The sequence below is a fragment of the Ixodes scapularis genome, unplaced genomic scaffold (assembly GCF_016920785.2).
Source record: "Ixodes scapularis isolate PalLabHiFi unplaced genomic scaffold, ASM1692078v2 PGA_scaffold11__112_contigs__length_91849675, whole genome shotgun sequence".
In the NCBI taxonomy this organism is placed as follows: Eukaryota; Metazoa; Arthropoda; class Arachnida; order Ixodida; family Ixodidae; genus Ixodes; species Ixodes scapularis.
In genome coordinates this window covers 49638538-49743329 of record NW_024609837.1, presented here as the reverse complement: position 1 = coordinate 49743329, position 104792 = coordinate 49638538, and the positions used below count along the sequence as shown (strand labels likewise).

Below are 104792 nucleotides of genomic sequence, written 5' to 3'. Positions count from 1 at the left end.
AGAGATTGACCTCTTAATCTAAAATTGAGGTCAGCGATCAAAGTATAATACGGGAAGGGTTCACAAGGGTTCACAAGGGTCGCGCGGGCATATTCCATTCAGCACGCCAGCCGGTCGTGGGCAGACTGTCTTGGCCAAGGACCGTCGGAGCACCGCTGCGCCGAGTCGGAGTACCTGCTAGGCCTATCTGCCGAGCTCGCTTGGTCGGGGTCAGTGGAATCGTGGCCGTTGGAGCATTTCCCAGGTGTTTGTGGATCCAGCGTCCTTGTTCGTCGTGGTTTAGTTCAAGTAATTTTGACTTTTTTTCCCGCTTCTTATAGTTGGGACGCGTGAGAAAAGCACGTACAAAAATAAACGTCCGTTGGTCGTCGCGACCAAGTAACTGAGCGACGCTGTCGGCCATGCCGATTTGATCGTAAGAAGTGCGTAAGACAGCTTTGGAGCTGTCGTAGGATTCCGTCGTAACCTGCGCAAAACTTACGATAATTTCGTTTTGTGAATACTAATTTGTTCTTACGTTTTGTCTTACGCACTTTTTGGCGTAAGATCGTTTCGTGAATCTGGCCTCTGCACTTTCAAAAGTTGCAGGAAAGGTGAGACAGACGCAGACGACGTTGCAAAGGAGCAGACGACGCTCAGATTGGGGGTCGCGATCAGCCACTCTGACGTCACCTCTACCACCTGCGCAAGAAGCAGACGAACTTGCCCTCCGCATACTCACAAGCCCGAGCAATTCGACCGGAAATCGCTCTACGCACGACCCGAAACATGAATAAAACGAATGGTTACAACGAGTTTCCGAAACGGTGGCGTAGCTTAGTGTTTTGGCGCGAGGAAACGGAAACTTTGCGTGCAAGGACTGAGAAGTGGAGAGGAAGTGCCATGTCTATTTTTGCTCGCGCAACTATCTGTAACACCTTTTTAGCAGCAAAGCTGTGGTACGTACTACAGGTGATACATTGTTCGCGAATTAACATACAGCGTATGCATCGGGTTTTTGCTGTTTTTGTCTGGAGTTCCTCCTGGGAAAGAATGTGTCGAACCAATATTTTTCGTCGGGTGAAAGACGGAGGGCTAGGCCTCACACACATGTTCATAAGACAACTGGTCAACAGATTTCTTTTTCTTCGTGACCAGAAAGACCCTTTTCTTAGGACTGTTATTCAGTTAAGGCTATACAATGTTTTGCCAGAGTTTGTAGTTGCGTCGTGTGATGATTGTTTTTCTGGTGCATACGGCTATTTTAAGGAAGTCATCGGTACGTACCGCTTTTTAGCGACGCGTTTCTCTTTGGATTATCTCGCTGAGGTTTCGCGTAAACGTTTGTCAAGAGATTTGATTGATTTGTTATTTCCTGTCCCGTTGTACCGGTCCAGATACAGTGCAGGCCCGGGACTAGACGTTTTAAAAAGAGTTAAAAAGATGGTAGTTCCCGCGAACGTGAAAACTTTCTTCTTTAAGTTGCACACTGAAACCCTGCCCGTTAAAACATGGCTTATCGCTAAAGGCGTACCAACAGCATGGTCAGAGCACTGCGTCCTCTGTAAGCAGCCCGAGACAATAGAACACGTATTTATCGACTGCTGGGACGCGGTGTTCTTTTGGGATGTTCTGCAGAGAACGCTAAAAAAGGACTTACCCCTATCGCCTCACGGCATCCGATACCTGTCTGTAGAGGGAAAGGGCACGGTGCCTTATGATTTCATAATGCTTTTAGGCCTGCACAGTATTTGGCAGTGTCGTCTTGCGGTGCGTCATGCCGATATCAACGTCCGCCCAGTGCACAAGTACTTTGTAGAAACGGTGTGTCACTTGCAGGAAGTGATGAAAATGCAACAACCGTTACCTGAGTGGTTGCCCGTTCTTGAAGAGCTGGCGACCATTAAGGATTTTTAATTTTCGTTTCTATTATCGGCCAGGGTGGCTCTTTTAGCCCTTCATTGATGTCATTTTCTGTGTTGTAAAATTCAGGAAATAAAGAAAAAAAAAGGTGGCGTAGCTTAGTGGAAAGATACCTGCTTCGTACGCAGCGGACCTCGGTTCGATCCATGGCGGGCTTAATTTTGTCTTTCTGAACTTCTTTTGTCGGAGATTATTTACATCTCCTTTTTTTACAATTACCATTGAAAAAACTATTTGCTGAACTAAATAGTATGGGACTGCCTTTCCGGAGGCGCAATAGGTAACAGCGAGGCTTCATTTGCCGGCTGGATGCCGAGAAGCGGCGTTTATTGGGGGCGGGGAAGGGGGGGGGGGGGGGGGGGGGTTACGAGCTCCCCAGTGATACACGTGCCGTTTGAATAGGGTGACCCCTATGGCAAAAGCTCGCTGCGTCGTGCGTATAGCCATTTCCGACGGTCAATGTGCACGAGCTCGTGCGTATAGCTTTACTCTTAGAAAAAGGTAGCTCCGAGACATGTCGTAGGAAAACTGTTTCTCTCAGAGCAGCTCTCTATAACGCCTACCTTTCGGTTACAGACCGGGTTGTCGCGTGAGTCTCGTTGTACGCACACTCGGCCGGCGTGGTCGGCGACCGGAAAGGCGGTATCAGTAACGCTGTGCACGTCCATCCGCTGTTGCCGATGAGGAGGCCGCCGTGCGCGTAACGCGCCCTTCGCGAAATTTCCCCCGTCACCGCTCTGCGACTGCACGTAGGAGTCCTGGACGCTTCCGGGTCACATGACACCACATTCAGGATTCTCGAGCGCGCGTCGACCATCAGCTGCATGTTGATAGAATGGTTTTAGTGCCTGTTCAATAACAGTTCCTCGTGCACGGTGGCCCTTGGATCCGAACGTAGTACCTTTGGTGGCTCCCACGACGCCTGTAAAGCCGTCCACGGTGTAAAACTGCCGCTGCGGTTTGGGGAGTTTCGCTGTTGTTGACCACCTGAAGTAGGAAACGTTTTTTACACCGTCAGTTGAATAATATCGCAGGTTTCAGGTGTTCCGACATAGTCGTACCGTGCGGATGAAGGTTGTCGCGAGATATTAGGAATACATTCACTACTATTTTGAAGAGCCTGCTGCTTTCGTAAGTATCGTCAAGTATCCACCAGCCATTTTCACTAACAAGTTGTGAAACTAGTTATTTTAAAACTACTTTCGTAATGCGAAACACACCACGGTACGAATGAGCGTGCCACCATAGGGACAAAATAGAAACCTTGGGTATGAGGACCACTAGACAACGTTTTGAGGACGCAATGATGGAGTTGCATGTTGGTCACAAAAAACTTTTATCTGAAGAGAACAGAAGTCTTGATTGCCCCAAATTACTGCTCAACTGGCCCCTTAATACATAGACCATAAGGTGGAAGAGGAACGTTAAAATAGGACTGTTTTCTTGCCTCCAAGACTCCGGCGATGTGCATGTTGCCGTCAAGGCGACACCGAAGCGGCCGTCGGAGACCTTCCCTGGGACACGATCTTCTCGTCAAAAACGTCGGAGGGTTGAAATCGGTCCTGGAAAATGCGGTCCGACCGTCCCGTGACATCATCCATGCAGCAAAGATTGCTTGGAGCCGGTGTGTTATGGACTCGTCCGACATTTTTTTTTCTGAGACCGCCAGTGAGCCCCAGTGACTGCTTTACAGTTTGAGACTCGGTCTGAGTCATAATCTCGGTTTTTGGTCTTAAGGGTTGCCTCAGTTTCGTTTCGAGCAAGTGGATAAACGCAGTGATCGCCGCTCGGCTGAGCCTTTATCAGTTTGAGTTCGAGCAAGAGGCCCTGGTTTCAGCAAATGCGCTCCCGCCTGGCCGGCGTAAACGAAGGCTTGCTCGTAAACAACGGGTTGGTGTTAAAAATTCTTCTGCGCTGTTAAAAGAAGGGGCCGTCTTGGCTATCCCTGGTATTGCCAAGGCTATGGATGACTGTAGAAAACGTAGCCCCATGTTATTGTTTTCTACGAACGTTTTCGTGTGTATTTTGTAATCATGTTCGTCACGTGCCAAATCACGTGCGTATATTTTCTTTTTCTTTTGATCGTGTGTTTTCTCGCTTTGGCACGTGGCGTTCGAACCTCGTCTTCTTCAGACCAGAAATAAACCTCGGACTCCTCGGAGTCGTTCAGCCATCACCGAACACCTGTCTTACTCGCGACGGGTTCTGCCACGCCGTAACAATGACGCAGTGTTTTTTGATTCGAACCACTATTCGCACAACCCTAGTTGATTTATAATAACGGGCCAGAACTGTACAGCGACATGTCGTCCCCGGAATTTTTCTTCAATATACCTTGGGTACACGTGAGGGAACGGAGGAAACGGTGGAACGCGATGTTGATGGTTTACTTCGCACCGCTCGTAAGCGCCTACCAAGGCGTAGCATATGTTGTCAGTCACTCGGACATGCGTGGACATGCGCAGCCTTTTCAACCAAAGTACAGATTGGCAGGTGAACTTCATATAACTTGCCGAATTTTCGATTGTGGCGCTCGGCGAGTACGTGTAGAATTTTCTGAGGCCGGTGCTGTCGTGCTACGAGCAGCATGTATCGATATCTGAAAGCAAGGATCCAAGGATACAAGCGGATATGCTCAGGTGAAAGAACTTATAGAGCGCAGCTCGAGGGTGAACTTCATGGAGCGAAACATGCGACAAATAACTGACGAACTTCGCCCGACGGAACGCTCGTTTTGCGCGCGACGTAGCAGCCACTGTGCTTATGCCACGCACAGAAGAAAAGCTGACGGGCGAAATTCGTCGATTTTTCGCAGCATGTTTGTCTCGTGGAGTTCAGAGGCGCTCGTTCCCGTGTTTCGCGGCGTTGCCGTCGCCATCGGCGTAACCTAGCTCGCGCGCAGCGTGATGGGATCGCTATATTTTTGCGCTAAATTTAGCGTGAAAGTTTCTTGCTATATTTAGCAAACACATTTTACACTCGTGACGTCACACGTGACGCCACTCAACACGAGAAAATTTTTTCCTAAATTTAGCGGGTTGTTTAAATACCACTAGATTTAAACAACTATGTAGGGTCGTTTAAATAACGGTATGACGAAGTGAAAGGCAAGGAACATCTGGGTGACTCAAAGAGATCGATGGCTGTTTGAACGTACGTTAAAAGTATAAACATTTCACTGAACAAATTTACCCGTGTGACAAGGGAAAAACGAAAAACGTGATATCCCTACCTTTGCTGCCGCTATCTGCTAAAGAAATATGTCTGATTAGTGCAACATTCGACAAATGGTGGCACGTAAAATCGAAGACGATACGTTTGAGTTAACGTTACTATAGAACACTCAGTTGGGAAGCTCACCCTTGAAACCTGGACCGCTGGCGTCCAATGAGACGGAGGTAAGTACGATAACAGTGCCACCCTTTAGCGACGAGTCGAAGCAAGAAAGTTGTTTTATATGGCTTCAGCAAGAGTAACTGAATGCTCCCAGGGTACCAAAACTCCCAAGTTCGAGGTGCCAAGATGGCGACTGAATATTTTTTTATTACTGTGGTTACCATGAAATTTTAGAAAGGATGTTCTAAACCGTTTGGTTTACAATGTCTTGCGGCACAATTATTATTGTTTTTCCAGAACCATGTCTCACCGGTGATCTCAGGTAGCGCGTTCAAACCTGGGCGCGTCCTAACTTCGCTAATAATTCGCGGCACGTCCGCTTGGAAGAAGGGTGTTGGCAGCTGTGATGCCAACCATCTCTGCTTCCATATATTTTTCAGCGCACAATAAAGTAGTAGTCACAGCGGACGCTTTCGAATCCCATACTCCCGAGCCAATACAAGCAGCCGCGCAGTTCTCCGAGCTGCCGCTGCGGGAGAAATGGCGGCGTTGCGAACGCCATTAGCTCGGTTCTCGAGTACAGATCGGTGCCACTTTTTCAGAGCAGGCTCTATGGCAGATTCCCTGCTAAGTTGTTTTAGTAACGTTGTCTTTAGTCGTGTCGCTGTGTCACGTTCCGGTGCGGAGCGAGAGGGGAAGCGCACTCGCCGCAAGCCGCAACGGGGGTTCGGACGCCCACTATCCCACAGCACGTGGGCTCCAGGGACGGGGGAACAAAGACAAGGCACTTGACGAACAGAGCAGTAGAAACATTTAATGAAAGGCTAGTGAGATGGTGACAAAAGTAAAAGGATAGTACAGACACAGTCTCAATCAGGCGGAAGCATACAAGGAAAACTTAATAGCTATGGGCAAAACAGAGAATACACAACAAGAGGAATAGGAACGATACCGCATTCGGCGAAGTGCGGCACGACGAGGCTCGCAGAGGCGTGGGAACACCTGAGGTCGGTCGCTTGCGACGGACTCTGTCTCGGCGTGGCCGCGGTGCGCCAGAAGCGGGGGTTGTTGGTTTCAGATGCTGTCGCGTCATGGAGGGTCGATGCACTGGGGCAGTCCGGCACAGGAAGGCCGCACAGAGTAGGAGCACAGAAGTAGCTGACGTTCAGTGTCCAGACGGGTCTTCCCCTTTACCGTGGTGCCCGAGGCTACGCCTGGAGCCGACAGGGAAAGCGGGTCGCGCTCTCGCACCTCCCAAGTCGACTGCCGCGCCGTTTCCCAGTTTCAACCGAACGGCGCTCTTTCCTAATAAAGTAAACAAAACGCACCCGCTCCCCTACAATCGCAATACATTTGCACACACACAAGAAAAAGACCGTCACAGCGGTGAGGAGACTCGTTGCCCAGCTCCAAACAAAGTCAGTACCAAAAACGCTCAACTGGGGCATCTGGCAAACTCATTTCCGAATTCCAAGAAGTATTACCGCGCCCAAACATCGGGCAAAATCGTCCCCGAACGGGAGTCGAAGAGGCCATAAATAGGGTTCCGTGTTTTCGTTATATACCGATAAATACCGATAGTTAACCACCGAGTCGCTTTTTTTTTTTTGAATCGGTAAAAAAACAACGAATTCAAGCTGCGGAAAAAAATGACAGCTTTTCTGAAAGAATCTTTTCGCCCGCTTTCTGTTCTCGTTGACCGGAACGCAGCCCCACTGAACTGGCCTTAGGGTCGTCCCTTTCTTTTGAAACCATGTTTATTGCCCTGTCCCCTTCCCTTATCTTTTTTAGCAGAACGGTTTTCAAGTCTTTTGTCCAGGCATAGGTTTCCTGGTATATGGGAGAAAGGAGGAAAGGCGAAGAGGGGCGGGGGTAAGAGGGTGGGCAATAGGGTCCACGGATCGGTGTTCTCTTTTTCTGGGCGTGCGGAAGGCCAACGCCAACCCACTCAGGGTTGCCAGGTTGGGTTTTTAATAGCCAAATTGGGCTACTTCGTTATGCATTTGGCGTCGAAATTTGGCGGTTGGCTATGTGGCTATTTTTGGGCTATTTCAAATCCTAACGCGGCACTTCTTTTTTCTTTTTCCTTTGTTTGGATTAGAGTAAATGTACAAAAGAAACTTAAGCATGGACACAAAGCGACAGTCAACCCCTCTGGATTCCAGCTTTCATTGATTTTCTGCGTGACGATTCGTGGGCGTGATGCCAGAACCTATTAGCTCAAGGTAGCTACCGTGACCTAGATTGAGCTCCTGAGACATCGCTTTTTTATTGTGGCTTATTTTATGCTACCAAGTTCTTTCTGTTTACTACTAGCGTCTCTTACTTCCTCGAGTTTCCCACCATCCTCCTACAGGAGGCACCTCACCCGAGGAAAAATGATACTAAAGGCAACTCAAGACATCCGCAGAATTTTATGTCGCCCGATAACGCGTGCTAAACCGGATATAACAAAGGAGGCTTCTAGGCGAAACGTGAAAGTTTCTTAAAGCGCAATGAGCCATAACAAGAGACAACAGATTTGGGACAATGAATATTCCGAACATGGCCAAGATAGATGCGCAGGAGCAGCCCTGTTTCCGTTGCTACCCGAGCTTGCCATCATGCTCCCGACACCGTCCATGTCGGATGCCATAGTGGAGAGTGTTCAGTCACGTGTCCCTCACAAAGTCAGGCCTAACAAAGAACATGTCCCTTCCAACTCTTCAAAACGTCCTCTATGTAAAGTTTGCTTTCCTTTGGAAGAACTAGTGCTGTAAGGGCATCAACCCTACTGAAGTTTTTGCCCATTTGAACAGGGAATTCATGTATGAGGCGAGTAAGCCGGGCACAAGCGAGTGCTTCATAACTATGACTGTGCAAAACCGCGTGGAAAAGTTTTGTACTTTTGTGTTTGACATAAAACGTTCAATACATTTCAAGATTTCGTAGATCTTGCAAGCTGCTTTTAAATCCTAGAATCCAGACGCAGGGTCTTCGAATTCAGCTCGCACATTCGAGCGCACGATTTTTTGGGCTCTGCAGAATATGGCTACTTTGGGGCTACAAAAATCTCTCTCATTTGACTACTTTTGGGCTACACCGTCTGGCATTTGGCGGTTTGAGCTAGAAACCACCTGGCAACCCTGAACCCACTTCGTAGTCGCTGCTCGGACGAGTTTCGCGTGCTTGTTAGTACGGGTACAAAACGGATAGCGATAGAGAACTACGTCCAAGAATTTGACGATTTCGAGGTTTTGTGTGAAGGTGCGAAGAAGCTCCTTGTTTGCAAGCGCTGCCGGTTGAGTATTTGTGATGACCCTCATCATAACCGTAGTCGTCCGAACGAGCATTTGAAATCTTCTCGACATCTACAATTGAAGAATCCCCGGACAGATCCAGGTATGTCCTACTCATGTCAAATATCTCTTAATCCAGTTCAGCGATTGACTAGCTGGTCAGAAGTGTGACCTAAAGTTTTAAAGATAGTAATATATCTCAAAATAATAAATTTTCGTGCTCTTATCCAATTGATCGAGGATCGCCAGCTCAGATGACACTTGCCCAGTCAATCACCAGGTGACGTGTTTGGCATGTGTAGAATAAACGTGTGTAATGTGAGGTGTGCCGTGGATTTCCTATTAATTATGCAGTCGCTTTGCAGCACAAGCCCCGATAATTACCGATTTATTTCCAGCATTGAAGTTAAGGCCCGTTCACACTCTTGCAACCGAGTACGACCGAGAGAGACCAAACCGGTTTTTAAGCCTCTTGCGATCTCTTAGGACCAGCTCCGCTCAGCGCATCCGGTCTCAAGAAGTCTTTCTCGGTCGTACTCGGTTGCAAGAGTGTGAACGCGCCTTTAAACACCGAAAAACACTGATTCCAAGAGAAAATTTAAGACCGATAGATAACCCCCGAATCTGAAAAAAATATAGATACCGAAAACGCGGAACCCTAGCCCTAAACAAGTCAAGTTAGGGTCCCAGTCGGGACCTGCGAGGTGCTAACCAGCGCCAACCGGGGAGTGCCACACCAGCCGCGGCGACCACATGGCCCCGCAAGCAGCCGACGTGACGCCATTTACAATATGCGTGGCCAGGCGGAACAAGGCCAGTTTTTGTTACGCGCTGTTGCAGTCGACAACATGGCATATGCACGTCTTAAGGGAGGTGTAGGGGGTGGGGAGGACCCCCCCCCCCCCCCCCTCCTTTGTGATTCACGCGCTGTGGAAGGAAAATAGAAATGCGCTCGAAAACAAAATAGTGAGATGCCCATTTTGTTTAGAACGCACCTGAACGCGAAGCCGATGCTCAACAACTTCGACATGATGTGTCGCCACTATTGTCGTCACGGTACTTTAATGTAACATAAAACTTCTATTTTTTTAAATGTGATTTTATTTATATTGTTGCAGGTGTTCGAAACATTGAGGTCGTCCCAAAATGAGTATAAAAAACTCGCACACACTGACGCCAAACTCGCGGAGATAGAACGCACGTGTATATTTTGCCGTAAAATCAGAGTGTTCTGTTAAAAGAATATGGCTGTCGTAAACAAGGCTTACTCATGCCAAGTGGCGAATTCAGAGGGAGGGGGGCGGATATCCTGGCCTCTCCCTCCCCTTTATCCTTTGAATTCCGCATAGCTCGGAAAAGCGAGGGAGTGTGGGGGGGGGGGGGGGGGGGGTTGGGGGCTTCTAAACATCTGATACGCTATCCATACGGAAACACCTGCATCCGCCCCTAGTTATACTACATACTTATAAAAAAATTAAAACGCTTTCGTTGAAAACATTGACTGAAAACATTATGAAAACTGCACAGCCCAGTGTGGTAGGGGCGTTGTTGTGTTGAAACCGAGACGAATATTCAGACAAGATGGCTGGGCTCGAAAACAAAACCGGACAAGTGGAAGCGGAAAGCGGACTCTCTAGGAGCAAGGTAAATCTAAAAAGTTGAGCCGTTCTCTGCATTTCTACGTCTTACCTGGAAACCCTGCTAGTGTATTTGGTATTGAGGCTAAAAGGCGTTCCTATTCACTCTTTCTCGCGTGAGATGAAAAGACTGCTGGCGCCAGTGTGCGAATAGCCTTCGAACGCTTCCGGTCCGGAACTAAGCGGCGGTTTTTGCAGTATTTTCGAGATCAAATTTACGCGCTATTTCCGAGAAATGGCCGCTTATAGTACGGACAGACGTAATTCAGTCTCATGATGGAAACATTACGAGTATAAAAAAAAAGTGAGGTATTATACGCGAACCGGAGGTGTGCTAGGTCTTCAGGATAAATGACGTCACTTGGTTTGTTACCAAACAAAGAGGTGAATAGCTTAACGAACCGGCAATGGTCTTTCGTCTAATAGCTTGGTTCCATCAGCAAAACTCGGTTGTTAGATCTGTACGAACGGGAGGCTTTGACGGCTCGCTGCTGTGCGGGCGCTGCTGGCGTGCTCACAAGCTTCATCCCACACGAATTGGTTGTAAACAGTGTGTTGGCGTATGTAGATGACGGTTAGAGATTAGCTAAGTTTCTGGTTTTATTTTTAGAGCGCAGCCCTTAGGCGTCCGTTTCCGACTTGAGCGGCGTCACCGTCGCCGTCAGGGTAACCGTGAAGTCACGTGACCCCGGTTACTTCACGTGACACCCTTGAGGTCACGAGCGTAACGCGACGTCACAGTTACGCCAACGGGGACACCGATACAGCTCGGAGGGGGTAGTAGGCACGATGGGGAGGGGTGTAGGCTCCCCTCAGTACCCTTCCTTCCTCTTCCTCCTCAAGAGCTGCGCTCTAATTCTGTGTTAAAGGAGGTTGTATGCGACTTCCATTTTTTTAACTCTAACTATAAAATTAGGTATGTTCTTATCCTTCGAAAATTCCAACAAGATAATATGGGACAATATAATCTAGGGCAGTCGGTAGATAACTCCCTCAGTATTTTTTGTTAGCGCTATTTATTATGCTAAGTTTATGTTTCGATGAATAATAGCCTGTTCATTTTAGTCCCAACTTTAAGCCATGCTTCCATGTGTTACACTTTTAATGACGTCATGTGATCTTGCGAAAGCGCATTACTCTGAATAACAGTAGCACACCACGATGTTTTGGTACAAATTGTGCTCAGAAGGGAGAGTGCAATTTTATTTGAACAAGCACAATAACACAGAGATGAAGCACGTGAAGCGAAAGCGCGCAGTGAAAATTTGTGTCACAATATTCGCAAGACAGACGCGACCTCACTCTGTCTAGATAACAAAAGCTTGATTAATTTCTTTTCTTTTCTTATGACTACTAACACACCAATGTGTTCTCTGTGACTGCATTTTGCCAGTCACTGGAAGCGTTTGACACTTCTTGAGGCTGTAGATACTTGTTCACGACCAAAGTTATTGTCGATTGTCAGACTTGTCATACCCTGACAAGTCTGGCAAGATGATTGCCCATTACTGCCTTCTTGATGGAACCGCTCGCGCTCTGCGCATATGTTATACAAGAGACACGGAGTTTCTCTGCCGACATGGAGACAGACAGATATCAGCGGATACGCCTCAAGCAAATTTGAAACACGCTTGCTTCATATATGGGTATGCGTTGAACATGTCTTCCGACAGTTTTCTTTATGACCAACGTGAGAGGACCAGACATGTACGCGTTACTCCCCAAAAAGTAACTACGGAGCGTTACTCGTTACTCGCTCAAAAAGTAACTAAATTCGTTATTTGTTAAGGATTATCAAAAATAACGCGTTACTTCACCTCAAATGTAGCGAGTTACTTTTTTGGTTACTTCGACAAAACAACCGCTGTTGTTTCATGTTTTATTTTTTTATTAGTCGTTGCATTTAAGCAGTAGCTGCCTCACCAAATTTTAATCAGTTATGTTTCCTCGCTTCATTGAGAGTATGCATGTCAGGCGACGCTCAAGAGTGGTTCTGCTGACGCGCTCGAAGGAACGGCAGTGTTGTGCTTCGGGAAGAGCTGGTGAACTTGGGATTTCCCTCTCTCTTTTGTTGTGTCTGCTTCAATATTTCGAAGTTGACAAAAGGTTCTCAGTTTTCCCGCGTTGGCAACCTGCGGGTTTACATTCAATCTGCACACTATTCCAGAAGGTTCAGCCAACGAACTGTATTGTGTTTGCTGAGTGAAGTACATTCAAACCTGTAGAGTTCGACTGACGTGTTCAGCGATAAACATTGCTATACTGTCATAGTGTTTGTTTTGTTTTTAGGGTTGCCCACCTGCCTTTGTCACTGTAGACGCATACTCATACTCCCCTCTCTCTTTTGTTTTCAATGCTTCTAATATTCGAAGTTGACAATGGATATTGGGCCTTCCCGCGTTTGCATCCTCCGGGTTTACGTTCGGTCTTCACACGATTCCAGAAGGTTCAACCAACGAACCTTATTGTGTTCGCTAGGTGAAGGACATGTCCAGCTGAGGAGTTTGACTGACGTGTTAAGCGATAAACATTGCTTCATTGTCATAGTATTTGTTTTGCTTTTAGAATTCCCCAGCTGTCTTTGTCACAGTAGACGCATACTCGTATTCCACTCTCTCTCTTGTTTTCGGTGCTTCTAAAATTCGAAGTTGACAATGGATATTGGGCCTTCCCGCGTTGGCAACCTCCGGGTTTACATTCGGCCTGCACACGATTCCAGAAGGTTTAACCATCGAACCTTATTGTTTTTGCTGTTTGAAGTACATTCACAGCTGTAGAGTTTGACGTGTTCAGCGATAAACATTGCTATACTGTCATAGTTTTTTGTTTTGTTTTTAGGGTTGCCCAGCTGCCTTTGTCACAGTAGACGCATACTCATACTCCCCTCTCTTTTTGTTTTCGATGCTTCTAAAATTCGAAGTTGCCAATGGGTTTTGAGCCTTCCCACGTTGGCCACCTCCGGGTTTACATTCGGTCTGCACACCATTCCAGAAGGTTCAACCAACGAACCTTATTGTTTTTGCTGTGTGAAGTACATTCGCAGCTGTAGAGTTCGACTGACGTGTTCAGCGATAAAAATTGCTTCACTGTCATAGTATTTGTTTTGTTTTTGGATTGCCCAGCTGCCTTTATCACAGTAGACGCATACTCATACTCCCCTTTCTCTTTTGTTTTCGATGCTTCTAGAATTCGATGTTGCCATTGGGTCTTGAACCTTCCCACGTTGGCCACCTCCGGGTTTACATTCGGTCTGCGCACGATTCCAGAAGGTTTAATCATCAAACCTTATTGTGTTTGCTGTTTGAAGTACATTCACAGCTGTACAGTTTGACTGACGTGTTCAGCGATAAACATTGCTATACTGTCATAGTTTTTTGTTTTGTTTTTAGGGTTGCCCAGCTGCCTTTGTCACAGTAGACGCATGCTCATACTCCACCCTCTCTTTTGTTTTCGATGCTTCTAAAATTCGAAGTTGCCAATGGGTTTTGAGCCTTCCCACGTTGGCCACCTCCGGCTTTACATTCGGTCTGCACACGATTCCAGAAGGTTTAACCAACGAACCTTATTGTGTTTGTTGTGTAAAGTACATTCAGAGCTGTAGAGTTCGCCTGACGTGTTCAGCGATAAACATTGCTATACTGTCATAGTGTTTGGGTGTTATTCGGTTTGCCATCTGCCTTTATCAAAGTAGACGCATACTCAAGTTAGATTTAGAACTAGGCGCTTTAGACGGTGTTGTACACGTTACTTCTCGAAAGTAACGAAATACCATTCCTCGTTACTTGACCTGAAAAGTAACTAGGTAAGTTACTCGTTCCTTTTCTAATAAGTCAGCTGAATACGCTACTTGTTACCGATAAAAAGTGACTGTAGAAGTAACTCGTTACCAGTAATGCGTTACGTACATGTCTGGACAGGAGCGTGATTCAAGGAAAAAACACGCTTTAAATAATGTCAGCAGACTGGTGCTTTTCCTAGAATGAGCTAGAAGTGTGACCCTGGCTTTCACCATTTGAACTTCTTAGATGTGCTAAGGGTCTGGATCATCGTTGCCGTTCCGAGATGCGCTCCTATGTACGGAAAGCTTTACCATGCATTTAAAATAGCATACTCCCACAACCGCGGAACGCGTTCCCAGTCGATGAGTCCGAACCAGGACGTTCTGAGCGCACCATGGTTCGACAGCATAAACGAAGACGTTACGGATTTGCTGATAGCAGAAAGCGCGTGCATGCGCATGATCGAATTTCCACGTGGGGAGGAGGGGAGCTGGCGGAAAGCCTGATCGGCTGATGCAAGGCAACGTCTCCTCTAGAAAGATGCCTGTGCGGCTGGCCTGCCTTTGATTTGTCTAAATCGCCACGGGCTGGCCCTGGGCTCCGACACTGCTATGTGCTGTCCGCGTTGCTCTGGTTGCTCCGTTCGGCTTTTCGTTTATGCCCGAGCGTGGTGCGTGTTTTCTTTCTTTAGATATATCATGAACAAAATTTTGTTCCGTGCTGACTAGACAATGCTGGCGTAGCTTGTCGCCTCTTGGTTGTACTGTAAACGATATAATATTTGCGGGGACACAATTTTCGAAATTTTAATTAAAGTGTATACATCTCTCGCGAAAGTTCATGCCCACGAAATACTTCCAAACCCATCCTTCGGAAAATATCGAACCCACCAAAAAAAGGTAGTTTACGTTACATCCACCCACGAGTCAATGCAGACATCAGGGAACCATCTATGAACGCCAGCTTCGGAGTGTTGCTGATGCTATGCAAATTGCGTCTTTGGAACTGCCGTTCACGTGCGGTTTTTGAAAAGGCACTCCCGGCGCATATTCCGCATTAAAAGAGATACTAGGAATACAAATTTACGTGCAGGGCAGACATTTAGTTCGGGAATTTCCGCTGTCAAGATGTAGGCGCCAGATGGTACCAAAACTTGAACACTTTGCGGCACACGGGTTCCGACTTAGTAAGCTTCGCGGCTGCATTCGTGTCCGTCACGCCCAGAGCGTAATTGTCAAAAAAAGGCTTCATAAATTTTCTGGTGATGAGTTCCAGGGAGCCGTTGATGATGGTGAGCCTTGTCCTTGTTCCCACAGTCGTCATCGTCATGTGGACGGAGTCAAACGCCTCTGGCGGCCACTTCGGCCGTTTGGGAGAGGGTCAGAGGAGAGGGTACCAGTCAAAACGGGACCTCGAGCGAGCAGTTGGAAACTTCTGAAGTCTAGGCGCTATAAACCTTTCCAAAAAACGCTCCTAGGCCGCCGCCCTGTTGCTGAAGCTGATGCGGCTGGTGCGAATCTCGCGCCCTCTATCAGCTAGATAATTTCTGCCACTCTCTGAGACTGTGAAGACCCGCTCAGCGCGGTTCTCTACCTGCGTTTTTGCGGTTTTCCATTCGACGTTTTCTCGCCCCTCTTGAAAGTTTCCACTTAATTTTTTTTTATGCGTGCTGCGTACCCTTTTTGTGTTATCTTTCATTGTGAGAAATAAGGCTGGTAAGTGCCTGCCATTCAAGCTTTTCTGCTCAACATTCACGGGAAACGAAGGAGGTGGAGGACATCGAACGACCCTCGACGCGATTTTGCGAACATTGTTCTCCCCCCTCCTAGAGATAATCCGCGTAGAAACCTCAGTCATCTTCAAAAATAGCTGTCTGGGTCGGGGTGAGAAACGGATGAGTCGCGTTTGTTTCTTTGCCTTGGTGCGGTTGTGAAAAAAGGAAGCTCTCCCCAAAACGAAGTCATGTCGGATTCCGTCCAATCGTCAAGATGTGACTGTCGTCGACTGTGACTGTGTTATTTGAGATCTTTCTCATATAAATTATTTTTGGATAACGCTGCATCGTGCGGTACGTACGATATATTGTTCGAATGTTAACACTTCCTCAATTGTATGTCCGTGTCCTGTCCATCGTTAAACACGCTATGTGTGAGCGTGAAAAATGCATGCCTTTCGGCCCTCTTCTGTTGCAATTTATTTTTGACAGCAAAGCGCTTTGTCGTTGCACATGCGGTGAATCCCGCGGCGCAGTGAAAACTTATCGTAAGAAAAAGAAAATAACTAGGACTACTCATTCTAGTCGCATTCGTTCTGTCGCGCGCGTACCCAACAAAAATAGTTTACAGTTTTTTGTTTTTTTTTTGCTTTTTTTTATTGTGGCACAATGCTCTCTTAATGTCCTCGAGAAAATAAATGTAGCATGAAACACAAAATATAGCGGGAAAAGACGAGAATTTAGCCGCCAGCAGCGTTTGAAACTGCGCCTACGCAGGCTGCGCCAATTGAAATCACAGTCCACTCTGTTAGTGTTAGGAGGGACGCCGGTGAGAGTCTAGCCTCAGACTCAGTGATTGGGTTTGAAAACGGTCTGTTGCCCCTGGGGTCGAGTATTTTTTGGAAAGGTGCATAGCTGACTCAGGTTGCGCGGCTCACGACCTTCGTCCGCGAATTATCGCGACTGCCGTCTTGGCCCGGAGTATTGGGAATTTGCCGGAGTCCGAAGAACGACTCAAACTCCCTCAACTCGCTGCACGCCACGGACAGGCGCAACATGTTCTCCCTTTAGGCCACTTCACAATTGTACTTTGTACCTGCACTTGTCCGTCATAAAGGTAATGCTGAGCATGGATAATAAGATAGTGATGTGCGCAGTTCTATGCAATCTGTTTTTTTTTTTTTTGTATCTCCGAAACGGCCCAATTTGTCCTATATTTGAACTTTATTTCAACTAACTCCGGACGCAACCGATGATACGAGCTGACGAGACCAATGAAACCGCGCTAAAACGCAAGTCACTGGGCCTATTATAAACTTAACTGGTTTAGCGATGATAGAACACGATCAGAAACCCGACGAACAGCATGTTTTTGCGGTTTTTACGTTGCTTGATCGGTCCCGCTCGTAGCGTCGGTAAAACCCGGACTTAAGATTATTCGAAGTATAAACAGAGATTCTAGAAAAAGTCACTTCAGTGGGGGCTCCTGCTGGACCTTAGCGCGGTAGTGAAAGAAAAAAAAAACATTATAGTGACTAGCAGCTTAAAAAATTAACTTAGCACGTGACTTGCCCGAACATCTTACAATCACACTGCAGCCGACGAGACTGAGACTTTTGGCGACAAGTATCCCGAAGAAACAATCGCGATGCGGGAAGCATGAATATAAAAAGTCACATCCCGCGTGTGTTCAGCTGTCAGTGAATGAGCTAGAGTCGTTTACGCGTTAGTCGAAGAAGTAATCAATTACAATTAGTATTTTGCTAAAAAAGTAATTGTAATAGCGTTTCGTTGGATGTCAGTGATTTAGTGTTCTCTTGTACTGATTTCTTGAAAAAAAAGTCCAATACAATTACAATTTCTTAAAAGATTTCCGTTAGATTACTCGATTATTTGAGAAGCAAATTAGTTGGCCGTTCCTCAAGAAAGTAATCGTTACTTTTCCAAGTACTTCAGGTATTGAGAACGACAGATCTTCTTTCGGCTTGAAGGCTGGTTTTTCATACTGTCCATTTTTAGATTGAGGCCACCAAATTAGAAACTATCCTTCTGAAAAGCAGGCTTGGGGCCTACCAGGATTTATGAAATGTTTTGTACTACTCTACAAAAATGTTTATGGGATTTGAGATGTTCGTCGAAGTTTAGTAAAAGGCCTGTGTACCCTTCAAGTATTTATAAAGGGTGTAAGAGACCCGTGATAGTTTTTTGAAAGGCCTGTGGGGTCTGTCCGAAAGCTTTCTGTGAACCAAAGCACCCATCAAAATCGTTTTAATGGTTCTGTGGGAGAGATCGTATGCCCCTTCAATATATGTACCCGTCGGAGAAGTCACTTGTGCATTTTGTATCGGACGGCCGTAACAAATGTCGGAAAATGAGACATTCCTCCGTCAATATTCTATCGCGGCTTTGGTTAACGTGGCGAAAGTTTTGTGTCTGTGTGTTCGGTTTATGTGTTCACGGGCAGGACAAGGAATGCCCAAGAACGCCAGGTACTCGCTCACGACTGAGAGAGGGTGGGTAGGGAAAATGGGCAGGGGAATTTTTGATGTTTGTTTCGAGATAACCTGTTTTTAGTCGTTATACATGCTTCATCAGGAACAGATATCCCTGTTTTTCTCCGTCAACGGGAGTAAATTAATTGCGCAAGAACGAACGAACGCTCAGTGTAGGCTTCCCGTTCCGTCCATGGGATCTATTTCTAAAGCAGCTGGGTGTGCTATCAACAAGGTCCCTCAGCGGCCTGCTTTTCACGCTTCTTCATCCATCCGGGTTCAAAAGCATCCAGCGAGCAGAGAAGACGCTGGAGACGCCGCAGCAACGACATCAGTGATGTCACCGTGACTAAGATCATGATTGCTCAACGCTGGCGGATGCTAGTTGCACATTCGTGCTTTTCTCTAAACGTGCTACTGACAACGTGTAGGCGTGCATTTGAGGCAGATGATCGGTTTTATTACTCGAAACTACCGTACGTCTCAGGAATTTACCCAGCGGCATGGCAGTACCTTGAAAGATATATTTTTTTTTGCGGCAATGAACACGGTACGTTGTCCTTAGTTGGTGTGGTGGATTTTGTCTACAGCTGCTTGCTTCCGGGGTTGAGTAGACGTTGTTTCTTACCGTGTTTTCAGTTACAACGTTCATGTAAAACTCGGTGTCTGGAAAAAAATTTAATAATTTTTAAACTGAATTTTTGGTTTATGTTTCACAGTCAATTGGGTGTCTAAATGGTTGAAGAGCTGAGGGGTTCTGAGAGGCTCAAAGGTCTGAAGTGCTGAAAGGGATGAAGGAATTTGAAGGGCTAAGTGGTTTAAAGGGCTGAGGGGGTTTGATGGGCTGAAAGTGTTTGAAGGGTTAAGAGGGCCCTCTTAAGCATCAAGACTGAAGTGTTATTTTCAATAAGGTAGTTGCATTCATAATTCACCAATGTTGGTAAAACATCTTCCGGTCGGAGATTTCATTCGAAGATATGTTCGTTACAAACTTGAAGAAACAAATTGTGCATTAAAAAGGGGGGAGAAGAAATATTAATGGTTAGAAGAATGATGTTAGTACTTCTAAAAGTGATCAAATTTCGACCTAGAAAACTCAAAACTGCAAAGAACACAGACGACGGAGAGACAGATACTACACGGGCTGGCGCTATGGGTTTCGTCCTCGACCACGTTTTTTTTTTAACCAACAAAACCAATTTAAATGAACCAACTAGCTCAATCCCAGGTTTTAAATCAAATTACTCTTGTGACTCTTCGTTAATCAATGTGCTTTAAATGATTACAGACGTTTCTCCGAAAAACAATCTCTTACAGGCAATTTGACTATTGCAACGAGTACAGTACAAGTCTCGTATCGCAAAAAGGTGACGATCGCATTGACGATGCGCTTTTCGCGCTGTTTGATTGACTCCGTCGGATCGTATGGAGTTCGATACTGTCAATCTTAACATAAAACAGAGTGTAGAAGAGATGATTGAGTCATTATTTATAATTATGAATTTCAGAATTTTCGCTGGAGGAAAACTACGAGTCAGGATGCTTCATGCTGCTCCGGAAACATGGCGAATCCTTCGATCGCAGAAGCACGAGAAGAACCTCAACCAGCCGTGACATTCCTCCCGGAGGTCTATGTGAAGGCCAACGACCTTCAGCGAAAGACGAACATCAGGACGCTCGAACGTTTGGGAATCAACTTCAAAAGTAGACCCAGCGCGGACCAGCAGTTTATAGACATAGGATGTGGTACCGGCGACTTCACTCGCCAAGAACTCCTGCAACGCTGCCAGCCCTGTAGGAGGATCGTGGCAACGGACATCGGCGAAAGCATGGTGACCTACGCGAAAGAGAACTTTGCCCATCCGCAGATCGAGTACCAGGTCCATGATATCTCGATTGACGTGTCCGGACTGGTCAAAAGGTACGGCCAGTTCAACCGCGTCTATTCTTTCTACACTTTACATTTTGCGAAGGACTACGTGACCGCCTTCAGAAACATATCCGACTTGATGACTTCCGGAGGAGAGTGCCTGCTTCTGTTTGTGGCTCGTTGGACGGGCTACGAGGTGTGGAGGACAATCGCCCAGATGGACCGATGGAAAGCGTATGAAGAGGTAACGATATTTTTTATTTAATTTTTTGTTTTGTTTTAATTAGCCAAATTTAGGAACCGAAACTTATCTAATTTTGGTTGAAATTCGGAGTATATCTGTGCGCCCATTGTTCCCAAAATTTATAATAATTTAAGCTGTCGTATTACGTGAGACCACTAATGTCGAAGTGGTCGCGCTACAGGAATCCAGTCTAGTGTGATAAGCACACATTCTAGTTCATCTCAGTTTCTTTTCACGTGGTTTACCTCATTTCGCAAAAAAAAATTAAAAAAACTATTTATATGCCGTTCTAAAGCAATGATATTACATGGAGACCCTGCATGGACCTTGCTCTATCACGTTGATGTTGTCCGCACCGTAGCAAGACCACGGTAGAGTGCCGGCGACGGAGCGCAGCTCTTGATTTGACGTTTCAGAGCGCGCGACGAATAGCGGTGCACACACACACACACTCACACACACACACACACACACACACACATATATATATATATATATATTGGAGGTAGAAGGCGTAGAAGGAAGAGATGCAGGGTAACAATGGAAAATAAACCAGGAGGGTTTTATTCGACATTTTGACCTGAGGCAGGCCTTCGTCAGGGATCCTGACGAAGACCTGCCTTAGGTCCAAACGTTCTCCACTTGTGACCTTGTGGTGAGTTTAGCTTGAGCCGCTTACTCTTGCCCTCGCACCCAAAATAAGTGGCCACCTGTTATGGTTTTAATGAGGTATGTATGTCACGCGACACGTCAGGTGCCACTCGAGATTCTCAGTGCGCCACCACAGCTTTACAGTGACGTAAGTTGCATGTTAGAGAAAAATATTTCTACCGCAGGTCATGTGACTTGATCCTTTTAAATGGCGCTGGGACACAATTTAGGCCTTAGACATACATTTTCAATTATGCTATTTCGCGACTTCCCTGTAGCTGACACAAAATTCCATTAATGATAAATATTCCCTCCGCCGACAATTACATGGGGTCCATAAAGTACATGTCGCCACACGGTTACCATAAACCAGCAGTCGTCGGGGATTCTATATCTCGTTTTTTCTTAAATTGTCATGGTTATATAAGCAGAAGCCAAACTTGGATGGCAAAAAGCACGTGCTGCAGGCCAGGCGTCCGAAAAGTGATGCCCTTTCGTTCCCATCCTACCGGGCAGAATGGTGAAGACTGACGCCCTCCAATGCATGGCTTGCATGGGACGTCATCGCAGGATGCTTTTCCTTAGTCCTACGTGTTCTTACGAGACAAGTGGGAATAGTACAACAGCCCGAACGTTTTTACTTCCAAAATGACGTAGTTGGTATTGTCCCGGTTGTCGCAGTTTGGATACATGCACCCTTACCAACGTTCCAGATCTCCGAGAAGTTTATTCCTGACAGTCATGACCTTGAGGACAACACTAGTCTCATCTCTTACATGCTGGACATTCTCGAGACTGTGAACTTGAAGCCTCATGCATGTAGAATTCTAACCAATTCTTCTCTTGTTGAAGACCTGGAGGATACCATTCGTAAGTGTATTTTTTTTTAAATTAAATTTCTTTATTTCTTTTTAGAAAAGAGTGGTAGGTAAGAAAAAGAACCCTTTGGTTGCGAGACGAGTCTCTAGTCTCCCTCACGAGAGCAAGTAAACATATAAATTAATATTATTAATAATAAAAATTCTGTTTCACCTGTTTTGAGAGAATCCGATATATGCTTTCTGATGTCATATTTTGTGTTAAGCAGATTTAAAAAAAAAACATTAACATGTATGGAATTACAATTTATAGAATTTAAATGAATTTGTGATGTACTTAAAAGTGTAGATTTCTCGCAGACAGGGTAAAGACGTTGAAATGGGCCAGGGACAGACACTGACAGGTCTATGAGCAACAACGCATTTATATGTTGTCCATCAAGCTATAGAAATCACATTGGTCAGAGAGTAATTGAAGAAAAAAACACTAAAAAAGATATGAGAAAAAGATAAAGTAAGAAAGGACAACCCTCCCTACGCCCCACCACCATGCGAAACCCCAAGGTTTCGTTAGATATTTGCAAGATATCCATTCTCAGCAGTGTTGCGAAGTACTTTAAGTACATTGGACTTAAAGTACTACTTCAAGTAGGTTTAGGAAACTTGTACTTCATTTGAATTATATTTTCAGAGTTTTGTCTTGTACTTTACTTAAAGTATTTTTTTTTCTGGTACTTTCCGAGGAAAGTACGTCTTTTTCACCTCAAAGTACATTCCACAAATTTGGATTTGTTAACTTTTTATCACAAAATGATGCTTTGTCAACTCCGAAGAAATACTGGGAGGGATATTCTAGTCTCACCAGAGACGTGAGCAGACGGCACATCGGTCCGCTTGTTCTGGGGGCGGCTTTCCAGTAGCTTTTTCAACTATCGCTACTTCTCGGTCGGTCAGCGCAAGCGAGGAGGTTTAAAATTGTATGAGAGAAAAATTAATCATAATGTAACACCTGAAACGGTGGTGCAGAACAATTAAACTTTCAAGCCGAAGAAACAGACAACAAAGGAGAACGTCACAATGTTTTGAGACATTCTCTTGTGTCTTTTCTTTGTACTTGAAAGTTCCTTAATTTTTTCGCACCGGAATCTCAGGTGTCACATTATGATTAATTCTCACCAGCTTGCCTTCACACTCACTGTTTTTTTTATTTAAATAGAGGACACTCCTCTTTGAGAGGATTGCTCGAGGAAGCTACGGGGCTGACGTCATGCTTTCTCTTAGTACATTCAATCTTATTGGACGCAACAATCTAGTGCAAGCGGCGAAAAATTCAGAGGAGGGACTTCTGAATTTGGCTCCATTCCTGAAAATTATTACTCTATGGCCACTTGACTTCATCAAATATTCGCCGCTGTTTTTGGAAAAAAAGTCTGCACCCCTGATTACCCCTGGGGAATGCACACCAGTTAAAAATCACTGTATAGGGGAATTAAAGGACATCACGAAAGATTATGTTAAAATACTTGTACTTTAACTTTAAAGTACATTGTATTTATAGTACTTTACTTTAAGTACATTACACCTAGTGTACTTACTACTTTACTTAAAGTACATCAGGTCTCAATTACTTTGTACTTTACTTGAAGTACCTTTTAGATGTACTTTAAACAACACTGACTTTTAGCCTCGCACTTGTTGTTTTTACAACTCTGTCTCGATCACTGCGGACATCCAGGTATTTGACACCCACACATTTGGTGACATTTCTGTCTCTCACGTGGCGTTTTAAGCGCTACATGACGACAAATGCTAATCAAGCTATACAAAAACAAAAGCTGAAACTTACCGTAACTGAATGGGAAGAGTTTGTGATTGAATACTGAAATTCCCGTGTAATCTATCGATATGGAGTTCCTCGAAAATGTATAATATCAAGATATGCTTTGTAATTTAATGTCTCTTTGTTTTCCTTAGGTGATGTGATTTCGTTTTTATAGCACGAGGAAATAAAACCGCTTTAAACCTTATTTTGTTATTTAAAAATGTAATATTTTTGTACAGTTCATTGCTTACTTTTGTAATTCATTACACCAAAAAACCGTTCACGTAAATCATCGTGGACATTCGTACGTTGTAAGTCGAGAGGATCAAAGTTCAATTTAAGAAACTGTAGTCTATTAAATGTTAAATATTAAACTAAAAACTAAGAATAAGCGCAAAATCGAGACATTAAGGTATAGTCACAAAGCAGTTCTTTCATTGGACATTATTATTATGATTGAAGAATGCATAGATAAAAAGCTATAAACCGGAAACAAATCAGCAGAACGGCCTCCACAGTGGGGTTGCACCTTGAGGGTGAACGGACTATAGAAAAAGCCTTCAAATTTCATCTCTTTATTTCAGGTGTTAAAATTGGCGCTATATTTATTTTTATCTTCTACTAGTATATTTTTTTTAGTATTTTCATTTTTCTTCATCTTCTATAGGAAAAATGTGCTTTTCGTAGGACGATTTCCATTATGTAAGTGTGTCGTTGCTCTAACAGTGTACTGGAATTCGGGGTAGTGTTGTGACTGGCCCGGCTCGCGTGAAGCGTGTGGTGTAGATCGCGATAGGTGTCGACACCGGCGCATCTGAAGTAAGTTCAATATGGTGGTGGTCGTGCGCGTGCACCGCGTGCCCACACACGTGCGGTGGCATGTGCGGACTGCGGCGACTTTCTGCTGTCCTGTCGACTGCACCGCCGCGATGGTTTTCCGCACGCGCAGCCTTACAAGTTGCCATTGTCGAGACGCGCCGGTCCAAACACTACCCCGTGTTCTAGTATGCTGTAGTTGCCCTCTACAGACTAAAAAACAGTCGGTATATTTTTTTGTGAGTCGCAGTGTCCCCCCCCCCCACCCCCCTCCCCCCCCAAAAAAAATAATACGGTCAATTTGTTACAGGGTTAATTGAACAGTTAATCGTTGAAGTTTTTGTTTTTTCTGTTTTAGGAATGAATATCGCTGTCCATCCGTTTTTGCCACTACTTCCGGTCGAGTCAAGAGCAAGATACAAAGATGATGTGGAGAATGTCATTCGCTCACACTGGAAGCAAAGCAACGACGGAGATCCACATTATGACGCCGATATGTTTGTTATCCACGCTGAAAAATCTTGACTGAAGAAAAAAAATTGGATTTCGCCACCTCTATGAGGATAACAGCAATAGCGGCGAACGTATAACCCTAACATGTATTGTTCATCATGATGCATTGTTCGCAAGCGAGTTTAATTTTTTTTTAAAGTTGTAGTTATTCAATTGCTTACACCACTTTTTTCAGCTAAAACTTGTAATGAGCTGTCGCATGTAACTAATGACGCAACCAAATGTATCCAAATGCCAATTAGTGCAAATAACCTCCTAATAAATAAAAAAATAAAAAAGGCATATTTTTTTACCTTAAAAAAAAGGAATCTTGACCTTCGCAGTGATATTTAGATAAGACTCACCGCCTACTGATATTGTTCGAACGTTCAAAACTTTCAAAGTTAATTTCACGAAGGAAATGAACTGAACGTGTGAATTATATCATTCCCATACTCGCGTGTGTCAGAGGTATATTACACGGACATCGCCATGTTTTTCCAACTGGAGTTAAGTTGCTTTTATATAGCTCCATAATTTGTGTCCTATCTGAAGTACGTTATTCTAGTCTGGGGTACGACAACCAAAGCTGATCTCCAAAAACTATTCGTAGTTCACGAAATAATAATGTTAATTGTCTGAGGTGGGCTCTTTAGTGATCATACTAACCAACTTTTTGAGAGGATGGATGTTCTAAAGATGTTAAAATAATGTACATTCCGATTTGGTACGAAGTATGAACAAGAATGTCGCGAAAGAAATAGCTTTTTATTATTTTTGCCATCAATTAGAAGCAAACCTAGAAGAGACCAGACTCGTCACTCTGATTCCTGAATGGTGGAAGCATCAAGAAGAGATTATGGTCTTCAGATGATTAAAAGGACCTTGCCGTCATCACTAAATACGCTTGTGTGCTTTAAGTTTGATATGAAATAACGTAGAACAGGTGAAATTATGGAATATATTTTTAATCAAAATAAACATTTCCTACGGTTGTTCATTATTCAGTAGATTTTTTTTTCTTTCATTGCTTTACTTTATTATTTGCTATGTATTTATATTATAATATTTGTGCACATTTTTTGCAACTGCTGAATACGTGGGGGTGGGGAGGGGGGGGGGGGGAGGGGCTGGGGACTAGTCAAGCTGCTTGTCAATTTTTTTTTACATCGTAATAGGAAGCTATTATGAATTTTTTATCTCATTACTCGGTAATAGAGTAATTGTTGGACTCACGGTCTGGCTACCAATTTCATTCGAAAAGGCCGTGTGAAATTTTTGATTACAGTTTTAGAAACTACATTTAAAATAAAGGGTGGTTCAAAATAGCGTGCAAAGCGCCGCTCGGTACAATCTGGGAGAATGTAGTGATGTTGCCTGTGACGGTCAACGGTAAAGTTTTTCTGCTCCCGTCAGCCGGGCCGAAAGTTTAAAATAATGATCTCTGTCAGAGCCTGAGGAGTAGGAGGGGCTGTGGAAGCTGGCCCACTCTCCTCGCTCACAAACCTTGAGCGGGAATAAGAACGGGGGGGGGGGGGGGGGGGGGGGGGGGAGGGTGCGCTTATAGTTTCTTGGGAACCCTACAAAGAAAAAAAAAAAGCTTAAGAAGCAGTTGCTTTTGTTCCATTTTCCAACTCGAAGTCACTCTTAAATCCTACGAAGGGTAATTTCTCTCTCTCACACCCGTGAACACTAATGTACTAAGCCTATTGAAATTGCAATCCTATTGAAAAATTTCAAGAATATAATACTCAGTGGTTGACAAGAAATATTATGGAGGTCATCTAACACCATGATATATATTTCTTGGGGGGCATTTCGCTTGATCATATATGGACCGTGAAAATCGGTGCCTGCGCGGAGCAATCTAAAATGTTCGTCAAAACACGTATTTCACAGGTCGGTTTTATTTTGTAAAATTACAAAGCGTAGGTCCCTCTCGGTAACAAAATGGGGCCAAAAGATTTGCCAGCGTTAACGGCGGATGGGGACGCAGACGACCAAGTCGAGTGGCGGGGCGCGTTTGGCGCACGCGGAGTATACACGTTTGCACATCGTGCAAACGATAAACAAACGTGTATATCGTTTGCACGATGTACACGATTGTGTATATCGCAGGACAGAGTATACACGATAACCTGGCGAACTGTGGAGGCTACGGCCGTCGCCACCCAGTAAGAGAGTCGGAGCGAGGCGGGTGACATCACGTCACGGAAGCGTGTTTGTCACTTTCGTCAAGGAACCGGCATTCGTCTGCTGGCTAAGATTCGTCTGCTGTAAAACCAACCATCTTCGTATGAACGTCCACCGCCGCAACGTTGCCCTCGGCTAGAGTAACGAGCTCTCTTGGAACAGTTCATGTGACAACCATACCTCCAATTTACCCGCGAATTTGTGGCGGGTGCTAATGCCGGGGCGATATTTTGAGTCGCGGTCGATCGCACAGTGCAGGGTGTCGAACCGGAACCGAACCGAACCGAAAACCGGAACCGAACCGTTATTTTTAGCCGAACCGGAAGTGAACCGAGCCGAAATCTTCGCCGCCATCTTGAAACTGAAACGGAAAAAAATATAACGGTAAGTGGTTCACGGTAATTTTTTTTTATCACAAAATGAGTGTTTGAGAGTAAACGCTAGCAGCTGTGTTTCTATGCAGTGATCAAATTGTCACATACCGAATTGCAATGGATGAGAAATTCTGGGTTTTCATCGCGCTTTTGTATTGGCACTACGATTAATCTTGTGCCATGTGGTCACCTGACATGGTGTCAAGACATGCTGTCAAACAATGTCGAGTCACGTGCCCCGCGACGCAGTCGCATGACTTACGGCGTCAAGTCGATTTAAATTCAGAACGTCAATATAGTCCGCTGCAACTCAGGAAGGTTGGACGAGGGAAAGAAAGGCCGGGGAGGAGGAAGCAGCCAGAACGCTGGAGAGATGGCGAGGTCTCCTCTCTTTTCTCCAGCGTTCAGTCTGCTGCTTCCTCTTCGGCCTTCCTTTCTTTCGTTCTACCTTCTTGAGTTGCAACGGACTATAGATGTATTAGCGTTGCTGGCACAGTGACGTCACATGCTATCATGACTTCAAACCGCGGGTCATGTGACACCGAGACGTACTCGATTGTCATGAGCCCGAGTCGAGTGCTCGGGTTCTTGACCATCTGCTTCACCAAACATTCGTGTTTCCTCGTGTTCAATCAAAGATGACGATAGCCGAACTCTAACAATGTATGAAGTTCAACCCATGCATTATTCTTTGCTAACCCCAGCGCATGACTATGAACACTGGCGGTATACAGTTAGCGTCTGGTTACATCATCGTCTAATATCAAGTTTAGCAGGGGAAAGTTGTATATTTTCTTTATTTTTTTCTGCGTCTGCCATTGAGCGGAAAGGAAAACTAATGGGTGTTTTTGCAAGTTATCAATTTCAGGGGTTACTTCTTAGCGGTATTCACTGAAAGTGCAAAAACTGTTGTATGAACCCTTTTACATGTACACATCATCGAGGCACCCAAACATGTTTTCGTTGTTGCTGAAGTGTCGTGTTAGCGTTTGGAAAATACACGACATCCATAAGCATCGGGTCACTTTATACTGTGGTCGATGCGCGGGAAATGATTTTATATAGGTTGAATTTTATGTTAGACAGAGTAGACATTTCGCGGTTTTCACCGTTCCCAAATCTTCTTTTCACAGGCATAAGTAGGAGATAAAAAATAAATAACTATTTATTGGAGAGCCTGTTAAAATTAGGAGTTCCCATTCGTTCATGGCGATTTTCACCCAGTCCAAATTACTTGTTAAAATGACATATCGACTGTTATGTTAGGCGTCCGTAGAGATATAATTCAGTTGCAGTATTTTCTTTTCACGTAAACTCTCAAACGAAGATCGCGCGATGTATGTTGATGTAGAACAAAAAAACTTCGAGAGTGATCCGCACTGACAATGCATTATTTTTCGGAAAATACTAGCGGTAAAATACCTCCTCACCAAAAACAAGTAATGTACAAGAAATGACCTTTTGTTTATTTAATAAATCCGAAATGGTCTCCTCACAAAAAAAGTACTTCGACAAAATATTTTTGGGTTCGTCACTCCACATTGAGGTCCGTAACATTTCTGGACGTGATATTATGGGCACCAGCATCTGTGTCCATGGTAACAGGTATTCCCAAGTTTGTGTAGTTCAACTTCCCAATGACGAACGATAGGCGATCACCGACTTCAACCTGAAAAACAACCAGACATAACATATTTTAGCTTGAACGTCACCGCTTTACTATACTTGCATAAAAACTTCTTACGCCAAGACGTTCTGATTATTGTACGCTCCATTCAAACATTATCTTTTTGTTCGTTTTGTAACATAAAAAAGAAGTGAAAGCCGTTTACAACTCCCTGCAACGCCGAATTAGAGCGCAGCTCTTGAGGAGGAGGAAGGAAGGGTACTGAGGGGGGTAATTTGGCCTTGGGGAGGGGGGGTCACGTGACCTTGGGGAGAGGGGGTCACGTGACCTCGAGGAGGGGGTCACGTGACCTCAGGAAGGGTGGTCACGTGACCACCGCCCCCTCCCCGAGGTCACCGAAGGTACCCGAGGTCCTCCCGAGGTCCTCGGGGGGGGGGGGGGGGGGTTGCGGTTACGCCGACGCCAGTTCGACGCCGACGCCGCTCAAGCCGGAAACGGGCGACAAGAGCTGAGCTCTAAAATATTTCTTTACTGCAAACTGTTTAACCACGAATACCGAAAGTATCTATTTTGTTGTAGAAAAAAAGGAAGTACAGCAATTTCTTTAAGATTAAAGATCCACAATAGCCTTGCAGGCGTGCTTTCTGATTAGCGTAATTAAACGAGTCTGAACAATACAGGTACAAGTTACACCACAAAATTAGAGAAGAATGTAGATTTTAATTCAAATTTTCGACATCTGCAGAAGTGTAACAACTTTTATTTCTACCTCACCACTTACTGACAGGTATTAAGGTAGAAAGAAGACACACCAATTTATATGTTTAATTTTTCATGAGCCCGAGTGACTTGTGGAGCCGATTGGTATTCCGATTAAACGAGAATGTTGCATGACTATAAACAGTCTATTCATGACACTTTGCTCTTCCATGTCACTTTAATAATTTTCAGTACAAAATCCACCTTTTATATGCATAGCCCTACAACGGAGCAACCGTAGAAGATACGAAGTAAGTGACTAACTAGCAAACCCAAATGTCGGTAGTGGTACCGCGTGCACGCAATATTATGCAATCTTCCCTTTCCTAAACGTGACTCTAGGGATTGGCTTGGATGGCTCAAATTCTCAACTGCAATGTTTCCTAGAGTGAGAAGATGAATTGGAAACTCAAATAGAGCGCATCTGATCCCCTTATACTGTTTCACATTTTGGTCACCAGGCCGTTTCCGTTCTTTATGCACAATCGGATCGGCACTAGCTTCCTATTTCCCTCATTCACGTATCTCCCACTAGATGGAGCCGCCTCTTCCGGAGTTGCATAGTGTGTTACTGTGTGAGTTTGGGCCAGTTGGTTGCGTGGTATGCCTAGATTGCAGATCGCGTTGTTTATGCGCCATGCTTACAGTACGAGCTACGAAAAGGTGACAAAAGTGTTCATCGTCTGTAGGTGGTTCCTGCTCTCCATTCGCTTTCCATTTTGCCCCGCGACAATGCAAAGCACGCGCGCTTGAAACCTATTTGTGCAGGAGGCGTCCGCCCATAAATTGTAAACGCTCTCCACGGTTTGAGTTGCTTCCTCTCTTCAATATCGGCCGCCAAGAGTTGCGAGTCGACCCAATTTTGATTGACTGCAACATCAACTCATGTATGTATTGTTCTGTTTTCTGTAAACGTAACAAACAGCTCTTGGGTTTGTAGTGTGAACATTAAACAAAACTAGAAGGAAAATATCAGAACACTATAAGTTACACTGAAAATATTCAAAAGTAGACCGGACCGAAGGAAATGCTTTTAAGGTTACAACGAGCTTCTTTTAAAAGGTACGAGTAGAAAAGATAAGTATAAAACCAAGTCTTTTTTATGGTTGTAAAGAAGTTGTCAACGTGTCGCAGAGGGCGCGATGGCAAAACAACTCATCATGGCACATGCTGGGTTTCTAGGTACGCCCATGCAGGTTCTCACGTTGTATGTTGGATAGCCGAAAATACAGATCACTGTGCAGACGAGCTGGTGAAAGTTTACCATGATGAATATAACCCGAGACTGGAGCTGGAGGAGCAAAACAATTGCCAGTGGTTTTCATTTCTCTATCATTGTGAAATATTTTCCTCCTTCTGCATAAATCTGGAATCGAATTCCTAATGTTGGAGAGAATTCCAAATAAAGACCTATAGTAAGGCGATGACGAATGCACTAGCAAGGACCTATTTTCTACATTTGTTTTGTAAATGAGTAGCGTCAGCACTGCAGCGAGTGTAGTCACAAACCCGGCATTATTCTTGATGTTCTAATCACTAACACCCAATAAAATAAATTCTCAGACGCGATTTATTCACCAGAAGTCTATCCACGTAAACAAGACAGGTACCTTCAATTTTAAAGTCTTACGATGCATAAAATGTATTATAGGGCTTCAAAGAGCGATCGTTTATATTCGTGTAAAAGGCATTAAACAGCCGTTTTGGGGTATAAACAACCACTAACTCTGTCAATTTCCGTCCTAAGCTTAGCGGCGGAACTGGCTTAGCTTATAGGTCTTGAGACGTCAATTCTCTCGCAACTTTTTGCGGGGAAATTACATTGGTGTAAATGTAATGTCATGTTTCGAGCGCGACATCAATTTCTGCGGAACATTTAGTGGATATATTCTATCGGTGTACAGGTCAGGTCACGTGACGTCAAATTCCATTCTTATGTTTGCACGGAAAAACAAACACATGAATAGACAAACTTTTGGCATTGGGGATCTCGGTAATAAGCATATCAGGCTTGAAAACACACGGGGAAGACCAGTGCCACCATTCAGAGCTCTTTCCCATACCTGCATACCTCTAATATAATCTCAATCATTTCAGTTCTGACCTGAGGATTGCCGACGCATTCAGCCGTCGACGCTACCTTGCTAATATATATATGGATCCTGTCGCTTTGTACGTATCACAAGCAATGATGAATAGATGCAAGCCTTGGAACTGAAATAGACTTACGATGACGACTGGAAGCTGCGTCGTGTCTGGATTTCCGCTCTCATCATGTCCGGCTGGTTGCTCTTCAGGGGGTCGGCACGTCAGTTGTGTTCGTGACAACGATGTAACGTTGCAGAGGGCTGTTCCGACTCGAACAACCACATCATCAAATTCAGATGCTCGATCTAGGTTATCTCCCTAAAAAACGAAGCAAACCGTAAAAAAACATGACCAAAAAAGGCTGATCACAAAGTGCGTAGCCCGCACCTAGAAATCACTTCCACTCTACCATCTGCTCAAAGTTAGGAACTCGGCGTGAAAGTTAGCGAGATCATCGGCCACCGTTATTTGCCTATGCTGCACTGCGATTCGAAAAGAAATAAGGCCACGCTCGGCTCTGGCCAATTGCGGCCGGTCCGCGATCTCGCCAACTGTCTAGACAAGTGTCCAAACGAGAGCATCAGTAGTGGCGAAGAGACCAAATTTATAGTAATAATAAAGCTGAAAAACTCCCCTCCCGCTAGTCTGAAGTATTCAACACCCAGACCAATTTGAAAATAGGTTTATTACTAACGTTATCGGGATTCAAAATGTGATGTCTATTACTCTACCGAGTCAAATTAGATTAGGTGGCTTTACTAGTAGGAAGGTAGAAAATAATCCAGAATTGCGCTAGTATATCAGAATAAGAAGTCACTATCTATCACTAGTCCGTGAGGCACACTCCAACTCGCGCATCGTTAGATGCTATCACACTTGTCAAGTGATCAGGCCTATGCATACGAAAGCCGGAAAGGCTAACGATGCTGACACTAACTTTCCATGAGTCGGCATCAGCGCGTGTGCTCAGCGAATGCGTAGCGACGCACACAAACAAAGCTAAATAAAAGGGACTGAGTTTGACTGGGGCAAACTCCTTTCTTTGGGACTTCGATTTTAGGAGATGGTTCTGGCGTGATTGGGATCCAGGCCAACATCCCCTAGAATAGTCAAATCCTATGCTCTCAAATGTTGACGTCGTCAGAGTGCGATCGAGGGAGACTTTAACGTCCCTAGATTAACTAGGTTGTGAATTCTCGTCGAGCGAGTACCCCTTAACCCCCCCCCCCCCCCCCCCCTTCCCTTCTCTTCCTTAAAACCGACACACAACCACGGTCTTCTGCACGGAAGACAAACCTCTTAGCGCCCTTCCTCTTCTAAAGTGCGAGGGGAGCCGCGCTGGGGCAAGTTTAAAGATGGACAGGATACGAAAAGGTGTGAGTGGGGAAAAGTGCAAAGCTTGAGGTGCACGTCCGTTTTTAAGACCGCCACTCGTTGTTTGAGGCGCCTTCTAACGGCTACGTTCGAAGTAATATTTTGAGACGCTACGGTGATGCGCCATCCAGACGCTGTGCTTCAAAACCTATGTAACTGTGTGTACCATACTTGACATCCCCGCAAGAAACGGTGGCACGTAGAGCAGCGGGAAACGGACCTTGGGATGAGAGGGGGATATGTACCTTTCGTTGAAGGATCGTGTATAGGCAGTACTGTTGCTGAGTTGACAAATAATCTAGAAGTCACAGATTGAACATGAGTGTTGCTTCAGCGTTTGGTTGGGACTCGTCTCCAAGCAACGCGTCGAAGGACGCTTTGGTATCGGGCTCGTATACAATTTTTGAGTTGGCGCTATGGCCGACTGTGACGACTTTCCAGAAAGGAAAAGGAGGACATTCGCAAGTTTGATTATTCTAGGTGGTGTTGGCCAGTCATGGGCCGGCATTGCCACAGATCGACAATAGGAAGGTAACCAATGAAATTCGGATGTGCCAGCTGAAGATAGTCGCAATATGGGACTTAATTTTGCTAACGACGAAGTGTCTTCGTGCTAAATACGAAGTTTCCGATATGAAACTGATCATAATGTTAACACGTGAAACGTCATGCCCAATCACACATCGCAGATTGCAGATCCCTTTGTCTAACGAAATCGCTTTTTCAACACACTCACCAAGTTCTCTTTCGATATCGCACTCACGTATACATCAGGAGGTATGCAGAAAAGTATACTCTAAGATATGCAAATATTTATGCGGAGATGTGATATCAATATATAGTTCGGACCAAAAACAAATTTAAATTCATATTAATATTAAGGATTAAGCGGGAAGACCCGGTATGCACAACCTGTTTTCAGCTGGTTTGGGTTCTTGTGTGGACTCGACGTACATAGAGTACGTGCGACAATCGCGTGGATAATGCCACATGGAGTCATAGCATGTCATGTGACATCACGTCAAACGAAATAGTGCTACTTAATGTCACTTGCGCCACGACGAGACACCGTGACGCGTCGGGAGTCGGGAAATGTGAGAATGTCAGCTTGTGGCATTCGTGACACTGCTTGACTACACGTTATTTGGTCACGTAAATAGGATTACTTGACCTGATCATGCTGATACCATCACATGACCACTGTCTCGCCGTTCACGTACCATGACCACCGTCATGCTTACAAACTTGCGTGACCGCCGCCCGCTAAATTCAGCAGGTGATATCTTGTCGCCAAATTTTGCTGTACAGAAGTCCGTTAGATCTGTGATGGATTTTCGCGACGATTTCGTGTATAGTGACAGTCCTCTGTCGCGTTTTTTTTTTTGCGACTTCAGGTCCCAATTTTCTCTGATATTTTGGGGATGTCTTAAACACAGTATGCGTCAATAGAGATGGGTAGGGAGGGAGTGCTCGCACAAGCAAGAAAGGGTGCCGTGGGGTCTTTAGCAAAATAAAAGGGGTCTGGTAAAGCAAACCAACTGCTTGTTTCCACACCCAATATTTAAATGTTTCATAAACAACCCTTACTTAGACTCGAAACAAAATGAACATATCGAAGAAGAAAATGGTGAAATTTTCACATTGAGCAACATATTTCAGTTGGGCAAAAGATTAAATACTTTTTTTTTTGTTTTTTTGGGTGAAAGTTTCTGAAATGTAAGCATGTTTCGGAATCGCCTCTAACTGAATATCTGTCTCACCATATAAATATTGCTATGTTTGTGTTTCGCGGAAACCATTTTGTTTTCTTCTGACATTAATGTCATTTCTACAGACGTAAAGGAAGGTCCTAAAACATGTTGGTAGTAACTGATCTGCCTCTAAATTTGCTCCACACATTAATGGACACATTGGGACTTCTGAGCAGATTGAAAATCACAAAAAAAAATATTTTTCTCGGAACTATTAAAGTGTTACGCTTGGCCTGAAACACTCAGAGGCACTACAGACAACACTGAAAACGTGACGTCAGGTTTTATCAAAAGGCTCAATATGGAGAATTACAGCTTGTTCCCCAAGCGTTAAAGTACGTTGGAATTCGCGAAATAAATTCTATTTAAACTTCGGCAAGCAAAACAAAAGGAACAAAAATACAGGCGCCGTATGATGTTTTTATTTATTGTAATGCTGTCTCTTTTATTTAGTTTTATTGTGTTTTTACATATTATAATTAGTTTTATAACGTGTGAGATCACTCCTCTAGAGAGTGCAGACAAAATTGGGAACGTTAGTTTTGGGCTACATTATTTTGCCGTTTGCTCAAAAGATATCTTACATTCAGTGATAAATAGCAATCAGGGAAATGTAAAGCCTTTGAGTTCAAAAAATCTTTAGCTTGGGTGGTACCTCTTCTAAAGACGAAGCCGTAATTTTATTTAAGAAGTATTTGAAGAATCGTCACACTCACCGCGATCGTCAGGTAGTCACTCTTGAACTCTTTCACGTGTCCATCTTCAGAAAAAGGAAGGTATAATGGATCGCGAAACATCTGGAATGGTTTGAAGCCTCTGTTCGCCACCAGATTCTGTCCGCTTTCAGCTGCGTCCATACGAACACCGTACTCCAGTTCCAAGGGAATGGCGGGATCCTCTTCAAAGTGAAGGTTTTCTTTGGAAACTGCGGGGCTCCGACATTTCAAGTGCTGGGGTGACTCCGGGACACATTTCTTCGAACCAAATAAAGGAAATAAATTACGCCTTCATACAAAAAAAGAATTGAATGGTCCTACTGGAAGAAACGGTACAGACCCATATAACTTCTACTCGATTCGTTTCACCGGAATAAATAAAAAAAATACTGAAAGTGAATAAATTCGTTTTTCAGGCGTTGAAGAGTTTCTGATGTATATTATGCATGTATTCTGCGCAGAAGCTCATAGTCTACTATCGGATATCGACCCAATAATGATTGAATTGAAATATATATACTGACAAGAAGGAAGGCGACGAGAGGATTAACAGTGAACTGAAAATAAAGGTTTAATCGCCGAACTTGTTGCAAACAAAATAAAGAACGAGCGCCGAGGCAGCAGAAAAGCAGGTGGAAATTTCGCGGCGTAACAGCAAGCAAGAGCCAGACTGACTCGACAGGGTCCCGCGCCGCTACGGATCTGGTGTACCTCACTATATCGCAAATTCGGCCCAGAAGGTTTGAGCGTCGCGCACTCGGGCCGAGAATGAACAGGCAGTTCCGAAAACAAGAAAGCAGGGGCTCTAAACTCGCCGAGCAGAAATTTGGGGCCTAGGTTCACGGAGCGCACCGATAGGACTTTCACGATGACGACTTTGTGCTTTTGTAGCCAGCGTCTAATCGGTGCGCTCCGCGAACTTTCTGTTCCAACTTTGCGTTTGACGTTCAGGGCTCCAGGACGAAACGATAAATGCCACGTCCCGCGCAAGAATAAACGCGAATCTTCTAGAAGTGTGTGTCCTAGCGTTCCTCTCTCGGCCCAGCACGCGGCAATATATATATATATATATATATATATATATATGTGAACGAATATGTGCAGATGAATGAACCGTACTTAATCCAATGAATCAAAGAATCAAAGTTTCCAGGTGCCCGCCGAAAGCCAAAAATTGCGGAGCCAGGATTTGAACTCTGGGCCTCCCAATGTCCGGTCTGGTCTGCACATATTCGTTCATATCCTCCTCGGAGACCACGTACGATGGTGTGAAGTGCCCGTGTTATATATATATATATATATATATATAACTCCAACAAAACTATGACATTCATGCGACGTTATAAAGGAAACGTGTTCTATATTTTGTTTCCCATTGCATCCTACCGGAGCCATCGCTATGGTGCTTTTTAGCCAATCAGGCAGCCCCCAAAATGTATCGTGGTAGTGCTATGTTTTCTTTGCGGGTTTCCCAAGTAGCACGAAGTAGGTTTTGAAAAAATGGCCGACCTGGGTCCCACTTGGGCAGCCAACGTGGGTCCTACGTTGGTTTTGCAAGTGGGGCTCAAGGGAAGTTCGACTTCGGCAGCCCACCTGGGCTGCCCTTGGGAGAAGCACAGGGGCCCTGCTTGGACAGCCTACATGGGTTCTTTTCGCGGGGCCCACAGGGGGCTCTAATGTGCAGCCTATATGGGACTCCTCGTGGAGTCCGGAGTGGATCTGCGTGGACAGGCCACATGAGGTCCCCCCAGGGAGCCTCATCACTTTCGGGGTAATTTCGTCATTGCATTATGGAGTCAGCTATTGCTGGTCATTTCATAAGGAATATTTTTCACTTTCCACGCGTGCGTACTAATAAGATATTTTGAATTTTTATATATTGAGCTAGATCAATAAGACATAATCAGGAAGACCATCGAAAGTTGGACATTTCAAGTGTACGAAACGGAACAGAAAATGGCGCACCTTTCCATATAAAATGATCTCGAACCTAAAATGGGTAGAAATAGCCATCTTGATCCGGCTACTACACCGAATTTTAGAACAGGTAACAACATTCCGACGCGCGAGTTTCGAATTCACCTCCGAATTTAACTGTTCCTAAACAATTAAACCCAACGAAACGGAATGTTTTACATATACGCTGATTAGTAAGTTGGCAATAAACATTTTCAGACTTAAAATTTATTTCTTACGTTTTCGGTGATGTGGCATCAAAGGAATCCGATCTCCTCAGACAAATTATTAGAACATGCACTAGATATCCTCAATATAACCCTAAAGTGCTTGTTTGGGAGTGGCATAGGCAGTCCAAATTGGACATGCTTCCTCTTTCCGTCTTGGAACCTAGATCTATGCTAACCTTGCCCCCGTATAGCCGAGTTTGAATCCACGGTGGCATTGCATGGGCACACCAGGTTGGGTATGCTCCCGGGGAGTACACCTCTGCGCTAACATCAGCCATTACACAACCGGATTGGGACTTACGGAGGCTTTGCGAGGGTAGCCAAAGCTGGGTATGCACAAGCGTTGCCTCCGTGGAGCCCACCTCAGTGATAACCGTTTCCGTATAGCCGCGGTGGGGTACACGGAGGCAAGTTGGGCAGCCCCAAGTAAGGCATGTCCGCTTGGGGCTGCCCAACTTGGCCCTTTGTCCCGAGCTGCGCAGCCTTTGCGTTCGCAAAACCGATTCGGGACCCAAGGTATTATTGCATGGGCAGCCCCAATTAGGCATGCCCACGTCACACCGGCTCGGGCTTTAATGTTCATGTGTGGCCCACTTGAGTCCGCCTTCATGCGCCACCGGAATTGCTATCACCAGCTAAAGCAATCGCGAAGAGTGAACGCGGCGTGAGCCTGCGGCCTTTTTTGTGCGTTTTTGCTTTAGCCCGTGATAACGAACGCAGAAAAAAGACGACCGCCGCCCTGATGGTGCATGTTTTGAACCGCTTGATTGGCTCCATCAATTGAGGAAAATGCGTATTCATTGTCATGTATGTTTGTAATGGTGTTATGGGATATGGTTCTTAGTGATCACGGTTCATTTTTGTTTGAAATGTGAGCACCATATTTTTAGCTGACTGAAATCTTCAAATACCCAAATACCGTCTACGTCAGTGAAGGCGATATATATATACCCTATTGGAAAGACCAGTTCAAACTGCTATCAGTTTCAAACTTGGTTATTGCTCCAGTTTGACCAGTTTCAAAATGGTTAAACTGGTCAAGGTGGTTCGAACTGGTCACACTGGTTGACATGGTCATAGCAGTTGAACTGGTCACACTGGTTGACTTGTTGCGCTGGTTCGACAAAAATATTTTCATTTGTTCACGCCACCACTGTGCTTCGAATATCTTTATTATACACAAATGTAGACACAATACGCATACTACGAGCATCAGCTGAACATACATTAAAGCGCATACACGTACACGGCACATACAAACATCAATACAACAGCACACTAACCCGATAGCTACTTCCGAGCTCTGCTTTTCCGTCTTTTATACCGGTCGTTTTGAACGTACGGAATTTCTTGATGACCGCCTAAGCAATAAAAAATATTCCCAGCATGTTGATTTTTTCCAGCAATGTCATACCTCTGAGACTATTTTGAACGGCGCAAGGGATGAAACTCCTAGTAAAACGTAAACGCTCGATCATGCCGTCATTATTTGAAAGCCAATTAATCAAACTGAGAAACCCAATAAATAAAGTGAGTAAGAGGGGTGAAACTGGTAACCAGTTGGGCCAGTTAGGCCAATCTGGTGACCAGTTCGGCGTCTGGTGACCAGTTCGGCCAATCTGCTGACCAGTTCGGCCAATCTGGTGACCATTTCGGCCAATCTGGTGACCACATAGGCCAATCTGGGGACCAGTTAAGCCAATATGGTGACCACACAGGCAAATCTGGTGACCAGTGAGAAGGCAATCTGGTGACCAGTTAGATCAATATGGTTACCAGTTAGACCAGTATGGCTACCAGTTGCACCAGTTTGATTTCCTGTTAGACCAGTCTGACCAGTCCAAATACCAGTCTGACCGGTTAGATCTTCAAACTGGTCTTTCCAATATATATATATATATATATATATATATTATATATATATATATATATATATATATATATATATATGTATGTATGTATATATATAGAAAGTCACAGTCATCAATATATGATATATATGTACAATAGCGGGCAAAGCTGGCTAGGTGTATTGCTGAACATTATACGACGTAAAACTTAAAATGAAGTTATTGTTTTATTTTTGATGCCAACGGCATGTTTTAGGAAAGCCGTGATAAGTTTCCTTATACCTTTCCTCGTATCTGAGCTAAACTCAATCTCAGACCCGTTGGCGACACTGTATATAGACACAACACGGTGCTTAAATCTATTTAGCAGATTTTTAAAACGAGCTTAATTATTTGTCTATCATAAAAAATAGCTTTTCGAAGTGGAAGGGGGGATGGCTGGTGCGGCCTAGCCGCGCAATGCTTTTTTAGACAAGCTCGAAGTCTCCCCTGATACTAAGCAAAATGAAAACACTGACCGCGCCGGTCTTGGTGTAAGACTCGCATCACCAATAAGTCTTCGACATTTAAGAACTTTACATATTTTATTTGTGTTTCCCATCTTCTTTTTTCATTGGTGTTTTAGATAACAAAGAAGCATATGTTCAATGGATTTATATTGTTTGTATGATCTCAGTAATTTGCAATTTGGAGCGTTTTGTTTTTCTTTTGGGGTTGCTGCAGTTGAATTTTCAGCGCCTCTTCTTTTTTTACCTTATCTTGTTTGTCAGATTTCGCTATGGGTGCCCTACGTTTCTTTTCTGAGTGCTTTCCTTGGATAGCTATGTTTTCTCAGTGCTTATACTTTGATCTTGTCGGCATTTGCTCTGTACCACACAAAGGGCCCTGCGCTCTTTCTGGACACATAAAATAAAGAGTATAATAATAATAATAATTATTATTATGAGCTATTTGTGGTTTTGTAACGTAATGTCTAATTTTTTATTCAAAAATATTTGTTTCTATTGTATGTTTACACAATTTGATGCAATCAAATGCTATATGCATGTGTTTTCTTCATACATTTTGTGACTGTAAATTTTTCTGGCTGTGAATAACCTATGACTTTGATGTTGTTTGAAATGCTTAGGTTTTAATATCTAACTTTATTACGCGCATTAACTGTAAGCATTCCTACGCATTATCAACGATTGTGTTCACTACACTTTTGTTTTGCTTCTAAATAATGCAATGGCTTTCAATTGGTTTATAGTACTTATATATCGCAACTTTTCGTATATTTCTTATAGTTTTCTTATTCCGAAATGTGTCTGCTTGTCGCCCTTATGTCAACCAAGGAATGGTTGAAGCCATATCAGGTACGAACTCATTTCGCCGTAGGCCCACTACGCTGTACCGTACTATAGACCCGACTAAAGAAAAGATAAACAAATTCCGGTGATAAGAAGTCTTCGCGGAACAGAACAGCAAGGGCGCAGAACCAAAACGGCGCAAACAAAACCGGTGCTAACTGTTAACGTCAGACGCCGCATACTTAGGGCGACTGGAACGTGTCTCCAACTTGTGCGTTTACCACGCCTTAAAATACCTCGATTTCCGCCTGATGCCTTCACAGGAATGCCATGTTGTCTCAGGGCGCGACCCTGGCGGTGTTTAAATCTGCGGTGGTTGATGTGGCGGACGCCTGTACCGCTTCAGGCCTCTCTCCATTTATACAGCCCACAAACGCTTCATCAGCTACGAGTTTGGACGCAGCGACGGCAGCGATACTTGCGTTCGGTTTTCATTTTCGCCAGCATTTCTACGACCAACCGCCAGGATCGCGGCGTCCGACAAAATCAGAGTCCGGTTTCGGTGACGTCCTTTGTAGGCACCTGGGGGCCACTTTTGATGCATGGGAGGGTGCAATAGCGCGGTAAACACATACGTAATAGATGCGCTCAATGAAGCGTAATATAACTATTTATATTTTGAGAAAATATATATCTTACGTACCCCATAATGCCTTTGCGAGTCCACTGTTACGTACAGAGCAGGTTCTTGTGCGACGTCCAAATTCCGTCCTTTAACATTCACCGTCAGTCCTCCGCTAAGAAAAGTAAATACGTAATAATTACACGCATTATATTGGTATATGCCATGGAAGCGGTTTCGTATCTCTTACCTGGGGATTCCGCGTGCTGGAGTTCCCGCAGTGGCAGACTCTACAGAATCAACGACGGGGTCTTCTACAAACGTGAACATGTACTCTCCAAGCTCTTTCAAACCGTCGTCAAATTTTACCACAAGCCGTTCTTGTCCAGCCATGGGTGCTTGAGAAGTCCTACATGTCAATAAAGCGTCTTGTCGCCTGAAAAAAAAGAAAAAAAAAACAAAAAAAAAACACTAATCACCACTATTTTTTTTAGGCAAATAAGATGCGTTTTATTATTTGTGATGTTGCAAGAAAATATGCTCAAGAAACCCGAGTTAAAATAACACTTCCTGCAATATTTTACTCCTTCATTATTCTTACAACTAAAATTCAACCCGTTTGGCAGCCAATAACTTTAGCGGCCTCACGCCAAGAACCAGTGCGTGCAGTTGGACTTGAAGCGACGCCCGAGCTCTATCGTAAGATGCCGTAACTCATACAATTGCACGTAGAGTTTTACTCTGCTATAGTCCATTGCAACTGAAGAGGGTAGGGCGAGGGTAAGAATACAGAGGGAAGGAGCTAGGTTTCCCCTTCTCTTCTCCAGTGTTTCGTCTGCTTCCTCCTCTCCGGCCCGTCCTGCCCTCGCCCTACCTTCTTGAGTTGCAAGGGACTATAGCTCGTAGTGCATCCAAACACAAACCGGCACATTGATCATTATGTTGGTATCATATTTTTTTATAGTCAGAAACGAGAAATCCTGACGAAGTAAACTCGTTCGATTTAACCTTGGCAGAATTTTTACTTTATCACCAGCACAAATTAAACGTACCGTCAGCGCCAAAGGCTTATCGTGAAAATTGTTTTTCTAGTAATGCATAGTATTATACGCATACGTAAGCGCACGGATTGCGGCGTTTAGTGGATGTCTACCATTTTTGTAACGCAGTCATTTGTATGTCAAAATTGTTTTAAAATCCCTCTGATGCGGGTGATGTTGCTCAGGTGCAATGACTTTGCGGGACGTCTATCTTGAGCAAACGAGGGCAGGGTAATGTCATGGCATTGAGGCAGACTAGTGTTAGTTACTTGAAAAATGTAATTGATTATAATCACAAATTACCGAGCCTCAAATGTAGCGGATGACCGTTACAAATTACTTTCGCTGAAAGTAAAAGATTACTTTACTCGTTACGTTACAAATTACTTTCACGTTAGGTTTTCGTACACTTATTCAGAAAACAATAGAAACAATTTTGATATTTTTCAAAAATATTTCGCAATACTACTTTTCATTTTTGATACGCCAGTATTATGGCAGTCTTTGTAGATATAAATTATGGTATTTAAGAGAAAGAGTGTAGGTGTAATGCGTTCACCTGCACGCTGACAAGGCCCCGAAGGCTGCAACCGCATCCGCCATCCCGCTAGCTTACGGCCTCCGGAAATGATCCCTGGTATTGTGCAGACAAAGCTAGCGGTGCGCATGCTCAGTAGCGCCGTCTACCCCCGCTACGAGATTTGGAACGAAAGAAGTGATCTACGAAAGTTCATTTCGACTGAAGTGTCGAAAGCTCATTTTCGACTGAAGTGCCTGTTATACACAAGAAAAGAAAAACTTGGTTTTAACGTTAATATGTAGAGCCAACGCAGAATACAGGTGTCCCAGCTTACGTTGTTGTGCTTTCATAGATTAGAGTTTGTTGCTCTTCCAGATGACAACGAGTGTTTTTTTGACAAGCAAAGCATGCAATGAAGCTCTAGGTTTCCGTTCTCCTTAATTCCCTGAATTTTGAACATCTCATTATGAGATGGCCACACAGACGGCGGACAGTCCATGACCGAAAACTCGACCAGTCAGAGAAAAAGTGGCAGTTACGGGATTATCGATCGGTCATCCAGTTCTCACTTCATACCAATATTCGTGGAGGCCAGGGAAGGGTAGGGCATGGAGAGCTAGAGAAACGGTTGCCATAGGTCTCACAAAACAATAAAGGATCACACAATTTTTACGAGCTCTTTCTCTCTCTCTCTGTCAGCACTCCTTATATGGCCTAACTCCCCCCTCCCCCCTTTTATGTTGACAGTTGGCTGTAAAGTAAGGAGTGGACTCGACCACCATGCCCACACAAGTAAACCAAAAGAAGTATCGTCCGTACCCTCGAAGACATTGCTCTTAGCCTCGCGCCGAGCGCTTTTCAGCCAGGCCTAAAGAGCGTGCTAAAATGAAGTAAAGAGCGTGCTGACTTTTCTCTGGTTATTTGCTAATGGCCAGTGGCCAACAGCCATCGGCCATGCATTGGCCGGTGAATGGCCACTCTTTGGCGATTTGCCAAAAAGAACATCTCCAGCCACTGGCCAATTCTTGGCGAAAATCCGTGCTGCTTTTGGTGCTTAATGGATTTATCTGGAGTGAGCAAACATACGAGGAAGACCAGCGACGTGACAACGCACTTTTGACGCTGCTTGTTTGAATACGTCGGATCATACGGTCGGCTACGGTCGGACTCGAAGTGAAATGGGGTATAGACCCGTTTGAGTGTTTATGTCATTCTCTTTCCATGGCGATACAAAGCCGTAGCTTTATAGGGTCAACCAACCCGAGGAGCTGCGTACGCACGAAATGTGTAACTCGGTCAGTCCGTAACCACCTAACCACCCGAAAAAAAAAAAAAATCTGCAACTGGTATTAGGGGTTTTACCCCGGACACCGGCGTGGAAGTAGAGTGGGCCGATCAGTGAGCCACGAATCCTGCACTTTCTCGAAATATCTTTATTACATCTACGGACACGGCACGCAGGAATGAGGGGACCAGAAGCAGGTGCTGCGAGATAGCGCGCGGAGTAGAGAAGGGAGACAGGGCAAGAAAGAGAGGAGCTGAAACAGGCGGCGGAGAAAGAGCGCGCGGAACGAGGGCGAGTGGAAAATGTAGGAAAACGTACTTTCCCAACTTGGTGACCCGAAAAATTCAGCGAAAAGGCCTTGTATCCGGGTGGTGGTGAAGGGAAGGGCGCGGAGCGTCACAAAGGGAAAGAGGAGGGAGGTATTTTATTTTCGCGCAAAACCCTGCTTTCGGCACCTCTTGAACTAAAAGCGCCACACACCCCATTCACTGAAAGACTAAGAGTAGGGGTTATCCCACCCTAGTCACCACCCTATCTGAGATCACAACCAACCCCATAAAGCTACCGAATTTAAACGCGTTTGGCAGAATGACCAAACATGCAACAAAATTTTTATAGTTCATCGTGTACACTCACGAACTGTATGGAAAAGGCCAGCCGAAACCCTGGCTTACAAGGCCTACCTCGCTATCCTTCAGAAGGAAGAGCCATCATTATCGAGGCTTCAGAGTCTGTTCAATTTATGTCGTCCCTCCCCCCGGACCAGCTATTGCTGAGCTCATGCTGGTTTCGCCAAATATAGAGGCCTTCCGTGACAAAAGGGCAAGTAAGGAGTGGCTGAATCCACCAGGTCGGTAAGTTGACCGGTCAGTTCCTGGGCGTTTTATAATAAGTTCGCACGACAAATGACGATGAGCGGTTACTATATTTATTTGACAAGGCACTGTTACTACTCGTGTCGGCTCATGAATCCTTTTCTGACCAAGTGGAGAGCAACAACAACAATCGAACAGCTGCTGAAATTCCGCTCAATCCCACCATAACCTCGATAACTCAGCTTTCTCAAGTTATGAATAACACTGATGATCTTTGGAGCCACGCGCTCGCCTTGGCGCTCATCATCCGCGACTGTGCAGTCTCCATCAATACGAAAAATCCCACCAATTGCGCGTAACTGAGATGATGGCCGGTAGCGGCTCGACGCGCGCTGTGGACAGCTCCATGTCGCTCACAAAGGAGTGAAACGAGATAACGCAGCCCAACTGCAACGGCGCGCTGTGTCCTTCGGATCGGCGTGGAAGCTCCAGGCGTGCGAGCACCCCCCCCCCCCCCCCTTCTCGCATTCCGAAGTTTCGGCCACTTGCAGTGAGTGGGATCTTCAGCGTCGTAGGGACTGTACTTAGGCTAGTCTGTAACTCATTGTAGACCATACTCACTTGGTTAACTGACACGGCACACCACCCACAGAGATTTCGGTTGTGCTGCCAGTATTTAGGAAAGCTCCTCGAACTTCAATATCTGTGCCTCCGGATTTTGGTCCCTTGTCCGGAGTTATTGAGACGATTGTGGGGTCCTTGAAGACAAAATGGTAATAAATGTATTATATGCAGGCTCAACAACTAATAATAAAATGGTATTTTACCTCATTGGATATACAACGTATTGATTAACAGCTTGAATATTAACAAAATAGCTCCATCGCTTTTTGTTTTCCCGTCAGCAATGTGGTATACCCTTTGTTTGTTGCGTAACTTATATACATAATTACAAGTGAACATTAAATATTAAAAGACCTAGCTTGCTACTCGAGCTTTCTGCGGCCAATCAATACGCCTTTTTGTCACCAGAAGATCGCCATAAACTTTTTTCGACCTCAGGTTCGAAGTTCAAATGAAGGTTTAGAAATGCCGAGAACGTTTCGCACTTTTTCAGCGTATTACATCATAAATTCAAATTTTTTTTAATGTTCGTGTTTGTTGCGCTAAGACATTTGACGATTTTCGTGCTTTCAAACCTGCGATGCTTAGCCATTTCACCAGCTTTGAACTTCCATAGAAAAGTTCGACCAAGTTTGAACCAACCTACCTCCTAAGGTTTATGTAATACATTTAAATTCCAAAAATAGATAAATGTTTGGAGTGAAGTGAAAATAGCCCCGAAACATTTTCGCCCCACTTTGGGATGACACCGGCGTCCTGGCCTCGTTCCTCGCGCTCAAGAAGTTTACAGCGCCAGCTGTTATATTTAATTTCAGCTTAAAGACCGACGACCAGTTCGCGCTTTCCACTTTTCGCCCGCATCCTCCTCTCCCCCTTTTACCGTGTCCACCGTTGCCCGTTTCGTCCTCCCCAAGGTGAGGAGGATCTTCTGCTTTGCAGAATGTCGAGCCTGGTCGTCGACCTTTAAGTTCACACGCAGCGGACGCTACGAGTTCATAGGGCCAGCATCAAAAGCGCCCCATCATGGTGTTTGTCATCTTCATGTACATGTTCCGTCATCGCTGAAGCAATCGTAAACATACGATGAATTAGCTAGCGCCACATGACAAGGAAAAATAGAAGATAGAGATAGGACAGAGCGCTACTATTAACTGATGTTTAGTACTACAGGGGCTCTAAACTCGTCAAACACAAAGTTGGAGCCGAAAGCTCGCCAAGCGCGCTAATCGGACGTTGGCGAAAAAAACGCGAAGTCATCGTCGTGATTGCCCAATTATTGCGCTCCGTCGACATCGGCCCCTACTTTATGTTTGACGAGTTTAGGAGCCCTGGAAGAGAAAGATAAAAACGCGAGGGCTGGGCTACCTATAAAAAAAGAGGAAACCCCAACCTCAGCTACACCAGTGGAGGGTCCATTGGTGCGTAATTTTAAACGAACATTTCTAAAGTTACACAGCTTTATCTAATGCAATATTGAAAAAGCGAAAAAAACTCTCGACGAAGAACTTCTGCCTCCAACAGTGAATATAATAAAAAAAAACGTAAAAAAATTAACTAAATATTGTATATAACTAAGGATCTTCAAGAAGGAACGTTCAGGTAGTAAAGTTATTTTTGTGTTAAGCCATGGATGTCGCACGGATGCAGGCATCACCACGCAGCACAATTTCTTGCGCCTAGTACAGCTCTAGTTCTCTTATCACCGTAGCACCGAAGGATTTTGGTGTGGCTAAAAAAGGTGAGCATTCGCATCCCCTTAGTTGCACTGCAAGGAGTCGTGCTGGTGACGATTTTTATGTTAGGGTATGTTATCTTAATCTGTTATTCACATTCTGATCCACGCACGTTTTTTGGCAAGTGAGTGGAGTCTCGTAAATGACACCATACTGGCAGTAGAAGTATTTTTGTTGATGCTGCACGGCACATATCGCCTGCTGTACCTGGTGGTTATTGATCTTCGGGTATCGTACCTTTAGTAGTTCCGGTGCTCAAAGTACTACCTGTACTTCCAATTTCTGGGTTTTTCTCAGTTTGGGGATAAACGACGAATGTATGGCAGAAAAACAGGACGACGATTGTTATCTTTGTTTTTGTCTCGCGGTCTACTCGAGGTAATTGAACATTCGGCGAAGTCATATAAGATGGAACTCGGGTAACCAGAAGCATTAGGCCTTTGCATAATTAAAAACATTCCCACGCACTGTAGAAACATGATATTATTAAGGCGTTATTCAGAGAATTTTTTACGATGCTTCTCTTAATGAGCTTAGGATAAACCGAATGATACTGTAACAGGACTTTGGTAGATAGTGGGGGTACACCCAGCATGTATGGCTGTCAGAGAATTCCAGTCCTAGACATAAAAATTGCAGGATGGAGTTTGCCGGCGACTCATTGATGAACTTGAGACCCTGGACCCCATCGATGAATGTATACCGCATACTGTTGATTACCTGTGCTTCATTCTCTCCCGGACGTTGTTGAAAGAGAACCAAGTAATCATCCACATACCGAAAGATACGGGATACGCGGCCGGTGACATCTGTATTAGCAATTGCCCGATCACACTACGAAAGGAAGATATTACATAGGGCTGGCGCAACGTACAATCCAATGCAGATTCCTTTATTTTGTTAATAAGACGTGTCGTCAAATGCGAGGTAGAAGCTCAAAAGTTCGAGAAAGTGCTCTACCGGAATTTCCCACTCATTTTGAAAGAAAGTGCAACCGTGTGCCTTAATACATCCTTCTACCGATTCAGACAATGTTGTACGTTGGATTGAATAAAACAAATCTTGCACATCTAGGCAGAACCCAAAACGGACTGTCGGCGTATCCTGTTGCAGATAGTGTATTAGTTCATCCTAGTTTGGTAGCAGGAATGGATCTGCCAGCCGAAGGGAAGACAGGTATCGTAGTAGGAACCGTGATGGCGCATTTTGCCTAGATCCCGCTTCAGTGACTACCACCAGAAATGGAGATTTCTCTTGATGATGTTTTGGCTGTGAAAACCTTGTTCAATTTAGTCATCTTTAACTGAAGTAATGAGCGTCTTCATTCGCTTCAATTCAGGTCTGGGGCATAGTTGGAGCGCCTTTGCCTTCATCTTTTTGGGCTTGACCTTGTGCGGTTCGTTTAACTTCTCATCGATTGCCGCTCTTGCTTTTTCTAAGTAGTTTTCTCAAGGTATCACAACAAAATCTCCTCTTTTGTCACACACTAGTAGGTTTAAGTCGTTCGCTTTGAAATAATAAAGTAAACTAATAATTCTCATATTCTTTTCATTAACATTATCAGTTTTTACCAGCACGTCTCCACAGTCTTCGATACATCGGCGTGTCTCAACATCAATTGGCCCTAGCCGCTGTGTCGTGGATATTGAAGAATAGCTGTACAAAATTTGGGACGGTTCTCTAGTATCTTTCTCTGTTCTACTTGCATTGAAGCATCCCCTAATAGTGTGACGCTAGCCCGACCAACTAGCTCACCAGAATATTTTTATGCAATCGTAAGAAGAATAGGCCTAATGAATCGCGTGTTTGATGCCTGATTGATCTTATTAACTCGAAGCGGCGGCTGCGTCTGCGCTTCAGCTAAAACTATGTATAGCGGGGTGCTACACAAAAATTGCACGGTCGTCCTTCGCAAAAACTTCGATGACGTCAACAATTACGTTATCGCTCCCAGTATCCGCTGAGTATGTAAGAGAACAATGATTTTTGTATTTCAAGCCTGATTTGAACCAGCGGCGTATGAGAATGACAGGTATCGTTTCCTTTATTGCTAAACACCTTGTCAACTGAGCTATCGATTGAACAATTTTTAATGAAACTAGGAAACACACATTCTGTTTCAATTTGAATGGACGAAGAGCGTGTTGATGAGGATCAATATTGAAGAGGGAAGAAACATGTAGGACCAGGACGACGCAACGATATCTTTCAACTACCAACGGACGTATCGGAATTCCAAAAGCGAGTAACCGATTAAAGTCAGGAAAATCAAGGAACGAGAAAGTAACCAAAAATAGAAAAAGTAGGAAAGAGACAATTAGATCAAATTCAAAGTCAGGTCGACAGAGTCATCTTATCGCGTTCTCTCTTCCCTCCTTCCTCTCTTCTTGGTTACTTTCCCTTCCCTTGATTTTCCCGCTTTTATTCGGTTGCTCGCTTTTGAAATTCCTATATGTTCGTTGCTAGTTGAAACATGTGGCTGTAACGGATTCGTCCTACCTAATTACGCTTTCTATAACCCTGGTCTATTTCGTTCGACCTTCGATTACGCTTCGGCGTATTCTGAGCCCCAAGCGTGCATCCGACGACGAAACACAGAAAACATTGACGTTAAATACCGCAGACGTCCGGCATCGTTGAGAATAACGTCGTAATCAATAACGCTAAAACAAATCCTGGACTGTTTTGCGCACCAACACAACTTTCATCGGCTGCTAGTTACTCAGCTATGTTGTCGGCTTGGTCGGCTACGTATGTCTGCTCCGTGCCTGTGCTCCTCTTGTCTAAGTTGTCTGCCCCCTGTTACGGCTTGCTTTCGACACAGTCAGCACAATTAAAGAAGTTTCACCACTCACGCGCAATCGCAGCACGACGGAAGTAACGAACGCGTGCAAAAGTGGAGCTTCTATGACATTCTTAACTTGGCGCCGTTCTCAGCGTCTGATATGCTCGCTTTCCAGAGCCGTGCTTTGACGACTCGCTCTCTGGACGACGATCCCGCCGCGGTGCCTAGAGCTTTCGCCACACGCCGGATTCCCAATGTTAAACTCCGAATTTCACCTGTTGGATACCGCTTTAGTGGACGCTGCTTAATAAATATAGGGCCAACAACCGCGTTGCGACAACAGTGTCATAGAAACGCGGTTGTTTCTCCCATATGTTTATAGCGGCGCCAATTAACTAAGTATTTCTTTTGACGAAGGGACCGCGGGTACATGTTATGGCCACACCTACTTTCATTATACTTCGCTTCACGTACGGCGAATACGGATGCCACCTCCTGTGCAATACAACCCCCTTTGTTGCAGTCGACACTCTGTTGTGCTGGGGCATAAGCACGATCATTCGAGCAAACGAACTTGCACACCATATCTTTGCACATCGGAACGTCTCTAGCGGGACCGAAGAATGCGACTTACAGTACCAGCAATACCTCCTAGAAGACAAGACCCCCCCAAAATAAATATCTTGAAGTTTATCGAACTTCAATGTCAGAAGTTTTTCTCTCTTAATCTACGACTTCTAAGAATTTGATTTTCAAAGAAATTCGAAATATGCAGACTCGACTCTTTGAAATTTTATTATCTTAGACCTTCTTAGATTTGAAACTTCAAAAGTTGCGAATTTTTGAAAACCTTTTGAACTTAAACAGTGGGTGCTTCGCGGCATGTCTAGTCACAACTGGCGATGCGGGCATCATGCACGCACATTTGAAAGTCAAGTGTTTTTGAGGTACTTACGACGAAGGTATATTTTTTCTTGGACCGTGCTTTAAACTGGTCCTGAACACTTACAACAACAGGGCCAGACGTTGCCAGTGTCATGTTCTCGGGTCTTTGAATTCTGCATACAATTCTGAAATAATTTTTTTTTTTTACTTTTCCTTTGGACAAGTACTATAAGAAAATTACACCAATTCATGTCTGTTTAAGAAGAACTCTTTTGACAAGTTTATTTGGAAGGACCACCATGCGGTGAGACAAAGATTTTTTATTGAAAACATGGTGCTTATGAGTTAACTTTTAAAAATGAGTGAAGTTCCGAAATCCATCAGTCTTCACATCGAGCTGCATTGAACGAAAACGTTATGGCCTATCCCAAAAACGAGCAGCGTCACTGTGCTCTCAAACACGTAAACGACAAGCGTGCTTAGAACACAGGTGCAATGAATACAAAAGTGACCTAAATATAAATTAAATTTTACACTTATGAACTCAAGTTACCTTGCACATAAGATTACTTTCAAATCTCTTTAGAACCTAAACGAAATGGCATTTTGGGTCTTTGCGTTTGCTTTTACGTGTAGGTATATAAATGGTTACATTTTTATGTTTATAATGTTATACTCAAATTGAAAGATTTTGTGCGTGTACACTTGTCTCGAGCACTGAGGTTAACTTGGTACTTACCTTGAACCTCTCACATACAATTCTTGGTATGGCACGCATGGAACGTCAAGAGAGGACCCGTTGACCATCTCCAGCGAGATGTGAACGCCTTGCTCAATATCCTCGAACATTTTCCCGAAGTTTTCGCCTTCAATGGTAATATTAGTACCCCCCTCCAAAGGTCCTGTATTTGGATAAAACTGTGAGAAAACGACACATTTTAATAAAAGAGTATATTCGTTCACCCCGTTCATTAAAAAAAAAAAAAAGATGTCCACGGAGAGCACCACTTACATGGTTTTTATATGCGTAGAGAACGAAGCATTTGGAAACCACTATGTAATTAAAGATATGAGTCTCATGTTTTCAATTGAATAAAATAATTGAAAAGTTTGGCTCTTGACGTAAAAATAAAACGTGTGAGTAGTGATGTCAGTGCGGGTACATTTTTGTGAAAATACAGGGGAATAAACTGGTGGTTTAGGCACTCTTCAGTTCCAGTTGTAACAAAAGTATAGAGCTTGAAATAGATTCAGCTTAATTATTGTTACCCAATTTCACTCATGATGAAATATTAACGGCGATGAGTTATTAAACTTATGCGCTACGAAATAATAGTTATACGATAGAACTAGGCTGTAACAAAACTATGATACCATATAGATCACAGGAAACATAGTTAAGATTCCATAGAACAAACCTTTTGTCATGCTAATTTTAAGTTTCAAACCGTTAAAACTTTTACTAACTTCCGCACTTTGTACATCCTACACCAAAATAAATATTTCTAGAATGTCGTTGCCACTTTCGCAGTATGAGGTGCTTTAGAAGTACGAATATTGATTTTGTTGTAAAACAAAATGAGGAATAAACGTCAAGTAATTATGTGTTCGTGAACAACACCTGGAAAAATTATGTAAATAATTATTGCCTCAAAGAAGACCAGCCTCGATAATATTCGAAAGCTGAGAGTCATTAAATTCAGAAATAATAACCAAGTTACAACAAACAGAGACTAGGTTATACAGTAGCCACAAAACTCTGAAAGCTACGCGTGTTAATATTGCCCCGCGCTGTGTTTAAGTAATGAATTTATACTCATATTAATCGGTTTTTAAAAGCCGACGCACAACCTCAGTTTTCTGCAGGGAAGGTAATCCCCTCAGCGCTCTCCCCTCCTAAGCTAGGAGGGGAGCAAGTTGGGGCAAGGCAAAAAGTGGAGAGGATATAGAAAAGGAGGAGGCGGGCAAAAGTTGAAAGCGCGAAGTGTATGTCGGCCCTTAAGCGTCTTATTCGGTGCGTGGCAGAAACATATCGTGACATAACTGTCATGCAGTTTTAGAATAAAAAAAAAGGGTCCCTCTTTTTTGGTGAGACTCCATGGCCATTAAAACAGGATTCCGTACTCTACATCCCTGGAATATTGAACTAAATTTCATAAAACTTTGCGTTTTCTGAAGCAACAGAGCAGTATGCAACCATGTATCTTGGGAGAGTCCGGAACGATTTACTCAGCTCCGGATTATGAAGCTCGCATTTTGCGAGTTCCATTTTCGGTCATCTTTTGCGAATCGCAAAATGTCCAAGAGGCTGTATGCGCTAACAGGAAGTATGTGCACTGGTGCAGCTTGTATGGCTTCTGTCTTTGTAACTTGTAGGAAGCCTCTAATAATTCCCTTTAAATTCAACAATTTTCAGTGAATACAGACTGGTAGCAGTTGGTCTGTTGGCCAGGTGACACGAGCATCTTTAATTTCTTAAACGATGAACTAACAACTGGTGAATGCTTTCAGCTCTCTCGTGCTTAGGTTGAAAACTTTATTATTTTGTAATGAAGTAATGAGTTTTTTTCGTATTTTGCTACTCGTGAAATTAACGGCACTCAGATTGTGACAAGGTTTTCTTTTGGTCTTTCTTTTGAAATACTTATGCCAAAATATCAGTTGCGATTGCGGCTCAGCCGGATAATTTGTAAAGTTTTAAATTTCCAGCATGACACGCAGTGTTACCGATACAGTGCGTTGAAGTAGAAGTTCATTATTTCGGTAGTTGCAAGCCGCTGTACTCTCGTGGTAGAAGGTATGTAGAAGCTAGGTATTCTAGCTGTATAGATGTGGTAGGAGCTATGCGGTCCCAACATGGCGGTGCCTGAGTGGCCGCCTTCTCGAGCATGATCGTTAACTGAAACCTACGGTGCGCTGGAACAGTGTTGTGAAGAGCTGACTTGTTTATAAGTTGTTTGACTGGTGATATTTGTTAATATAACAATTGTTTTTGCTAGGTTTCTTGATGACGTCATCACTTAAAGAGTAATTAATCTAACCTAGGCTTTTCGCACTTTGTGTGGCCTTTATATTCCAAGTACTGACTGCTCACTATTAGTATTGCGTATGTGAGTGCCGGGTGTTTCGTTCAAAGCTTAACTTCTTTGTTTTAAGAAAAAGCTCTGAATGGTACACTAATACGATTTGTGTAGGTGAATTATCGGTCAAGGGTGCTTAAATACATGAGGTTAATTGCAACGCAATCGGTTAACTAAGATATTTTAATTAACTTTTTTATTATTAAAATAAACCTATGGTTCTATCAAGAAACGTGTGGAGCGTCATCGAAAACCACATTATGAATTAGAAAGACTTGACACACGTGGCAAGCAGGGGATTGCGCCAAAGTTACAACTCCTGCAGCAGGAGCAAGGCTACTGACGAAATAACGCGCGCGCCTGCGTGCTTTTTTTTTTCTTATTCGCGTTTTTATATCTCAGCCTTGCTCCTGTTGCACCAGTGGTAACCTTAGCGCACTACTCCATTTTCAACGCGCAAAGATTGCTTGCGAAAATCTTAATTAGTGCATTTTGATGGCGCTCAGGAAATATCAGATTGAAACCATCTGTCTATTTTAACTAATTAAAAGATAATTAATACGTTTTATTTAATATTCCAGCTTCATTTGACGGCTTGCACCTTGTATTGCGTCCAATCTCCCAATTCATTAAGTAAAATGTATTCAACCAATTTCATGTACAATCTTAAACTTTTAGTGACCACTAACCCTCTATAATATGTCCCCCTGGCCGTATAACTAACCCACACACTCCACATTAAGGTAGTTTTCACGACGTGTTTAAAAAAATGATTATGCTTAACATAACACTCTATATACACGTTTATACACGCATACCAGTAAACGAAAGTAGACATAACTTTCGTTTACTGGTATGTGTGCATAAACGTGTAGTATATACTATAAATTCTCTAACTGTTGTTGCTTTCCCCTTCAGGTAATGAATTACTAACTACCTTTGAGCCGAAATATAAAAAAATGACCTATAATTAAATTATTTAAAAGAACTTCGATACTGTAACCTATGTAATGTTTTAATTATTAATATATACAGGATGTTTCATGGAAGAGTGACAAATATTGCTAGAATTTGTGTATTCCAGGTAAACAGATCCTTTTCTCAGGACCGCATTACTCCTTGTGGCGGTAGTAAAAAATGCGCTACATTTACTAATTAGTTCGCTAATTAATTGAGAATAACTACTTAACTTTTTAATGGTTGAAAAGCGACATATGGTTTCACTTAGAAACTTGCTCAGCGTCATCGAAAACCACTAAATCAATAAGTTTCCGAAATACTTTGAGCACGTGAGAAGCGTAGTAGTCCACGAAAGTTAGCACTGGTGGAATTAGTACAAGGCTAGCGGTTGTGGTAAGGCACCCGCGAGGCTTTTTTGTCTCTTAGCGGAGCCCAGCCTTGGACCTGGTGTACGAGTGGTAACTTTAGCGCGGTACTACGCTTCTCACGCGCTCAGTCTTTCTAAAATTACTGATTTTTTGTTTTCGATGACGCTCAGCAAGTTTCTAATTGGAACCATATGTCCATTCTCGATAATTAAAAAGAGATTTAGTATTTCTTAATTATTAACCAACTAACTATTATGTATCCCGCATGTCTTGACGTCCGCAACCGCCAGTAGTGCGTTCCCGAAAAAATTATTCTTTTACCTCGAATACACTATAACTGTAGGAAATCTGTCACTGTTACCTGCAACACTGTATATATATATATATGTGTGTGTGTGTGTGTGTGCGTGTGCGTGTGTGTGTGTGTGTGTGTTTGTGTGTATATATGTATATATATAAGTGTTTTTTGAAGCATAACAGGATAAAAAAACATAAAAGCTAGATTGTTGCGGTCTCCGCGCGTGAGTTAAACGGGCAGGGGGACATAGTATAGGGGACTAATCGTAACGATCAGTTGGCTACTTAGTTAAAATTCCTAAATTAACTTTCTTGATTAATAAAGATAGACATATAGTTTCAATCAGAAACTTGCTCAGCGTCATCAAAAAACCACTATATCAGTAATTTATAGAAAGAATATGAGCGGGTCAGAAGAATATATGAATATATATATCCTGACTACGCCGTTCTTTTGGATTTCGGTGGGTTCTTAAAAACTTTGAATATTTGATTAATTGGATTAAGTACGGTTCATTCATCTGCATATCTTCATTTATTAATTATATATATATATTTTTACGAACCCGCCGAAAGCCAAAAGAACGGCGGAATCAGGATACATATATATATATATCGTGTACCCTACACTACAACCAAGCTCCCACGCCATAATTTGAGCTAGGGAATAAGTACTCACTTGCATTATTTCGGGATCAGGACAGATATGGGTTCGATCAATCCAAATTGGACAGTTGGAACGCACTGTACATGACTTGCTTTCTTGACACCAACCGCAGCCGTATTTTTCGTGCAGCTCATGGCATTCTCCACAGTTTTGTGCCATTTTGGCGCAATCGTACACAACGACTGAAACAGAAAAGACGCGGTAGATTTTTGTGAAGTCAAAAGTTCCCATCTTTAATGGGAACTTTATTAGAATCCTGGGATGTCCGGTAACAAACTCAAGCATGTACGTCTGTTAGATCTAGGGTCTCCAACATTATGCTATACAAGCTATACAAGCTCCCATTTTATGCTGTACACTGGTTGGTGAGTAAAACTATGTATCTATTTTACAGAGTAGCTCTTAGGTGCCCGCTTCCAGGTGGAGCGGCGCCCATGTTGCCATCCTCGCTGGCGCCGGAGTCGGCGTAACTGCGCCAAATTTAGCGAGGAAATGACGTCACATGACTTGGTGTCACACCAACTATGAACAAATTCAGTTTCTTCGCAAGATTTAGCGGGAAAATTGACGCCACGTGACCTCAACACCAAATCAGAGGAAAATAACGTCGCTCGACTAGGTGTCGCGTAACCCATGAACAGTTTCAGTTTCTCCGCTAAATTTAGCGGGAAAATTGACGTCACGTGACCTTGAAAGTAAATCTATCCCTGCTAAATTTACCGGGAAAATTGACGTCACGTGGCCTGAGCACCAATTCAGTTTCCCCGCTAAATTTAGCGTTGAAAATGGCGTCACGCGAAGTCGTCCACGACACCTATGAACAAATTGGGTTTCTCTGCTAGATTTATCGGAAAAAACTGATGTCATGTCGACTCAGCGGCTATTCAATTCCCCCTAAATTTAGCACGAAAATCGACGTCGCCTGACCGCAACACCAATTCAGTTTCCCCGCTAAATTTAGCGGGTAAAATGACGTCACATACTCGGTGTCACGTGCGGAGGAGGAGGAGAAAAGGTACGGAGGAGAGGGGGGGGGAGAGGAGCAGGAGGAGTAGGGGAGGAGGAGGAGAGAGGAGGAGGGAGAAAGGAGGACGAGTAGTGGGGGAGAGAAAGAGGAGAGGAGAGGAGGGGGAGGGGAGGGGGAGGACAAGGAAGGGAGAGGAACAGGAAGAGGAGAGGAGTGTTGTAAGAACGGCTGACTGGTCGTTAGTAGATGAAGCCAACAACAGCATTTATATACAAATATTTACATTAAAATGTCCGGAATCGTCCGCTCATGGCCAGGCTTCGATCCATCTCGTGCATTCTATTTCTCGAGCTCCCGCTTCTTCTTTCCCTTTGTCGGGATGCCCGCTTCCATACAATAAGTTTCAACAAGGAGAGGAGGGGGAGGAGGAGGCGAGAGGAGCAGGAAGAGGAGAGGAGAGGAGGTGGATGAGCAGGAGTAAAGGAGGGGAAGACAATGAGCAGAGGAGGACTCGAGGAGGAGGGGTGGAGGAGAGGGTACGGAGGAGGAGGAGGGACATACCCTCCCCTCCGTACCCACCCCTTTTCCTCCTCAAGAGCTGCTCTCTAATTTCTCGTTACTGAGATTTGAAAACGTCTTCATTGTTTTGTATTTATTGTTGTTATTATTTAGTATTATTTAATATTATTGTATTTCCATACAGAGCTGAGAATTCAGCATGAAATTCGTCTGATTACAGATGGTTTGTACAACATAAAAACGTTATTCAAGCGCCAAGTATTTCCAAATGAATATCAGTTAGGTGTCTATTGTAGTTCTACCTCAGCGTGCACGTTCACACTTTACTTTTTATTATCAAGATGGCTCATTATTTAAGCAATAAAAACTTCAAAAAACCGTACCATGAATGTTATCAGGATTGTCCAGGATATTTTTCGCCTCCCAAATGACTGCGAATTTTGTCGTCGTGTTTGCGTCATCCGAGTCGTATTTGAACTGAAATCACAACAGTACAGGGTTAATTTTCAATCTGACAAAGAGAGGACTAGATCAAGATGTTTTAATTTACCAAGAAAAGTTTGAGAAAAAGAGCCCCAGGATGTTTAAGCAACGAATCATACGTACGGGAATTCTTCCACAGTATAGGCTGTCTCCCAGGAGCTGGCCGTTGACTTGCTTTACTTTTCCTTCGATAAGAAACTGGCAAACAAATCTTGACTGTATCATAAAGGCCTGAAACAACGACCGAATCGTAAAAATTCTGTCAACACTTTATTTTATTATGCTCATATATGTATGTAAAGAATTTTGTGAACCTTAATTAAAATTCTTCTATGGCAGAAGTTTCTTAGTTCCGATAGATTTTCATTGCAGTCGGAATTGTACTAAAACACTTTAAATGCAGTTTCTTGAATGTATTAAAAATTCAATAGTTTTTGCGCTGAGGCTTGATGTGAATGTTGCATTTATATTTCGAATACAGGTTAATCGATCTTACTCTTCGGTGGCTATACCTTTAGGCAGTTTCTCTTTCCAAAGTACTTAAATCCTTCCTTTAACTCTGAGCTTTAATTCTAGTGGCATAAAAATGTGTATTAAACCAAATTTCCTCACCGGAATATTTTCCACCTGAATTCGAATCCCTTGGGTCGTACCCTTTGGCACTATGATTTCGTTGGAACTGCTTGAAGATTTTCGTATTCGAGGGCAAAGGTCGGCTCCTCCTTGAATACTGGGACCTGCGCCCTGAGACGATGTATTGAAAGGTAATGGTCGAACATGTTAAAGTGTTACCTTTGTGGCAAATCCTACACACAGTTATGAACGTTGTCCTTGATAAAGCGGTGGAGTATTTCCGTACATTTTTCTCCGGCGAATTCATCTCTAATTAACAGGTGCCCAGGTGATAAATACGGAAGGTACCTGAGTGACCACCTGATAATGAACAAACACATTGAAACGTTTGCTTCTGGTTTTTTTTAAATGCCAATTCAGCTAATTTGATATTTAGCGTAAATGTTCTGAAATTGTGCTGTGACTCAAGTGCCGGTGATTTTGGTCATTTTTATACATCACCAGGAGTCAACCCGATGCAAACGAGAGATCAAGCCTTCTTGATTTCATCTAAACTATTAAAAAAAATGTAATCTACGCCTTCCAAAGAGACAATCACGGGCCAACTGAAACCTAATACTAAGGTCACTTGCGTCTTGAATGAGCAGTGAGTAATAAAAGAAGTGAAAACAACAGTTTCTAAGAAAACTAACCACTATTTTTACATGAATTGGATGCAGCAATCAACACTCACTGGAGATGTGAGAGTGATATCGTTGTGACAATTTTCCCTGCTATTGTGTGTGCAAAGGTGTCTCTCTATGCACCAACTGCAGGGGGACGCCGTCGAGGTGCACTCCGTGCATCTGAAAAAATGGGAACACTGAGCGAGACCGGTAAGTATCGTAAGTTGCACCACAAGGAACGCGGCCATCTCGAAGTCAATTTCACTAGTGCGAAATAATCATTGCATTTAACTAGTTTGCACGGCCAAGAACCGCCTAACTAGTCACACGCGTGGCGATCTCAGGGGTCTAAATTGGATATTATACGGATTCACGCCAAGGCGTTATTTAGTGCCACACTACTTTATTTTAAGCTTTCTATTGCATTCTACGGCAGGGTTTATCCAAAGATGCCACGTATTATTCGAACAGCCAGCAGTGAAGACTAATTCTGGTACTTGTTTGGCAATTTTGTTGAAAAAAAGTCGCGAGGTGAAAACCGAAGAACTAGAATTGATACCTAACTCCGGCACTTGTTTGGCAATTTATCGACAAAAGATGCAAGAATACGGTTGAAGACCAGGCAGTAAAGCCATACTTTGGCACTTGGTTCGCGATTTAGGGCCCAGATACTCAGACTCAGGTCAAAGACAGTTAAGTTTTGTTCTACCTCGGCTTCTTCGAACATTTCGAAGCCCTAATTACACAAACAAAAGCTAGACTTTAGCCCAAACAACTGTGCTACATTGAGCAATTGTCGAATTATGTATTGCTACTGACAGAAGGAACAAAATTCCAAATAAGTCACATCAAGTGACCTCGACTTTTGGCAGACAAGTTTGTGAAACTGTTTTAATTATCCCAAGTAATATTGGGGTGTTGTAGATATGTTGTGAGAATGTTTCGAACGTTGTGGGTCTGTTGGGAGATTTTAAGCAACGGTCGCGTGTGTGTGTACGCACTCTAGAAAACGTTAGCAAACGCCAATGTGTGAATAGGACTTTACAATGCAAGGACAGTCGGTATGTCGTCCGTTTAGGTGACACTGTGAAGGCTATGAATGGCGCAGTTTTGTTCCATTCAAACCACGATTTCCACGCTCCTAACATGTTTTGTATAGATAGGCAAAATTTTGGATGTGCAATACAATTAATGGTGCCTGCACGTTCCCGCAGGTGCTCGGATATACGGGACATCCCTATTTGTATAAGAAAATAGTTCATATCGGTGACATCAACGTCTCTTTTTTAAAATAAAAAAAATAAAATATTTGTTGGCGTATAATTCATCTAGGAAAGAAAAATGGTAATCGAAAGAACAAAGGTAATAGTTTGTAATGTATTTCTCATAAACTACACTGCTGACGAGGCGTACGAAGTCAGACAGGCGACACAAACACTCCACGACGCTGGCAGCGCGGACAAGCCATCGCCGGCTTTTTCTCGGTATAGAAAGATTGTCATTGAACTATGCTTAGTGATCGAGTTTATATTTGTTTCAGCATTTTCAACTTCCTTCTTATGGCTGTACTTGAGGATGCTTTACTATTACCTTTTAAGACAATTCGTGTATCCGAAATTGTCTTTGAAATGTAACACAAGAAGGACAAACTTGTAGAAAAGGAGGCTTTTTTGCTAGCCATTTACATTTGTTTGAAAAAATAAATCTTCAATATAGTAAATATGAATGCCGCAGTTAATTCATTCTGAAACTTATGAGTTTGAGCTATTTGCGTGTAAGGATCGCCTTTCGTGGTGCCCATCTTCAACAAGTCTTCAAAGAGAAGACTGGCTCAATTGATCTAATGTGCAAGGCGTTTTCTGCATTCTTTACCTGCCCCATTAGTTTGTTTTTCAGAAAAGTCTATGTAGCAGGGGTTCACAAGTACATAATAAAAAACTATTATTTTGAAGGCACAACAAACTATGCATGCCAACATTTTAGGGGATTGCATATATCTGCTGAAATTAGATGCACTTTGTTATTGTTGGCATACACAAAGCTGAAGTCTGCCACCTTAACAATTATCTCGACGCTGAGCATGCTATATGTCCGTTTAAAAACTATTTTTTTAAGTAAGAAAACAAACTAATACGTTTTTTTTTGTGATTTGGACAATGTGAGATGTATTCTCCAGCGCCTGTGTCATATGGGCTACTAGATTTATAATTCATTGATATCTAAAAAAAACTGTTCACCACGAATAGAAAAAAAAAGAAACTGCAAAGTGTCCTTTTAAAATTATATTTCAGGTACACAATCCGGAGAAGGGAGAGGAGAGTCACTACGGCCATTCTCACAAAATCTTTCGGTGCCCTTGGTTATGATATGTGATCTTTTTGTATTTGTTTCAGCAATAACGATCAATGCTACATGACTAAACAACTAACCTACGCGAAAAATGATTGTAAAACTTTTTGGCCAGACTTGTGAAGAACGAATGGTAAAGTGACCACAAGTTAAAAACTTCAATTGATTTATTATTCTGAATGACGGTGCTTTTGTTTCGCATACGCCTTCACGATAATCTTCGTATTTGTGACTAAGTTCCTCATAACGCTATATTTCATTTGGTTGCAAAAACTTTGTTTACAGACAAAAGAATACAGGTATTGGCTAAGATCGGCGACAGGAAATTAATACAGTCGTGAAAGTGTAGGTCTTTATTTTTCTAGAACGTGACGCTATTCACATATTGCAGTAAAACTGTTGGGTCATGAGAAACGCGTAAGTTGTAGTCACCAGATCACCCGGTCGATTATTATTTAACGATCTTTCCCATCATGCTTCATTTACTTCTAAAATGCAGCTTAAAACTTATATTTTAAATATACGGCCACGTAGTCATTACAATTAAAGTATTTACTGCGTAGCAAATTGTTAATCAAAACAAGTGAGATTTAGCAATGTATCAAAACATCAAAGGTACGTCCTTACGTTTTGTATGCGTTGCAGTCGAAAAACTTGAAATACTCGGGTGTCATATTTCTGCCTACGGATAACTTCATCGTTAGGTAGGCTGAAACAAAAACAAGGGTCTGTAAATCATCAATGTGGTTCACGACATTAACGCGACCAAATAAATACGCTCACGGTCTTCGGATGGAATGGACGAGAAGGCATCAGGTTTGGGTGTTGAGCACGTGACGCCTTCAACAGTTCGAGTAGCATTTGTTTCAGCCTCCAGTCCAGACGTCGCAAAGATGCACACCAATTCCTCTTCGTCGACAAATGTCTTGTTGGTTAGCTTCACGTTTAACTGAACTCGTAGGAAAATACAAAATAATTCAGTAAAGATTACGTTTTACGAACACGATGGAAAATGATAACAACTGTGTCTGTTTGCTGTATGTGTACCCTTGCCCTTGTTGAAATCTTCGAACTCAATTACAAGTCTTCTTTTACTACAGGTTTTCCCGCTCATTTTAATCCAAGCGACGACCAATTTAATCCCGGGGTCACTCAATTTAATCCAAGCGCCATACAATTTAATCCAAGCGCCACACAATTTAATCCCGGGGTCAGTCAATTTAATCCACAATATATATATGGACTTATTGTGTTCAGTGGTCGTGTTTTGCTTACACATTTGGTAACTTAGAATAATTGTTTATACAATTTGAATTTTTGGGGGGCAATTGAGAATTTTATCACTAATGTGATTACTCTGAGTTACTAGTCCCACTATTGACGAGGCTTAATTGATATGTTGGTTACTCTTTTTACACCGCAGCTTTTAGGCACCCGTTTCCGGGTTAAGCGGCGTCGGCATCGCCGACGCCGTCGGCGTAGCCACGCGGTGCATGATGGGCAAATTGCCCCGCTAAATTTAGCGGAAAATTTTTACTGCTAAATCTAGCGGAACACTTTCCCCGCTAAATTTAGCAGAAAATTTTCCCCGCTCTATCTAGCGGAAAATATTCCCCGCTATATTTAGTGGAATATTTCCCCCGCTAAATCTAGCGGAAAATTTTCCCAGCTTGATTTATCGGAAAATTTGCGCCGCAAAGTCTAGCGGAAAAGCTTCCCCGCTAAATCTAGCGGATAATTTTTAAGCTAAATCTAGCGGAATGTTTTTCCTGCTAAATGTAGCAGAACATTGTCCCGCTAAATTTAGCGGGCAATTTTCTCCGCTAAATCTAGCGGAAAATTTTTCCCGCTATATTTAGCCGAAACTTTTCCCCGCTAAATCTAGCGGAAAATTTTCCCAGCTAGATTTATTGGAAAATTTGCCCCGCAAAGTCGAGCGGAAAAGCTTCCCCACTAAATCTAGCGGAAACCTTTTACTGCTAAATCTAACGGAACATTTTCCCCGCTAAATTCAGCGGAAAATTTTCCCTGCTCTATCTAGCGGAAAATATTCCCCGCTATATTTAGTGGAATATTTCCCCCTTTAAATCTAGCGGAAAATTTTCCCAGCTAGATTTATCGGAAAATTTGCGCCGCAAAGTCTAGCGGAAAAGCTTCCCCGCTAAATCTAGCGGAAAATCTTTAACCTAAATCTAGCGGAAATACTTTCCTGCTAAATCTAGCAGAACATTGTCCCGCTAAATTCAGCGGACAATTTTCTCCGCTAAATCTAGCGGGAAAACTTTTCCCGCTATATTTAGCGGAAAATTTTCCCCGCTAAATATAGCGGAAAATTTTCCCAGCTAGATTTATTGGAAAATTTGCCCCGCAAAGTCGAGCGGAAAAGCTTCCCCGCTAAATCTAGCGGAAAAACTTTCCCGCTAAATCTAGCGGAAAAACTTTCCCGCTAAATCTACCGGAAAATTTTTACTGCTAAATCTAGCGGAACATTTTCCCTGCTAAATCTAGCGGAAAGTTTTCCCACCTATTTATCAGAAAATTTGCGCCGCAACGTCTAGCGGAAAAGCTTCCCCGCTAAATCTAGCGGAAAATTTTTAAGCTAAATCTAGCGGAATGTTTTTCCTGCTAAATCTAGCAGAACATTGTCCCGCTAAATTTAGCGGTCAATTTTCTCCGCTAAATCTAGCGGAAAATTTTTCCCGCTATATTTAGCGGAAAATTCCCCCGCTAAATCTAGCGGAAAATCTTCCCAGCTAGATTTAGCGGAAAATTTGCCTCGCTAAGCCTAGAGGAAATTTTTCCCCGCTATATCTAGCGTAAAATTTTTTCCGCTAAATTTAACGGAAAATTTTTCCTGCTAAATTTAGCCGGAAGTTTTCCTCGCTGTTTAGCGGAAAAATTTCCCCGCTAAAATTTGCGGAAAATTTTCCCCGCTAAATCTAGCGGAAAAGTTTCCCCGCTAACTTTAGCAGAAAATGTTCCCCGGTAAATCTAGCGGAAAAATTTTCCCCGCTGAATTAAGCGAGAAATTTTCCCCGCTATATCTAGTGGGGACATTTTCCGCTAGATTTAGCGGAGAAAACTTTACGCTAATTTAGCGGGAAAAAATTTTCCGCTAAATTTAGTGGGAAAATTTTTACACTAGATTTAGCAGGGAAAATTTTCCGCTAGATTTAGCGGGAAAAATTTTCCACTAGATTAAGCGGGGAAACTTTTCCGCTAGACTTGGCTGGGAAAATTTTCAGCTAAATCTAAAATTTTCCGCTAGATTTAGCGGGGAAAACTGTACGCTAGATTTAGCGGGAAAAATATTCCGCTAAATCTGGTGGTAAAAATTTTACACTAGATTTAGCGGGGAAAACTTTCCGCAAGACTTAGCGGGGAAAATTTTTCGCTAAATCTAGCTGGTAAATTGTTCCGCTAGATTTAGCGGGGAAAAATTTCCGCTAGATTTAGCGGGAAAACTTTTCCACTAGATTAAGCGGGGAGACTTTTCCGCTAGACTTGGCGGGGCAAATTTTCCGCTAAACCTTGCTGAAAACTTTTTCCGCTGGATTTAGCGAGGAAAATTTTCCGCCAGATTTAGCGGGAAAAATTTTCCATTAGATTTAGCGGGGAAGCTTTTCCGCTGGACTTTGCGGGGCAAATTTTTCGCTAAATCTAGCTGGGAAAATTTCCCGCTAGATTTAGCCGGAAACTTTTCCCGCTAATTGTAGTGGAAATATTTTACACTAGATTTAGCGGGGCAAATTTTCCGCTAGGCTTAGCGGGGGAAAATTCTCCGCTAAATCTTGCTGGGAAATTTTTCCGCTAGATTTAGCGGGGAAAATTTTCCGCTAGGTTTAGCGGGAAAATTTTTCTACAAGATTTAGCGAGAAAACTTTTCCGCTAGATTTTGCTGGGCAAATTTTTCGCTAAATCTAGCTGGGAAAATTTTCCGCTAGATTTAGCGAGGAAAACCTTCCGCTAGATTTAGCGGGAAAAAATTTTCCGCTAAATTTAGTGGGAAAAATTTTACACTAGATTTAGCTTGGAAAATTTTCCGCAAGACTTAGCGGGGAAACTTTTCCGCTAAATCTAGCTGGTAAATTGTTCCGCTAGATTTAGCGGGAAACATTTTCCACTAGATTTAGCGGGGAAACGTTTCTGCTAGGCTTTGCGGGGCAAATTTTTCGCTATATCTAGCTGGGAAAATTTTCCGCTAGATTTAGCGGGGAAAACATTCCGCTAGGTTTAGCGGGAAAAAAGTTTCCAATAAATTTAGCGGGAAAAATTTCACGCTAGATTTAGCGGGAAAACTTTTCTGCTAGACTTTGCGGGGAAAATTTTCCACAAGAATCTGCGGGGCAAAATTTTCGTTAAATCTAGCTGGGAAGATTTTTCGATAGATTTAGCAGGAAAAGTTTTCCGCTAGATTTAGCGGGGAAATTTTTCCGCTAATTTTAGCGGGGGAATTTACCCATCATTCACCGCGTGGTCACGCCGACGGCGACGGCGACGCCGACGCCGCTTAAGCCGGAAACGGGTGCCTAAGAGCTGCGCTCTAAAAAGAGTAACCAACATATCAGTTAAGCCTCGTCAATAGTGGGACTAGTAACTCAAAGTAACCACATTAATGATCAAATTCTCAATTGCCCCCCGAAAATTCTAATTGTATAAACAATTGTTCTAAGTTACCAAATGTGTAAGCGAAACACGACCACTGAACACAATAAGTCCATATATATATTGTGGATTAAATTGACTGACCCCGGGATTAAATTGTGTGGCGCTTGGATTAAATTGTATGGCGCTTGGATTAAATTGAGTGACCCCGGGATTAAATTGGTCGTCGCTTGGATTAAAATGAGCGGGAAAACCTGTAGTACGCGCATAACACATATGTATGTCTCAAAATTTCCTTGAGATCCATTCACATTTTACTTTATACAACCTGTAATCTTATGAAGCATGGTAAACTACTTCTGGACTAATACTCTACTTCCTTCCGCTTTGTGCCATGTGACATACGCGTGCCGTCCTTAAGAAAGCAAATACTTTTTGTAAATAATGAAGGGGCGGAAGTTATTGCAAAACTACTGTGCTCCTGACATTTATTAGTTTAATGTTATGAAGCGGGTATAAATTTATGAAATATTTTAAAATCTCTTGAACTCAGGGAAAATTATAAGACGGATAAGGATTTTAGTAATAAAGGTTACGTGCTTAAATAGCCTTTGCCCAATGTAAGCCAGGTATTAAAGTGTTCTTAAAATTATAGGAAGTAAAGTTTCACTTCATTAATACCAATTGACTGGTACCAAAAGCGCGGTGTGCATTACGCAGGGTGGGATGTGGAAAAAAAAAGTGTAAACATTTTTGAAGTAACTGACTTGGCGAATGGTTGATCTTTGAGCCTCTGAGGGCGAGATATTGGTGATCGGACTGCATTGAGTTTTGTAGGAAAGCCAGTGCACCGGATCATCTGCTGCCTTCTCACAATTGGCTCTCAAGCTGCATCTGCAAACACACGTAAAAAAAGAAATTTAGAGCAAGCAACGTTCACAACACTCTATTTGTTGAACTATTTACATGTCACCGTAGACTTCCCTTTGCATGAAACTGCAAATGTGGTCTAGCGAATGCAGTCATGTATTTGTATAATGAATCTTTTATTATTCAGAGAGAAACTGAGCAAATACACGTGTCTCCAATTGCTTCGTAATTATAAATAAAAAGACAATTTGAATGGGGACGAATATTCGTGGGAAGAAAGCTGTTCATTTTGATGACAGATGACTAACTTCTGTCTTTTATTTAAGCCTTTAAGTGTTCACTCCTCCTCTGAATACTAATAACTAATTGTTATATTATATTATCGGGTGACATTAACGCATCCCTCCACTGAATATAGCTTATACCTAATTTGAATAGTCTGAAAAAAAAAGGAATGCGGGGGTCATAGTTCAGGTTTACAGCTATAGATGCTTTGGTGTGTTGTGCATGTATATAACACTCAAAGTATACATACTTCAATGAGTGATATATTTTCTTCTGTGTTTACATATGACCGGTTCAAATATTGCAATGGGATTTACATTCAAATATTTTATGTACATTACTTTACTGTTAGGTCCAGTCTCCTCGATAGCTCGCGAGAGTGAAACTCTCGCGAAGAATCGTGCTAGGGGAAGACGCTCCCGTAGTAGTTACTGACAACTGTTATGACGCTGTATACACCGACATGCTACAAAACGAAGGGCGTGATTTACAGAGTTCACGCTTTAGACTTAGGGATTCATTTCTTGGAGTTTTTATTGACTAATGTCGCACTCTCGTCTGCTGGAAAGTGGTATTGAGACCCTGAGGACGCACTAGCATCCGCGCATCTTAATGTAGCCTCTTAGTATGGTGGCAGCGATATGAATCGCACTTTTGGATAAATCAGACGCCAATACGTTTTTTGAAGTAATAGATGGGTTAAATGTTTCTCCTCGTTTTACTCCAGCTTCAGCTTTATGATAGGCACACTAGCCGACTTGTAACTGTACCGTGAAAAGCCGCTAGTAAACACAGCCTTGAGGAGCGCACGATGAGTGAGCTAAAAATAGAGGCAGGACGCCCCAAGAGTCGAAAAACAAATAACAAAAACGTAAGTCTTTTTTTCACAATTCAACATAAACAATCAGTGCGTTATTTTTTATTTGAAATAATTATTACTTAAAATGCACCCTTCATATTTATAAATCATGAAGGAGAGATACGTTTATTTGCCGAACCTGGTTTTGCAAACAAGTATTTATTCTTTCCTGTAAAAATCCCAGATTTCCGCCGACCGCACGGCCTGCATATTTACGATATCAAATCTTGAACTGTTATTTCTCGTGTACCACTTTGATGGGCTTCATGAGAGGTAAACACAGAGTGCCTCTAAGCCTAAGGAGTGACAAAAAGACCAACAAACAACGCCGACTAAAAAAAAAAAAAAGAAAAATCAGAAAGCATTAAACGGAAATTGATGTCACGTGGTCTATGGACCAATATAGTTTCACCGCTAAGTTTAATAAAAAAATAGACATCAGATGTCCTAAGCACACATTCTGTTTACCCGCTGAGTTCCGGAAATATTGGTGTCGCGTGACCTGACGCCACGGGACCTAAAGACATTTTAAAATTTCCTGTTCAATTTAGCGGAACAATTGCCTCCTCGGGACCTATACACCAATTAACTTTTCCCGCTAAATGTTGCGGGGAACACAAGACGACGTTAAAATAGTTTATTCACCAACAACATATCGTCGCCAAATCGAAGCAACGTTATTTCAATATCAAATCACTGTATGACGTAACGTAAAAAAAAAAAAAAAAATGTCCGAAGTACCCAAGTTAAAGTCAAACTTGCTTCTTCTTTGATCATTTGGTGAAGTTGTCTGGAAACTACGTTACCTTTAATTCACTCAGAGCGACAAGAAACAAACATGCCAAAACACTCAATCCAATCATGTGGAGAACATATAGTTATAAATGCTACTTTTATCCACGTACTCTTCAGAAATGGAACCTGCTCCCCTGAACTATTGCCTCCGCAGGCATAGCACCAACATTTTTATACCCACAGAATGACCGGCCCGCTTTTTCATGTTTCAAGTTTATAAAATTCATGACGCTGTACTTTTTGTGCGTCTGTAGGCTGGGAGGCTTTCTTTGTTTGTATAAAACGATAATGGCGTGCTTTTCCCAATTTTTGTGCGGTGTTCTATTTAATTTAGGAGAGTATGGCGTTGTTCAGCAGTTATGGGTACAGTGGTACAAGACCTTTGCATTTTTATTGAGGTATTTCAGCTGTGTATTTTCTATCTTTTCTACCCTTTGGTGGTCAGGAGTATATACAAATAATAATATAAAAAAGAGTCCCTAACGTGGCCCTAATTCGCCAAACAAATATAAAAGTATGGCTCCAGTGCTCGTAATTTGCCTTTCGTCAGGCATCTTTAGACGTAAATTAATAAACGAGTGTCAGTGTGAGGTTACACATCTGGTTGTTCGGTTTTCATGTGGCAATTTTGGGACTAAATTGCCGAACAAGTGTCATATTTAGGCGTTAGTGCGGGTTCATTCGTGGTATCCTTGGCTCAAATCAGGCACTTTGGCAGTTAAGTGGTGGATAAAATTAAATAACCACAGAAGCCACAGTGTTCTAATTACCAATAACCACAGTGTTCTAATTATAAAAAGGAAAAACTTGACAAAATACTACATAAAATTGCAATTAATATTACTTATGGAACAACCTACTCTGAGTTGGAAATTAATAGGAAAATGAATATCTTAAATTTTTTATCCATAGAGAAACTACACAGTTATGTTATTTTAGTAAAGCACTATTATAAGAGCAACTTTAAAATCGTATTAGAAAAGGAACGAACACTTAGGCGCAAAGAAAGTTTTGTTTTTCTAAGATTTATACAAACTATGGAAAAAAAAGACGGGCATATTACGTCCCATTTTATTTTAACAGGCTTCCAGACACTTATTATAACATGGAGTCACTGAAACAAGTCAAATATGAATTAAAAGAGTGGTGTTTGAATTTTGAAATGTAATTTGGCTTTATTGCTTTAGCAGTCCACTGAGTTTTGTCACTTTTCTTCTTGTCTGATTTTTATTCATTTATTTATGTATTTATTTTATGTGTGCCAGTAATGCACATAATAAGAGGATTTCAGTGTAGCAGCCCGCTTTGACGCCAGGTCCCGCATACAAGCATACCAGTGCTTTTGCGGGCCTGCATATGTATTATGTTTATGATGTGAATAAAATTTCCTTTTCTTCTTATTATTATTATTAAGCGGAAAAATATTTCTCGCGCACTAATTAACATTTTGAAAAAAAAGAAGCCACATTAGGCGAAAGTAAGGCGCTTCGGAGTTCATAAGGAAATACAGCGTGAAGAGGACAAGGACAGATTGACGAGAAAACAGGGCAAGCGTTGAGTAGCAACTGATATTAATAAAAGAAGAACCTACAGATGTTTTTGTTTCATTGGAATCATTTGGTAGCCAGCGCTTGTCATGTGTTTTCTCGTCTTTCTCTCTGCGCTATACTTCGTTTCAGCTTCCGTCTGAGCGCAGCCAAAGCTACGTGTGGCCGGAGCCAATCACACGCCGGCAATAGGTCACGTGATCTCGTCTGCACTTTTGTATCACTTCGCTGCGCCGCTGGTCACCCGCGCCGCCCGCGCTCGCCGAGTATTTCGTCTGCTAAGGGTGTATCAACGATATCGTCTGCTACAGGTTTAAAAAGTGCCCTTTCACGTTCTGAAACTTAGTCACAGGGGATGTCAGTACGTAGGCTGGCCGCTGGCATCTGTGCCCGAGCTTTCCACCTGTTCGGCATAGTTTAGAGATGTAAGTACACGTTGCAAGGTCCCCGATGACCCGGCCGTTGATGTTTCCTTGTATTGTTTGGATATGCCAGGGCTCGAGGCGCAGTCCTTTCCACCAGTTTCTCGGCGTTCAATATGATCGGCAGGTAAAGGGGTGCCTTGATTTCGCCGCGTATCTGAATTTTAGTGGGACGCTTTGCTTGTTTACAACGCATTCGCGGTACGACGCGGCCGGAGTCTCCTGCCGAATTTGAAAGTAGACATTCATCACGACCTCTCGCGCCTGACGTCCAAATGTGCCTTTGCGAACGGGCGTTTTGAAGCGACTCAGTGAGAAAAGCAGCGAAGCACATGATTCGGCGATTTCAGGAACGAAATCACACGGAAAAACCGTGCGCTCCAGCCGTGTTGCCAGCGGATATACATGTTTTCACCAAACCACATGCATTTACATATATTAATAGAAGCATAAACTTCAGAGAATTGATTCCTTTAGTTGCAAATAGTTCTCAGCAGTACACATCTGGAGCAGTGTGCAGCTTTTACGCACAAAACAGTTATTTTAAAAGAAATTACTTTTGTGAACTACTTTGTGGTGCGTAGGAATGCTCAACTCGAAGTCGCGAACCGTCCCCTCAGCCTTTGGCTGCGCTCGGACGGAAGCTGAAACGAAGTATAGTCGCGCTGTATTTGATTATGAACTCTCACCAACTTGCCCAGTTGTTCATCTGACTACGCCCCGGAGTGCCAAGCTTGAACCATGATTGGCGTTTCTCTTGACTGATAACTGGGTTATGAACTTTTTTATGTTATTAGAAACGTAACCTGTAGTTTCTAGAAACGAACACCTACTTTTTCTCTGGCCCACACCATCCACAGTACGGATCCCGGTTCGAAGTGCAGACGCCGCATTTGAGGTAGCGAAAGCATTGTTGCACATCGACGGCGCTGAGCTACAGTGAAAGAACAAAACCATTCGCTCACAAATTTGTAGAATTAAAGTAAAAACCCAAAGTAGAAAGAAGGCTATCGACCGCTTGCTTATACGGGCTAATTTAGGCTCCATCAGTTTTGACACTGCGAAAGTCCGGCGTAGGGTCGCGCTGATCTGGCGATGAATTCAAGCTTAACCTGTAAAGAAGTTTGCAGTACAGAATCATCCGCGGAACATGTATGCGTGAGAAAATAGCATTTTAATTTGTTGCTCAAAGTAAAATAAAACACCGGACGGAATAGTTCTAAACGGGGCTTCCCTTCTAGTATTCTTCATCGACACGCGCGCAAAAAAATGTATCTTGTGCACGTGTGTCGTTTTTGCTCCGTGCAGTCTCGGTTCTGTGTTATGTTTGGTAATCTACAAATCAAAAGTCAAATTGGACGCTTTAGTGATTTATACAGCGTAAGATCTGTCTGCCAGTAGGGCGACACTGGTTTACACTCTAGATGAGCAATTTCGCCAGTGCAGTGCGACGCTAACCTGGGGTTTTTAACGTGCTCACGCAGTAGTGATACACGACCGCACGCCGGTACGATGCTCATCCAGATCTGAACGGGCAGGGTGGGGCACGAGCCCAGGATCCCTGGGTTCTCCAACGCGAGCTTTCGCTCCACGCGCATCGAGCTGGGTGTGCGCTTTAGCCCACTCGGCCGCCGATGCCCCCCTGGTAATCTACACCAGATCCTTTGTTCCCTGCTTTTTTGTTGATTAAAAGAGAAAGTTTGTTAGTGAAATATTATTTAGGCCAAATGGTTTCGGCGACCGACTCCGGTAGCTAAAACAGCAGTAGCTGAACCCTGGAATATAATCTTATACATTTATATAATTATCACTCTCGTTCGACTGTTTCGTTCGATTTGATACACTGTGAGTCAATTCTATGTTGGTGCAAAGACACTCTAATATTTACTGCACATATATAGTGGCTGACATTTTAAAAAAAACGTAGAGCGCGTCGAGACACCAGAGTCTTGTTACCGCTCCGCAGCTGATACGATTACAGGATTAGCCATAGCCTTCTATATGCTGACAAAGCCTGGCAGATCGCCACGAGAAGCTGCCGCGGAAATGAAAAAGGTGGAGCGGCAAACAACGGATGAGAGGAGAGCCACATGACTGGCGCCCTGCTGCGGCGGCACGCCGAAACACTCTTTTCCCGAGCGAACAATTGTGTTTCGGGTCCTCGCCGCTGCAAAAGCTGGTCGCTGAGGTGCAGGTTTCCCAAGAAATGGGTCTTTGATTCTCTGTGCTATCAGATCCTCGCGCTCCAAATCTGCGACCGGGCAATCTATGACTCCGTCGTCGAACTGCCAGGCCATGTGAGTATAGAGGAGGCTATGTGTTAGCCGATAGGAAAACCGAGGAGCAAATCCCGAATCAAGAAGTGTGAGCACAATAAGCCACGCTTGCGTTCCTTCACCTATCAGTGAGTATGGCACATTCGCTCTCGCTTTATTATGTTTACACTTCTTGCATCGTAATGCCTCCTCCAGGTTCCCTTTTTGCCGAACCCTGCATTCCCATTGGCCATGCAGCGATATTGAGATTATCGGGTTCTCGCCGTGCCCTGCGTTTCCTAAGCCATCGGGAAATATAAGAGAAAAGTATACATTCCTTACCATGTAATCAGTCATCACGTAGATGCGGTCCTTGCTTGCGTCAAATAACATATCCCGAAGAACTGGGTTGCCCTCGTCGACGGCGATATCGTCTACTTCGTAGCCGCTCGTCGCAGATTCCAACAAGACCTGCGCAAAACGCGCAATGCGCAAATGGCCGGTTCACCATCATTGAGTGGAAAGAAACCGTAAGATGTACTAGGGACAGGCAATATAACACATACCTGTCTCTGGCTGTTAAATATCAATATTTCCAATCAAGATTCGATTTGAGCGTTAGAAATCCGTTCACAGTTGATCGTAATATACTAAAATTAAACATATATTTTGCTAAAACTATATAATTATAACTACACTCCGTTTCATTTTAAGCCTGATTGCTACTGACGCCAATCCGATGAAACTGAACAAGCGGCGCAACAAACGCATCCTCTCAGCGCACTTTTTTTTTTTTTTTTGTTGTTGTGTGATTTGCTATTTCCGGCTTGCCCTATCATGCACGAAAAAAAAGCGTTGCATTGCAGCGTAGTATTGCAGCGCAGCTCCTGCGCTTCATTTTTTGACGTTTATACGAAACGCAGAAAAACGATAAGCGCCGTGAGAATACACTTTTGTCTCGTTTGATTGACTGCATTAGATCGTTTTTTGTGCATACATTTTTTCCCTGAAAGCAACACACGTAAAAGCTTGAGTCTGATAAACTCACCCGCTAGAAACACCATTGTGAAAGGTCGAATGCGCTCGGTTCATGGGTTTATTTATATGAATATGTTTACTCACGAGCAGCGCTCGATATTTAAGCGAATTTAGTCATATTTTCAGAATGCTGGAGCAACACTTTGTTTCTCTATATGTTCGCAAAAAGCCGTCGTTAGGAGCTAAGTGGACCACCAATCAAAGAGCGTCAAAATCGCATAAACATTGTGTTCGTCATGGTTATGTACAATTGCGGAGATTATGAACTGAAACAGTATTGCGTGCAATTTTAGCGTATCTGCCGGATTTTCAGAGGGCTTTGATCCAAACTAGTGAGGGAATGCAAAGACTAAGCCCAATTCTTCAAACACCTCCTGATTCAATCTTTCAGTTTATATTGTGCGGCGGCGACTCGTGTTTTTAATACTGATGGATTTGTTCCATCAGATCGTAGCGTCGTCTGCCCCCAGACTGAAGGTAAAACGTGGTATGGTACAATCTAAGATGTGATATTCTAGCCTTAATAGCTTAGAATGCTTATGCAACATCCTCCAATGATGCGACCTAGTCGTAAAAAAAGTGGTTGAAAGGAAGCACACTGTTGAGAAAAATGTATAAACTCATTTAAACTACCCTCCCCTTCCATAAAAAATCAGTACCTAAATAGGACACATATGGAAAAACGTCAACGTTTCCGGACAAAAAAAAAAATTACATTGCGAGACACATTTTGAGGTAAAGTGATTTTTAATCGGGCTTCTGTGTTGAGACGCTCATACCGAAATCGACCCTATGTTTCGGAATTCCCCTCAATTTAAAATGATACACAAAATGAGCGTCCAAAGTGCTCTACAAAATTCAGCGTTTTGGATGCACGATGTCGTTGAGCACCCGAAATGTGTTCTTGATAGGTTACTTCTTTTCTTTAGTACCGCTACCTCTGCGTACCACGCACGATCGTTTTTACGCATGTAAGCAATTAATTGTGAATTCTAAGATTTAAAAAATACGTAATGAATTGCCTTGCATTATATTGTACCGTATTGGTTCATGGAACGTTAATCTGACAAGTCCCAAAAAAAAATATTCTGGGGAAAGTTTGTTTTGTTACATAGATGTGCTCTCTAGAAGCTTACAAATGTTTTACGCGAGTTTAGTGAGCCTTTAATATGCAAACGAAAAATATCAATATCTGAACGGGTTTGTTAAAAATATAGTTCACCTTCTTCAAGTGTCCTCGATTTGTTCCCAAGAAGACGGCAGTGAAGTTGTAGATCGTCGTGGCCGCTACCGAGGTGAGCTGCGTGTCCGTGTAGCTGAGCGCGGACTTGGCAGTAATGGGCTTGCTTCCTTCCAGCGGTGTGTTGACTTCCAAGCCGCAGAAAAGGTCCGTTATTGAAACAGGCTGGTGGGAGATGAAAGTCAAAAATTGGTTGGTGCATAGGTGTATTATAGTGCCGGAATTTCGGTAGAACTAAGTGCTGGTGGTACAAGAAATGAAAGGAGGGGGAGGGGGGGGGTGAGCTAACGCTTCGCCGAGTCGCGCTTGATAGTCGCATGAACTGCCCGTGTCGCAAAAGACGCGAGTTCTGCCGCTCGGCCACTGTCCAGAGAAATGAACGGATTCCGAAATCAACGCCTGCCGGAGCGGCGTGTGTCGCCGTTTCAATTAGACAGAAGCGTCTCGCGTTGAAGCGAGCAAACGAGGAAGCCCAGCAGATAAGAATTAGCTGCAGAAACCACTATTGTTGCTTGCCTATAAATTGCTACACTATGTGTCTGGGTCCTAGAAGACGACGTTAAAGGCGACGTTTACGATTACCTCTAGGACTAACTTTAGGGCGATCTCAAGGACAACCTGTACTATGATCTCAAGGACGACATCCAGGAGGACGTCTAGAACGACCTCTAGGACAATCTGAAGGACGATCTCTGAGACGACCTTTAGGACGACCTGAAGGAAAACGTCTAGGACGTCATTTAGGACAACGGGAAAGACGACCTCTAGGAGGACGCCGACGACGATGTCATCGTCGCCAGGTCCTTCGAAGAGGGTGCGATTGTGCAGGAGTCTGAAAATGTGAGCTGAAATGGTCTACTGCACAACAGGAAGTCAGAAAGTCGAACAAAACCATGGAGGGAGGGGGGGGGGGGGTAGCTAAAGCATACTCTCGCATTAAAAACCAACTACCCAAGAAGCTAACATGTACCCTTCCAGAGGACGCTCGTGCGCACTGCCCGGTTCTTGGCAGCAGGCGAACATCACCTATACTCGGCGACAACTTTTCTTCGCAATGCAATCTGTTCTCCGGGGTAAATATTTACAACGAAACAACCAGGAGGGGTCTTTTGAAGTTACAATCGTATGACCGGTCCAAGGTAAGGATGTAATTGGCAAGACCGGTGGGGGGCATTGAAACTAAGGATAATTTCTCACGTATAATGTTGAAGGACAAATCAGAATTGTACAATTGAATGAAGATTTCACCGAAGTTTGCCCATCATGGCAATACAGTTAACAAGTCACAATGGTACCCTGAAGTAATTCGGTTTGGAAATGCGGGAAACGGACTACAAGGGTGAGTTATACACTTTATGGCTGAGCAGAAACAATTGACGGTACTTTGCAGGAGTACTCAAGCTTAAAAGAAAATACGCAAACCAGCTGTTAAAGGTCGACATTCACTCACCGTATTTTGACAGGGAGTACTGGGCGTAATGAAATCCAGTCCTCGATTGCCTTCTCCCTTGAAGCAGTCCCTGATATTTTCAGTGAAATTCCGCATTACCGCCTCCAGCGGAAATAGGCAAAGAGCAGACTCGTTTCCCGGTCGGTCGATCGTTTCGTTCTCACTCTTCGCAAAGACAACGAAAAGGACATCATCATCGTAACCCAAAGAGTCTGCCAGGTCCGAGCCAGGTTTGCTAACAAAGCCTGCCTGGGCCAAGTTGTAGTGGGCATCTTTATCTGAACGACAGACCAGCTCCACCTCGGTGTAAGAGTGGTAGTTTGGGTCGTTCTGACAAACGCGGACCAGCTTGGAGATGAACCGCGCTCCTTCTTCGAGCGAACTCTTTTGCACTGTGAGCCAGTAAGAGAAGCCCCGGAATTCGAAACCAAATATATAAGTTATCGGAAAGTTCGTACGCGAGACGCTGTTCACAAACATCCTGGTACCCGATCTTTCAGCTTGTACTGCTACGGAGAAGGTGTCTTTGTTCGGATCAAGACTTCTTGAAGAGACGGCTGGCACATCTACCGCGTGTGACCCTTCAGTGTTCCAGCTGGTCCCGACGTACAAGACCTGCTTGTGGGGCCCGGGTCCGTTCGATATGAACAGGACGGCAGACTCGTTTGGGTCGCTGGACAGCACCGATTCGTGCGAAGGTCTTCGAAAGTCACTGACGTTTTGCAGACTGTGAAGAGTACACGAGCCACGTATGACGTTCCCGCAGACGACGAGCGATTTGATTGAGTAGTCGATGGCCATTGCTTTTGTATGGTAGTCTCGCAATTTCTCTTGGCCGGGCAGGCAGCCACTAGTCGGAGAACAGTGCGAACTGTCTCTGTAGGGTCCCATGAATGCCAGGCTCTCCGTTTCAAGGTTAGGTTTCAACTGGTAGATCCTGTTTGCGCCACCGACATAGACCTGAAATAAAGAAATAAAAGGCGGTTTGACATCACGACTGTTTTTTACAAGCTGGGATTGGCGCTAGTAACTCTGGGATTGACGCTATAGTAACACAAGTAGTCACCGACGATTAAAAAAAAAACAAAAAACGAAGGCATTAAAAACGCAGGCATCATCAAGCATCACGTTAGCTCTCCTTGGTCAATGCGATTCCAGTATCAGCCGATACGAACTAAAAAAAAAAAAAAAAAAAAAAAAACGCACGAAGCATGAGCATAATAGTGGACCATGTATGTTTTTTTAAACTTGGTGAATATAATGTAAGGCATTTATTAATGATAAAAACAGTTGCTTTTCCGCATATTAAGCGTCGGTAGGTTCGTTTCAATCATGATGTGAGAGTAATTTCTAATGCCCCAATCATGGGGAGAATATATCTAAAAAAAGAGATGGACCTTTTTTTTAACAGACCCGTGCGCTTTTTTTACCTGCAAAACCCACGGAGACCAATAATTAAAAAAACAAAGAAATGAAAAATATTTTTTTTCCCGGAATATTCACGCCGTTAGACGCAATAGACCATTTGGTAAATACCAAGCGCCCCGTACCGCACGCGGGAAATCATGGGAACGCTGTTCCTACTGTTCCCTAGTGATCGGTAGTTTCGACCGACTAGGCGTTTACGCTTTTTTGACTGTAATCCGAAGTCATCGTGAATAAGACATGATTCCAAAAAGCGCAATCTTTACAGGAACGAAAACAGGCACACATACGACAGGACTGGCGCTGTGTTCGCGTTATTTTAATCATGTATAATACGAAACAACTAGCCCAATCAAAAGACGCGTGTTCCTGAATAAGCGTTGTGTAGATTGGCGAGGCCCTGTCGTATCACTTTTAAAACTTCTATTTAATGTATACTTTTTCATACTGCGCGTGCAATCAACCCTTAAACCTGGCTGATTTGTAGAAATATTTTACAATATTTTAATTTGCGTACAGTTTCAAATACGCTGATATTAACTGAGATACTCTAAAATGCAATAAACAGCCCCGCTGACTCCGAGCTAAATCCTGGTTTTGTTTGTTATGAATTCTCGGCTTTTTAAGCAATTCCTGCTAGAAACAAGAATAATGATAATGATAATATTGAAAGAGATTTCTGCAACTCAGCCAGGTTGAAGGGTGGATTGCGTGCACAGTGTGAAAAACGCTGACATTGAAAATAAATTTTAAAAGTGATATGATAGGTCTGGGAAATCTACACGACACATATTCAAAACAACTCCGGAGAACAGTCAAAAGTGTCTAAGCATTGAATTGGTCCAAATTACCGACCACTGTGAAACTGAAGGAACACCGTTCCCATGATGCCTTGAGTGTGGGCCGGGGCGCTTAGAGTATTTAGCAATTGGTATGTTTAGGTGGAGCTAGCCCGCCTAGCCCAGGAACGTAGTTAACTACGCTCCATTTCTCGGATTACAATGGTTGGAGAGATGATTGACGTGTGGATTGTTCGTAGTAAAATTGTTTATTCGTGCCTTAATTATATTTCGTTTGGACAATAATTTTTTTTTTATTCTAGAAAAACAAATAATAAAGATGGAATCATTTTTTTTGTAAGTATCCCAAGATCGCCTTTTTCGCATTGGCGTAGATCTATAACAAATATGGCTGCCGACGCCTGCGGAGTGCTCAAGAAGCGGAGCTCATCGAGCTCATCTATTTTCACGAGTGCGAGTGGTTTTGTGTTCACCGAGGTGTCTAGATAACGATCGTATCAGCCGACGCAGTTTAAAAAAAGAAAAAAAAAATCTGTCGCCAGTATGCACTTTTGGGAACGCTGTGCGGGTGCTTGTTTTCGTTGCGGGACTGGCCTAGCGTCTGTGCGCTGATGGACGCCAACGCACAGATTTCACGTATGTACGCATCTTACTGGCATTGCAGACGAGATAGGCGGTGATGAAATAGCAGACGATGCCGGGGGCCTGTCGCGCCTCTGCTCGCACTACTAGCAGGCGGAGTTAGCGGCCAGACTAGACGCACCGGATGCCGGGAAAGAGAGACACTATTCATCCGAGCATGATCCGTCCCGATACGTATATGGTTCGGCCGAGCAGTCAAGGTAATCCAGCAGTAATACCCGGGTCTACTGATATTTTGGCGGTGCCTAGAGCGGACCGTGACGTCACAACTGAACTGAGTCTAACGTCGTAAATATTGTGAATGTTAAAAAAAAATTATTTGTGTTTTCAGAATAACGAAGGGAACCATCAAAAGGCAAAGCAGAAATAACGTTTGTAACAAAAAGAACGCGATCCACATAGAACTCGTTTTTGTGTTTCAAAGTTAGCAGTGCTTCTCATTCGCTGGGCGCCTTCCTTAAATGGAAATGTATGGCTATTATTAAGCGTTACAGAGAAATAAATGTACAGGCCTTTGTTAATAAAGAGGTCTACCTATTTTGGAATATATACGGTGCTTGTCGAAATGCACTAAAAGAAACATTTGCAAACGCATCGATAAATACCCATCCGACATATTTACTTAGACCGAAGTGTGTCTTCGAAGAGGGTGCTTAAAATTTTATATGCCCAGTGTCACATGAAGCAGATATTGTTTACTCGGTTATTTGTTTAACCAATTCACCGATTCCCGCTGCGCCACTGCAGATGACATCGTTTCACCGACAATACTTAGTAAGAGCTTATGAAACGCAGGGTGTGGCACGTCCTGTGCAACTTATATAATCGTTCCACAGTCAATGCTATTTGGACGTTAGCTGATATAAGAAAGTCTAAAAAGGAATCACAAAGCAACGACAGTGAACATAAGAACGCCCTGCGCCTCCTAAGCTGAGAGTGACTATAATGATATACAAGCATACTTTGATTCTGCTCATTATTCCGATGCACGAATTATTTATTTATTCGATCCTCTTTTATATCAAGAACCCTTTCTTGAGATTTCGGCCTTAACAAGCATAAATACTTCACTGAATGTCGTCCGAAAATTATGATGTTTGGCCGCTTCGTTGCAACGTACCTTCCCGGTATCCTTGTCCACGATCATGCGAGACACGTTCGCCCACGTCCTTAAAGTGGACGAGACGAATAGGTCAACACCGTTCTTAGCCGAGACACGGGACCCCATCAGCACTGCCAGCAGAAGAAGTGGGAGGAACCCTGGGGCAGCCCGTGAGCGGGGATCTCCCATGGCAGCTACGGTGGATTCTTCGTTCTGCGCGAAACGTTAAAGGGTGGCGGTGTGAGGTTAACTTCGATTTTCTTAACACCACCTAGAAGACAAGCCCTGCGTCTTTTGCCACCTAGCTTGCGTCAGCAGCACCGCCAGCGCGATTGGCAGCGTCTCACAACAAGTTCGACGCTGCAGCGTCTGACGTCATACGCAGGTCCTGTGTTCCAGCATAGCCTCCTATGTACTGACAAAGCGTGGCAGATCGCCACGAGAAGCGACCACCAAAATCGAAAAGGGGGAACGGCAGATAACGGATGAGAGACGAGCCACGTGAATGGCGCCCCGCTGCGGCGAGACACCGACACACACTTCTTCCGAGCGAACAAGTGTGTTTCGGGTCCTCGCAGCTGCAAAAGCTGTGGGGCTGACGTGCAGATTCCCCGAGAAATGACTCAGTGATGCTCTGTGCTACCAGATACTCGCGTTCCAAATCTGCGGCCGGGCACTCAATGGCTCCGTCGTCGAACTGCAAGGCTTTATGAGTATGGGGGAGGCTTGTTCTAGATAGTATCTCCCCCTTCCCCGTTACGGAGAAAAATAAATTGTATTTCTGCGGGACCTCCTGAAGAACGAGCAAGCTTCAACAGCAAAATGAGCATCACAGTCATCGATGGTTTCCTATTTTTGTTTGGAATGAATGTTTTTTATTATTGATATATTTAGCGGGAAAATTATTCGACATAGCCTCAAATGATCTGGCGTTTAATGTTGTCAATCTGTCCTCGCTAAATCTACCTTAAAAATTAATCTACTAAATTTAAAGGGAAAACGCTTCTCAGAATGTCACAGTGTCACGTCACAACGCAAAAATTAGCGGGCCACATCCTGCACTCTAAGCAAACCAGATCTTTTGCGGAACCTGGCCAATGACAGCTGTCGCCATAAAACGTTTCCAAACAGTTCGTCAATTCAACACCGCAGTATTTTACTGGGTAAAATATTTCTGAGTTATTTACGATGTAATGTGTAGAACATGATGTAGTGAGTAAAACTAAAACGTGGTACTGTTCAAAATTCCTGAAACGTGAATTTATTCCCCATTTCAACTATCATATCCGAAGTTTATATCATCTGTACATGCACATGACTGATTTTTGATAGTCGACGACGGATGATTTTGAAGACAGGCGGAGCCTGTCTTCAAAATCATCCGGAGCCTGCGGAGCCTGAACGTGTGAGGCGTAATGCCCCTGTCAGACGGCCACGTTAAATGACATTTAAGCAAAATGACATTACAGCTCGGTCAATCGGAGTGTTTAATACGCCACGCTGCACGTGCACACGTCACGTGCAGAACCAGCATCACGAGCTGATTCGCCGAGCGGTGAATAACATCGATCAAAATGACATTTACTTTCCCATCTGACAGGGGTATTAGTCAGCTTTATTTTTGTTCGATGTCAGCGTGAAGACACTAGTGGACTTCTATGCGCTACGCATTTGAGTGTGCCATGTGAATCCTTGGAATGCATCGCTTCGGCATGCCCCGAGATAGGTATACTGGCGATAAAATATGGTGAATGTTATCAAGATATTCACTCAAGTAAGCACTTCGCCCGAGTGATAGTTCTTTGAGACTATGCGGAGGGCAAGTTCGTCTGCTTCTTGCGCAGGGGGTAGCGGTGACGTCAGAGCGCTATGCCCTGATTGGCTGATCGCGACCCCCTATCTGAGCGTCGTCTGCTCCTTTGCAACGTCGTCTGCTCGCAACGTCGTCTGCGTCTGTCTTGCCTTTCCTGCGACTTTCGGAAGTGCAGAGGACAGATTCACGAGACGATCTTACGCCAAAAATGTGCGTAAGACATAACTTAAGAACAAATTCGTATCCATGAAACGAAATGTTCGTAAGCTTTGCGCAGGTTACGACGAAATTCTGCGACAGCTCCGAAGCTGTCTTACGCACTTCTTACGATCAAATCAGCATGGCCGACAGCGTCGCGGTCGCAACGACCCACGGACGTTTATTTTTCTACGTGCGCTTCTCACGCGTTCCGACTTCAAGCAGCAAGAAAAAAGTAAAAAGTACTTGAAACAGACCACGACGAACAAGAACGCTGGATTCACAAACACCCGGGAAAAGCTCCATCGGCCACGATTCCACCGAACGCGACCAAGGGAGCACGGCAGTTGGGCCTAGCAGGCACTCCGCGCCTCGGCGACCGTCTGCCCACGATCGGCTGGTGTCCTGAATGGAATATGCCCGCGCGACCCTTGTGAACTCTTCCCGTATTATACTTTGATCGCTGACCTCAGTTTTAGATTAAGAGGTCAATTTCTTCCTCTTGTTATCTCCTTGTTTCCCGAGGCAACGGTGACTCTCGCCGGTGAAAAAGCGGTGAATCTCCGACAGACGCAGGAAAGGTAAAGCAGCCATCGCTTTGACTAGCAGACGTAAAGCACACGACGTTAACTGCGCCAACCCGCCGACGCCGTTAAAGAATGAGGGGTCTCGCCGCACACGAAAGGAGGGAAAAAGTATTTGGGGGGGGGGGGGGGGGGGGGGGAGGAACTTGCGGACACTAACACGCACTCTCGGTTCTTACCAAAGAAACCTCGGCGCCTCGGGACACCTCGCCAGTGAGTCCTTTGACTTCCCTCCTTGATGCGCGTCTGCTAGTTTTTAGACAAAAACAACGTACCGCTCGAGTTATTTCGTCTGCCCTCTCTGAAAGGCGAAGTCGCACGAAAGGTAAGACAGACGCAGACGACGTTGCGAGCAGACGACGTTGCGAGCAGACGACGTTGCGAAGGAGCAGACGACGCTCAGATAGGGGGTCGCGATCAGCCAATCAGGGCTTGGCGTTCTGACGTCACCGCTACTTTCTTTCTCGTGCGCAGAAGACGAAAATGAGCCCACTTGCGAGGCGTATAGAAACTGAAACGAACAAAGAAAGAACTGCACAACAAAAAACACCGTAATTTTCGTACGTCTGCCCTTATTAGGTGGTACTAGGGTTCAACCGCTATTAGCAGACACAAATTGAGACATATATTTGAGCCTCTAGGTGGCACTGCATTTTGAAAATTGTCTATTCCGCGACCCGGCCGTTTAATTTTTTGTTTAAACATAATAAGGAGGCGGATAGGGACGGCCCGCTTTTTCTTTTTTTCTATTTTTCCCTAAGAGGGGTCTCTTTGTTCGCAGTATTCAATACGCTCATTGAATCCTGAGCTGTAACAGTCAAAAAACGAGTTTCCGCGCAAAACGTACTTTTTTTCCAGATATGAAGAGTCGTATACAGGCACCCAGTTGAAAATAATAACTAGTATATCCTCTCGATAAAATATAGAGTGTGGCTAGACTACACTAGAAGTCGTAAACACCAAGCTAGAAGACAACAGAAAAGGTTCCTGTATATCAGTAAAGTACTGTGTTCTAGAGAGTTGTAGTGGCAAGAGTGGCGGCTGCCGCGTGAAAATTTTGCGCGTAGACGTCATCGTAGCGCTGCTATTTTGAGCCTAGGAACGTGCCCCCGTCAGCCTCGTCGTCGGCGCTGCTCGGCGTGTACTCCTGTGGTTCGACTGGAGCTTTTCGCGACGCAGAACAATTGCTAATGTGAAAAAGTGTAGGTTTTTCTTTGCACTAATGCCTCTAGAGTGCGTGCTATCCTCTACTTTTATTATTCGCTTGTTGTTGATGGAGATCATTTGGTTAATATTGACCCAGTACTGCAGGTCGTTCAGCAACGCTATCACTTGGGCTGCACGCTTAATGGCTGCGAAAGAAACCACGCAATACTGATAACAAGGAAGAATAGACAAAGAAATCTCAAGTAATCTCTGACTTTTTTTAATGGTGCAAGGAACAATAAACTGGTGAATGGTTTTTTGTCATCGTGTTGCTGATGCGGAGACCAGCGTTGTGTAAGGTACAATGCCGAGCGCGTTTGGGAACGACGCGAAGCAGTGTGCGTGTCCGTCTTCTTCCTTGCATTTATGACCGAGATGGCAACGGAACCGGGAAGACTCCTCATCACTACACCACAAAGGAGAGTGCTACGGTGCTACGTTCGGGAGAAGCGTACAGCCTCAGCTTCGATGTTTTCTTCGCTCATCGCACATCTGCCATATGCCACAAATTCTCCTAGGGCTGGGAACTGCAGCGCCACTCGCCATATCTACGTTGGCCACCTTCACGCGGCCCATTGTAAGCGGGCACCGCTCTTGCCACTACATCATCTAAAACACTGTATAGTAAAAAAAAAAAAGCATGGTGTTGACGATGTCCATATTCCTGCCGCTCAGACTACACCTCACTGTCTAGAGCCTGCTTTCTTGTAGATGAGTCTCTGGCGATCTCCGAAGTGCAGCTTATTATGACGACAAGGAGAATCAGACACCAAAAGGAACGGTGAAACGAGTTTTGTATTTTGCGTAAATGTCACTTACAATTAGTCCGTTCTTTCTTTACTTTTAAAAAACGCGTTAGTTTTCTCCCCTCGCAGTAACAATCGCAAAAAACAAAACAAAAATAATTGCAGTCTTTACCCTTCAACTCGCAGCCGCTAGGAGCGGCCACGTGATCTTCAGACGAGCCGCCTATGTGTAACATAGCTACGCACTATCGTAAGCGCGTAGCTTATCATAGCGGCATTTTGTTATCGGCTATTTGTATTTTGCTTGAGAGCACGTGTTATCGGCATCGGGCTCTACAAAAAATGTCATCACCCCAAGCAAAGTACATATGAAGGCACCTTGGGCAGCCCCAACGTTTGGGGGCCCCGAAATCACGAGTTCACACGAGCGTTATTTTACTTGCGCTGCCGGCTTATAGACGCTTTGCAGCAGCTGTGCATGGACGCCGCCATAACTGACATTCAGTTTTTGTTTCCTCTTATTTCGCTAATTCCACTTCATCATTACCATAGCAGGCCAGGATATTGCCACATTAGATTCAACTGTGTCCTTTCCTAAAGCATCAGCCTTCGTAGAGGAGCGTCAACTACCGTTTCAGTTGCTCGGCATCTCGGTAAGATAATAGAATCGCTCTCTAAAACGTTATTCGCTGAAATGAGCAATATTCGCTAAAACGTCATTCGCTCAAATGACGATTCGCTCTAATGACCTCTTTTCGCTAAAGTGTCAACCGCTAAAATGTCATTCGCTCGTGTGATATGGACCAGCCTGCACATTACGTAGCGTGACATGCTTGCGTTTCTCCCTTACTGTGCCAAACGTCTAACAAACAAAATAAATTATGTAAAATAAAAAAAATAAAAAATATATATATTTTATTTTTTTCGCTTTACAAGTACGGTGCCATGAACATTGGATACAAAGAAACCTACTCCTTTTTTATACGTTATATGTTTTTTTATCATAAGCACAAAATATGTTTTTGTTATGTTTTATAGAGGGCGTACGGAAATAATAGTAGTAATATTTAATGACTCGGGAGAACTACGGAAAGGCGACAGCCCGTGCCATAGAGGCCCGCGGTGCCGCGTCTAGTAAGGATGATTACGGGCTGATATAATATACAAGACGCATGACGATATTGAAATGGAGCTTGTGGGCGAGGGCACGGAACGATGAAGGTAAACAAAAACAAATAATGGCAGAACTTACGGGGGTAGTATATTACTTCCTGTTGGCTATTGTCTTTGCTGGTTTTTGAGGACCCGCAGTGAGTGGCGAGTACTTTAGAAGTATCACCGCCGAATGCTAACTGCGGTACTTCGGTTGCACCTTTACATTTAATTGCATTATCATAATAAGGATAACAAGCCTTACTGATCCTTTCGGTGAGAACAAAAAGCCCTTTTTCCTCTAAGAAATGACCAATCTGCCGAAGGTATCGTGGGAGCATCTTCAGGGCTTCCTATTCGTCTAGCCTGGTCTGTATACCTGAGAGCGACTTGAAACCTACAAATCCCTAAACGCGATCGTCTACTTCGTGAACGACCAAGCGTCGGCGGTGGAAGTCTACTTCCCCCAGGCGCCGAAGATAAGCGTCAAGGTTCCCCGCAGGGGTCGCCCAGCCGCGTGTGTTGGTTTTAGCAGACAATCTTCCGAAAGCAAGGCTTCCTTTGGCGTGACCCGAGTCGCTGTAATGCACAATTTTGTAGTGTTCTGACTCGCTTACGTTGGTATTCAAGGTTTCTTTCCCAGATCGCCGTGCACATTGCATTTGTGCGTGCCGTAATGGCCCATCGGTGTACAGAACCGGGCCGGTCGTGGCATCGCGGCGCCGGCGCCTCATTTTCGCGCTTGTCGCGTTGCGCCGTCCTTCGCCAGCCCATAGAAGCAGGTTAGCACAGTCAACCAATGCCGTTGTCCTGCGATGACCTAGGCTCGGCGGAGTTGGTGGCATCGGAGGTGTCGGTGGCGCTCCTTGTCTCAAGTTAATCTCAATAACTTCACTTGTGACATTTTGTTCACTTGAAAGCATGACAATGGGGCATTTCTAGGACGTAACCCTCACGGAATTGATCCCTAATGAACCAAGAGTCGTCGTGCGCCCAGCCAAACACACGGAAAACATCGGAGAAGCGCAAGTGTTTCTGATTATAATGCAAATAAATGCATGCAAGCGAGCTGGGCAAGAATGACGAAAATAATCCTGGAGAAGAGGAACAAGAGGGACAAAGGACAAACTCAAATCTCCAAACACAGCTAGGTGACTGCGGCGCGACCGAAAAAAATCTGCCTGGTACGGACGGATTTTTGTTTTTGGAGATTTGTGTTTGTCATTTGTCCCTCTTGTTCCCCTTCTCCAGGGATTATTTTTGTCAAGCATTTCTCTCCCCCTGATATGGGGGCCTAAGGTAGCCCGCACACACTCTGTATAATTATACCTTAAATGTTTGAAGTCAAGACTCAAAACCAAATGAATATCATTCAAAAACATATACGCTATCGCCGTGTCTCTTTTTACGAAAGCCTTTGCTGTCTCTTCTTTGCAGCTCCCTTCTTGTTCGAGTTTTAACAATATTGTGCAAAATTTCTGCAATCTATTGAAGAATGACGACTGCCTTGTTTTGAGCGGTGATATTTCCAATCCGCTCATTAGACTTAGCGTCTCCCACATGTCAGGAGAAACCATCCAGTACGTCACACTCGCCGGTTATGAACGGTCACGAGTGCTGTTTTGGCACGTGGCTAGAGTAAAGTTTCTTGTTTTAGAGCTCTTGAGCCAGGTGCCAGTCAGCACTTATAAGTGCCTTATGCAACATAGGTTTAGTATAATGTACGCTAAAGGTTCAACTGCTGCTACTGAGCTATAGCAAATTGAAACAGGAAGCAGCCAGTCGAAAACTTACTTCCGATAATGCATTTCCATTAGAACACGTAAATGCATTTTCTCTGTGCGCTTGATCATAAAAGAAAATATCACGACTATTTCGTGAGTACTAGGTAGCTTGGAACTTTTTTCAGTCAGAAAGACGAAATGATTGGTCTGTTACGGCGTTTCTTTTTTAAACTCTCGGCAATAAACGCAGTGCTAAAACGTGCATTTGCGTGCACTGTCGGGCACTGTTAGCGCGAACAGGGCTATGGCGCCTTCCAGCGTGGGGATGCACTTGCCAAACGAGCGAGGGACATCTGAAAACCACGAAAGAAGGTAAGAAATACGCAGGAACACTAGATCAACAGCTCTCTTTACGACATCCAGTACAATTGGTGGTACCCTTTCTTCGGCACGAAGAGTGTGATTGGATCGAGTCCTGACCAACCGCTGAAAATACACTCGTTTTCGACGCGAGCTCAGTCGAGTTCACGCGAATTGCTGACGTGGCCATCGTGTTCAGAACAAGTTCAGAGTTTGTGATGAAACAATGCCGAAATTGAATAATTGGCACTGCAGCTACTACATCCTGCGTTTTTTTGAAAAGGGCAAACTGAAATTTGGGCACTTTTTCGTTTAAGATTTTTCAGCGTACAAACTTGTGACTTATAACTCTGCGCAGGCGGGCCAACGTTCTCCTTTTAACTGCCAGCGTTCTCAAAGCGAAGTTTGATAGATCGAGATAAATGAATCTTCTTGCGCGTCCCGTGAACAATAAAACCTGGAATTCTATCTCAACTAACGAAAAATGACGCATTAGAATCCAATAAAATTCAATAAAATACTAGATTAATATCTTAAATTACTTTGTCGTTACCTGTGAAGATGGTCACTAAGTTATTATTGACTTCATTCTACAAGACCGTCGCGTGCCTCACTTACGTGAATGCTCTTCGCGAAGGTAAGCGGTGAAAGAGCATAACACTTGGGCTAGTCGACGTGACCATAGCCCTTCTAAAAGACAGGAGCACAAATAGGCAAGAAACGAACATAACAAATAATATCGTTTGGTCTGGTTGTTTCCTCGACTTGGCGGTTGCCTTTTGGCGCTGCTGTGGTTTCCTGTTAAACTCGTCAGGTGCCGTCAAGCCGATCAGAAGATGGCGTACCGCGCTCTCATGGAAAATGCCGGGGGCAGGTTACAGTCGACTCTGTTTTAGCATAACCTGACATCACCAGATTACGCGACCGCAGAAAGTACACCATCGGAGGGAGGCACATAAGAATGCACCGCAGATGGTAACTCAAGGGGATTGCTTTCACCTGCTTTGCATCGATGCTCATATTGGCTCGCCTAGGACCACCTATAGGCATTCACCACGTTAATATGGATCACATAAACAAGCCGAGCTCGCTGCTATCATGACTGTAATGATGCACCTCTAGTTGTAGAAATGCATGCCGGCTTTGACTACTGCAACGCTTCAATCATGACCAATTAAAATTGCAGTCCCACAGGTGACTTCATGCAATATGGTGGTGAACTGAGCGAGTTGGTTGACGTTATACATGATAAGGAAAAACAGCTCAGAAAACACGGACTACGAAGAGGAACATACACATACAGCACTGTCCTGTCGTGTTTTTCCTCGTAGTTCGTGTTTTCTGAGCAGTTTTCCCCATCATGTGTGACTTTATACCCTAATAACCCCGTCAATGCCATTTTGCTTTCGCACCAACAGGGAGTTATCAAAACAAAAGAACGTCTAGCCGGAGTGAGCAGGGCGACCGGGAGTTTGTGTTTCTTTTGTATTTCTTGTGCAACTGCCCAGTGATTTTAGAGGTAAGGAATGATTTCGGCAGAGCGCCCCTTCATGAAAAATGCGATTGCTCACATCTTTCTTGGTATGCGATATTTCATTGCAACTATTTAAATAAAGCTTCTGCTACACTTGCAAAATAAAATCAAAAAGAAATCTTCACAAACAACGAACTGGTCGTAGAATTTCTTGCAAAAGCCGCCTCATCACCGAAAGGCAGAGGTATCTTTTTCTTTTTCTTTTTTTTGCTAAGAAAGACGGTTGTTTTAGTATCCTATATTCTTTTTAGCCTGTTCTGACGTTAAGCAAATGTGAGTTAAAATACTTGAGACTCCTTAAATTTCAGGAGAGGCAAACACATATTCGAATTATTTGTGACTGCAAGTCGCCCCGCTTTATTTCATACTATTCATTAGGGTAAGAAGCATTCAGTAACTTAATAGTACCTGTGTTGGCAAAGGGGCTATGCCAACACTGGGTCCTCCATGTTGCGTCATATATTTTTGCGAAATAGACGTTGAACAAAAAATGATAGACGTTTACAAATCTCTGTATTGAGAAATTCGAACGCAGCTCTTGAGGAGGAGGAGGGGAGGGTATGCCTCTCCTCCTCCTCCGTACCCCCCCTCCTCGTCTCCTCCGCGCATGCCATTTAGCAGGAAATTTTCGCTGAATTCTTACTAAATTTAGCTAAAAGTTTCCACTGCAATTAGCGAGAAAAACTGCCCTCTTAAATTGGAGAAACATTTAGCGAAACTTTTTCTCTTTCCCCACTAAAGCTAGCGGGTTAAGTTTCTCCGCTAAATTTGGCAGGGAAATCGACGTCGCGTGACCTCAACATCAATTCCGTTTCCGTGCTAAATTTTGCGGGGAAACTGTGACGTCCCATGATGCAACGCGCGCGGTTACGCCGATGCCGACGGCGAAGCCGCTGAACCCGGAAATGGGTGCCGAAGAGCATCGCTCTAAAACAATCTGTTCTATATTTGAAGTTGCACCGAAACAAAGAAGTTTCTTTGTCAGATGGCGTTGCGTGCGGGTATATATGGGTCTCACTAGTGCCAGTACGCTCGTGCCAAGTTGAAAACATTGCCACTGAATATTGCTGCCCCGACACTTACAGGGCGCCTAAAAATAAAAAAAAAAAAATATTAATCGTTCTGGTTGCGACACGTATGTCGCAAAATAAATTTTATGCGAAACAAAAATTTTTAGCGTCATATTGACGGCGAGAAATTTATTTAAAATTCTGCGCGCAAAGTCCATGACGTCACGGAATGCTGATTCGCTCAACAAAATGGTCATTTGCAAAAAAAAAAAAAAAGTTAGGTCTGAAACGAGCTAGTGAAGGTTTATGACAAAAATCTAGAGACTGGAGATAAGACTTAGGGCAACACAACACACAAAGTGTGGTGTGTTGCCCTTCGTCTTTTTGCCCAGTCTCCAGGGTTTGTCTAAAATTATGTCATTGGCCACTTCTACCTCAACGTGAAGGCGAAGCCGATCCACCTCTCCTGCACGTGTCCGAAATGCCGAGAGAGGAAACAAGTCATCATCATTATCGTCATTTATTATTCTTGAAGGCCCTTACGGGCATTACACAAGGTATGGTGCCTGGATCGCGTCTTCGACCCGTGTGTTTAGCGTCCTATCCCGCCCATGCATCAAAAGTGGTCCCAAAGTGGCAACAAATGACCCGAGTGTCATGCTGTTGCCTGTCGTGATCCTGGCGAATGGCCGTAGAAATGCTGGCGAAAAACACGAGCAAACGCGAGTGTCGCTGTCGTCATGGCGTCCCTTTAGGCGTCCAAACTTCCGGCTGCACTAGCTTCCGTGAACTGTCACAGTGGAGAGCGACCTACAGCAGAACAGGTGTCTGCCATTTCTACCACAACTGCTGGGACGCCGCCAGGATCGCGACCGGCGACAGCATGACACTTTTATAACGTCATCAGGCGGAAATCGAAAGACCACTTTTTTGGCCGCGGTAAACACACCAGTCAGAGACGCGTTCCAGGCACCATACACATGGGAGTGGTACATTCGTTATTTTTTTCCTTCATCGAACACTTCCGCACGCAATTTTAACACTATAGAGGAGGGACCTAGTCGGATAAAGCAGAAATGAAAGTGGTTACAGAAAGAAAGTGACTACCGACTAAATCGCTTCTCGCTCCTCCAATATTGCTCTCAATTTTCTGGTTTTTGTTTTTGCGTAAAATTAATTTTTTGACACGCGTGTCCCAACCAGATTCTTATTTTTTTTCTTTTCCGGGGCTTTTTAAAGGCGTGATGCAGGCAACGTGGGATTCTGTCTGTCTCTCCACGTTGAAGAAACTGCCTAGCCAAGCAAACGGGAATCGATAATAATAGTCACTGCGAGACTGAAGGCACGCAGTGGCCAGCAACAAAAATACAAAAGGCTCATACACATCACGCACTTCGGAGTTATGCAAGTCTATAGGTTATAAACATCCTCATTCAGCCCTGTAATTATGGGTGACTGATTTGCCCTTTGTGAAGGACGAGCAAAAGTGTCTAGCAAATATGGGATGCAGATTGCTTTTTGGCGAGGCCACAGTCGCGCTAAAGGTAAAAACAAGTGCTGAGTGGGATTATTATATTATTTTCGCTGGTGAGGACAAACGCGATGCATTCTGTTTTGTTCTTTGGGTTAATCCTTCAGACAGAAGAGTGAAAAAATGTCTCACTATTCTTTTATTAAAAATGGAGTGAAGATATGCAGTACGGAGATAGCTGAAATTATATAATTATCTCTTTAGTGTATAGTCCAGTGCGCTCTATTACATAATAGCCTTGCACTGTTTGCAAATCTCGTCCTTATTCATGATTGCTTCACCTAATTTGAAAGAAATCGTCATAAATTGTGTTTTTCTCACGAATTGTATTACCACTCAATTTCAAGCTTTGAAATTATTGATAAAGAATGGTGGAAATAAAGTTTATGGTCGTTCTGAATTTTCCTAACTTTCTTATTAGAGGCCCGTAAATATTCATTAAAGATTGTGTTAAAAACATACACATTACACGAAGTTACGAAGCACAAAAAAGGATGTGACACAAGCGCATAGGGTAAAAAGTGAGAAAAACAAATAATGCCGTTCCTAAAGTTACGAATTCTTAAAGTATAGCAGTGATATCAGAAAAAAATCGGTGATAAAAAGATTAAGTAGTGAAATAAATTATAATTTATAATGAAATGAATTAACTTGCTGATAAATGCACTAATTTCAAAGAATTTTGCTTTTTGAGAGTAGGTGTCTACCGAGAGTCTGTTTAAAAATAGCTATATGCGTGCTGTAATGATGCGAAATAAAGTAAAATGTCGGTCTTAATATGATACGAATATAAAAGCTGTGCTACTGTTCAACAGGAAAACCCATACTAATACAAAATCCAGTGAAGTCGAATATTATCTTAAGGTGAAACCATATTGTTTGAGAGAAATGAAGTGCGGACGAGAGATTGGCGCCCTAGAAGAGAACGTCTGCTCCTTAATTTGGAGATGTAAAAAGGATTGTAAATTTGTAATGACTTATTCGCTTTCAGTAGCCTTCCCTGTTCACTGCAAATTATTTTCCGTTGTTACTTCAAACTGCTAGGGAAGAACTCTCCATTTTGTTTATGTAGTAAACACCTACCTACGTTTAATGGTGTCACCAAATCACATGATTAGAATTTCAGGTGTCTAAGTGATGCGATCAGCGTGAACAGTATATATCAGTTTTAAAGAAATCGTGATTTTGAATATTATTTATATCGCGATTAGTATCAGACCAGTTTTTCAATGGCGATTTATTTCAATCCTTTCCCGCAAACATATTCCGAAACTATTTTTATTAACCCTTTGTCTAACATTTAATTCGTATTTCAATATGCATTTTTATTTAAATGAAATACTTAATAAGCAAGAAAGATATAAACAAGGGTGAACACGATGAAAAAGAAATGACTTGAGCAAATAGGAACGTTGAGCATGATTTTTACATAACAGTTAGTTTGTCGGCTACAAAACGTCCTGTTGTAAACAAAATAAGAACGCAAAAAAAACGAAAACGAGCGAAGGAACTTCTTGTTGCAGTCAAGTAAGAACTCAAAAGAAAAACTCAGTGAAGCTTTAAAATAACATAGACACCAAGCTGTTTTCGTCCTAGTATGGTAGGGATTGCATCGATAAGTGGTTATTTAAATTCTACTTTACATTTACAGTAATTCCATCTTCCGCACTGTCACGATTAGATTATTCATTCTGTCATGTTCCAAGATACGTTTGTAAAGAATGACTATTTTTCTATCTAACGCGACTTAAATGAAAGTAAACAGATCAAGAAACCACATAAATTTTATTTATTTATGTTTTCACGAAAGTCGCATTTCTTCCACAGTAGTTGCGATATTTGAATAGCCTATATGAGGTCTACAGTTCTCTGTCAATGAAGGACGTTTGCTGTGGTATAATAGACTTACTATACATTTAGACTTTTTTTTTTTTTGACGGCGAATGCATTCCATAAAAACATACAACCTCAGTGTGTGTTGCTGCATCCCCTCCTACCCACTTGCCTGAGGTATTTGAGCCCATCCGACCATGGATTTTCTAATGTTCGATTCTTCCGTGTAGTGATATTGCATGGTCAGTATTATGTTTGCTCGTGTCTTCTGCTTGTGTCTATATTCAGCATCGACATACACGGAGAATTATCTGAATAATTTGGATGTTGATCTTTCATTTACACTTCCTTCTAGCGTACACTAGTATAATAATATGACTGAGAATAACATTTTTAAGTATTTAGAGCGTTGAAAAACCCTTTGTTTTTAATATTTGTAGGTATTTCTGTCTAGAATTTTAGTAACGTATATTCCAACAGAGCTTTAGCCCGAACAAGCTGTGGCTGATTTTTGCTGTTTTCCTCCTAGAACCTGAAAGCTGTCATCATAATTAAAATAGTGTGGTCGAAAGTGCACTAATCTTAGTGGTAGATGTGGAATCCAGCCAATACACTTACATTGTCAATTCGAATAAGCATTGTTGTCGTTTTTTTTGCGCCGACAGAGTCGCGCCCTGTACATTCTAAAAAACCGCAATATTGACTGGCGTGCAGTCGAAACTACTAGCTTTTGGCACAACGCGTGATATATTTTAGTATAAGTTTCACAATCTAAAGTTACTAGCACGCACAAAGTTTCACCATAGTACACAGGTTGCAAAGCCACAAACTCAGTAATAGAGCTTCAACAAAGCATCTACAAGGTTCACGACTCCTAGAGAACATGTGATATCCAGCAAACAAATTCTACACCTGTGTACAGTTCGCCTAATAATGTTACGCGCAACAATATCCGCGCAAAGAAACGCCATAAAAGCAGCACAACTCACCGTGTGTCAAGCGGAGATTCCAGCGTTGTTGATCTACAGAATTTCGAAAAGATAAGCCACTCTGGGAAAACTTCTCGCCCGTCTGAGCTCGCCTTCTCCGTCGGCGTCTCAGATTAAAGATGATAATTGTCGAGTACGTTGCTTGGTCTACCCTCGGACGCCGGGATCAGGTTCATACAGTCTTTTACTGTTTTTATTGCGATGACCGCTTCTTCGCCGGACCGAAAGCCCCTCATGCCTCTTTCCCCGATGCTTCATGCCGGTATCGCGCTTTTGGATGTGTGTTTCCTTCTTCAAGGATAAACACTGACGAGCTTTCGGTCGGATTGAGGAATGTTTGTATCATCTTTCAGTTGGAGAATGCTGCCATAAGAAACCGCCGGCCCAGATATCGTGGTGGCCTTTTTACAGTGCCTTTGTGTTGTCCATCTGGATTAACTTGTCTCAAGTTTGCCGAGCGCGCGCCCTAGGAAAAACTGCAAGGTCGAGTAGTGATCGTCCTCTTTTTACGTTCTCTAGTCTTCGGTGCTTTTCAATATTGTCGTTCACCAGCTCGCATCGTACTGACATTGTTTTTTTCACCCATTCCACTTAAAGAAGCTAATAAAGTGTCATAGTAAGACATTTTATTAAATACTTCGTTAGAAATGCCTCTTCTGTGAACGCATTTATTTGTTCATGCCGTCGCTTGCTTGAGATTCAACAGCAATTGTTCACGAAAGTATTAAGGAGCCCAGGTTTATATGTGTCGGTTTGTACGTAGCTGCGTCATTTTTTATATGGCATGCCATATAAAACAGGAGGTAGAAAAAAAAAAAACGGAGACAAAATATAACAGGAGACAAAACATTGATTTCCTCACAACTCCAGCAATAGCATATATGCTATTGCTGAAGTTTTGAGACAAGGCATTACTACTTCACCACTAGTGAAAGCACCTTTTCATTCATTGTATTTTGCTAGCAAAGAAGCCTATTTAATAGGTTGAGGAAAAACGTTGTACAGACGGAAAATTGGTGGCATGAGAAGATATTGTGTCGACCCTCAGTTTACATAAAATTTCAGTTGTAGATACATTTCGCCACTCAAATTATTTAGTGGATAATAGTGAAATAATCGTGTGTCTCTTTCCTATGTTTTTCAAAGGTGCAACGTTATTTGGCTAACTGCTGCTGATTTCGTGAATCCGGGGTTTGTCACCTCCCATAAAGCAACGCGGACAGCGTTGCACTATGGGATGCAACAGACCTGCAAACCAATTCAGTTTCTCCGCTAAATTTAGCGGGGAAGTTGAATTTGGTGTATAGGACTGCGACGTCTCACAATGCAACGTGCGGAGTGTTGCATAATGGGACTTCACAGACCTAAACACCTATTCAGTTTCTCCGCTAAATTTAGCGGGAAGTTGAATTTGGTGTATGGGTCACGTGGCATCTACTGACGTGACGTCAATTTTCTCGCTAAATCTAGCGGGAGACGTAACGTCCCCTGACCTGCACACCAATTTTTCCATCGCTAAATTGAACGGATAGATTGACGTCACTTGATCTGATGTCACGTAATGCTGGGATGTTTCACGTATGCAACACAATTGGCCAACAATTTGTCATACTTTTTGTGTAATAAGGCACGTGTTCTTGAGGAGCTTCTTTTTATGCAACGGGTCAATGAGCACAAACGGTAGGTCAACCCGGATTATGTAGCTTGCCGTCCTATACATGCACACTTTCCGTGTTTCACTTGTAGTTGAATCGCTTTCTCCTATTTTTGCTTTCTCATTACGTTTAAAACGCGGTAATGTCTTTCCTCTGTCCTAAGTCGCTATTTTTAATGGTGGTTTTGGAGAGAATTATATTGACAGACGTTACCTTCACACAGAAAGCATCGAAAACAAAAACCAAGCAGTGCACAACCTTGTGCATAACTACGTCGCCCCTCCCTCGCACTCCCCCCAACTCCTCCTGTGTACAGTAAAGTAAAAAGTAAATTTCGTCGTCAAAATCAACGACAGACATTTGGTATTCCCCTAACTACAGAACTGAACATTATTTTCCAGGAGCAACGGATTTCGTGGATTGCATACGAAGTCTCAATTACTCCCGTGAGCTTTTTCTGCCATATACCTCTTTCAGATTGTGAACCCCTGGATAGGAAGCAGAAAACCCCTACGTGAAGATCTGTCGACCGACATTTCGTATTCGAACAAACATGACGATGGAAAACTGTATAAAAAATGGCAGCGACATTCATGTCCGAAGTCCTATGACGCGTGGAATATAATATTGAGCGTGCGACAGTTGAGATTTGTTCAGAAGACAAAGAAGGACCAATTCGATGATATAAGGCATATATCATATTTATGGATTGCCACCAACGTTCCTCAAAGCATCACTATGCACTACAGAGTTTATGGTCATGTCGTGGATGTAGTAGAACACCTAGGTCCCGCGCTTAAAGCGGCGCACGTAGAAACTCGCTCAGCTGACCCAGAGGAAGAGCATCCTGCTGCGGACCGCATAGTTTTATAGGCCCAGTTCATAGTAATAGAATACTGTGACTTGGCTTAAACTTCTGGGGAAGCGGCTGTGTACGTTCAACTATGTTCCCATGGTTACTAAACGGGCGTTGCTGACGCTGCCATCTCTTTCTGCACCACAAGGGGTAGGTGCGGACTGTGGGACACAAGGGCGAAGGATCAGGTTTGGAGAGTACAGATTTCATTAAAATGCATTCTATGCACTTTTAACATCTTTTCTTTTTAAACAAAAATACCCGCGGCCGCAGACTTCGACTTGTCCCAGCTACATTCGTAAATAAATATGACAAAACCAAGTCGAAATCGCCTCACTCCGACTAGGCCCTCGAGGAAGGGGTCAGTAAGCCTCCACATCGTCATCTAATCAATATTCGCCGAACACCGTCGTGCGTCCTAGGAGAAGCGGAGTGAGTGCCGAGAAGAGGTAAACCGAAAGCGCAACATCGCTTGCGTCAGCTCACGGAATGATTCTGCCTCGTGGATGCAGGAAAAAAAAAAAGTTAGGGCTGACCGGTTTCTCAGCGGCGTTGCCACGGCCTTCGAAGGGTCATGGCAGGAGACTCGCTTCTTTGTTTTAAGCGGTCCGTTCTCGTGTACGATGTATAATGAAGACGCTCCAAACACTGGACAGGCTCGACTGCTGCATAAGTGCGTTCTGGCCTCGTAGGTTATCCAACTGTAGTCGTAAGGGACAGCTTCAGGCTTAATCTCTCGAGCTTCGATGGTTGTGCTTAGGTTTTGCACTTCTTAAAAGAAAAGCGTCACTGTAAATGGAGTCAGTCCAACGTACAAATTAAAAGAAAAAATAGGGCTACGATTTTGATTAATCAATTCGAAACTTGTAGAGAGCGATATTAGAAACGAATTTTTATTGAGTTTTTTGTATAAAAACTCCTTAATTACTTTTCTTTTCACTTTTATATTGTTGTAATGTTTGTTTAGGTAAGTATAAAAATGTAATTTATAAAAATTATATATTATATCAAGTATTTCAAATTCACAAGCTTATCACACTTCGTGTATGCTCTGGGAGGTGCGGCCAGAATCAGAAGCTCTTTGTTCGCGGTGATAGTGTAGTATCGGCAATAATGCTGTGCAAGCGGATCCACCGGTGTCGCGCCAAGTAGGAATGATCTGCCATCCTGTGAACGACGGAGAAAAGGCAGCTATATCGGTGATCGTTATCGTATATCGCCGTTAAATCATTTGAGAGTTTTAGGGAACCGTATTTGCACATCTGATACGGCACGATGGGCCCTCCTGTACGAGCTGCGCATGCGCTACAACTGCAGACTCGTATATACGCAGTTCGTACCTGACGGCCTATCGTACCATATCGGCTGTGCAAAAACGGTTTCGTAAAACTATCTATTGTCTCTTGAATCCCGTCCTTGAACACGGTTCACGATAGTTCCTTGCAGCCCTGCCGAATGCGCTGTAGTATTGGCAGGTGGTGTCATTCGAATCAGGCGGAGGTGATCGTGTACTGCAGTGTTAGGATCGTGCTGTTAAGGCCTGACGACGGTAACTGATTGCCTACAATGCGGCAAGGGTACCTAAATGTATTCAAGCTTATTTCTATAAGCTGCTAAGGTCGAATGTTTTTCAAACTGCGGGCAATAGTTTGAAGAGAACGTCTCACCAACATGAAAACAGAAAGGGATGTCTCGCTGCTGTCTCGCTACCTGTGTCCAAAATATCAACTGAATTCACTAAGGATCCTAACAGACGTTCGACTTGCGGGACAGGACTCGTACTTCCGGTGGCTTCACCTGCGGAGGCTCGGAGACCACTTCTGCGCCATCCATAGTGAAGATCAGGGTCGCTAAACTCGTCAAACACAAAGTTAGCGCCGATGTTCGCGGAGCGCGCTGATTGGACTCTCGCGACGATGGCGTCACGCGGGACGAGATGTCAATCATCCACACTCTCTCGGTGCTCAAATTCAAGCGAGATTGAGAAACACAAAGTCACAGCGAGCTTCCTCAGAGCTGGCGCGCAAGCAACACCGTGGGGCCAGCAGATTGAACGGCTGCACTGATGACGTCGCGCCCGCGTGTCCCTATGTCTTCACGCGGCGTTAAAGTTAAGGCTGTCTAGATCAGTGTTGCGGAGTTGCCACTCCGGAGTTGGAATGATTCCGGAATCATTCCAACTCCGGAATGGAATGGGAATGGAATGGCGGAAACGTTGAGGGGAATGGAATGGGAATGGAATTAGATGCATTTTGCACGTAAAGGAATGGGAGTGGAATGGGCCCGGTTCTTCTATTGATTTATTTTTTTGTGTGTGTATAGTGTTAGTGAACTTGAGCCAGTCAGCGAGCCAGTTTCTCAGAAATAAAATGAGCGGGCGGAAAACAGCTAACCGTCTTGGAGCTCTAACAGACTTATACGCAAAAAATGCAATACAAAAAAGAAGTGTCAAAGCAAAGAGCAGGAGGGAGGGAGAGGGAGGGGGGTGGGACTGGTGGTGGCGCTTTTCGCGCACGCGACGGGCTTTACTGGCGTTACACGAGAGCGAGCGAAACAAGAAACCAAGCACCAAGCAAAAGAAACGAAGGCACGGAGAGTAAACGCGCGCACAGACTGAGATCTGGGAGCGGGGGACGACTCATACATCGCAGAGGTCTGGTGACTCGTTGACTCGCGCGCCGCCGAAAGATGATCAGTTATTGTTTCCTTATAGTTCGAGGAGCGTTGTTTAGCAGGCGGCCTGTTGCCTTCCACGTTCCTTCGCGCGCACTCCTTTGAAGTGCGAAATCTGGGTTTGCTTCGACATTAAAACAAAGCGAGATTCACTTCTCTCTTTTTCTCTTGCACTTTGCTCCGACGCTTGTCTTTTTATACTGCATTTTTACGTGGTCTTTTGCTCCGATGCTTGTTTTCTGTGTTATATGTATTACATTCAAGTGGGTTAGGTTTACAAGCAAGCTAGCGGATTCCCGCTCATTTCCTTTCACTTTAGTCTCTGCCTACTGTGTTTCACCTTGTGATAGACCGCTGCGGACGCTACGAGTCACCGCAAGCAATCCAGCACCGTGAGGGGGACTACACGCACGGCGCGTTACTGCGCCCCAGGGTCGCGTGACTCTCAGAAGAAGAAAGCACTGGATTGGTTTCAAAGGCCCTTGTGCTGTCTGTTGCGGTCCATCGTAAGGTGAAGTAGATTGTTGCCACCGCTCTTGTCGCGTGACCGAACTGACTTGACCTGTAGACAGACAGTTTCGTGACATGGTATATACAGTCTCTCGTGCTGTGCAGTAGAGGTTGCACTTTGTCAGAGGATGTGCTCTTGCCACTGTACATGGAGTCGCCTCCAGCAGCGTGCTAGCCGTATTGCTGTGCAGGTATTTGAAGAATACAGTTGTATATCTTATTTCTGCGCCACGCACGAACTGGACATGTTTATGGTATTATCAAACAAACACGCTCGTCGCGTATGTCGACAAATGCAAAATATTTGCCAAAAACAAATTGTGGATTTAAGTTTTGCTGTTTGCTGCGAGCCACGTGGTCGAAAGACCGACGTTTTAAACAAGCATCGAGATATTGTCGCGAAGTTTTGCTCGCGCGAGTTTTTTGTCTACAGCTTTACTTTGTTTTTGGCGTTCTTCGGGGGTTCACTCGTCTTTACGGCACGGCTCATGGCCTCTGCCGGGGTCGGGGGACCCCAAATGGGGGAGAACGTGAACGCTGTAACGCTACACTTAGTTTACAAAACCCCGCGTTGGAAACGTTTTGTCTTGTGTATGTTTGCATTTGGGATATCTACTTCGGAGGTGGTTTTGCGCTGTGTATGTGTAACTTCTCTGTCTACGTACGAATGTGCTTTCTGTTGTTTATGGCTGCTCTTGTGAGCTTCATTTGGAATGTGTTCTGTCTCGTATATGCGCTTGTTTTTGGAATGTTCGTATTTGCTTTAGGTTCCGAGCCTTTGATTGGCTCTAAGAAAACCCCTCTTAATTGGTCCTTCCCAAACTTTCTGATTGGTGAACTGGAGGAGCCCAGAATGCTGCTGAACTCAATATAAGCGGCCACCAGAGGGGCCGTAAGGCGCTTGGCCCCCGGATACCATGCCGTGAACATCTCCCTGCCTCTGGAAAGCCAACCTGCACGTCCGACCCCCCCTTCGGCTGTGGAGCCGTCCGCCCGCTAGCTCGCAAACTTGGTCCCCCTTACGGCTGTGGAGGAGTTCGGCTCGCCCGCCTTTGTGTGGAACTGTGTTTGTCGAGTTTGGCTGTGGTCGGGGCCCCCGCTGAGGGTGTGTGTGGTCAGGGAGGACGGCAGGGAAGGTTTCCTTAGGTTGGAATTATTCCCCCCCCCCCCCCCCCCCAAAGTTTAATCTCAAATTAAATAATGTTCAAAGTGATGTAAAAGAGTCTTTGTCTAGATCTCTTAAATAAACAGTGTTGTTTGTTAACATCAGTAATCGTTTGATCAACGAAGAAGACACCTTTTATTTTCTTCGTGACAAAAGTGGTGGAGGTGCGAGGTACGACCTAACTTTCTTCGTTACAATGTCAAGGGGCTTTCTCGATGTTTGCATACAATGTAAAGAAACAGTTTGTGCCACCAGCGCTCCGCTTAGTGAAATCAGTGCTTTTTTGAGGAATTTCGAATTTTATTGCAAATGTCTATGCGTTTGATAATGTCAACTTTACGGTGCTTATACCGGCAACACAATGTAGCTGTCAAGTGCCAATTTTTACGTTTCGGAATTAGAGGAATGGAATGGAATGATTCAGCCATTCCAGGAGTGGGAATGGGCCCAGTGTCCCCATTCCTAAGAGTTGAAAGTAATTGAATTATCGCAAACTCTAATTCCCCGGAATGGAATTGGAATGGAATGGGGGTGCCCATTCCGCAACACTGGCCTAGATTGTCCCCAGGCAGGCTGTGAATACTCCGAACTTTCTCGTCGCAAGATCGGCGTCTTCGGAAGTTAACGGTGGCGACAAAATGACTGTTTTACAACTTTGGAAAGGAGTTGTTTGAGGCCCAAATCTTCGCTTCGGATTCGAGTAGAAGATTGAACTTTGTGATAATGTGGAGCCGCGCGCCATGTACGCGGTTTTAAAGCTCATCTTCCGCCACTGTCAACAACGTTACCAGGGCCACCGAGATGCGGTGAGCGGGCGACGGAGGCTGGCAAGAGATGAACCGGGGAAGGAAAATAGAAAAGAGGTACGACCAACACACACACACACACACACACACACACACACACACACACACACACACACGCACACGCACACGCACACGCACACGCACACGCACACGCACACACACACACACACACACACACACAGAAAAAACAATTCGGGGTCAGGATGTGCCGTAGTAAATGTGTTCGGGAGAGAGAGTGGGGGTGTGGATGTAGTAAAGAAAGACTTATTTTTCCAAGATTTTTTTTTTTGTTATACCTTTCTGTGATATCGGGGCACTATATAGGAGGCTACGGTATGAGGCTGAGGTGGTCGCCTCCCCCCTTCCCCCCTTATGCACTTTGCCCCCTCTTTTCACGCAACTGGGGGAGAGGGGTGGTGTAAATCGCCCCCCTCCCAGTCCCCCTGTTTCAAAGCACATACTGAGTTGTGTTCCAAGTGAGAGGCGACAAGGAGCAGAGCAGTGGGCAATTTTCGAGATAATGGTTTTAGAGGTTTTGAAATTAATTCGGTTCGCGTTTCATGAACTCACGAGCGGCCATGCCATGACAAAGCGTCATGTCATGTGTCATGCCGCTTTGGCCTGCGGCTCGTGCCATGGCTCGTAGTGTGCGAGCGCGTGCAGTGACGTCCTTTTACGCTTCCCACCCTTGATATCAGGCTCAGGATTATCAGCTGTGAACGACTAATTCGGTGGTGCGCATTGGAATTGACGGTGAGAAGTTTGATTTTTTTCATGGAAGCTCGGAGTCATCGTGTTTTAAGATATCACCGTC

The 104792-nt window shown here is 43.7% G+C and overlaps 3 protein-coding genes and 2 long non-coding RNA genes across 5 annotated transcripts; 1 reads left to right on the top strand and 4 right to left on the bottom strand.

The window, feature by feature from the left end:
• The first annotated feature begins 19687 nt into the window (after positions 1-19687).
• LOC8043419 (juvenile hormone acid O-methyltransferase-like) lies at positions 19688-25168 on the top strand. Its single transcript, XM_029978589.4, has 3 exons — positions 19688-20252; positions 21617-21773; positions 24718-25168. The coding sequence occupies exons 1-3, from the start codon at positions 19701-19703 to the stop codon at positions 24882-24884; spliced, it is 876 nt and encodes a 291-aa protein (XP_029834449.2). The 5' UTR covers positions 19688-19700; the 3' UTR covers positions 24885-25168.
• A 3690-nt stretch (positions 25169-28858) lies between these two features.
• On the bottom strand, positions 28859-56901 carry LOC120844136 (plexin-A1-like). Its single transcript, XM_040215755.1, has 9 exons — positions 56755-56901; positions 52110-52288; positions 51441-51555; positions 45965-46101; positions 41934-42119; positions 41765-41858; positions 35734-35991; positions 32034-32210; positions 28859-29087 (listed from the first exon to the last, which is right to left on the bottom strand). Exons 1-9 carry the CDS (start codon positions 56899-56901, stop codon positions 28950-28952), a joined length of 1431 nt encoding a protein of 476 aa, XP_040071689.1. The 3' UTR covers positions 28859-28949.
• Positions 56902-58617: 1716 nt separating this feature from the next.
• LOC120844144 lies at positions 58618-59450 on the bottom strand. Its single transcript, XR_005716332.1, has 3 exons — positions 59324-59450; positions 58835-58942; positions 58618-58705 (listed from the first exon to the last, which is right to left on the bottom strand). It is a non-coding gene; the product is annotated as an uncharacterized LOC120844144 (long non-coding RNA).
• An 8331-nt stretch (positions 59451-67781) lies between these two features.
• Positions 67782-74332, bottom strand: LOC120844143. Its single transcript, XR_005716331.3, has 3 exons — positions 74279-74332; positions 72515-72615; positions 67782-67797 (listed from the first exon to the last, which is right to left on the bottom strand). It is a non-coding gene; the product is annotated as an uncharacterized LOC120844143 (long non-coding RNA).
• A 1795-nt stretch (positions 74333-76127) lies between these two features.
• LOC120844135 (plexin-A2) lies at positions 76128-81759 on the bottom strand. The gene is made up of 3 exons (XM_040215754.3): positions 81652-81759; positions 77665-78624; positions 76128-76379 (listed from the first exon to the last, which is right to left on the bottom strand). Exons 1-3 carry the CDS (start codon positions 81757-81759, stop codon positions 76128-76130), a joined length of 1320 nt encoding a protein of 439 aa, XP_040071688.1.
• Between the last annotated feature and the right edge of the window lie 23033 nt (positions 81760-104792).

Excerpts from the sequence above, each read along its gene's own strand:
- LOC120844135 (XM_040215754.3), bottom strand. The coding sequence starts at position 81,759 with ATGGGGTCCCGTGTCTCGGCTAAGAACGGTGTTGACCTATTCGTCTCG. Across the intron at positions 78,625-81,651 it reads TGGACAAGGATACCGGGAAG|GTCTATGTCGGTGGCGCAAA; the intron begins GTACGTTGCAAC and ends TCTTTATTTCAG. Across the intron at positions 76,380-77,664 it reads GTACTCCCTGTCAAAATACG|CCTGTTTCAATAACGGACCT; the intron begins GTGAGTGAATGT and ends ATCTCCCACCAG.
- LOC8043419 (XM_029978589.4), top strand. The coding sequence starts at position 19,701 with ATGGCGAATCCTTCGATCGCAGAAGCACGAGAAGAACCTCAACCAGCC. Across the intron at positions 20,253-21,616 it reads GATGGAAAGCGTATGAAGAG|ATCTCCGAGAAGTTTATTCC; the intron begins GTAACGATATTT and ends CCAACGTTCCAG. Across the intron at positions 21,774-24,717 it reads AGACCTGGAGGATACCATTC|GAATGAATATCGCTGTCCAT; the intron begins GTAAGTGTATTT and ends TTTCTGTTTTAG.
- LOC120844136 (XM_040215755.1), bottom strand. The coding sequence starts at position 56,901 with ATGGCACAAAACTGTGGAGAATGCCATGAGCTGCACGAAAAATACGGC. Across the intron at positions 35,992-41,764 it reads ACTCGCAAAGGCATTATGGG|AAATGTGTCCCGGAGTCACC; the intron begins GTACGTAAGATA and ends TTTGGTTCGAAG. Across the intron at positions 29,088-32,033 it reads CGCAGCTTCCAGTCGTCATC|GTTGAAGTCGGTGATCGCCT; the intron begins GTAAGTCTATTT and ends GTTGTTTTTCAG.